Source organism: Pezoporus occidentalis, unplaced genomic scaffold (assembly GCF_034315485.1).
Source record: "Pezoporus occidentalis ecotype Australia unplaced genomic scaffold, CSIRO_AGI_Poc_V1 ctg57, whole genome shotgun sequence".
Lineage (NCBI taxonomy): Eukaryota > Metazoa > Chordata > Aves > Psittaciformes > Psittacidae > Pezoporus > Pezoporus occidentalis.
In genome coordinates this window covers 694,831-839,009 of record NW_026915910.1, presented here as the reverse complement: position 1 = coordinate 839,009, position 144,179 = coordinate 694,831, and the positions used below count along the sequence as shown (strand labels likewise).

The 144,179-nt window shown below is 39.3% G+C and overlaps 1 long non-coding RNA gene across 2 annotated transcripts; it reads right to left on the bottom strand.

Annotated features, from left to right (window-relative positions):
* Positions 1 to 76,016: 76,016 nt before the first annotated feature.
* LOC134173921 (uncharacterized) lies at positions 76,017 to 142,218 on the bottom strand. Of its 2 annotated transcripts, none has more exons than XR_009968439.1 (3): positions 142,031 to 142,218; positions 141,211 to 141,321; positions 76,017 to 76,450 (listed from the first exon to the last, which is right to left on the bottom strand). It is a non-coding gene; the product is annotated as an uncharacterized LOC134173921 (long non-coding RNA). The 2 variants fall into 2 exon arrangements; XR_009968440.1 differs by lacking the exon at positions 76,017 to 76,450 and adding an exon at positions 140,053 to 140,269.
* Between the last annotated feature and the right edge of the window lie 1,961 nt (positions 142,219 to 144,179).

The window sequence follows — 144,179 nt, the reverse complement described above, 5'->3', positions numbered from 1 at the left end:
CTCAGGAGTATGAAGTCTAACTCCCAGGGTTACACAGCAAGACTGAGCACAACTAGGACCTGAATCTACTGCCAAGCCAGATCTGTGGTCAGGCCCAAGACTATCCTCCTAGTCTTCTCTTGTTTTTAAATTCAAATAAGTAACTGCTCCTAATTATTGTCAAAAGTATGCATAATTGATCACTGGTTTTTGTTGCATTTTACTGGTTCTTTTGCTTGGAGTAGCTGTAGTCTGTGATGCATTAAAAAACATTAGCGGAGCCTGTAGTCATGCCATGGTGACTTGATGAAGTGGTTACGTCTATATGGCAAACTAGATGGTGCTAAAGCTTTTGGTTATGGACATGGCATGATAATACCAGTTCTTTAATACAGGATAGCTGCATCTGACATGCCTACTGGGAATGGACAGCAGCCCATACTAACTCCTAAACTGTGTCTGCAATTTTCTGGGGGAGAAAACTAGTCAGCTTTGGGAAAAGCATGCCACAGACTGTTCAACCCGTTTAACAGGACAGACAATTGGGCTCCAGGGCCTGTGCCCTGCCACTGTTTAATTTAGCAGTGCACATACAGCCCGTAGAGCCAGTTTTGGTATCTTGAATTAGATTCTTTTTGTATTACGCACATACCATTCTGAGACAGTTCCTGTTGTGTCTCTGTACTTTACATCAAGGTTATGGCTGAAGGAGCGAATGGTGAGATTCATCCATATTCTCCAGGTGGCTTCAAAAAGCCAACCTATTTCTTAGGACAGGAAAAACAATCTAAAGAGAAAGAATATAAGATAATTTGAAGCAGTGCAAAGTTGTAATGAAAAACTATGTTCTCTTGCACTTGCACACAGGCACAGATGCATGCAGAGAAAGTATGTAACAGCTATAGCAAGAAGCCTAGTGCTAGTTGGTGAAAAATATCACATTCCATAGCTTTCACATAATTGCCATCTTTTTTGAAACTGAAATACAACGTCCAAATGTCAGCCTACTCTGGGTATCTTTAAATCTCTTTCTGATTTTTGTTACATGTTATTGTTCTGTATATTGCATTTTTCATTTCCACTTGCTGTAATATCATGGCATTTGATTTTGTTCTGACAAAGAGGCCAAGAAGCTCAGTTCAGTGTCAGGTGTCTCACTGGTCTGTAGCTTGCACTGAGACACTGTGGATGATTGATGTAGCAAGTGTCCCACCTTGCATGCAATAGGAACCCATAACCCCCACTAGGAACTCGTTCTCCACCTCGTTTGGGGCCAGGAGCACAAATCTGTTCTCATGCTGATGTCTCCTTGCTCTCTGACCCAAAGCCTTAGTACATCTTTGTCTAAGGTTTCTTAGGTTGGTTGGTTGGGTGTTTGTTTTTTTTGTTTTTTTTTTTTTTTTCTCTTAAAGTTTTAATGTCATGGGATTTTTCTTTAATGTATTTCTTTCACAGATGAAAGAAATGAGCTCCTTATTTATTCTTATGAGAATGTGTATAACTTTGTCATCTTCAGTTTTTCAGCACTGACTAGTACCTTTATATATAAAGCAGCACAGCACTCCCCTTCTTCTACCCTTCTTAATGGAAAAGTAAATGCTTAGTCTTGCCTTCCACCTGATGCATGCTTTCAAAATACTATAAAGATATGAACCCGATGGAGTTTCTAAATTATAAAGCAGTAGTTCTTTTATATTACCGTGAATAACAACTGGAAATCTAGTTCTTTATAATAAGTTATTTATTCTCCATTTTGAGGTTTTATCCACACCCCAGGAGGTGGCCATGTATATTTCAACAGGTGCTGCATCAAGATTGCAATGATACTCTCAAACCATATTAGATTGTATCCAGTGGAAAGAAATGAATTTGAGAGCAAGACTTACAGGCTGATGAAAAACGAAAATCTTTTCTCTTGTTGAATGCAAAATTTTCTATTAGGTTCATAGCTGTTATCAGCATCAGCCTCATGTAAATACATATTTATGATCTAATACACAGCACTCCCAGTATGTCTGGGAGAACAAGTATCTATGTAGTGTACTCTAGCCAGAAAATTTACAGCAGCTTTCTAAATCTTCTAAAAAAATGTAACAATAGAGTTCAAAAGGGACTACGGTGGTGGGCAGGAGAAGGCATTTTGGTAGAATCACCGCATGCCATGGTTATTAGCTTGCTTTTAAAAAACAGTAAGTACAGCTGTTTGTGATTCATAACAAGAAGTTAGGAGGGACAGAAGCATGGAAAAGAAATAGTATATGATCTTAAAAGGAGAGAGGGCATATGATGTTGGAGGACAGGTTTTTTCTAGATTGAGTGGTCTCCTCCATTTCCAGCAAAGCATCCTAAAGCATGACAATGTGTTAAGAAAGAGGAAACGTTATTTTGAAACAACCTCTAAATGGATGTGTGTTAAAGTTTCTGTGTATGGCTTACATAGCCTGCCTTAACCAAAGTATACCAACAATTCATATTCCTCAATGCTCTTTTTCTTTCAAGAAAACCTTGGGGAAAGGATTTCTCCTCATCATTGCTGATGAAGCACACAGACGTAAGTTACTATTTCCACACAATGACTTCAGATGGAGTGTCTGATGCTTTTTACCCTGTGTCACTCATCCATGCATCTCTCACGTTCCCAGTTCTCTTCTTCTCATGGAGTTGTTCCTTTCTCACATAGCCCTAACATGACCTGTAGAAGAAAAGAAATGTCTTAGAAGACTAAAGCTAGATTTAGCCAAGCATCTTTAAACTTCTATACAGAAAGAACATAGCAAAGTTTACTTCTCAGCCTTCTGAGTCTGGATGTATGCACAAAGAAATTTGTTGCAGTGGACATGTGGAAAGGACTATTGCAAAATGAGATTGCTGAGACTTTTAAATACTTCCACCAATGCAGTAAGATTTTCTGGTCTTCTTTCATAGTTAGGTGCTTTTTATGCACACATATATCCAAATACGTATAAAATATATAATCTAATTTTGATTTTAATTTGGTGAGTGCAGATGGCTAACAGCTAAGATCAAAGGAATAACAATAGTAAAAGCCTTATATCTTTGTCTGTTGGATGGAGAAAAGGAACCATTCTAGAGACCATTTTCTCCAAGTGCCTACATCTTTCCTGACAAATTCTTTAAACTGTATTGAAGAGTTGGGGCAGACTTCAAGATTAAGAATCTGAATTTATGCACCTGTAGGCAGATGCCTATAGACACTACGAAAACACTTATAGTCAGAGGAGAGGTAATCAGTGAAGCCTACAGAGCCATTGATATGGTCAGCAGCTAGAATAATGATTCAGTTGTCCATGCAGTCATCCAGTGACATCTGAAATGGCCAGGGTATTGTACCTGCATAGGAAGGCTATAAGACTGCTTTGGCTCCTGTGCCAGCTCAATGAGGACATCTTATATGGCATTAAATGACAATATATATGCCTGTTCAGCTGCCTAAGCATAGGTGTCTGGAGTCATCTCAGGAGTGGTGGGCTACCCTGAACTCCTCTTTCCTGTCAGACCAATGTACGTGAGGTTTCTGGGACTTCAAGGAGCTGTCTGAGAAATCTTTGCTTTAAGGTTCAGCAGCAGGAGCTCCCACTCTTTTCTTGGGAGCTGCATTTAAGCATTATCTATCTACTTGACTGGTATTGACTGCTCCCCTGTCCTGGACCTACCTCATCACTATGGTCTCATCTGGCAGTCTGGGCTCTTGACTCATCCTGGGTACCATCATTGGACCTGCTACCTCTTTGCTGGTGAGGTCTTTGCGCTACCTGTCCTGCTGTCAGCCTTGCACCAGCTCCTCTTCATTTCTGGGACAGCATCATCCCTAGCTGCTCCCTGATGCATATGATGTATTGGATTCCTAGGACATCTCAGATGACACTGTGTTTAGAACCTGAGTTGGACCTCCACCTATTTTAGGGTGTCCTAAGTCACTCTCTAGGTGCCATTGTTCTGACTAAAAAGGAATTTGCATGTCTTTCTGAAGCTGCAGCTGGAGGCTGCAGAGCATCTTAAATGGGTGTAGATATTGGTTACGGGCAATTGAAAGATCCTACAGTTCTGACTGACCAGGAGAGGCTGAAGTTATTTCAGGTTCTCTCTAAAAGTGAGCAGGCAAGATTGAATATGGGGAATGACTGAAAGCTGACAAAAAGCAGAAGCTTAGAAGCTCACTCTCAAGAGTAAACCGAGTGAACATTTTTGAGAGGCCTTTAAAATTAATTACTATCTCCTGTTGCAGAAAATCTAGGAGATATGCAGAAACTTTGCATAAATTATAGACAGAATCAATTTTTTTCTTTGGGTCAAGGAATCTTTTTCCCTACTCATCTGAAATGTGCAAGATAATAAAATATAGGATTAATGTGTCTTAATAAAACTTCAGGCATACATATTTATGCATAGATTTTAGCATAATGATATAGAAAAGAAAATTTCCCATGAAATAATAATAATAAAAAATCAGCTAATCTTTGCATTGTTTTTTTTTTCCATTTCTGCTCTCTTTTCTCTTACTTTTGTTCGGAAACTCAGGGCAGTTATCCAGCAATTATTTAAACCTCATGCCTGTTAATGTCACTGGGACTACTCACATGAATAAAATTAAGTGAATACCTAAGTGCTCTTCAGGACTGAGTCTTCTATAGCCAGGAATCCAATATTCATGAATATTCATTTCAGTTCTGAGCATCTGCTCTGCTTGGCCGCCCATAGTATTTGTGAGAAAGAGATTTCCTTTGCTAAAAGACTTGAAGAAAAGTAATAGTTTTTGAAGGGCTGAGAATCCATTTTTGTTTTGACAGAACAGGCTTCCCTAATATCTTTTAAATGGCCATATATGTGGTTCTTGGCTGGTTAAGAACAGGGGGCTTGGTGCATCTTAAAACTTGGGGCAAGCATGTCTGATGTAGTACTGTACATCTGTCTTACCATGTGTTGTAACCTCCCCAAGCATCACTCCAAAACAGATTGAAGGGAAGGCATAAAATATGCCTGGGCGTTCCTGAATACTAACTCTAGAAAAATGGCAAGGTGATAAGGTGGAATTCCAACTTTCCTTTGTAGGGCTGGAAACCCATCACTACCCTCTTCTTCATTAGTAGAAATTGTGGACATACCCAAAATGGTCTTCTGTTACAGGTCCTAAAGATCCTGTCCTGCTTTGTACTCCTGTACACTGTGTCCTGTTGGGGCCTTTGTGAACCCTCCTTTTTGGATGCTTTTTTCTAGCTTCTTTTTGCCTTTTTGGAGGCTATAAAGGTATGAAGAAGAAGCCACAAAAGGGTTTCACTGTGCAATGTGCAAAACCCCATCAAAATCAAGAGGAAGCACTAAGCGGTATAATACAAGCAGGCTTTCAAGACAGGTCTGTCTTGTAAAACAGCAAAGGGAGACAGAAGAAAGCAAAAGTTATGAACTGGAGGTGGGCATTTGTGATGAACAGTGCAATGGGCAGCATATAATCAAAAGTTGAATTCAATCAGGGCATGGCACTTCCCCATTCCACCTTTAGGTAAATACCCACATCCATATGCAAAGAAAGATGATCATGTATAAGGGTATCTGTTATTCACCAGTGGTTATTTTTTTGTTGGCCTAATTAATATTTTTGTTTTAAAAGTTCAAACCATCCAGCTATGAAACAGTGTCAAGTGACACAAGTGCCCTTCCAATCCTGTGAGAAAAGGATTGCAAATCAGGAAGCAGCTAAATCAGCTTCTCCCATCTTCTTTTTTTTTTTTTTTCTTCACAGAGGTGACTTAACGAATATTTGTCAATAATGGATATGTTTGTAGGAATCAGGGTTTATTTGCCCGCTGTTAGGAATGATGCTTGTGAAACACTAGAGTGACTAGATCATAAGGATCCTGTTCTCAGCTTGGGGGAATAGCTGTCTCCCATGCACTCTGCAAGTGGGACATGATTTACCAGACGAGTCCGAGAGAGAATTCTGGATACAGTGGAAGGTTTTTCCAGAGTGTTGCTTTGCATCTTCTCCAAACCTCTTTTCACAAGGCAGTAAAGTACAGTGATAGACTTAGCTGTGCTGTTACACTAAGGCTGTCAGGCTTTAAGCATCACTATAATGTATCATGAGGAACGTGGTACCACTTGCACTGGAAATGTGTCAAAGCTCTTTCTCTCCCTTATTTTTTTCTTGAGCTCCAGAAGACAGAAGCATTTGTAAGCACAAAAGGCAAAACAAAAGCATTTTATTACTATAATTGAGAATTTGGAAGAGGGGAGTTAAGTGCTTGTACCTAATTGTACTACGATTACCCTGTTTAATCCAGCAACAGGCTTCTTTCAAGCCTCATCACTATACCTGTGTAGAAGCATTTCATTTCAGCACTTACGAAAGACTTGTCACTTTGGATATTAAGAAGAATAAAGCTTCTCATTTACTCTGCCTCAATTTTCCATAGGGATCATTAAAAAGATAAAGACAGACAATGCAGAATGTGGCCTCATTACTGGGATTGTACCAGGAATAAATGGGACTCAATGTCTACAGTATTTACAAACAAGTAAGACACAAGTTATTGGTGTCTGTTTAGCTTACTTTCATTGCTCATGTGTTCTTTGCTACTGTTGTAAGCAAACTCTTCATCATCTTTAATGTATTTTTCTTAAAATCCAGGCAGAGTGAGGTGTTGCTATCCCTGTTTTATAGATGGAGAAATAAAGTTCAGAAAAGATTATGTCTGGTCTTTCAAGGATATTGCCTTCTATTTGAACCACAGGAACAAGGTAGCTATGTGGTTCTAAGGATCTAGGTGACCTGCCAAGGTCATGCGTAAACTGAGCAGGATGGGCCCTGAGTTCAAAGCAAGTCCTTTAGTAACTGGTCTGACTCTCCTAGGTGTTACTTATACAAGCTCTGATTCTGTTTTCCCTCTCTGCCTGAACAATACAGCCCTCCTTATTCCCTTTAGTATTACATCTACTTAGGAGTACCTGATATGATTTGTCCTTTGAACCCTTGTTTCTGCATGAAGAATATAAGCATTCCTGTGTTTCATGGTTCCCCTGATGCCCTTGTCATGTGCTAGCATCCTCTTTCCTTGCAATGTCCTTACTCATCTCCCAACAGCTGCTCTAAAGGACTCTGTAATACTTCGCTATTTGTATTGTGATGCAGGCTGCTATCTGTCTCTTATTTCTAATGGTTCAAATTATTCAGGCTTCTCAAGACCATGGAGTTTTCTTCTACTCCACTTGAGTAGTTTAAACTTTTTGCCTGTGCTCAGTTTTTCTTGTTAGATAATGCCCTGTTTGAGCCTTATGAGATAAACTGTGGTGCTCCTCAGCATGCTACACTTGCTACTACCCTCTTTAGCATTTATTATTCTGGGATCCCACTTCCCTATGTTATAAAAATTTGATATAACCGAAGTGCTCCTCCCAGCTCAGGAGGCAGATAGGTCCTTTTGTTTTTTGCTCTGCCAGCATATCCTGTCAGTGTCATCTTTCCACCTCTTCAATGTTTGCTGGACATTTAAGGCTGCACGTTTAGAAACTGGCTCAAGCACAGCTTCCATAAAATGGGGATTCTACTAATTGACAAACACACTCCCAGCCTGTTGGTTATTTCTGCATCTTAATGGTAACTCATTTGATCACTTTTATGATAATACAGAACCTTGCATTTTTGTAATGTCTTGTTTTCCAAAGGATACTAAAGCACTTTGCAAACAGTCTAATCTAATCTAGCTCTTCCCCCAGTGCTGAACTGCAGATTCTTTTGCAATGGAAAAATACTTTTGGATGGAAACTCCATACAAGCAGAAAGAATTGCCATATACTCATTGTTATCTTTTGATGGGAAGTAGGATGCAAAGCTACCTGGAGAAACAGCTGATACTTGGTTGCTATTGATACTGACAATACAGTTATTGCGGCAAGAGTAAGAAAGAGGGCAGATAGCCTGGGTGGAGAAGAGGTGACAGGGAAGCAAAACTAATGTCCTGAGAGAATGGGAGGTAGAGGCTAATCCTGTGAAGTGCCAAATATTGCCAGTTTTCTAAAGCGGTGCTTGGTTATGGTAAGAAGCACTGGAGTAGAGTAATTTGGAATAATTAATTGGGACATTCATCCTCCAGCTTACAAAGAAAGTTCATTTTTGTTCAAATTGTCTCCAATCCAGTAATTTGCCTCTTTCCTGGGGGAAACGTAAACTGCTGTAATTTTATTTTTGTCTTTGATCTTTTCCACTGCCAGATACTAACCATACTAAGACTGCATGTGCCTAGTCTCACTTTTATCAGTATGCTGTATTTTTGCAAAGAAGACCCGTATTTCAGAATTTGGGTAAGCAATTATCTCATGTCCATGAGTGAGTGATAAAGGCACAGCACAGTTAGATTGAATTTCACTCCGTAGTTTACATACAGTTTATTTCCCACCACTGTTCCTTGGAGCTCATGTAAGTTGATTACTGAACATTAGCTCTTAATATCTGTGGCTTATGCCTGCCATATAAAAGGGGTTAATGCATCAGTGAATGATTATCCAAACATATGTTTAAAATGTCATTTAATGTAGCAATAGTTATCTGCCCCAGAAAGCATCAACAAACAAGACAGGTAATCACTATTCATTTTAATTATTGTAAAAACACATCCAATATTTAAGAATAGCACTGTCCTGTATTCATTTTATTACTGACAGTGACATAGATCTTTAAGTTTTGTGATTAATTAATACATTTACCAATACCTTCACTGTGTCTGCTGCTGGGAAGTTATGACAATGAGTTTTCAACCATAGAATCATAGAATCATAGAATAGTTAGGGTTGGAAAAGACCTTAAGATCATCAAGTCCCAAGCCCCCTGCCATGGGCAAGGACACCTCACACTAAACCATATCACCCAAGGCTTCATCCAACATGACGTTGAACACTGCCAGGGATGGAGCATTCACAATTTCCCTGGGCAACCCATTCCAGTGCCTCACCACCCTAACAGGAAAGAATTTCTTCCTTATATCCAATCTAAACTTCCCCTGTTGAAGTTTTAACCCGTTACCCCTTGTCCTGTCAATACAGTCCCCAATGAAGAGTCCCTCTCCAGCATCCCTATAGGCCCCCTTCAGATACTGGAAGGCTGCTATGAGGTCTTCACGCAGCCTTCTCTTCTCCAGGCTGAACAGCCCCAACTTTCTCAGCCTGTTTTCATACAGGAGGTGCTCCAGTCCCCTGATCATCCTCATGGCCCTCCTCTGGACTTGTTCCAACAGTTCCATGTCCTTTTTATGTTGAGGACACCAGAACTGCACACAATACTCCAGGTGGGGTCTCACGAGAGCAGAGGAGCAGGGTCACCTCCTTCGACCTGCTGGTCACGCTCCTTTTGATGCAGCCCAGGATACGGTTGGCTTTCTGGGCTGCAAGCGCACACTGAAGCCAGCTCATGTTCATTTTCTCATCAACCAACACCCCCAAGTCCTTCTCCGCAGGGCTGCTCTCAATCTCTTCTCTCCCCATCCTGTAGCTGTGCCTGGGATTGTTCTGACCCAGGTGTAGGACCTTGCACTTGGCATGGTTAAACTTCACAAGGTTGGCATCAGCCCACCTCACAAGTGTGTCAAGGTCCCTCTGGACGGCATTCCTTCCCTCCAGCATATCAACCGAACCACACAGCTTGGTGTCATCGGCAAACTTGCTGAGGGCGCACTCAATCCCACTGTCCGTGTCAGCAACGAAGATGTTAAACAAGACCGGTCCCAACACCGATCCCTGAGGGACACCACTCCTTACTGGTCTCCAGCCGGACATTGAGCCATTGACCAGAACTCTTTCTGTGCGGCCATCCAGCCAGTTCTTTATCCACCGAGTGGTTCACCTATCAAATTGATGTCTCTCCAATGTAGAGACAAGGATGTCGTGTGGGACAGTGTCGAACGCTTTACACAAGTCCAGGTAGATGACATCAACTGCTCTACCCCTGTCCCTCAGTTCTGTAGCCCTACCATAGAAGGCCACCAAATTGGTCAGGCAGGATTTCCCCTTAGTGAAGCCATGCTGGCTGTCACCAAGCACCTTGTTGTTTTTCATGTGCCTTAGCATGCCTTCCAGGAGAATCTGCTCCAAGATTTTGCCAGGCACAGAGGTGAGACTGACTGGTCTGTAATTCCCTGGGTCATCCATTTTCCCCTTCTTGAAAATGGGGGTTATATTTCCCTTTTTCCAGTTGTTGGGAACTTCACCTGACTGCCATGATTTCTCAAATATGGTGGACAGTGGCTTAGCAACTTCATTTGCCAGCTCCTTCAGGACCCGTGGATGGATTTCATCAGGTCCCATGGGCTTGTGTACGTTCAGGTTTTTAAGATGGTCTCGAACCAGATCCTCTCCTACAGTGGGCACAAGGTCTTCATTCTCACAGTCCCTGTATCTGCCTTCCAAGACTTGGGTAGTTTGGTCAGAGCCTTTGCCAGTGAAGACTGAGGCAAAGAAGACATTTAGAACCTCAGCCTTCTCCAAATCCTGTGTAGCCAGTTCTCCTGAGAGCTTCCTGCGGGGGCCTACATTCTCCCTAGTCGTTTTTTTTTCTCTACGTGCATATAGAATCCCTTCCTGTTATCCTTAACATCCCTAGCCAAATTTAATTCTAACTGGGCCTTAGCTTTCCTAACTTAGCTTCTGTGATATTCTCACATTATTATTTTTTTCTTTTTTTTTTTTAACATGGAAGATTTTCTTTTATAAAAACTACCTTGTCCATGTTGGCATTGAGGAAGGGTCTTTTGTCTAGGAGCCCCCAGCATCTTTTATTGAGCCACAAAATGGGCAATGATGAATTCTAGCATAGGAGCAGGAGGTGCTGATGCCCCCCCCTCCCATTGGCTGTAAGGTTCAGAGTCTGTGAAGATGTGGGGCTGCTAAGCAGGATACAAGAAGCCCTGGATAGTCCAGGCTGTCATGGGACTATTTTATATATTGCACTTCAAATACTCCACATCCCCATTAATTTTCCTTACTCCAGGTGGTATAAAAATGCCATCTTTGCCCTTTCTGTGTCATCAGGTATCATAGCATATGGGTGTGCAGCCCATCCACAGTGCATTTTAGTGACAATTATATAATTTTACTTTTCCAGACACACTTTCCGTTCCTCATTTGATGCTCTCTTGTCTGTGAATGCTAGTAAATGCACCCAGCATTATTTTGTGGCCTTGCAGCCAGGTAGCACAGAACAGACCATGCTTGCACTATTGAACTTTCTAAACACCCAGAACAAAGTTGCTGTGTCCAAACAGCCTGCTGGGAGTGGTTCCTGGATCATGCTAATGCCTTCACTCTGCCTAGGAGTTATTTGAGCTTGTTAGCCCAAGCCAAAGCCATGCCAGCAACTACTGTAGCAATTTAAAAGTATAGATTTAGTAGCATGGGTAATTACTGTAGACATAGTCATTAAGTACATAGAGACAATGATCAAGATTTATTAATATAAATCACTCCACTGCCTCACATGCAGTTTATAAGGAGGAACTTGGATCAGAATAATTTTTTCTGCATCGCTAAGGAGGTGAAATTTACAGGAAACCAATCTGAATTACTTAAGGATAGTTTTGCTCAAAATATGTTATTAACAAATCAGGAAAAAGCACAGAGGGCAGTGGGAAATGTCAGGGGGCATCCAAGTAAGAGTAAGGTAACATAAATTTTAGTACAGACTGATCCAAATTAAAGGGATTATCAGCAAAATTAGGTTTTTGAAAGGAGGGTTATTTTGTATTAATGTCTTGTTTTATCTGAATGCTGAGCTTTGTGTGATGGCAGAGATAAATGTTTTCAGTCTGGACACGTCCTTCAATGCTGGTTGATAGCCCCACAGGAGGAGAAAGTAAAGTATCAATGCAGAACAGAAAATGGCCCTCATTAGTTTGTAATTAATGACAAGTGAGATAGGATAGCAAATGGAAGTGTGGGAGTGCTCAAGGGAATTCTTCTACAGCTCTTCCAAAAATATCATTTAAGTCTTTATGTTTCTGAATTACAGTGGAGCAAGTGCATTGGTTAAATCACCAGATTTACCATTATGTTTATGATTCATTATTGCCTGTATTGAAAGAATGACCCAAAGCCTTGATTAAAGTTTGTTCCCAATGTGCTTGGTCTTGTTGTAGCAAAAGGCAAAGTCAGAAGAAGGGGAAGAGAAAGCATTTATTTCCCAATTTTATAGTTGTGCAGGGGGACTAATGTAGTTTCTCCAAGGTCAGGCTGGAAGCCTGTAGAAATGTTTGAGAGAGACTTTCTCTCTGGGGACTAATTCAGTCCCTTACCTGTAAGACCATCCTTCTTTGCTACACTAATGGCTGAACACAGTAACCTATGTTTTCAGTGTCACACTAAGAAACACTGACCCAGTTAAGTGAGAAAAAAAACCCAACAGAGGTTCCTTAGGATGATTGAAGTTGAGCATTATCTTTGTCTCAATCAAGGACAAAATGTAAATCTTCACTGAAGGTGTGAATTCATAGCAACAAACACAGTGAGAAAAGCATTCAGGAGATAAATGGAATTTATCTGGCATTGTAACTAAAATCTAAAGTAATGCAGTGAACAGTGTTTAACAAGATTTCAGTGACTCCCAGTGCCTTTATAATCTGCCTAGTCTTTCGGAAATGTTTCCTTTATAAATGTTTATTCCAGCTGTCTAGTGAGATTAAGGGCTTTTCTCCTTGAGTGCCATGTTCGCCAACAGTCCAGGATTTATTTGCATTGGCAGCTCCTCTGGCACCAAAGGTGTGGCTATTGCTTCAAACTGTCATCTTCCAGGGGTCATCCAGCTACTTCCCATAGGAACAGTCATGTGTCGTCTCTTCATTTTGGGAGAGCTAAATCTTAATGCCCATGAAAGCAAGCACTTGGTCAGTCAGGTCTGTTTCCCTTTGCAGTTTATTCACACACTGCACTTGAATCTTGGCCTATAGAGCTCGTTGCCTTGCATGAGGTGCCTCATGCTGTCTGAGATGCCCTACAGCATCCACTTCTACTGAACAGGCTGGCAGATCTAATGTAATATGCAGGAAACACGGGTCCCTCTGGAATGGCAGGTATACCCCTAGTGGGGGGACTTTGATGGTGCCTGAAACAGCATAGGATGTTTATGTTTGAGTGGTCCATGGGATGTGCATTTAAAGGCCTTTTTATACTTCATTGACTGCACTGAGAAGCAGCTTGATTCAGTTATCTAACTAGGACAGATAATAAAATTTTGAGAGACGGTATTATGTCCTGCTTGTTTTCCAGCTACTTCTCCTGAAAAAGTGGCTTTTGTAGGTCCTGTGCAAATTAGAATCAGAATTCTTTTCTAATACTGGACACGAAGATTTAGCTAGAAAATTTGGAAAGCTTTGGCTGGGCCATCTTATCTAGACTGTGCTTTTGCCAGGAAAGGTTGGACTAGACGATCCTTGAGGTCCCTTCCAACCTGGTGATCTATGATTCAGAATCAATTCTGGAATTTTCTTTTTATAACTTACTTTGGTGGAACTCCAGCGTGGGACTTAAACATGGAATTTCTGCACTTGCACAGGACACGAATTCACAGAATCATAGAATAGTTTGGATTAGAAGGGAACTTACAAATCATATAGTTCCAACACCTCTGCCACTGGAGTATTGCTTAGACCAGGTTGCTTAAAACAACCACTAGACCAGGTTGCTTCAAGCCCTGTCCAACCTGTGCATTGAATAAGTACCTTCAAAATTCAGGCTCAACTTGTTTTCTGTTGTCTTCCCCTGCTGTGGCTGGACAGCTGTTATTCAAGAATAAAATTTTCTACATCAGGTTTGTGTATAGTCACTGAAAGATCATAGGATGGTGTGGGTGGGAAGAAGGGATCTTTTCAAAATCATATAGTTAACCCTGCCCTGCCTTGGGCAAGGACACTTTCCACTAGACCAGGTTGCTCAAAGCCCCATCCAACCTGGCCTTGAACAATTTCAGGGATGGGTCTTTCATAGCTTCTCTGGGCAACCTGTTCTAGTGTTTCATCACCCTCTGATCAATCTACTGTCTTGATATTGTTGGGGATAAGAAGCTTTCTCATCCATGACATCTGGAAGTTAGGACTGACTCTTGACTGGGTGAATCTCTTCCTGACGTATATCCGTGGTTCAGCCATAAATTGTTGGGTTGGGTTGGACTTGCAAGTTAAAATGCTCAGTTCTTAACTGGAATTTTGGACTAGATTATTGCAATCATCTGCTCTAGCTCTGATAGTTCTTCAGGGGTAGGATTGATGATAATATTGAGTTTTTTACCATTGCAGGTTAAAAGTTATCATGTAAATGCAAAATCAAATCATCAGCATTTCAATCATGTGCTTATGTGAAGACAGGCACTTTTAAATGTCAAAAACTGATGTTACCAAAGTGAACAGGAAGACTACCCATAAATATCATAACAAAACCTGAACTTTAGCTCCAAACAGCACTAGTTAAAAAAAAAAAAAAAGACTTTTAGACAATACCAACAACTTGGTAACTTGGAGCATAAATTCATTTATAACCTATGTATAAGAAGGGAATTCAGTGAGGCAGGTTATCATATCAACAGTATTAAAAGATTTCTTATTCTTCCCTCAAAACAAGTGATGCTGTTTAGTGCCGTTGGGGACCCAGGATTAGATGGACCTCTGACTAGATCAGGAAAGCAATTCTTCTATCAAATATTCAAGATGGAGAGAATTTCCGTAAGCTTTAGACAAAATTCACTCCTGTGTCTGAGCAATGATTAAGTTGAAAATATACTTTTTCTATCTTATGACTTAGAAATCGACTGTTAATAAGCCACTGTTGCATTAATCTGTTTTACCTTGTCAATGGCATTTACAGGGTTAATGTTTTCTGAATACTCCACCTGTTAAATTACTGCTCCTACACTCAGCTCAAACTCAATTTCATTCCTTCAAGGTTTCAGTAATCATATCGCTAGGCAATAGCTGAGCTGAAGTTTCCTTTGAATCTGAAATTGTATAATTGAACTTTTGAACTGAAGTCCACCCATCACTCTCAAGCCGCAGTCCTTGGTGACAGAGATATTTTTCTTTAGTTTGATGAGAACTGATTACTAAATCCTTGGGGGGTTTTCTTTACTTTTAATGCACCACGTTATATATTTGTTTGTGATTTTACCTCAGTCAAAGAAATCTATTATCACTGGTACTACTCCTTGCATTTATAACCCACCTTTCACTGCAGGCTTTCTAAGCACTTCAGAAGCATTAAGCTCCATAAGAGGTCTGTAATGAAGATAAACAATTTTAAGCTCTGGGGCAGAGATTGTAATTTTCCATATCTTACCAAAGCACAATGGGATACTGAGCTGGTTGGCCTCTAGGCGCTACTGCTATATAAAAAACAATAATGTGCCAACATGTTATAGATGGGGCTGCCACAGAAATGTTCAAAACCTTGACATTCACAAATCCTAAAGATTAAAGAAAATATGTATAAGAAGAAGAAACAGTATTTGACAGATACAGGTACACTTTCTCTATCACAGTATAGGGTATATTAAGAAGGGACTCTATTAGCCTAAGACATTATACTACTTTTAAACATCTTTGTAATAGTTTTGTATCTGTTATTTAATTTTTATTTTAATACATCAATGTCCTTTGCTTGTCTTCATTAGGAAGATCAGATACCCTTGGAAATAAAATAATCTATTTGTAATAAGTACATTATATTAAAACCCAGCATTAGGTTTTCGGTTCTGTTACATGCTGTACATAAGAGATTGTTGTTATCCTGATAGGCCATCAAGAGGTCTACTTGCACATGCAAGTTCAGATCACCAGGTATGGAAAAGAGGGAAGGCTACCTGACTCAGAGTCCAGAGCGCAGGCTGTTCTACGCAATTACTCACAGATCAATATCAGAGAAGCTTCCTCATGTTGCTTGGAAAAATGCATTTCATTCTTAAGATAGAAAGAACATACAGATCATTCAGATTTTGGGGTTAGGATCAAGGTGTATTCTCTAGCTGAAGGGTTCAGTGTCAATAAATAGTGTACTTTTTTGTTGGTTACAAAAATCTTTTGACCTTATTTGGTTCAAAGACTTTTCAAAAGAAATCGTCAGCTATCACATGGGTTGTTTGTTTTTTCTCCTGGGTTATACCTGGTATAGCACACTGATCACAGAAGGCAGTTGAAAAATGCTGATGCTTTCAGCTCCTGCTAAGGGTGATTTTCTTAACACAGCCTGAATACCGTACCTTCGAAAAATGGTTCTTTACAACACAGCAATTATTAAAATGCCTCATCAACTAAGGTTTTGCTTCTACACAAGTGAGTATGATCACACTGGCCAGGGCACTTGTGAAATTAAGGAAGCTATTAGTTACAGGGTTTATATTTGTAATTGTATTCACTGAACTCTAGCTACAAATAGGCAGTAATGGAACACCTGTGTGTAGGAAGCCACATGCCTCTTTAAGGGGAAAAAGCATACTCTTTGGTGGGAAATACATTTAAAAACTAACAGCAAAAACATTTTCTTACCAACATGATGCTGCAAATTAAGTTAGCAATTCTTCCCCTAGTTTGTTATATAGATCTACAGCTGTTTTTACTATCTTTAGATGGTCATCCTCGACTAGACACTCAGCATGAAGGGTGAGCTTTAACCAGTCTCCTCTGAGTTAGTCACTGGTTGGATGATGATGGCTCATGGATAAGCATTTTCTTTGGCTTCTTCAAATATACTTGAGCCAGATGGAGACCATGAAATCATCTAAATGAAGAACTCTGTTGATTTCCCAGTGATGTTAGCTTCGAATTTATACATTTTTACCTCACTTCCTGCTGGCTTTGGGGAACAGCAGGTGATTGATGAGTTAAAAAACTACACAAACAGCCCCCACTTGCCAAAACAAACAACAAACCCAAGCTGCTACATAAGGAATGCAACAGGTCACATGTTCTTAGCCTTTTTAGGCTTCTGACTAATTTTCAGATAGGATTTTCAAACATGGTCACTTAAGCACATGGAATGGCCTATAAGGCCCCATTGTAAGGACCTAATTTGCCTGCTCAAGTAATTCAACAAGTTTCCCAGGGCTTTCTTTATGGTCAGTGGAGAGGAACAGACTGCAGAGCATGACTGAACACATTCTCAGTCTCTCATGGGAGAAAGACACTGAATTTTTGTCCTTTGTGCCATTTGTTTGTGTTTAGCACAACAATGAAAGAGCCTTATTTCACTTGAAGTCCTTGCGTACTTATGTAGAAGAAGGAGTAGCTAATCACAAAGATCCAGTGCAAACCAGGTGTGCACTCACATTTAAATATTTTGAGTGTGAAAATAAAGTAAGGTGTCTTACTAAGGTTTCAGAAATAGTCTTGGTTGTCTGTACAGAATGAAGCCTTTGGGAGACATTGCTCCATTGGAGCATCATTCTGACACTCCAACAGCTTTTAAAAAATACTCCTTTCCTTTCTCATTATTACTAAATAGCACACTTTCCTCCCTTGATCAGGGAATAGCTCTCTACATCTGACTTCGTCACCTTTCAGACTTCTGCACTGTTGAAGGGCAAAACGGCAAGTTAACCACCTGTATTGGGAATTTTTCTTGCAATTCATTGTGTCCATATTCTATTCTTTTATGAATATAAATGCCACAGAATATCTGGGTCAATGATGTCTAAAGTTCTTTTTCTGGCATCTTTAATTGACTAAACTTAAAACAAGCCCTCTGTGAACTTCTTTGGGCTGTTTTGACAGTAATTTCTTTTAGAGAAAATGTCAGGAAATCTTTCTTTCAGGAATGAAATCATCCTGTGATATATGTTTCTTAGACCTTTTACTGGAATAGGGCTTGAAGTGCACTTACAGCTCAATGTTTGAATGTTTGGATATGTACTCCACTTGTTCCTCCTTGTCTGTATTTTTAAACTTTTGTAAGAAGAACACTTTTATGCCCTCCCTGTGGTACCATCTTAATTCACTTATAGACTGCTAGGATCTCACAGAGATTTACAATACTAATTAATTAACTTTCACATTTCCCTTGGGTTGTAGGTAAAGATTACTATCCCCATCTTACGGGGGTTACCAGCGCTCTTCCCTTATTCAACCTTGTGTAAATCAGCAGTATCACCACTAAAATCAATAGTGTTATCCTGCTGTGGAATTGATATGAGTCAAAGAGGAATCCAGTCCAGAAAACGCACAGCCTGAGTTTAACTGTGCTTAGATGTGTGTTTCCTTTGTGGGACTTTGAGAGGTCAATGGGAGTGAGAGTTTCATGGGGGATGTCTTGGAGGTGAAGTCTACTGAAGACTGGAAATGCCCATACAACTAGGGCCTGAGCGGCAGCCAGCTCCTGCAGGATTCCTGTTGAATGGAGGTACACCCAGTCACATATAGCAGAGATGCTCCAAACAACCCTCTGCCTACAGACTGGGTACTTGCAAGCCCTCAAAAGGAGCCAGGATCTGGGATAGGAGATCTACAAGGTGAGTGCACAGGGAAAAAAGCGAAGCTGGTGCAAGGATTTTGTGGAAACCTGGTCCCCTTCCAGGAGTTCAGTGCTGTGCGTGCAGATGAGATCTCAGTGTGATCAGCTGGTGCCTACCCACACTGATGGTGCGATTCACAGCCAGTGCAAATACAGCTTTGAGAACAGATGCCATCCTTACAATTCATAACGGAGTACTTTGGCAGTCTCTGTCCTAGGGTGAGAAGCACTTTCTCTGTGCTGCAAGAAACAACAGTGTTGGCAAGGCATGTTTCTAAAGGCTTTGCTAGTTTAGGAGCAGAATGATAAGTACTTTTCAGGTCTAAGCCCAGGATAACTTCTCCAAGGTCAGACAACAAAACAAGAAATAAATACCAGCTCCCATACGTCTGCTCTTTTGGATTCCTTAGTCAACTAAGTCTTTCATTTAATGCACTTGGTCTTGAACTGTGTATGGTGGTGGTTTGTTTTTGATCTCTGTGAAGAAGCTGCATTTATTGTGGTTCCACAGGCACCTCTGGATCTGTCTTTCCCAGTGGAATTGTCTATCAGCACCTTTTATGAGCTATTTGATTTTAAATATGTATTACAGACTTTGGGAACACTCTCTGGACAATGACTTGTTTATGGTGCTCAAGTCATTCTTAGTTTAGAGTATTTATTAGTCCAAGTCTCCATACCACTATATTACTTACGAATAATATAGATCTTTGTTATTTTCCTAGCTATGCAGGAGACACACCAACTCTACAAATTTTAACAATTGTCTCATTAAGATATTTCACACTTTTCTTCACTAAATCTGACAAGTAAGCTGAAGTAATTCCTTCAATTTACATGCTGGACATGCATCTGGACACTTTATCTATTCCTTCCATTAAATTACTGTTGCTTTTGCCAGATTATATTAGTGCTATCTCTGACTGCTTGAAAGATAAGACTGACAAATAAGATTAAAAATAAACACAATTATTTTTTAAAAGCCTTTTGTGCATACATACTTTTTGAAATTTTGGTACAATTAAACCCTCTTTTTCCTCAAAGAATTTAATCTATGGCATATTATCTTTAGTGTTCGAACTTTACTGAGGGCCTTTCTTGAAATTGGTGGTCCCATGATGCGAGGCACTGCATGAAAAAAAGGAGAAAAAACATGCTTTGAATAGACAATGAGTTTTTATCCATATTTTACAAACAGGAAATTGAGTTTGGGATGTGCCCCAAATTGTCAGGAGACCTAATGCAACATAGGGATTAATTGTGGTCTTCTGAGTCCCAGTCTAGTACTTCAGCCATTTGATAAAAGTCCCTCTGAAAAATGGTGTTTATGAAACCCCAACAGCCTTGGACAGTCCAGCAGTCACAGGATGCTGCCTGCAGCCAGGAACAGGAGATAAGGGCTTTTGTGGCCACTGTGCATGCTACATCCTTGCAGTTGGTATAGCATATGCTGCCACTTGTTTTATTGGTGCTGTTGAAGGAATTGGGGGACCTGAACAAGTTCGCTTGTGAAGGAGAAAGGTTGAAAAATGAACTAGCAAGAACAGGAGGCAGTGTAGGTATATTTTGTACTGCTTTCTCCCTACTACTGCAGTTTCCTCACTGCCTCTCCTTTGGTCTCTGTCAGCTGTCACTGTGCCACCTGCATTCCCTGGTGGTTTTCTCCACCTGTAGCGTTGGACTGGAGCTGCCTCAACAATGATCCACTGTGTAGGCAGCTGCCTCCATCTGAGTCTGGTGGGATCTTGCCATGCAAAGACACAGCTGTCCCCATAGCAAATGCTACATCGGACATCTGTGTCAGTTTTGAACATGACAGTTCACAGGCCCTTCAAGGTGAAGGTTGTTCTGGTCTATGATGCCACCACAGACTGCAGGAACAGGATGGCATCAGACACTTGCGCTGCTTTGCTGGTGCAGCTATGGCAGTGCTGGCAAAGGGTGTATGCTCCAACCCCTGCGCTTAACAGTAAGATTTAGCACTGCTTGTTGCCTTAGCCCACAGTCAGGAATCCAAGTGTAGGCTGAGGAGGCAAAGAGAGGCAGGTGAGGGCTGGAGGAGAGGTTACAGATTCCACAGTTCTTTTCAATGCAAGGTTCTCTGATACATTTCTGGTCATACAAATACCACATGACCCCTGGGCTCAATAATAGCGTGTACTAGTCAGACAACAGTTTGGGCAATACCTTTTACCATATGTACATATCAGTCACAGTTTAAACTGTGAATTTTCTTTTTCTATTTTATCCTGTCGTGTTTTTTCTCTTCTACAACAGCTGTACTCCAGCACTGAAATAACTGCTATGCTGCAGTGTCCATATAATGTCATAGAATCACAGAATGGTTTGGGTTGGAAGATCATCTAGTTTCTAAAGATCATCCAGTTTCAAATCCCTGCCATGGGCAGGAACACCTTCCACTAGACCAGGTTGCTCCAAACCCCATCCAACCTGGCCTTGAACACTGCCACAGATGGGTTAACCACAACTTCTCTGGGCAACCTGTGCCACTGCCTCACTACCCTCATAATGAAGACTTTTTTCCTAATAGTGCTCTAACATTACTTCAGAAATCAGTTGCGTGAAATTTCCAATTTCTGCTTTTTTTTTTATTATTGCTCTCCTGATCTCCCCGTAGCCCATTAATTCACCAATGCCTTTCTCACTCCTTGTTCATACACTCCATCTTTCACACACTTGCAATCTTTCCTTCTTGTTTCCTTGTAGAGGGATATGTCTTACAGTCCTCACCCCACTGTTGCTTTGTGGCCCTGTACTTCTGCACTGCTATAAATACCTCTGAAAGAAATCTCACTTCTCTATGATAATTTCCTAATTAACATCCCAAGTCTCTTTGCTGATCACTTATATTTTGATCCTTTTTCAGAAGGCTTCTGTGTCAGTTGCCTTAATCTCTCATTGCTTGTCCCTTCTAGTTTTTTCTGTTCTTGGTATTTCTGCTTACAGTTCACTTTGTGCAAGGAGAAACTTAAAGAGAGATCACTCACTGCTGTGAAGCCTGAGGGAGAAATGGCAGCAGGGCTACAGGAGAGATTGTGCTGAAATGCACCATTCCAGTGGGAAAAGGCTGTTCCCAAGGTAGCAGAAGCAATGCAGTCTTTCTGTGGGTAAATCTGCATCTCTACAACACACTGAGTATTCCGTAGCTTTTCAGGTTAGTTAAACATCGTAGCTTCCCCACTGACCCTCTCTTAATTAATTTTCCAATGTTTGCATCTCCCTTACTGTTCCCACTTATGCATGCCAATAGAACTATGTTCCTGTACAATGAAAACCTCTGGCAAACCAATTCTCCAAAGTTCAGAGGATTAAATGATGACTCTTGTGGGCTGGCCAAAATAGTTTTGGACAGTGTCCAGCACCATAGTATCATAATCTGCTATTTTAGCTCCCACACAGTAGGTCTGTGGCTCATTTAATCTAACTTTTGGGTATTTAAAAACTTGCTAATGGAGTATGACTTAGTCATCCCAAGCTTCCTTTATAGCCAAAAGAGAAAGACAAGGCAAGTCCTCTTATCTGCTTTAGAAACCTGTCTCCTCTTGGTATGAATCATTGTCCAGGTCCTCCCCATTTTTTTCGTATCAGTGGATGTGGCTTTTGTGATTCCTGAGTGATTATCTCAGACATAGACTCTTTAAAGTCTGTAATGTGCAAGATATCAAGGTAGAGTATGATCTAGATGTCAAGGATTTGAATAAATCTTTTGAAACTGGAAAGAACAGGCCCTCAAAAAAAATAATAGGAATCACTTCAAAAACCAAACCAAAACCCAAAATTTGGATCACAATTGGTGGTTAACACTAGTGAGGTTTTTCACTGCACATTTAGGGTAAATGGCTGCTGTTTGATAGTGCTCTGCTCACCAGGATCCCCCTCAAGTGTCAAAAGGTGCTGTTTTGGATAAATCATTCAGCTGATGAGGCTGATAGGTGTATTACTAATGGTGTATCCTGTGTGGTTCATTAAAAGCTAGGCCGATATTATGGACTGGGAGGTAACAGAAGTGTTATGGGATTGAAAATTTTTATGATATTTACAAAAGATGACAAAATTGAGGGAGGGTTTTGCAGTGCATGTTTAATGTCTGGTAAAGAAAAAAGAAAAGGCTCTGCTAAAGCTGTAGTTAAATTAGCTTCTACTTTGAAAAAAAAACAAGGAAGAAGAAGACTGAAGAAGGTCATGTTCCTAACAGGCTGCTCTTGACACCATCCTACCCAAATGCTGGCAACCTTGCTTCCTGAAAGAAACAAAAGGCCCATTTTCAGTAGGAAAGTTCTGGCTATCAGTAGTGCACATTTGTTAGCAAAGGATGCAAACCTTGGAGGCTATATTCTTGTTAGATAGTAACCAAGGAACTTATCTGGAAATAAAGATCAGAAGGAAGAGAGATGAAGCAGCGAATCTTGCAATAAGCTGAAAAATTGAGGAGAGATGTGGACAAGGAGACAGAGTTTAGAAGGATCTTTTTGCATAATCTTGCTTCCAGATTTGCTAAGAGCTTTATAATCTGCTTTCCAAGAATAAATAATAAACTACACCTATATTAGCTATCCCAGAAGTGCCAGAGCCTCAAGGCTAACTGTCCTCTGAGACCTACTGTCAAAGTTTGGCCACATCTATGCTGTTTGTGGTGCCTGGAAACTCTCATCCCTGGAGTAGGAAGCTGACTGCACAGAGCCCGAGCTGTCTGGGGAGCAGTAGCTGAGCATGCCAGGGATCATATCATAAGCTGTCATATGGTCCTAGGCAAATCTCAGGGATTTTTTTTTGTGAAGGGACAAAGGAGAACCCAGACAGCACAATAGGGAAGAGCCAGAGTTACCCTGGGAAATATTCTCAGCAAGGACCAGGAGAAAAAAAAAAAAAAAGACCCCAAAATAGGAAAAAATGGTGTTGTGAACAGATTCTAGAAAAGTGTTTGGAACTGTGCAGCAGAGCTGTTCTGGGAAATGGTAAGCTTTGTGCTGGCTTTGGAAAAAAAAAAAACAACCCAATATGTGAATGCATAAATGGTACATGATTCACAGTAATTTTTCTTCTCAAGGGATCAACCCATGTGCCCTGAAATGTGAACTACTTGGATACAAAATGATATTCCTCTTTCCCTTGACACAAAACCCTGACAGAATGTGATTCCTTCTGTTCCTGGCATGATCAAATGGAGAACTGATTGAAACAGTGAGGCAACAGATAATTAATGATACCCCAGGTCTTGGCAATTTTTTTTTTTTTTTTTTTGCCAGGTTTAGAGAACATATCACTTAAAATTCTTGCATCATCCTCACAGAAAATATGACTCCTTCACTCCCTAAACACTGCCCTGAGTTTTGTCTGGTATGATCACATCCCAATCTCGGCAAAAGCATCTGAGCTTTACCAAGGAGTGGATGCTGGATGTGTATGGAGAAGCAAAAGTTTCTCACCTCACAGCAAACATCCCTGGTGGTCCCAGGTGAGTGTGTTGCAGGCTTTGTCAGTGGAGAGGCAAACAGGAGGAGAAGGGAGGAGAGGAACAATTGCATGTTTGACACATGATACAGGAGCACATACCTGACAGGCTGGGGTTATTTAAAGTTAAATTAATGCTTTTAATTTTGCCTGATGCAAAAGATCTACACCTCTGCAAATGCAGTGGACCAGCCACAAACAGAGCTGTTGAGCTGGTGAGATGAACTTACAGAAACCTCAAGGACTGCTCCCAACTGTACCACTCAATGATCTTGATCTGCTGTGAATATCCCTCTTCCACCAGATTCCCAAGCCTATGAGGATTGAAATCTCAATTCATTACTACATGTTCCATAGTGAGTTCAGTATGCATGAAAAGTGCTACATTTACTCATTTAAAACAAATTTTCACATATGTAAATGAGCACACATGGGAGAAACCTGGATGGTGAGAAACTGAGCCTCTGAGCTGCTTGTTGTAAAGCAGATTTAATAATAACAATAAAAGAAAAAATGATCCACTTGTGTTGCAAGATTTGGTGGTTTATGAATGTGCAGAGATTTAAGGATATAAATGTTGAACATTGTTGTTATTTAACAATGAATTCCAACAGGTTTAATAAAACATTTGCTTGTCAGTTTATGACAAAATTGCTTTTAACAATGTGCAGTGAAAAGCGTTGCATTTCAGGGGTATATAACATTTTAGTGTTGCTATATTTCAATACAAGCATGTCTAAAATCACTACATTTCCAATCTGGCCTCTGTTCTCAGTGAGGACAAATGTCTCTGTCAGGTTTGAAGAAATCATGAGAAAGACACAAGGAGAGGAAGCTCTTAACAAGCTGCATAAGACAAACTGGCTTAGCACATTACTTTGCCTTTGCTTTCTGTGAGCACAGCTATATAACGAAATATGTTATCTTTTAGCTACATTCAATATCTAATAAAAAAGAATTTGTTTTTGAGTTACCTGAATGAAAAATGCATCTCTCACTGTTAAAGGACAAACATATTTTCTTATTGTAGTGTAACTCAAACACAATTCATCTACCTGCCTGCCCCAGTATTTCACCCTTGTGCTTGGTGAGAGCAGTAAGAAAATGGAGCCCTATAGGAATGTTTTTAAAAAGTTATGAAGTATAAAAATAGAGGTCTGCAGAGGATTAGCTTTATGGTGAAGGCACTGGTGTGAGAATTGGGAAATTTGTCTTCAGTTCTGAGCTCTGCCACCTCAGGCAAGTGAATTAGTCTCCCTTTGCCTCAGTTCCCCATCCTCAGGATCTCTGTTCAATCTTTGGATATTGTCTCTATGTAGGCTGAGGTCAGGTTATTTCTTTTTACTGTGCATTTCTATACTCAGGAGTTATAGCTGTCTTTTAGGTGCTACTTTAACATACCTGGGTATTACTTTAATATACCTAGAATTTTTATTAATTGTGATAATAATAAGAAAGAAAGAATTCTATTACAACATTCATTCAGGGCTGCCGTTCATGCTGTTGTGTCCTAGACAGAGGTACCTGTACCTGGAGGTAGCTGTGAATTTGTGATGCCCTTCAGTTTTGTTGATGTGAGGGAAATTTACCTCAAGCTTCTGAAATACAGGGCTTAAAACTTTTAAAACAAGGTACGGCATAAAGCAACAGCAAAGGCAATGGGAAATACAACTTGGTTCTGAACTCCCATGGAGGTCTGAGTAATATCCATGCAATTTTTGCAGACTTGCGCTCTTGCAGGTGTTTCAAGCCTTGCAGCTCTTTACAGACTGCAGAAGGATGCGATGCACTTTGCAATGAGCTCCATACCTGCTTAAAAGGACTAATACACAGAAAGATCTTTCTGACAGTTCTATTCTGGGAACAACTCCAAGAATAGGTAGTATGACTTTAGAGGTATACTCTTCCTCCAACTCCCAAAGTGTATTAAGGAGCAAAGACGACCAAGGAGAAAGGCTGTATTCTATGCATAGAATTCCTGCTAACTTCAGTAAGGGCCACAGATTTTACCTCAAGACCTCAATGTTGAAAAATGATTTGACATTACAATGGAAATAATATTTTTGCAAAAAAAAAAAAAAATCACCAAACTGTCTTTTGATTTATAGTACCTCTCTGTAGTTTTGGGACAAAACCCTAACTTCTTAAATTTCCATGACTCATTGTCCTTTATAATAATTAAATTAATAAAAATCTGAGTAATTTATTGAATAAAAAAAATTATTCGTGTTTTTTTATAAAGCAGAAGTCTAGTCCTGAAATGAATGGAGAGAATTCCCTTGACTTCAGTTATATTACACTTCATAATAAAAATTTTCTTCAAGTGTCTAAAAGGTGAATATATTCACTTTATTGTTAAAAATTACATAGTAGGAAAAAGATCTTATATGAAAGCCAACTTTGTTTACACTAAAAGATGAATGTTCATTTCTGAATTAACATATTAAAGGTGTTCCATCAGGCATAGGCATTTCTAAAACCATTTACAATTGGCCCTTCATGTCGCTCCTCATCCTCTACTTGATGAATTTTCCAGTATACTCATCCTTTTCCCCCATTACCTGGGTCATGATAATGGAAGCTCCACAGAAATTATCCCCAAATTATCGCATCACCTGCTTCCAAACTCCTCTTTAAAAAAGGTCTTTTCTGTGGTGTCTTCAAAAAAGGGGATTATGTTTAGCTATTTGTTCACTAACTCCATTCCCATCCCTAAAGACTGACTTCTGCCTCATTATTTCCCTGTGTACTTCCACCATAATAAACCCATCTGCTGTCTCCTGTTTTATATTCTGATCATAACCACTTTAACATAGGAACTGTGGCTTGCTCACTTTTTTTAAAAATTTATTTATTTATCTTTTGTTCTTGTCTGTCACCAGGACTCAAGTGTTGTGGAAAGAAAATGTAGTTTTTAAGATGGTTTAAACTTAAAAATGAAATCAAGGTTAGGAATTTTTCTCTTTTGAGAGTGTTTCAGCTTTGGCTTGAATATTTGTTATTATATTAAATATAGGTTATTATACATGTGAACTTACTATGAGGACACTGAAAAATTCTCTAAAACCCTTTTCTTTAGAAGACTTATAGTCTGACAGAATTTTACAGTTAATTAAGGTGGCCTTGCACATCCTGGGTTGAGCCATCAACATTCGTAATATAGTTGACATCACTTCTGTCTTTTCTCTCCAGGATTTCTCTAATTCCATTCTATAAGTGTCTATTCAGAGAGGTTTTATTCTTTTATTTTTTTATATTTTTTTTCCACCAGCAGTTTTGTTCACAAGGAAAAAAAACTCCTAAGTATAAATAGCTAATACCACATGAGATGCCCAGAATATCAGTGTTTATCTCCACCTGATGGTCTGGAAGAGTGCAGGTCTTACGCAGGTCTTACACAAGTCTTAGTCTTAACTAACCTGAAGCAACTCCTGAAGCACTGGGTGTCTCAGTAATTGAGCCTTGCCATCAGTGGCCTAGTGGCTCTCCTAATGACTTGTGGTTGCTGTCACGTTCATGTAGTCTTATGAAACATCAGTCTTTGTGTCCTTCTGGCGGAGTCTGCACATGCTGTATAGTAAAGCCATAAAAATCTTCCTTTTAGAAATATCAGCCTTCAAGAAGAGTTCAGACAATATTTTTTTTGACATGTGTTTAACTTCCAGATTACCCTCAAGGAATCAGGACATAGACTTGATGAACCATGTGGGTCCCTTCCAACTCAAGATATTCCATGGCTCTATGATTCTTATTTACTTGATGAGATACGTGCTTCTACCATTTCTCTTCTCTAAGGAGAAAACCTATGGGCCAGGCAGATCCCATCTTGTTTTGCCTGCCCTCTATGCTCTTAATGCCAGCATCCACTACACTGGAGTCTGTAGAAAAGCTTTACATCTCCTGTATTTCTCTATGACCTTAATTAAAAAAAAAAAAATAAATATCCTCCTAACCATGCTGTGTGAGAAGCCTTATGCTGAGCAGCTGTGATGGGACCCTCAGATGGTTGTTATAAGTCAGTTGTTTCCCATCACTTGGGGAAATTGTTGTCATAGTTCTCAGGAAATTTTGCTCATTTTCCACAAAGAATTCTGCCCCCCATCTTGAAAAAAAGTGTGTATGCTTTCACCTCATATCTTCAAAACCAGGTGGGTTATTTTCTTTGAAATCCTTAGTCAAGGGACATTGTTTCCTAAGCACAAGAACTTCAGTATTTTTTTTATAGTCCTTTTCTGTATTAGCCTGGTAGCATCTACTTCGGCAAGCAGACTTTTATGTAAAGTGAGCTGCTTCCTTGCCAGCCTGTCTCATTTCTTAAGGAATGGTGTCCATGGTATTGAAGTGGAAACAAGGACAGGGTAGTATTTTTAATAACTCAGATGGAGGGGTTATTTTCATAAATTCTGGAATTCAACAAATAGTGGAGGTGACATTTTCAGAGCAATCCCAGGCACAGCTATAGGTTGGGCAGAGAAGAGATTCAGAGCAGCCCTGCGGAGAAGGACTTGGGGGTGCTGGTCAATGAGAAAATGAACATGAGCCAGCTTCAGTGTGCACTCGCAGCCCAGAAAGCCAACTGTATCCTGGGCTGCATCAAAAGGAGCGTGACCAGCAGGTTGAAGGAGGTGATCCTGCCCCTCTACTCTGCTCTTGTGAGACCTCATTTGGAGTATTGTGTGCAGTTCTGGTGTCCTCAACATACAAAGGACATGGAACTGTTGGAACAAGTCCAGAGAAGGGCCACGAGGATGATCAAGGGACTGGAGCACCTCCTGTATGAAGATAGGCTGAGAAAGTTGGGGCTGTTCAGCCTGGAGAAGAGAAGGCTGCGTGGAGACCTCATAGCAGCCTTCCAGTATCTGAAGGGGGCTATAGGGATGCTGGGGAGGGACTCTTCATTAGGGACTGTAGTGATAGGACAAGGGGTAATGGGTTAAAACTTCAACAGGGGAAGTTTAGATTGGATATAAGGAAGAAGCTCTTTCCTGTTAGGGTGGTGAGGCACTGGAATGGGTTGCCCAGGAAGTTTGTGAATGCTCCATCCCCGGCAGTGTTCAAGGCCAGGTTGGATGAAGCCTTGGGTGATACGGTTTAGTGTGAGGTGTCCCTGCCTATGGCATGGGGGTTGGAACTTGATGATCTTAAGGTCCTTTCCAACCCTAACTATTCTATGCTTCTATGATTCTATTCTAAATAGAACCTAAATTTCTTGAAAAGTTGATTTCCTGTTAATTTTTCATGTTACTCATAATAATGACTGGTACTCCTATAAGATCTATGATTGATTGTGCTACTAAGTATTTTATGTACACTAAACCTCTCAGAAACCAGATGGGATTATGTTCTGTTTTATTTATAGGAAACTCGTGGTACAAACATAAGCAACTGAACCAAGACCATGTGGGAAATACGTGACAGAACTAAGACAATTGTTGGAATCCCCTTTTATAATTTCTGGATTAAGTTTTTCTCCCTTCCTTCCTTAGTAGCTCTTTTTTTGATCTCGGTGAGCGGTACTTCAGGATTTGGCCTGATAGGTGTCATTTAATAGAATATTTAAAATTTAACCTTCAACCTAATTTGCTTATTTTCAGTTTCAAATGTATTTTATTCACAATTCTAATGGATGAATGGGCAATTAAACACACTTTGTTTAAGGAAAAAGAGGAGGACACAGTTTGTATGTAGCCTGAATACCTAATACCTTTAAAAAATGAAAGTGATTTTGGGGGGGTACTTGGGATTTTATGCTTCTTGGCATGGAGTGTGTGAACTAAGCAACTGTCTCATGGCATCCCTCTGAGAGAACTAGTGAAGTTCAATTATATATAGTTTGAAATGGAACACACCTTTACTAACTGCCATTTACAGTAAATGGACTTTTATAAGCACAGGGATATGAAAGAAGATCCATTTTGAAGCACTTTTCCTTATTACTTTCAACATAATAAATAACTTTTTAGAGATCTATGTGCATTTCATTTGCATTCTTAACAGGGATAAATCTCAGGGCTAAACTCTGTTCTTGTCTTTTATTCTAAATTTTACAATTATGGGTATGAGCTTTAGTAAGCAACATAAAACAGGCCATGAATGACCCTCAAAACACTACTTTTTTGATTTGTGAATTTATCAAATTCTCCTTTGCTAAGCCAGAACTTGATAAGGCATCTGAGAAACTTGAACAGTGAGTCTTTAATTCTCTGGGCTCAATTCTCCCCTGCTGAGCCCTCTGATAATTTACAGCCTTTTGAAGAGATGTCAAGGTGGGTGTGAAACAATGACATTTGGTTTAATCATCTCTTTGATTCAATTTGGTTCCATTTTATCTGGCTGCAGATGCACAGGCAGGGTACACGACAAAAGAGATTTGGAACCATAATCACTTTTTTTCTTTTAATAAGCAGAGTCACAAAATTATCACATTTGGGAAAAAAAAAGGGGGGGTGGGAGGGACGCTTTACATACCTCAGATTTGGCAACACAATGGTAAGAAAAAATAGTAGAAAAAATGGTAAGTGAACATTAACTTGAAAGATGACCTGTGAATCAGACTGCATTAAAGCCATAAACTGAAGAGATTACCAGGTAGGAAATACAGCTGGGAGCAGTTTGCTTCTGGCTGGGTCCACACTGCAAACACTGGACACTGTGACCTTTTGTTATGGGTCTGCCTGACAATTTACAACACTAAAATCAAAATGAAGTGCAAAAAGAGACAGTAGACCAACTTTTAAACTGGATGGGCTAAAAAAGACGCTTGAACTGCATTGGCACAAAATTCTCTGTATTTGAATAGAAGGAGGTGTCAAGTACAGGAGCCAGTGTAATGCTTGCTGAGGGAGTGTTTGTACGCGTATGTCCATGTCTGGTTTTGAGGTATTATAATTTTGAGGAAACGGGTAATGTTTTAGTAGGCTTTGGTACTTCTGGCACCTAATTCAACCTGAAATTGCCTTTTAGACACACTTTGTGCCTGAGAGTTGAAATTTCCAATATATCTCATTTTGTTTATGTAAATTAAGAACATTACTTTTAAGACACATACATAGATGTTTACAAGAGTGCCAAGGTTTTTCCCTCATAAACTAGCCAAAAATATCTTATATAAATTCTGTGCTGTAGATTGGCTATTACAACTGCAAGATCAAAATTATTCTTGGAGATGTTAGCTAGCACAGCAGCCAGAGACCTTTTTCTGTCCTGTTTTTTTCTTACCAATTATAATACTTACTAGAGGAAGTCAACATGTTCCTACTACTGCAGAAATTGAATTCCTGAAAAAAATCATATTTTTGGTACGTTTAGGGACCTGAGATTAGAAGCATGAGCTCTTTTAGTTTTTTTCAAGATTTTTTTTTTTTTTTAAATTTAAATAAAACTCTTCAAACTCCTACAATACCATGTAATTGTAAAATAGAGTCTGATTCTGCAGAACATTTTGGAGGGAATTCATCTCATCTGAGTTTAGCTGCCCAGTGAGTCATCTCCAGTGAACAGAAATATAGGTGGGTGGTTCATTTGATAAGGTGTCTAGGATAAACAAGCTCTGGGGTGCATCTAGTCTGCAGAGGTTTTTCTCCAGGGAAAGCCAGAGGATGGAGGGGGAAATTCACAAATTTTATTGAGGATAAGGCTGTGGCCAGCACACAGCCCCTGAGACTGTGAAGAACATGTGACTCCTGTAATTTAGGTACAGCTGCTCTGTCTTTGTTATCTGTAGATGGAATATAAATACAGTCTGTTGAAAGACTAAATATCTGACTGCTGAAGCTGGCTGCGATGACCATGTTTTGGTGCAGGATGTAAATGATGATTCCTTCCAGTTCCTTCCCTGCTCTTGTGATTCTTTATCTTGCAGTTTATTGTATGCTTTTAGTCCAACACAAAGAAACTCCGTGTGAAGTTGCATAGGGTCTTCTCAATGAATGACCATGTTTGATTAGCCTCATGCTATATGATGGGAGCATGTATATGTTAATGTCCTCCCATTCTATGTGCTGTATGTCCTGTATTTATGTGTGTGGGTGTGTAGGAGCAAGGAAATGGACCCTTGGCAAACAGAGGACAGAGGTATTGGACAATGATTGGATTTGGCTCCAAACATACATTCAGGGAAAGAATGGGAAAGCCAAAAATATCCTCTTTGAGGGAGCCAAATATGTACAGCTTTGACAGCACGCTTAGGGTAGTCTAAGTAATAGAAACTGAATGGTGAAGAGCTTTGGGTAAGCCTGTAGGGAAATACAAGTTCTGTGGCAGGAATCTAGCCTTTTAGTGTTTCCTCCTCCCATTAATAGCACTTTCCTTCATAGCTGACGCATTGTAATTTGACAGCCCCATTGCATCTGGAGATTAGGCTGGCAGTTGGATTGTGGAGTAGATTGCCAGAGCTCTGGTAATAAAATCGTATTAACCTCCTACCTGTGTGTTGTGCCTGGATTTACTACTACAAGACAATATACCTATTGGACTATTAAGGCCTTCTTTGGTCCTACGTTCATGACAGCACAGACAAAACAAGATTTACCTGTCCGTCAGCCTACTCCATCCTCATTGTTTCTCCTGATGAAAGCAAAAACACTACAGCTTTTTCTTTGCAAAAGAGAGGGTCTCAGCATGCCTTTAGCTGTAGCTCTGAGAGCTCCTTCAAACTGCAGTGAGGCCTTTCACAACATACGTTTGGAAAAAAAATTAAATAATCCCAAGAGATGTTTTTTTCTTTCTCCTTCAAGTAGGCACAGGACTAAGCTTGCTTTGTGTCAATGACATTGGAAAGCGGTTTGTACTTCATAAAACTGATAGTTAATGCAGACGCTGGTAGTAGGAGACTGCTTTTGCAAACACAACTTTTAAACAATGCATCATGCTGAACACAGGCTTTAGTAATAGAGTACTTGGATGGCCAGCTGTCTGTCAAATCTCTCTCTCTGCATGCTGTAATAAACTTATTCTCTTTAGTGACAGGCCAGGGAAGTCAGGGTTGTGCTCTGCATCTGTACCTGGCCTGAGTTGCACTGGGACAATTTCTTCAAGTAAGGACTTTTCTAAGTCTTAAGCTGTGTTAGAAGGAGAGAAGGATTCTTAAAATCCTTATGAAATTGAAAAAGATGCCATACCTTTTTCTTGAGGGATTAGAGCTGTAGCTTTACACAGTCTTCTTGCAATTTTATTTTTAGCTTCAGTCATGGCCCACTGGTCTGATTTCACTTGAATGTCCCAGTCAGTAAACAGGATGCTTGCAAAATTTGGCATCAGAGTGCAAGCTGGAGATTTTTTCCAGGAGTTCTTACTTTCAACATCTTTCCTGGACCACAGTCACATGGATTCTCCCTGTTATTCAGCTCTGGGTAATGTCTGCTTTTATTTCAGAATGCAGAATTTTTTCATGCAGATTTACCAGCTGTCCGAAGTGGCTGCTTTACATAGTGCACAAATAAAACCTACTTTTCTTTTCAGCTTTCTTACAGGCTACTTTAGAAGCCATTAGCAGGTATTTTTAAATGCACACCTGTAGTTATCAAAATGCACCCATAATTGTCAACCAAACTCATCAATGAGTATGGAGAGATAGAAGGGGACTAAGGAAATCCAGCACAAACCCACCAAGATACAGGAACGGTTCCAGGCTCCCAGTTGCTCTCTCTTCTTACAGTGGCAAGTGGGGAGCAGAAGGAGGTAGTAACCCCAGTCTGATATTTCTCAAACAGATGCTCTGCTCTTGGGCTAATACAAAAAGTGCTCTTATTGCCGCCTGGGAGTTCGTTACACCAGTGCACTTGCCAATAAGCTGTCACTGACTCTGTTTTGCACTACTGAAATTGCACAAAGCAGATTTAAGAGCTTGGCCAGCCAAAATCTTCCACCTGTAATGCTGGGGGCCAGCACCCGGTGAATTCATCATGAGCAGGATGCTGCTCTAACAACCTCTGCTTGGTAAAGGTACAGCATAGGAAGAGGTTGCAGCACATATGCTGCCTGAGCATCATGCTCAGCCCTGTCTGGGAGAGGCTGTCTGCATCTGGCAAGGTGCCCCATTGGGGTATTTTATGTTCAGTGTTGTAATGATACATGGTCATTGCATCGATCATATATTTTATATCAATGACCTTAATAAACAACTGCTGTACATATTGTGTCTCCCATAAATACATTTCTCTAATTTTAGTGGAGACCTTCACACTTAAATGGTATAACATTTTTTACAGTTAATCAGAGAGCATAAACAACCAATGTAGTAGTGTGTACGTGTAATGAATACACAGTTCAGTCTCATGTGTGAAAATATCACCCCCCCAATTTAGTAATTCAAAACTCTCCAGATATAATAATCAAAATGCCAGCTCTGTTCCTACCTGCCACATCCTCAAGTGCTTCCCTTGCTACATTTCCTCAGTATGTTGCATACACATGACAGAAAATTGATCTAGGCAACCATTTATTGATTTACCTTCTGGTATGAAAAATTGTGTATTAACCTGAACTGAACTGGTTTATCGTTCCTTTCCTACTTTCTCTGACATTCCAGAGAGAGGAAAGCCCTCTTTTGGGAAAAGAGATGCCTAAATGACCATGATATGTCATTTATTTGTCATTCTTTATCCTGATTTTTTATTGTGTTTGCATAAGACTGCTGACCAGTGTCAAGCCTGATTATGGAGTGGTGGGAATTTTAAAACTGATAAGTCTCAATTAGAGTCTGAATGATGGAAAGGCTCCAGAGTGACTGAAGTCCAGACACAGGAGCATCCACATGGAATAATATCGTCTATTCTCCAAAACAGGACAAAGCTCCTATTGAAACACACAGTTTATTACACATCAGGAGCTACAGCCACAAGACATGATTTCATAAGGAATTAGGCTTTTTTAGTTTTAGCGTTCATAATAACTAACATTAAAGACAATTGTTAATAATTAAATGTGATTACTAAATAATGAATAATCTCATGAAATGGTGTTTCCTGGAAAATGTAGATTCTGTGGCTTGAAGGAACTGAATTCAAAGCCACACATCTGGATAAAAAGGGGGAAAAGCTGAATTAAATCCGGTTTTGACCATTTTTTGAGATGACCTTTTAATTGAAAATAATGTGAGCAATTAACCATAGGAGCACAGAAAATTTAATTGATATGAAATCCACATAACATCAAGGTTTTGGTACATTTTTGGCTGCTTTTTATGCAGTCAGTATCCTAACTACAATCAACCTCTATTAAAGCTGTCTATGACAGACATTAATAGTTCTGAGATTAGTTCAGACCTTGGTCATTTTTAGATGACTCAAAGCAGCCATGGAGGTGTGTTGAGAGGTATGAGGAAGATTCTTACTTGACACAGGACACCCCTCGGGTGGTGCAGGTGAAGTCACCAACTTTAGGCCACCTTGTAACCTCAATGGAGAGACAGGTTGCAAGAAGAGGAGCACATTATTTTGCTGCTTTGGACAGTGTGACCTGAAAGAGCTTTCAGGTTTTTTTTTAAATGTATATCTAGTGCCCTTTCAGTAGGCCTTGGGCTTGGTGCAAAGTAAAAATACATGAGTCATCTTTGCCCTTTTTTCTCCTTAGCTGTGTGGAGCATAGGCAATTGCATCATGCTCAAACCTACCACCTTACCCTTCAGTACTGTGCTGGTTGATGTCCAAGACAGAACTTCTCTCTGTGGTTTCCCCTGAAGAATAATGAGTTTCACAGATATGAAACCAGAATGAATGAGTCTTTCTGCTTTATATCTATGGGTGCTTAAAATAGATCAGTTTCTAAAAGGTAGAGGAAAACAAAATCTTGATTCTCACCTGACGCAAATTGATGCAACCCTATGGAAATAAATGGAGCTCTGCCAAGCTCTACAAAAGGACAACATTGTCTAAGCTCTATGCATATTCCAATCTGCTTGGAAATCTACAAAGAAAAAGAACACTTAAGTGTCCTTTAAAATAATAATAATATTTAAAAATATTAATGGAACCTCATGAAACCCAAGGACTTGTAAATCTAGGTTAATTTATAGCCACAAAATCTTAATTTTCTTAAAGTATTCAGAGTTTCTTACTATGACTATTATTCTCTACATAGCACATAATATAATTATGTATATTACAGTAATTATTATTAGCTATTATGCTGTACACAGTATTATAATAATTTCCAAAAAGAAAAGACTTTCAAGCAATGGATCTGGAAACAGAAGCCCTGAACTGGCATAACCAGCCCAAGGACACAGCCAGACCATCGACAGAACTGGGAGTAAGAATGTGTCCCCTGGCTGTTGGGCCAGTGATACTTCATACAGAAGTGTTACTGTAATAATAATAAATAGAAATGGGATATACGCCTTTGGCTCTGGGAGAGGATTATTTTCCTTGGAAAGGTGAACATCACCTTTAGTACAGTAACTTTTTCAGGAGGCAAATGTATCTAATTTAGTTAAGTGACTGTCAAGTGCATTTTAAGTTTAACAAAGCTCACATCATATTTTATTTCCCTTTTACATTCTGTATAGTAATTGTGTAAAGTGCGTGATTTACTGTGGCAGCATTATTCAAACTTAATTACAGTGTTAAGAAGCAACCATAACTTGAAAGAAAATGGCTACACTGCTGTGGGGATCCACATGGCAGCTCTATTTAAAAAAAAAAAAAAAAATCTTTTGTAAAGAAAATAAATTGTGTAGAAAACTTTTTGGCTCCTGAAATCACATTTAAGATAAACTTTCAGTAGGCTTCTTAAAGGATTGAAACAGCTACTTTGCCCAGGGATTTTAGATCTTTCTTACTTTATATCCATCTTGTGATTCATCCCTATATATACACCAGATGTTGTCTGGTCCTTAGGGGTATATTCTCTTATATGTAGGGCTGAATCCTAAGAAGGAAATAAAAGGATTTAAAATATTACTATGTTGCAATAGCAAGATGTCTCTGGTGGATTAATATGTCTGCTACCTAGCATACATAGTAGAGACCATTCATTCAAAGTACTTTTATAGCAATGAGGGAGTTTTTAGCTACTTTTTTTTTTATTTAATCTTAATAAATGAATTAACTGCATATTTATGGCATTGTAAGACTCCTTCTTAGACCTCTAAAGTATTCACTACCTAGTAAATGATACATCTTGGGCTCCTATTTGTGTTTTGCAGGGTAGACATTAACGAGAAGACCAAGACATGGTTCTTACTTCAGACCCAGAACTGAATTTTCAGTCTTTAACATCTTTGGTACTTAAAAGCATCAGAAAAATGGTGGGTTTGTTTTTTTTTTGTTTTTGTTTTTTTTTTTTCTTTTTTGTAGAAATTAGAGATTCCTTGTAATTTCAAAAGACCAATGTATTTTTCAGGTATACTGAGCAATGCAATGAGATGCTTTAGGCTGAGATAAAGTGTAGGCTGCAGAGCCATCTACAGTTTACAGGCATGGATCTACAAAAGTCAGGACCTTTGTTGTGCCTTTCAGATTGCCATCTGCAGGTGTCATATGTATTAAATCTTTAATGACACGAAGGTGTAGATGACTTCATTAATGAGACCTGTGTTGATAATTAGTGGCAATGAGATCTTGGTAGCAGGATATAGTTACTAATGCTTCCTCTTCATTTCATTTTGTTGGGATCTAAGGTGATGGAAAAGTGTTCTGAAGTGAATATCCTTTTTTGCCCCTTATGATATTAGATAAGGGCAGGAAATGTGTTCAGCTGAACTCAATCTCTGAACAGTGTGCTTTAAATTGGATTGCCGCATTTAAGAAAATGGAAAGTGCTACATTTTAAATTAATGTATATAATATTAAGGCTTAAGTAGATTCATATGATTTCTCATTCCTGAATCAGGTTTCACTTCTGAGCTGTCCCTGTTGCATCTGATAAGAGCTAGCTTTCTGCTTTGGGCTCTGCTTGTAAGTTATAGTTGCTCTCATCTTCTTTGGAGAATGATGACAATGAGGAAATTGATCAAACCCTAGTTTAGGTCAGAGTGATATATCTGCAAAAGGCCATAAAATTCACTTCTTGAGCTGGGCTGTGTTCATCTTCCATATTTTTCTACCTGCCTCTTTCTGTGAACAGACAAAAAAAAATCTATACTAGTGCATATACAGTGCATTACATGCACTTTCTTGATATAATTAGTTGAGTCTCTTTTGGCTTGAGAGAAATTTTTCTCTTGAACAAAATTGATTTTTTAAGTTATCTGATTTGTATTTAATAGTGTATTCAAATCTCTTCCTTCAGAATTCATAGACCATCTTGCCTGACCTACATCAACAATGAATTTCTCAGAATACATTAATCAAGTACAGTTTATTTGAATTTTGTGCATTTTTCTTCTTAATTTCAAAAACGAATAATATTTGGTCTACTTTTCCATTCAGCTGAAAGTCAAGTTCTCAGTTTCGCTGTTAGCTTAAAAGCTGAAAATGCAGCATAATAACATTATATAGGGAACAGTTCAATATGCATACACCAGTGTATATATTTTATGTGTGTGTGCGTCATCACACCTTTAGTCTAATTATGGTAGTAAGACAAACATTAAAGTGAAACCCATAGGTGTTTTCTTGCAGAACTGAAGGTCATTTGTATATTTGGCAAAGACATTTATATTCCAAAATTTACGAGGGAGACTCCACTGCCAGCATTCAGCAACCACGAGCTCCTGCTAACACTTCAGAATATTTCATTAAAAAGAAAGGTTAATGCTTTTTTTACCTTCAAAATAACGCTTTTTTTCCCCCAGTCAGTGCTCATGTAAAATGCATAGGACTCAGATTCTCAGCTGCTGCTGCCTGGAAAAGTGCTACTGGGTTCAGAGAATCTGGGTGTGTACGCATTGTTTGAAAATCAGCCTCCACCTTGGAGACAGTGATGGCAAATGCCACATGAGCAACGTGAAAGGTCTTCCATTCCAGACCTGTTTTTGATGACTCTTTCTTATGGTGTTCCAAAATTTGGTTAGGGTTCCAGTCACTTACCTTTAGCTGTCCAAAACCTAGGAAGAAAGTCTAAAAGTTGGTTCTCTAGCTTACTGGTGGAGTCACTGAGGAGAGGCAGGGACTTTCACTGAGTGAAGGATAAGCAGACGTTCGACAGGAGTGACTCGAACTGCCTTCTGACATTGACATTCCCACTCCTTTGACTATTGAAGAACCAGAGAAGTAGTTTGAACAGGATCTCAAAATCTTTAGGCAATTTTAGTGAGGGAATCCCAGTCTCTGTATCACCCTCACTTATCTTCTAGAATTTACAGATAAAATATTTGCATGTAAAAAGCATTTTCATATAAAGAGGAGTCGGTTAGCATTAAAAAAATCCATTTGTTGTACTCACAGAATAAAGCTCTCTAGCCAAGTATTTTTTTCTGTATATGCTCAAGACTCTTTTTCTGATCCCTGCAGGTTATTTGGCTCAGGAATGCACTGGTTTTAGTTGGGATAGAGTTGAATTTCTTCATACTAACTTTTAAAGTGCTATGATGTTTTTGATTTGTGATAGAAACAGCGTTGATAGAGTGGGGATGTTTTAGTTGTTGCTGAGCAGCGCTTACACAGAGTCAAAGACTTTTCTACTCCTCACCCCACTCCACCAGTGAGCAGGCCTATCAGGTCAAACTACAACAAGCAACAAACTCATCTCCTTCTTCTTTGTATTCCTCCAATGGATCTTACTAAAGCATTTCAAAAATAAGTGTCTGAAAGTATGAGAAACCATTAGTCCCTATGAACACATTCATATACACCTCCACAGAAGTATTCTGAATTTCAGGAGCACTGAGTAATTGATATTGTCATGAACAAGATGTAGTGTGGCTGGCCAAACTGTATTCTTTTCATTGTGGGACATACCAGACGGTGTCCACTGGAGGATGAGATGGGGAAAAAACAAGAAAGACAGAATGAAGGATAGCTCATTATATATAGAATGAACCGTTTGCTTATAACTAAGTGACCTGGACCCCAGGTGACTCTATAACAATGATAAGGGAGAGAAATCTTCAGTTAATGTTAGGGAAACCAGTTAGAACCAACTAAGGGGCTGTCAAACAGACAAGGCTGGCCAACTCCTAAGTTCAGCCAAAGGCTGAAGTGGTGAAAAGGAAGATGCTGAAGAAACTACCACCAGGGGTCCCAAAGACCATTACCGCATTATTGTACACATGCAGGAAGAATTTTCTAGAGATATGATGTAATGTATAAGAAACTTCATGAATATGTGTGTAATGTAATGAATATGTATATTTAATGATTATATAATCACAGCTGGTTTGGTGCTCGGGCAAGCCATGCTTGGAGGAGCTATCCCCCGTGTCTCCCGGCACCACAATAAGGAATACTTGCTTGTCAACTTAAACTTTGTTGGTGAGTTTTTAGAGCTTTTCTACGAATCAAGGAGGTATAGACCTCTGTGAAAGTAGCACTTCAGAGTCAATCCCAAGAGAAGCTGAAGACTGCTTTCCATTAGCTACTGGCACATTCTTTGGAAACAGGAAAGTAAATTCTTAAATGGCTTGGAGGTGCAGAGAGGGAACATTGTTTAAGCTTCTCCAAAGACAGAGACTGCAATGCCTCCTCTTTTCATCCCTGAAGTGCAGAGAAGACACCAATTTCCCTTCATCCACATTGTGCTACTGTAAAAGGGGACACAGAAAATGCCCTAGATCATCTGCAGGGAAAAGCTAAAGGCAAATGAAACTGACAACCTTATTCACTTAATATGCAAAGTAATTCAGCGGGTGTTGAATTCATTTGAATAGATATGACGCAGTGTAGACACCTGCTGCAATTGCACCTTGCATCCTTGTTACATGAGTGATTTCTCCTGGCGAGAGCCAAGAACATGCTTCAAACCCCTCTGCTTTGAAGTACAGTGATACACAGCTCCCATATGCAAGTATTGCTTGTTGAAGAAATATCTTAACATATTTAAATGCTTTGATGAGTAAGAGAAAACCTTAGAATGTTGTCATCTGCAGGGCTGACATTTACACTCAAGGTTTCCATTCCTTGTCATGGGGTGCATGTGTAGGATTCAGGACTAACTCTGTTTACATCTGACTTCTTTGTGTCAGACTAAGTAATGAAGTTGGTTTCTCTTTCTTCTTGGTGATTGTACCTGTTTACTATTAGGTGGCATTGGAGAGGGCAGATACTTTTAGATGCCATTTGTATTGCTTTGTCATTCATTCTTTTTGAGGTGGAGTTATGGCACTTTACAGAGGTTCAGAAGAGAGAACCTGGCCACTTTAGAGCATCCATCATCTATTAGATGAGACAATGCAGTCAGTTAGTGGAGAAGAGCATTATGTGGCACATACTTCCCCTTCATGAATCTTTGAGAAAAGACAAGTGAGCTGCAAAGCAGGATGTGCCAAATATAATTGGCTCACTTTTCTTGGAAATGATAATGACAAAACCACTTCAATTTTTAGAGTTGAAGTTAAGGAATTTGAAAAATTTGGTCATGACTGTAGGCCTTCTCTTTACAAGGAAAATTTTACCTACGTTGTAGCATCTATCAAGTTCTGCTGCCAGAATGAAGTCTATTTATATTTAGATTGTTGAAGAAACCTTTTTCAAAAGAATTTTGGATTAAGTTTTTCAAGAACTCAGTACTTACTCTTTGTCCAGAATTCTGATCTCTAAATAGAGAAACCCCAAAACCCACACTAAAACAGCACACTACTAGCGTTGTCTGAGCTGGTTACAGTGAAGACAGTTGTCTCTTCTCATTGACTGTATAAGAAGGCTGGAATATTAGCTAAATAAGTTGCCTAAATTCAGATATTTAAATTATGATTCAGACGTTGAAATTTGGAAATTTTATTCCCATCTGAAAACCAAGTTCAAATGTTCACACAGTAAACCACGGAAATCTCTTTTATGAAATTCTTCTGCAGTATGAGAATATTGGAGTGGTGCAGATATATTTAATTCCTTTTGTTGCTGTTAAATTAGTTTAGCATTAGAAAAATATTTTTCTTACTAGAACTCATGGAAGAAGCTGTGGGTTTATATCTATTTCAGACATACACTGCATAGAAATATTCCACAATTATCAAATCATTACTAAGCTATCATTTCTCCTATGGTTCACCTGGAAGATATTTCAAGAAATTATGGAGGTGGGGAGAAACACTTATCCATGCAGTTTGTGGCTGTCATATTTATGTGAGAAAGATGCCTTTTATAGTCCCTGATACAGACAGGTAATAACAGGGAAATTTAGGGAGGGATTCAGTTTCAGTTCTTGATCCTTACACAGGGAATTTTTCTGACAAAATAGGAGTGTCAGCTGACAGAGGATTGGGAGGATGAGAAACAAAATAGTAAAGGGCAGTTGAGGATAATGAGAAAACCACTTCTTTCCAGCTGACTTCTGCTCTATCTATCTTCCTTTCTTTCTCAGGTTGGGATGAGATAATGAGAAACCCATCCTTTGAAATCTGAACCCTCTGCTGCATTAAAAGGAAGTGTCATGAGAGGAAATATGACTAACAAAACTACTGAAAGGTGTGGTTTTTTTTGAGTCACTTGGTTCTTGGCACTCTGAAATACATATTTTTTTCTTAAGGGATGGTGTCTCGTAGGATTACTGTGTTCAGCAAAGTGTAACTGAGCCAACCAGTGGGTCTGCAGAAAGACAAAATGGTTTTGTCTTTCATCCAACTTTGCACACCCAGCCTCATCATAACTGAAGTGAGCAGTAGCATAGTCTGAAGGATGAAGCATGCAGCAGCGCTACTGGGATCTAATTGGAGCTGGGGACAGACTGCATCTGGGCAAATGTCACCCCTTTTTCTCTTACATTTTTTGTTCATGGATTTTTCACTGTTTTGATTATTCATAATTTATAATATGGGTGAATCAAAGGTCTTGATCAGAACTGGAGTCCCACTGTGCCTAGTGCTAATTAGATGTGCGTGCATGTGTGCTTGTGTGTATGTGTATGTAGGCACACGCACATACAGAAGCACCCCTGAGTGGAGGAGCCTGGGTGTAAGACACATAGGAATCACTGAACAGTAGGGAAGCAGGGAAATGATGTGGGAATTAATCATCAGGCACTCATTAACACACTTACTTAGCTGTATCATGTTTTGTTGTTTGTATTGGTGTATCGACAACCAGATGGTGATGTTTAAACATTTGTTTGGTATTTAAAAATGTTCCACAATGTTTTGCACAGACAACTGTTGATGCCACTCGTTCTGGGTAAATTCTGTAAACAGGGAGTGAGTGACTTAAACAGAGAAGACAAACTTTCAGTACCTAATCGAGTGAAATGGGTTTTGATGTGGATGTAAAGACCTGCTTCAGTTCCTGGGTTGCCCAGAATTTGCTCTACAGGGATCAGACTCCCACGTGGACCTCTCTGCTGCTACCAAGAGCTGATGTTTTGAAGAGCTGTATTTAGATTAGATATCTAATGTAGGTTGGAGCTTATCCTAGGAGACTTACAAAGATTTCCAGTTGCAAAGATATTCCATATGGAATATCAAGGATTTAAGCACACTCCATTCAAAAGAATCTAAGTTCCTAGCTAGTGCTCTAAGGACTAGAACTGGCTACTTTGTGCATGCAATGGATATGGTCATGTTATCTATTGCACAGACTAAGTCAGACTTCTTTCCTGTGCTGGATTGTGTCTTCTTGGTACCATTTATACTTTGAGGGGCACTTCTAATTCCTGCTTGCCTCAGGGAAGAAGCAGCTGAGAATGTAACCAGTCCTACAGGTTTGAAGTGTCAGCAGAGTGTCTGTGAACTTGAAACTTGGAGTCTTAAAAATGGGGCTTAAAAAATGAATCAACATGTTAAGTGTATTATAAAAGAGTAAAACCTGCTGCAGAAACAAATGCACAGCATCATATATATGCAGAGAAGTACTTAAGAGAAAACAATGTGTTATTGAGACAATATGGCTGGAATAACAACATTCTTCCACCCCCCTTTAGAGTATTAAAGCCCATTTCTGTTTCCCAGGACAGAAGACTACTGGGTCAGCCTGGGATGTGTCAGAGAATTGTTTTGCAGCATCATATTAAGCCATGTATCATTGTTATTCACTAAAACGTCACATGAAGAGTTGAATCTGTGTTAGTTTGTCTTAGATTAAGGACAGTTTCAACTTTGGAGATTTATAGGGCTTTCTGTATATTTATTGCAATTTTTTTCTGCAGTGCTATTGCACTGACATTGTATCACATGGGCACAGTAATCTTTCATCTGCCTGAACAGTTGCAAAGCTGAATATTGAGTTTCCTTCTACTTTTCAACTCTGTTCAGTGCATATGAATAATACTAGCTGCTCCCTCTCCACATACTTCAAGTAATTTTCAAATACTCCACTTTAACTGCAGTATGGCATATGTGCTCATCACTTGATAATTGTGAGATCATGCTCGAACTGTGGTCAGAAGTCAGGCTACTTAAAACAGTGCTTCTGCAGTGAACTTGTGCTGTGGCTGCCTGCTGATGTTCTATATTACTGGGTTTTTGAATACATGGTGGCTACATAAGTCTCTGGTGGCACTATATCCTTATGGGAGGTGAAAGCTTGGAGGCTGTGATCATGACAAAGAGTAGGAACCATGATGTGGGCCAGTGCCATGTTGTGACAGATACTGTGCATGTGGAATAAAGCTATGGCTGCTACTCTGAACCAGGACTAAAACAAATGAATAAATTAATTTGTGTTTTTCAAAAGGGCTGAAAACATTAGGAACAAATGCTGGAAACTGGATCTGGGTTAGTATTTGGAAATTGCCTATATGTTGAAGGATGGTTTAAGCACTTCTATTTTTGCTTTGAAAAGGAGCAGGAGCACTGTCTCAGTCCATTCTCAGCTGACAGGATCACAACTGCTAGGGAGGGCAGTGAATACTAAGCCTTAGTAGCTTATTAAATTGCTCCAGTTATGTCACTGAATATGGCAGAAAGCTGAACTAAAGTCATTTAGATGCCTTTGAAGACTTGTTTTTTTGTTGCTTTAGGTTTTAGCGTACCTTTCTTGGGGTGATTTAGCCTTCAGAGAGGAGAGAGGTATTTCAGATAGATACTGATTTACAGCTTGCCATAGATAGGCTGTTATCTCCTCATGTCATGATACGGTGTTGGGTACAAATTAGGAAGTTTGCCAGTAGTCTGCTACCAACTGTGGATTTCAGCAGCATTAGATCCCAACTAACAATCTTTGCACCTAAGTAAGCTTTGCAGAGTTTACAAAAATGGTGCTGTCAGCAGAACGTGCAGGTAGGACTCTGTCTTTGTGTGTGCTGGGCACTACTTGGCTTTCCTTCCAAAAAATTCAGGCATGAAAAGTGTGTTGAGATTACAGAAACAACTGGGTATCGCAGGTGAGCAGCAAACAGAGCTGCTCTGCTCTCTTTGAGTGAACATCAGAACTAGTGGATCAGCAATGAGTATGAACAGGGACAAGCATGTTCTCCATTCCACTGAGAGACATGAATTTCTTTAATTGAACCCAGTGATTTTTTACAGGCTAATGGCTTTGAAGTCTTATAGTTTTCTTTGAAAATAGTAAATCTGGTGGTAATACAGCTGGTGGGTTTTAATCCTAGTTATATCATAGATGTATTCTCTAATCTTATGTCATGGGTAATATCTTTCAGGTGGCTGGACTTCATGATATAATAAACACTTTTTATAGCTATCCTTGTCTAAATGTTTTCTCTGTAGTGACAGGTGTTAGAAAGCAAGAAACGCACTTTTTTTGTGAGCACTCAATCAAAATGGGAAGAAGAATATCTTTCCAATGAATCAATTTCTTTTGCGTTTGTATTAGGTTCAATCTGTTGACTCTACTTGTTCTCAGCTATAAAGGTAAGGTACTTGAATGGCTCTGTGAAATCTATTTTTAATCATGTGAGCATAAACCACCTGATTTAGGCTCTTGCTGACAGTAGCTTAACCTAAAAGGATCTCTGATAAAGTCATTAAAACCTATGATGATTCAGGTTAAAACCAAAATTAATATGAAACTAGGCTAAAGACAAAATAGAACAGACGTATGTAATTCCAGACATAATTGTTCCACTGACTTTCCTAAATCATGAAATATCTTACTGTCTGAAGTTTTTCTGCAGAAAGGTATCAACATCATATATTATCTGCAACACATTTATTTTTAGGCTATAGCCTTTTTCATTTCTTTGACATAGTGGAAAATCTGGAAGTCTGTATCAATCTGTCTTAAAATCAGGGCACTGAGACCAGTTCTAAACTCTTTTTCCTTTCTTGGGCCAAATAATCCTCCTTCTCTAAGTACAAATTTGCTTATCTGGTTTTACACCCATTCATCCATCCATGTACTAATAAAATCCCCATCAGTGCAGAATTTTAGTGCTCTCTGAACATTTCTACTCTACTAGTCTTTAAATGACAAGAACTTTAGTAACCCAATTTACTGTAATTTCAGTGCTGTAACTGAACTAGATTCAGCTCCACGTTTTCTGCAGAAACCCGATCACATCTGGATAAGGCAATTTAACAGGTACTTTCTCCCCACTTTGCCTCCTGTACTTATCCGATACTGTTGAAACAGCTTTGTTCTCTGTCTCAGTACTTCATGACTTTGTGGCTGTAATGGCAAATCACACTGTATTTCACATTTTTTGGTGTAGCTTGCTGAAAGTTTGCATTCTTCAGAGCTCCCTGTTTTGATTTTTCAAAACGTGACTGAAGGGGAAAATGATAAGCCAAGAGACTCTTTAAACTGTCCCACTGGTGAATTTCTTCTCATCTGCTTGAAATACATACTAGTGATGAATGCCACTTTGCCTAGAACTACTGTACCTAGGCTTTTATTTTTTTGCTAATGTATTATCTGTAGTAAGATAACATTGAAATAAAGATGGAGCAATAGCCGTAGAGATAACATTAATTATTAGTTATTTTTATTCTTATGTAAAGCCACAGAAAGGAAATGCGGTTCTTTCTCACCATATAAATTTTTTTGCTTTCTTTGATTTTTGCTTTCCTTGTAAGAAGTTGCAGACTCTGGCCAACATTTTTGGAGTTGTATGGACATCTAATCGTGCATCTAAGGCTGGTGAGTGCTTTTTCCAGCAATCTTCCCCCGTCTTTTTGAAAATACCAGTGGATTCTTATCTGTAGTTTTAATAGACATTATAGTTTAATAGACATTTAATAGACATTTATACCTACCTCTCCAAACAAAGCCCCAGGCGCCTAATTCAGTACTCACTGAAGAATTAGGTGCAAAGACTGATGAAATGGGATTCACCTGCCTGAACAGAGGAGGACCAAGGATATCTCACCTGGCCTCTAGCTGTCTCTCTGCCAGGTTATTCTGTTCACCTTGAAAGGCTCTTCCTTTGGCCCTGTAACTTTCCTCTTGCTTTTCCAGAATCCCTCAGACACCCTTAGAGCATCTGGGATTAGATACCTGAGTTACTTATAGAGTTTGCTCTCAATAGCCCTGTGGCAATTTCTCAAAGCCACAATCATATTCTAGAGAGTTTGAGAAATTTTTAATGTCAGCTTTCATAGAAGAAGAGATCAAGTTAGGTTGAAAAGCATGACTCTTGATCCTTCAGAATGACAACTCAGGTTAAGTGTGTGGGTATACCTGTGGCTGAACATTTTATGGAAGGAGTTGCTGACATCCCATAAATATGAGATAATGTAAAGGAGACATAAATTCTTCCCTTTGGAATGAAGAAAATAACAGTCTATGAGTATGTAGATGAAAGGGAAATGTTGGCTCTGGTATGCCATCCTCTGTGTCTGAGTAGAAAGTGAAAACAGCCATATGACTCATAATTTCAAGGCATTCGTCTGCTACAAACTAAATCTCCACTCAAACATCACAGTACAGAAGAGCCTTTTAAAAGGAAGGGAAATCCTCCCCTGGCATGAATGGACTCTGCAATTAAGGCCCTGTATGTTACTTGATACACAGGGCATAAAGGTCTTTTTGAAAGCTGTCTACAGTCTGAGGAACCATTTAGGGTTGGAGGGGGGCCTGGAGGCTTTTCTAGACACCAAATCTCTCATAACTTTTCTTCCTGTTCTATGAGAGAAGGTAAACCAATGCTAACACATTACCCTGGTGTGAGAAAGGAAATTCTGGGCGTCTGCCCATTCTCTTGGACAATCCTGTTTTGGATTGCCTGAAACACACACTTGTGAGGGTGAAGCATGCACTGCTATCCGGTGCTGAGGGGGTGTTTTGTTTCACGTGCACAGTGACACTGGTTTGGATGCTGATGATGCTCAAGAACTGTAATCAAGTTCTTCAAATGCAACTGTTCCAGGAAAGCAACTGTTTAGAAATGTCATAGTCCTTAAAGTTTATCCTGCCTGCCTTCCTTTTGCTAGGTACCAGTTCTGCATATTCTGCTTGAGTTTTCACAACAAGGTGATTTCTTTGCTTTTTGAGCATCATCAAAAGCAATAACAGGTCTGGAGGACACATTATGTGATAATAACACAATGTACTTAGCACTGCCTTAAACACTATGCAGACATTTATACCTGTGTGAAAAGTGGCTGCAAACTGCCTGCAAAACTCTCCTCTGACCTATGCATGTCAGTGGGGAATTCTACCTTAGAAGCTTTTTATACATAGTTTTCATGCACTGGAGGGAAAGTGCAAGGTAGCTGGGCATCTGACACTTCCTCCAGAGTGTTAGTTTTGCATTTAATCATGCAACTCTCTTCTGTTAAAAGGAGGAGGAACTCTGAATGAATGTACTGATGAAGCACAGATACTAACAGATTCATTCACATTCTTTTTCCTGTGCTGGCAGTGCAAAGCTAAGAATGAAAAAGCAAGAACTTATTTTTGCCAACAAATAAATGTATAATCCCTGAATGCACTAGGAAAGTTATCCTTTGAGAAAGAAAGCAGCATGCTTGCAGACTCCACTTTTCTGCTTCAGTTTGCTCTTCCTAGCAGGTCACACCCAATTATCAGGTGATTTGTTAAACCTGTCACTGCATACAAATCAGCTGAAATCCTTCTTGAGGATGGGGATTTTTGAAATACTTGATTGGTATGCCAAAAACCAAATGTCCTGGGTTCAGCAGTAGCAGTCATTTTTCTCCTTCTTGGTAGCTGGTGTAGTGCTGTGTTTTGACTTTTGGCCTGGGAACAGAGCTGATAACAAGGATGTTTTGGTTTGGCCAAGGACTTTGTGAGCCTCATGCTCTGCCAGGGAGGAGGGGAAGCCGGGAGGAAGCAGAGACAGGACACCTGACCCAAACTGACCAAAGAGGTATTCCATACCACAGCACGTCATGCCCAGGATGTAACTGGGAGTTAGCCGGAAGGGCTGGGAGACTGCAGGGTTGGAGGAGGTATCGATCAGAGCTTGGTTGGGCTGGGTGGGGCGAGTTATCGGTTGGCTGGTGGTGAGATGATGTATTCTTTTCCCTTGTTATTTCCTTTATCATTATTATTATTGGTGGTAGCAGTAGTGATTTGTGTTATACCTTAGTTACTAAACTGCTCTTATCTCAACCTGTGGGAGTTGCATTCTTTTCGATTCTCCTCTCTGTCCCTTCGGCAGTAGGGGGAGGGCAAGAAGGGGGGGGAAGTGACTGAACAAGCTGTCTGGCTAGGGTTTAAACCAGGACAGTTCTTTTTGGCACCCAACATGGGGCACGAGGGGTTGACATAATGACAGATCTGACTGGATTAATAGTCACTCGTCACAATGCTGATTTATTGGCTCTCAGAGTTGTTCTTGTTGATCTCACAGCTTCAGACCATTGTAACTTACTTAGAGCCGGTATTTGCTGTGTTAGTGTTTATCAAGTGTGGGGCTTGGGCTAAGGTTCTTGTCTCACTGTGCTTTATGTCAATGGCTTGTGATACGGGTGGGCTCCAGCAGCAGGGCGGGACGGACGTGGCCGTGGACTTGTACCTGGCCGTCCGGCTGCTCTTCACCATCCTGGCCCTCGTCCTCGCCTCCGTCTTGGTGAGGCCGCGGGGAGCCGAGGGGGAGCGGCCCCGGGAGCCAGCGGCAGCCGAAGCGGCCCGGGAGAGCGGCCCCGGGGACCAAGCCGCGGCGGGAGCGGGGCCGGAGGCTGCGAGGGGACGGCTGCCGGTGGAGGAGGTCGGGGCGGTCGAGGAGAGGAAGGAGGCGGCTGCAGAGCAGAGGGAGAAGGCGGCGGAGGAGCCGAGCCCCGCGGAAGAGCCGAGCCCAGCCCCGCGGCCGAGAGCATCCCCCGGAAGCCGCCCGCCGAGCCCCAGGAGGATGCAGGAGACCACGCAGCATTTCCCAGCAAGGCAGAGGAGGAAGAGCTGGACTCAGGAAAAGAGAAGCTGGCGGTGGGAGAGCCGGCAAGCACAGCAGCTACACCAGCCCCAGTGACAAGTACAGCAGCATCAACTGAGAGTTCTGAAGGTTTTGAATGGCCTTTGGGTATCCTTGGGACCTGCCTGCTGATTGTGATGGGGATCAGCATGTTGGCACACATACAGGCTGTGTTCTACCCACCACCATTTTGTCTGATCTCAAAAGTTAAGCAGAGTCGGTTTTGGGTCTTGTCTGGGGTTAGATGACGATATAGGGGGACCAGGAGATTTTCCCCAAGGCTGGACAGTCATGAGTGGCAGGGTGTGTGGAACAGTATGGGCAAGTATCTAGTCCACTGGGCCCCTCCAGTGCTTTGGAAGCATCGGAGATGGAAGGCAGCTGTATGGAGTCCCCAGCAACAAGCTGCAGAAACTGCTTAAGGGGACAGTGAATTATTTTAAGCCTGGTGGGCCCATGACACTGCAGGCCATCAGAGCAGAGACACAACACAGAGATGGACTCATGATCGAGGGGTGGACTTATCACACTGCACACAGCCTCTCCTGCTCTGGACGGCTGTTACAAGAGATGGAGCCTGACATCATGAACCAGATGGACGCAGCAGCTTTATAGCTACTGGACCATGCACTTAGATAAGAGTGATGGTATATTGAAAATGTGGGATCCGAGCATGACGTGAATGGTATGGAATAAGGGGTGGATAATGTCCTGGGTTCAGCAGTAGCAGTCATGTTTCTCGGTAGCTGGTGCAGTGCTGTGTTTTGACTTTCGGCCTGGGAACAAGGATGTTTTGGTTTGGCCAAGGACTTTGTGAGCCTCATGCTCTGCCAGGGAGGAGGAGAAGCTGGGAGGAAGCAGAGACAGGACACCTGACCCAAACTGACCAAAGATGTATTCCATACCACAGCACGTCATGCCCAGGATGTAACTGGGGTTAGCCGGAAGGGCTGGGAGATTGCAGGGTTGGAGGAGGTATCGGTCAGAGCTCGGTCGGGCTGGGGGGGGGGGGAGTTATCAGTCGGCTGGTGGTGAGATGATGTATTCTCTTCCCTTGTTATTTCCTTTATCATTATTATTCTTGGTGGTAGCAGTAGTGATTTGTGTTATACCTTAGTTACTAAACTGTTCTTATCTCAACCTGTGGGAGTTGCATTCTTTTCGATTCTCCTCTCTGTCCCTCTGGGAGTAGGGGGAGGGCAAGAAGGGGGAAAAGTGACTGAACAAGCTGTCTGGCTAGGATTTAAACCACGACACCAAAATACAGGGAAGTTAAACTGTGGGAGAAGAAAGCCTTGAGCCTCCATTCCTTTGCTTTCCTGAATAATTTTCTAGTTCATTTTTAGTAACATAACTCTGTTATTGATTGAAGATGACTGTAATATACAGCCCTATAGGGGCTTACAGGACAAAATGTAGATCACTCAACATTTCTTCTGTTAATTCTTGCAGCTGGAATATGGAATTTGTAATGTTATACACAGAAAAAGATTCATCTGTGTACACTGCATTATGTTTTTCAGCATCAGTAACCTCATACAGATAGGTAATCATTTACATATATACTACTTTTCAGCCAGGCTTAAAACAACTCTCTAAATGTAAGTTAAGCTTCACTACTTCAGGGAAAGCTGGCTACCCTGATTCCATGTGTGGGATAACTGAGGAACACAGAAGATGTGAAGCTCACTGAGTTCACAAAGAGAGTCTTGTGGAAATGGGAATGGAATGCATATGGTTGGGCTCCCTGTTCTCTTTGTTAAACATAAAACATTGCTTCTGCTAGGAGGCATGGATGTTAATAGTTACACTGAGGATGGTATTGAAGTGAATATGAATCATAGTTATATTGAGACGAAGGTGTATATAGCTAAAATATTGATCAAGAGTTGTTTTATTTCTCAATAGAGAAAAAAAGACCCCAACAAACTCGACAATGGATTATAGACTTGTGGCTTCTCTGTGTATTTCTGTGACATAGAATCATAGAATAGAATAGTTAGGGTTGGAAAGGACTTTAAAATCAACAAGTGCCAACCCCCCTGCCATGGGCAGGGACACCTCACACCATGTCACCCAAGGCTCTGTCCAACCTGGCCTTGAACACTGCCAGGGATGGAGCATTCACAGCTTTCCTGGGCGACCCATTCCAGTGCCTCACCACCCTTACAGTAAAGAACTTCTTCCTTATATCCAATCTAAACTTCCCCTGTTGAAGTTTGAACACATTATCCGTTGTCCTATCACTACAGTCCCTAATGAAGAGTCCCTCCCCAGCATCCTTATAGGCCCCCTTCAGATACTGGAAGGCTGCTATGAGGTCTCCACGCAGCCTTCTCTTCTCCAGGCTGAACAGCCCCAACTTTCTCAGCCTATCTTCATATGGGAGGTGCTCTAGTTCCCTGATCATCCTTGTGGACCTCCTCTGGACTTGTTCCAACAGTTCCATGTCCTTTTTGTGTTGAGGACACCAGAACTGCACCAAATACTCCAGGTGAGGTCCCAAGAGAGCAGAGTAGAGGGGCAGGATCACCTCCTTCGACCTGCTGGTCACGCTCCTTTTGATGCCGCCCAGGATACAGTTGGCTTTCTGCACTGTGAGCACACACTGAAGCTGTCTCATGTTCATTTTCTCATTGGCCAACACCCCCAAGTCTTTCTCCACAGGGCTGCTCTCAATCTCTTCTCTCCCCAACCTGTAGCTGTGCCTGGTATTGCTCCGACCCAGGTGTAGGACCTTGGACTTGGCATGGATAAACTTCATAAGGCTGGCATCAGCCCACCTCACAAGCGTGTTGAGGTCCCTCTGGATGGCATTCCTTCCCTCCAGGGTATCAACTGAACCACACATCTTGGTGTCATCGGCAAGCTTGAAGAGGGCCCACTCAATCCCACTGTCCATGTCAGCGACAAAGATGTTGAACAAGACCGGTTCCAGCATTGATCTCTGAGGGACACCACTCGTTACTGGTCTCCAGCTGGACATTGAGTCATTGACCACAACTCTTTGCATGCAGCCATCCAGCCAGTTCTTTATCCACCGGGTCGTCCATCTATCAAATTGACATCTCTTCCATTTAGAGACAATGCCATGTGGGACAGTGTTGAATGCTTAACTTAACATGACTTTTGTGGTCATTGTCTTTAGGGTGCTTCTAAGTGCTTTTGACAGCACAGGTTAAGCTCCTTTCTGATCTATGTTGACATGACAAATCTGGGGAGGATTTCCTGTTGGTGTAAGTCTGAATAACTCCAGGCAGAATAGTTTGAATAGAGGGATGTCAGCGTACACAGTATTTGTAGTATATTTTCAGCACATTTTCTCATCCCACATTTTGTTTCCAGGTGCCAGCAATCGATGTTAGATTTCTAACTGTTCTTTTAGAAAGCAGTTTCATTGCTATATTTTCTTTGAGACTATTTTTAAAGAAGGTTGGCAACCTGATTGAAAATTCATTAAAATAGGAGAAAAGAAAAAAGGAATGTATTCTTTTAACAAGTTAGAGGGTTGAGTCTCCAGAATAATACACAACTTATTGGTTTCTCTGATATAATACGTTGGACCACCTGCTGCCTGAGGGCATCTGTTAAGCTATATAGTTGAACTAACTTCGATCATGCAAAAGAGAGATTGGACTGTGCACTTTCCTCCAGTGACTGGAAAATGGTTACCAAGTGGGGGAGAACTGGCATATGTGATCTGTTTCTACTGTGCTGCTTCACTAGGTACTGATAATTCAGCAATCTGACAGGCTATAGCTTGGGAGAACAACACAGTCATCTTAGATTATCTCTTTTTATCTTAAAATGCAACAAGAGGAAAAACAAGAAATTGTGACTGAAGTGAAAATAAAATAAAATAAATAAAAGCATAAATGATATCACTCTCCTAAAATGAAAGACTCTCATCTTTTCATTGTGCTTAATTTGTGAAGCATGAGATGAGAAACCTGGAGCTGCCAAGTTAGTTCAGTAAAGAAGTGGAAAAATTAATTGAGAATTTCAGAAACTTTTTCTCTTGTAATACAAAATGACATTTTAAAAAACAACAACAACCAAAGCATTATTTTATGTGATGTGCAGCCATTGCTGGGACTGGAACTGGAATTTGAGTGCTTTTGATTCATTGTTCTCCAGGTACCAGGGAGCCCTATAGGAACACTGTAGGGGACAGTGTGAAAGCTAAAGTAGTATTATCTTAGCTGACAAACTGAACTTTGAAAAGACAAACTATTTATAGAACAAGGGTCATTTGTTTGTACTGAGTGATTATGGCAGAGGCAGGAGACAGCTGATGGTAGTAGGAAATAACGAATTCCTTTAACAACTGGTTGCTGTGTATTTGGCATGCATATATATATATATACACGTAACTGCACGCTGTATTGCAAAATGTATGTATGTATCTGTGTGTCTGTGCTTATTACTGTCATCTTGTGAAATCCTTTCATGAAATAATTAAAGGTTTCAGGCATTTTTGCCAACTGACTGGTATTACAGGTGTTCTGGGTTATATGCCTGTTCCACTTGATTTTATAAACTGACAGAAGGTTGAATCCTGGAATTATCCATGTGCTTTCACAGTTTGATTATGTGGGAAATAACGTCTCTGGCCACTCCTACTATTCAGGGAATTAATAAACAACAGCAGCGATACAAAGCAAAAGAGCAGTCATGTATTTTTCCTTTGGAAAATTTCCTAGCATTGTCCTTTGGAACACGTCCTTTCCTAGGAAATGTCCATTCCTAGGAGGTGTCCTTTGGAAATTTCCTTGTACTAGGACAACATGCCCTTTTGTTGGCTCTCCTTCTGAGAACTTTCTTACACTCAAAATTTCTCCAAGTAGGTTGTCTTCTTTTAATATCTGTATTCTTCATAGGCTATTTCTTTCAATTTGTTCATTGGAGTGTGAAGGAGAAACTGTTCTTTAGGTGGGAGTCTCTTCTGTTTGGCTTTCACGCAACACCAAAATCGTGCTTATTTCCAGAGATATAAGGTGGTTATTCAGGAGTGAGTTTAGTTGAGTTTCAGATAATCAGACACATTAGGATTCAAAAAAATCCAGGAAGGACTGGCACGTGACTCCAGACTCCTTCTTCTCTGGTATTGGCTGTGGTGGAAAAGGGTGCTAGAAATTGCTTCAATGTGGGAGAGGGTAAGATTGACCCAGAGAAAACCAACTCACTTTGTCCCTTCCAGGCACATGGGAGGGTCTCAGGGCACATCTGAAGCTGCTTCTATGATTTCATCTCTTGCCCATAACCATAAAAAAAACCAAACAAGCAAAGAGAAAGAATCATAAAGACAGAAAGCCTCAGCTATCTCCACTGCTGTTGATGGACCTGTGTTTGAATCTGCACCTGTTTTCCTTCCCTCCTGTCCCAGATAGATCTTTCCTCACTTGGCAGGAAATGGGTACTTTGACATAACAGTGGCACTCTGAACAGCTTTTGCAGCTGGTATTGCTCTCCTGGACCATAGTCTCCACCTGATGATGCTCATTGACGGAGGCCAGCATATCATCAGTTGCTCTTGTGGTTATTCATTCACGTGATGTAGGGTTTTGTTTATCACTTCATTGGAGAAGCTTGTGTTGTCTCATTTGATATAAAAAGCCAAGCAAATCAAAAGAGTAAATGCTGAATTGTTAATAAAGAGATGGAGAAGAAATAAATCATAGAAGAATGTAGTTTTTATTTAGTGTTGTTGGGTTTTATACACATTCAGTTCCCACCCTTCTTCCCCTCTCCCCCCCTCTGAGCCCCTGTTAGGATTTCTTTTGAAAGCATTCATTTTATAGCACAAAACAGCAACAACAAAAATCATTTTCTGAAATAGTTTCAATTTTGAAAATAAATGTTAACTCTGTGATGTGTATTGTTTTTTAGCTTTAGGTAAAAATATGAGTATGAAGTTTTAAAAATAAATGTAATAGAAACATTGTTTTATGTGTTCAGGATCCAAGAGGAATCAGGTTTAGGTGTTTCCCACAGTATGTATGTATGATATCTGGTAATTTTCTGAAATAATTGAAAATTTTAGTCATATCTGGGACTGAAACAGTCATTTTGTGAAATGCCTGAATATTTTGTAAAATGACTAGTATACTGCATGGTTACTACATATGCACATGCAGGTTTATGAGATAAAAAGGGGGATAGATGGTTTCAGTTCTATGATTACTCATTTTCTCCCCGGCTTGCCATTGGTGGCCAGGTATTGGTGGCCAGGACTAATTTTCAGTACTGTGCTTTACAAGGGTTTTCTTTGGCATTTAGAACATAAAGTTGTCACTGTGAGTCTTGGGATAAGTGACTGTGTCGGTTCGTGTCTCCTATGGTATAGGGACTGGGATACATGCATTTTTTTGCGTCTTGCTGTTTGTATAAGGTACAAACATGTACTTCACTTTTACTTTATTTATTTCAGACCTACCTCTGTCTCTTGCCTCTGCACCTATTTTAGCAGAATGTGCTATATAGGTTATTGGTGAGTAAAAGTAAAGATGTTATTATACAGAAACAAATGAAAAGACTGGGGGATTTGGACCTGGTCCAGTAAGAATTGTTTCAAAATACTCTGTTTCAAGGGGTGACATGTCCATAGGTAATCATAAGGGTAGAGAATTCGGGCATATTTCACTGTAAGCCTAATCCATCATAGGCCAGGGAGAGATGCTCATGTCCATGTTTTTATTTATTTTGAGTTTGTAGGTTAGGAAAATTAATATTTTGACGTATCTATCCATGTATCAAAGTTCTCAGATTTTTGTTTACTTCAGATGTTTTCTCATGGATCTTGGGATGTACGGGAAGTTCAGTTAATTTATCAATAATTATTTTCCAGACTGAAATTCTTTTACCTTAGTCTTGTTCTAGTACTGGGTATCTCTCTATGGCAAATTTTAGCCAGAAGATATAAGTTTGAGATACAGACTTAGTAAGTCTTTTGGTTGTATTGATTTTTGCATGAATTTGAAATGCAAGCTCAATGTCTTTCTAGTCCAAATAACAGAAGTCATTATTCTACTTAATGTGCTGCAGAAAGGAAGAAGGAACCACAGTTGGCAGCATCTAGAAAATGTAATGCATTCCAGGTAATCAATTCATGCTTCATTGGCTTTTTCCATCCAGTTAATGAATAAAGGTGCCTGTTTGCAAGCTTTTTTCTGAAGCCGATTAATTATCTCCACAAAATTTGCTTTATTCATGTAGTGATCATCTGAGGTTAAACAGATCCCTAAGCATCTGATGTACTTGTAGTCCATTAAGAGAAGAGTCCATTAAGAGAAGAGATCTAATATCCATCTATCCACTCACCCATCCACCCATTTCTAAAAATTTCTGGTATTATTATTGGCAGTATTTGGACTAAAAGTAATTAATTTTGTATTACGAGGTAAGATGAAACTGAGGAAAAACGAGAAAAAAAATAAAGATCACCAAAATAAGATAAGTTAGGAACTTCTAATCTCTATACATTTTTACATTGGTGTCTGACTCCTGATACAGCACTGAAACTACCTAAGACGGATCTACAAAGTCATGTAGGGTTGTAACTGATATTTATTTCAGTGGAAGTAGAAAAATCCAAACAATATTCTGGGTGGGAACTTTGGACCTTAAATTATTTTAAATTTGGACAATCCTTTCTGTGTTTGATATAAAAATGTTGTCCTTGTGGAAATTCTTGTTTTCCTCTGTTGGCTACGGTACTGCTGTGCTAACACAAACACTTAATGTTAAATTAGGCAAGATGCATCTGTGCTCCTTTTAGAGCCATCCAGTATACAGATATCCAGATTCCTCAAATATAACCTTTGTTGCCTCTTTAGGAGCCCTGCTAGACCACCCTAGGTTTTGGTTATAGACAATAGAAAGACTATAGGGCAGATCTCGCCTGTCAGATATTCACTTTTAAATTGCTGTGGGTTACAGTGGGATCCTGAGGGGAATGCCTCAGCTGAGTGTCAGAAGTTTGGAATCTGGCCTGAATTATGATTTGTATAATCAGCTAATGGCTAACATATCTGTCTAGAGAGGTGGTTAAATCCTACCTAAGCCAAACCAGTGAAAATATAATTAACTTTCCAGAAGAAGGTGGTCTTTACTATAACTTTATGAAATTTTTTTTTTATACCATATTTCTATACTAACTGGATGGCTTACGTATATATGATAGAAAGTATCTGAGAATGTGGGACTCGGCTTGAATATATATATATTTCTATCAAAACACACAGTCTGAACTGTGGTAATGATGAGTTTCTAGGCAGGTTAGGGAATGGATGTGGGTGTAAAATACACACTCTGCACCTTGTACAACAGTACAAAAAAAACAATGAAGTAATCATAATTTTAAATATTCTAAGTTTTGGAATATGTCTTCTAGATACTAATATGTTACTAGGAAGTGCTACTGGGTACTTACCTTTCCTGATAAAATCCAAAGATGACATTCAGGCCTCAAATTACCAATAATATTCTCAGTGAGCTAATATTTTGTACTATGGTATGTCCAGATGCTCAATATCACTCATCTTAATGGCCTTCAGTACTTTGATTGAGCTGCCATTGTACTAGACTCAGGAATACTCATTGTGTCTTTTTTAAGTAAGAGGAGTTTTTAATTTAAAGAAAAATATTTTCCATCAAATTTGAAATAAGGGTCTTTGATTTTTCTTCTGTTAGGATTTGATAAAGAAAAACCTGTAGACAAAGGTTGTGTACTATTAACTACAAGTGAAGGGCTAGTTGACCTCAGCTGAGACTTTGATGAGGGTGAGGCTAATAGGAAAAAAATTGATCTCTTCATAATTTGCCAAGTGAAGTGTGGTTAGCTAAAAAAATCTCATCATCAACCTTGTTCTTGGGAATAATAAAAATATCTGTTAAGTCAATTTTATTAAGCTCTTCCTAGGTGTAGCAGAAGTCTCAGTTGTCAGTCACTTATAAACCAATGTTGCTGTCATGTAGATGTCACACAAAGTCACTGCTGATGCTATTGTGGGGTTTCTAGCAAAGGAATAAGTAAATCCATTTTCTCAAAATAAAGAGATGTAATTTAGTAGAGGGCATTAAGGATTGCTCTTCAAGGGAAACCTATGAATTAATTTGGGAACTAGCATGTTCTTTGTCCTCTTTGGAAAGTACAATGGGATTTTACTTTCTTTTTTGGCCATAAAACATTTATCATAGGACTCATTAAAAAATTCTGTTAAATTATGTTTCTGTGAGTTGTTCCCCTCATGCACGTGGGAAAAGTTTGAAATGTCTTTTCAACTGAAGGTATTTTTCGTTTATATGTGTAATACTTTCTTGCCTGGGGAAACAAATGATGTCTCCATAGGGTGCCTAACTCAGCATGGAAGCATGATCTCTATGTAACCCTGGTATCTGGGTCATCACTGGAGTGTGCACCTTGGATGTCAAATGCAAAAGACAGAACCTATGCTGCTTGAGTGAAAGGTCTGGGCCTCCTGGAGGCAGCTATAGGAAAAATATTCTCTGTGGGTCAAATGGAAGCAAATAAACAATTCTTGGATGGAGCACAACATACAGAAGTAAGGCAGGACAGGATGGTTGGAGGCTGAGATCATGACTGGAACTTATGGTGATGTAGCCTGTCTCTATTGATTATTTTTTTACTAGCTAATTAAACACTGTCAAGCACAAACTGGAGCACTGCACTTGGTTATCCATGCTGTTAAATGTTCCCTATCCACCCACTTTTGGCCTGAACCATCTACTGCTTTTGATAACAATTATATGGTCACAGTTTTTAGAACAGGGGAAACAATATTCCCTTCATGGTATGGGCTATTTTGTCATGTTTTGGAAAGTAAGAGAATTTAATGTCAGAGGGTTGGCCAGACTATATTAGCTGGCCTCCAGGACCTGTTTTAGTTTAGTGTAGTAGTAACATATACAGCCGTTTCAACAAAAATATTGTCCATATCATTTGAGACTAGGACTTCACCTATCAGGTCTGAATTGTCATCCTAACTCAGCTGTTGTTTTTTGGCTTTGGCAAGATCACTTTGAATCTCTTTATTAGTTGACTTTCTCTATGAATTTTGATAACTGAAACGAACGTATTTCATAGGTATATGTGAAATATATATATGCACACACACATGCATTGAGGTATACATGATTAGGTATGATACTTGAAACACACTGTAACTGTACGTACACGCTAAGTGTAATTACTGTTTTCTCCAGTTACTTATTTCAGGCAATAGCTCTCTTTTGTGTTACACACAGATGTGCCCATGGAGCATGATCCGAACTCCATTCATGCTTATCTGTCTTGAACTCTTTTCACAAAATAATTCATTGCACAAGTTTAGTCTCTTAATTGTTATATTTGAAGGGGCCAAAATAATTTTTTTATTAATTGAAAATATTTAGCAAACGTTTCATATGAACATATGTGAACTTCTAGGTTTACTTCTGAACTGCTCAAGGCACAAGTAGCTTTAGATATTTGACTTGTTTAACTTGGAACATCTGGTCAGTTATGTCACATGGCTTTATTTCTTCTTTGTATTTGTGTGAATTAGCTAAAAAGCAATCGGAAGGTGTCATTTGTAGCACACGGAGATTTGCAGTAAATTGTGTTCTATATGTATTTTACAGTTATTCTTTTTGCATTGACCATGCCAATATTATTTTAAATAACATCTGGAAAGTAAATACAGTCATGTTCACTGCTCTAATGAGTGTGGCCAAGTCATAAAAATTCCTGCAGAAAAGATGGTATCACTTCTTGTTCTGTTCAGTGTCCTCCACTCTTCCCTAAGGGGAATGATAAAGTTGCTTAAACTCTCTCAAAGAGCAATAGAGGGGATCACACTTTTAAAACACAGCCTAGGGAAATACAACAGTACATAAATTCCTTTGGAAATTGCTTGTCAGGTTCATTTGGAATAGTAAAAGCCAGAATGTGCTTCCAGCTAATAACTATTTCTGAGTGGGAGGGTTGTGTGAGCTCTGAGGAAAAACAAAAGATTTGAGTACAAGTAGTGAACTTGTTTCTGGAATGCTTTGGAAGCCAGAAAATTTGTGATTTTTTTTACCCCCACTTACATTTTTAAAATCTGCTGCAGCACTGGTTGAACTCACAGGGGACTCTGCTGCTGAATTAGAAGTGTACTGGATCAGGCTCATAGTCTCCTCACAGTCAACAACATTAAAAAGGTTTGATTTTTCTATAAGAAAGGTGTGTGGTGTCTTATAACTACTTGTTTAAGTATTGTATCCATGCAAATCACACTAAGAAGTAATGTTATGTAATTATCAATATGCAAGATCTATTGACCTGGTATTAAAAGCAAAGCAAAATAAATACACTTGTGATTTGTAATAAATACAGTTAAATGATTCCTTAATGGGGAATGATCCTCTTTTGGTGCCAAGTGAATTCAGTAGACATCCACAGTGATTTCACTGAGCTTTGGTGGATGGGATTCATTAGTCTTAATGTAGATGCCTGCATCTGAGCTGTAGTTTACTCTAGTTGTAGAGCCGGAAGGGGTAGAGGGAGGAGAGCTTGTTTTAGGGTGTATTGAGTCTCAACCTAATGTAGATGTTTGAAAGGGATTTTATAAATTCTGTCTTAAAACTACCCATTTGTCTCCATTTGCTATAAATGGAGCCAGAGTGACCAGCTGAGATGGAGATGAATCCCTCTCTAGCTAAGTGAAAAAGTTAGTATTTGCTGTTCATAGAATAGTAGAATAGTTAGGGTTGGAAAGGACCTTAAAATCACCTAGTTCCAGTGCCCCTGCCATACACTAAACCATCTCGCCCAAGGCTCTGTCCAACCTGGCCTTGAACACTGCCAGGGATGGAGCATTCATAACTTCCTTGGGCAACCCATTCCAGTGCCTCATCACCCTTATAGTAAAGAACTTCTTCCTTATATCCAATCTAAACTTCCCCTGTTTAAGTTTTAACCCGTTGCCCCTTGTCCTATTGCTACAGTCCCTAATGAAGAGTCCCTCCCCAGCATCCTTATAGGCCCCCTTCAGACACTGGAAGGCTGCTATGAGGTCTGTTTATACCAAGTGCTGCTTGCTTGAGTTATGATATAATCCCACCAGCTTGAGACTCTTTTCCTCTCTCAGTGTTTGCACAAAGTGCCATTAGTGCCCCTGCAGTGTACATAAGGCAAACTAATGCAAATGGACAATTTTCTTCTGCCAAAAGCATGCCATTCTGTGGTAAATGATGCTTGCATCACAAAGAAGTATATGCTAAAGTTCAGCTGAGAACCCAGAGCAGTTTTTGAAAGAATAAAAATACTTCAAAAGTGAAAAAAGATTGTGATTTTCCATTTCAAAGTGACATTTCAGTTGGAAAAGTAGCAAACTTTGATCATTTGAATTTACTTCAAATCAAAGAGTAAAGCACCGACCCAAACCAAAGAGTATGTGTTATCTGAAATATAATTTTCTGATCTTTTTTAAGCATTATGTTTTTATGACATGACATTTTGTATTTCATGAGGCTTTTTTTCCTACTTTTTTACTCCTAAAACAAAGCAAAACAAAAACCAAAACTCCCAGATCTTCTATTTCCTCATGCACAGTAATATGTGTTAGACTCTAATAGGTTGCTTTTCTAAAGTTCATGTACTTGTAAAGCCTATGATGTGTTTTCTGTATCTCTGTCTTTCAACACTCGTGTAGTCTTTGCCTAGGGGCAGGTTTTCACCATTGTAAGAAGTGACTACAGCCACAAATGGCTTTTAACATTATTGTTCTTAGCAGGCTGGTGTAGAGCTGGGGCAAACCTACATAAGTTGCATTGTCTGAACTTGAACTTGTGTAGCATCTTGGGGTATAAAGTTTGAAGATTTGCAAAAACCTCCTTAGTTCAAGTGGGAACATTAAACAGCAGTATATCTACTGTTAACAATCATATACTGGTAACACTTTAGCTTAGTGACATTACAGTTTAGCCTTTTCCACTACTTATGGCAAGCCCCCCAGTCATGGTCCTGGCAGTCAGGGAAGGCTTCTTATTCTGGAGAGAGGATGAGATCTTGCCTGTTTGCTTTCTGTTCAGTTGTGCTCTGTGGTGCATGCACCGACTCTAATGTATTCATTTATTTAAAGTTCCTAGGGAAGTCCATACATCCTTGAAGACAAGGGCTGTTTTTTGTTGTGCTTGGTTGGTTCTTTTCCCCCCCTCTCACTCTCTTTTTCTCTTCATTCTTTTTCTCTCTTTTTCTTTCTAGAAATAGATCTGTTCTTTGGTGGCCTGAGAACAGCCACTGACTACATTCTTGTGCTGTTGAAAAATGACTGTCAGAAGTGTTTGCTGACATTTAATAAAGGCAAAGATGAGGGATTTCTTAAAAACAGTACTTCTGATGTATGTCAGGTTGCCTTGCTTGGTCAATTGTTGTCACCTCAGCTCTAGAGAATTTTACAAACACATTCCCTTAGGGAAATACCGTTTTCTTTTATTTGAATTAATTTGGGTGCGTGTAGTTTACCATCTTAGAATGGCTTGTCTCATGTTTTGAAATTACATCTCCAAACTTTCTGAATCTGTGAGCAGATGCTACTGGTGAGACTCCCCTGTGTGCCAATCATATTTTCTCCCCAGAATGATGTCTGCACACAGGCAGGTTGTGGGCACAGAGCCATGCATGAGGAGGTTGGATCCAGCATCAGAAGCGGGCAATTGGGTGATTCCAATTCAGCCAAAGGGGAAGAATCTCTTACTCAGTTATCATTATTGCTCTTAGACAAACCTCAGTGACCTCAGGGTGCTTGCTTCATGTCAGAAATTTGTAGTGGAAGTTTCGCTAAAAATACATAAAATGAAATCTCCTGTTTGCCTGAATTCCTACTTAAAAAGGGAATTTCATCTGCAAGTTCTCTTTGGCACTTCTGAACAGTTTTAGAAAGTTACTCCAATCACAGGTACATTTGAAGTAAATCAGAATTGTGTCCCTGGGGGAGTTACATCAAGTTGTACTGGTGGAAAGCTGATAAGGGTGCCTTGATTTAAGCATTTGGATATTTCCCTAATACTTCAAGCCATTTGGCAATAGTGTTTACTTGAATCCAGAGGGAATGAAAACTTGCCTGATACAGAAACATGATTTTTCATTTTAAATGCCTTTCTCTCTTCCACAGCTGTCTCAGAGATGAGTTGTAGATAGCTGCCCTCAAAGGATGCTTTTCCAACCACTTCATGTTCTTTATCTGTAGAAGTTGCAGTAGCTGTCTGCTTATTAAGCCAATGACAGTACGGGACTAATTAATTTCTCTTCTGTCATCCTCTACATTACACCTTTTATAATGTTCCTATTACCATGATCAGTATTTTGATCTCGGGGGACAGATGAATTTCTGATATTTATTACTGTTTACTCTGCATGGCTATTTCTTCAGAGAGCATAGAACTTCATTTCCAGTTTATTCAACTTCTCATACCTTCAAAGCTGTAAGCCATGTTCTATCAACCATAAATGCACATTATTCCTTGGTGTACATGCTCTGCATTTACAACACATTGGTAGAGAAAAGTCTTTTGAGACATTAATTTTGTAATTCAGTTTATTCTACTTGAATTATGAGCCAAGTAAGAAATCTACATTATTTATCTGCACTGGTGATTCCTTGCCAATTGTGTAGGTTATTCTTTGAGGGAGCTGTCTTCAATGCAGTTCCTATTAAAAGACATTGCAAAATTTTTCCATTTCCTCTTTGCAGGGTTTATGTTTTTTGAGAAGTCTTGTCAGCCTTTCAACTGTACAAATTCCAGAAGTGTCTTCAAAGTTGTCTAAGCAACTTTTTCATATGCAAGCAGTGTGTACCTTCTTGAGATGGATTGAAATCTCATTGGAGGTTAGACTTTTCTTGACCTGACCCTCCTGCAGAAGGGAAGAACACCAAATAGGTTGGTTTATCAGTGGATAGATACAGATAATAGCAAATTTTAATATAAAGACTTAGGATTTTGTGCAGTTTTTACATCAGTCTCCATGAAGAAGATTAAACATAATTAAATTTGTAAGCTAATTAATGTAGTAGCTAAGGGGAAGAACTTTTATGGGAATGGAAAAGGAAACTCAAGTTAGATGTTTCTAGATCAGTTGTTCCTGATGAAATCCTTTGCATAAGACCTAATGAAGTGACTGTACTTCTCTGACCTCTGAGAACTACTCAACAATGGATAAATGATAAGCCAGTCAGATGACCATCCATTAACAGAAAGATCCTGCTGCAATTTATAAAACTAGGAATCTGAGATTTAACCATATGATAAGAACCAGGTCAGAAAACCAAAGACAAGACTAATTTCCTCATATAATTAGGAAAAAAGATGTACCAGGAAAGTAGATGTTGTATAACTTAACTCTCATAAAATACCGGTCTTGTCTAATAGGGCACTCTTATTAATAAACTGGGTTTATAAGCCTGTCATAACCTGAGTGCAAAACTACTAGGGAAAAAATTATGAAGGGATTAAAGGTCCATTCTCAAAATGAAAGGAGTGCTTGCTGTAGGGATTCTTCTGGCTTGCAGTGTATAGAATAGTTTCATTACTCACCTTGGAAGGTGGAAGAGGGAATACAGCTGCAATATCTGTATACAATACTAAGCTAGAAGGGAACTGCAAGCTCTCAGGAGGAAAAAACTGAAAGACCAAAAACAAGATTAAAAAAGATTCACAGTTGCCTTGACAAGCTGAAGAAAAGATCTGGGGGAAAACAGGAGACAACTCAGTGAAGAGAGGTGCAGAGGAATAATTAATTGCATACGTATAAGAAAGAGAGAGCTCTTGGCAAAGCAGAAGTTACACAGACGCCACTGAATCACTAACTGAATGTGAGTGAAGAATCCCATGCTGTGAAAAGTAAACCACAGACTAGGGTATATGGCAGATGTGCTGTAAGTTTTGTTCCTTATGCTTTACTCAGCATTCCTAAGACCTTGTCCTGTTCCCAGTTTTGGGCAGTGCAGTGTAACAGATGGACCACTTGTAGGGAGTCCAGCAGAGAGTGCAGATAATCCACAGATGACCTTTAAGGTGAGACTGGAGGAATTTGTTTTGCTTAGCCTAAAGGTGAGAAGGCTGAGGAGGACACTATAGCAGTTCTATAAAGGATTTCCAGCATGAGGAAAGAAATAATCAGTTCCCTCTGTCTACAGACATGACAGGAAGTAACAGCTTAAAATGCAGCATGGGTTATTTAGGTAAGATATTAGGGAGAAGCATGTCACTGTAATAATAGAACAAGTCTCTGTGTGGAAAGATTTAGATATAACAGATCCTGACTTTGGGCAAATGTTGGATAAGGTAAAATTCTCAGCCAGAGATATGTTCCTTTCTGGTGAAAGCATTACTGCAGCAAATGAGGCTTAAAGTAACTTGCTGTCCCAGAAATCACACACTTGAAATGAGATACAAAATAAGATGTGAACTAAAAAAGTTGAAAAGCAGTGGACCAGTTGATGGCAAGGATCCTTTCATGGTTCTCTTTTTCTGACATTCGGGTATGTCTTTGAACGACTTATTTGGGGTTGTCTCAGAAAGTGCCACCTGAAAGACTATGCAGACGTACTTTCTTTTTTGGCTGCGCATTCTTTTTTGTTGAGATGAAGAAGGGCTGGACTAGAATATTCATTGCTTTCCTTACCTTTAGGCTGCATTAATTAGGCTCTTCTTTAATTTTGCTGACCAGATTCAAGCCCCAGTGTTTAGACTCCTATAGTTTTGATGTTTTTCCTTTCAGAGCATGACTATAACTATGTTGTCTCTAAGCCTCATAGATTTTAGAAATCATAGAGTGCCTCCTGCTCAAAACCCTGCCACTTTACACACAACTAAATCCTGACTGTTTGAGCCCAAGGATGAGAAGTGTAGTCCACAGAATTTTGTAAGAAAGGCAATTTAGGTTAGCTGCAATAAAACTTTAGAGAAAATGTTGACTAATATAATATTATTGTTGGGTTATAGCTATTATGATGATATAAAACTTTTGTGCTTAATATAAATTTTGGTAATTTTCTCAGATTTCTTTTAAAGAAAATTAATTTAATTGATCTTATAAATATATTGATATTTGTAGAGTTTTGTTGGAGGAGTACACAAACTGCAGCAAATACTTTAAGTTGCATATAGTGAAGAAACAATTAGCCACATTTTCCTGTTTGCTAAAACATTATTTTATGCTGGACAGCATAGGTGAGCATAATGACTGAAGTATGATTCTTTAATGAAATAAGAATGAATGTTAATAGAATAATTCTTTGAGAATCTTTTTGCAGATAGTACAGGGCAGAATGGTACATGCACGAGCAGAGTGTAATAAAACAGCTCTTGGATACTCATAAAAATCCACAGCTAGTTCTGATAACGAGCAAGAACCTGGCCTAAAAAGAGATCGTGCAACAGTGACTGGCTAGCAAGGCAAATATTTCCTTTAAGTTCATGATTTTTTTCTGCTTTCATGTCTTTCCATGCCCCCATCCCTCTCCTGTTCCCCAGATCTAGCCTAGGTTACTTAAAGTTCATATGAAAAAAATTGATCTTTTATTCATATAAATTAAACTGAGTAGCTTTTATATGCTTTAAATAAGTCACTAGTAATCTGTTTGTAGTCACTTATATTGGTTTAACGTGGGCATGCAACTGTTCAGCTTGTTCCTACATCTGTTTCAGCAATTTAGGGAGAACACCTTTTTGTACTGTATGTGGAAGTCATTTCCTATAAACAGAATGAGCCTTGAGCTTTCTATTAAGGGACATTCATTTGGAGAAGAAAGGAGAAAAGACATAATGACTGTTCACTTGTTTCATGGTGTATTGATGAAGAGTCTTATTTGAAGGTCGTAACTCAGAGAAGCATAAACACAGCTAGGACAACTCAGATTTTGCTCACTAGATTGCTCACTTTCTCCCAGATAAAATCAAATATTTTCTTCCGACAGCCACCAAGGGCAGCATCCATACAATTAAGAGTAGGTTTATCAGAAAATGTCACTGGTCCTAAGCTATGTTTTACCTTCCCAATGGGTTCTCCAAAACATGATGTTCCACATCCTTTCTGAAATCTGAAAGCTGTAACTTCACTATACACTTACTCGCTGCCTAGAAATTGAATTTTTGAGAATGTTCCCACCGTAGTGTAGACTTTCATTAAGCTGAAGAGACAAGTAAAGTTTAGGCTGAATGAACAAGTAAAATGGGCTTGTGCTAATATGGCAGTATGGAATTAGCTTTAATTGAAAAAGCTACTACACTCAGAACAGTTCATGCTATATTTCTGCATGGAAAAAGATTTTTCCATTTTCTCTTACTCAACTTTTATACAGCTATAAGCATGAAAAAAACCCTGTGCAACAAGAGGGTGATTATTAGCTCCAGTTTAAAGAACTTCCCTAATAAAAACTGTATATACAGTTGGTAAATTCTCAACATAAAAAGGACATGGAGCTCCTGGAACAGGTCCAGAAGAGGGCCATGAGGATGATAAAAGGCCGGAGCACCTCTCGTATGAAGACAGGCTGAGAAAGTTGGGGCTGTTCAGCCTGGAGAAGAGAAGGCTGCGTGGAGACCTCATAGCAGCCTTTAAGTATCTGAAGGGGGCCTATAAGGTCTGAAGGGGGCCTATAAGGTCTGAAGGGGGCTGGGGAGGGACTCTTCATTACGGACTGTAGTGATAGGACAAGGGGTAAGGCATTCAAACTTAAACGGGGGGAGTTCAGATTATATATAAGGAAGAAGCTCTTTACTGTGAGGTGGTGAGGCACTGGAACGGGTTGCCCAAGGAAGTTGTGAATGCTTCATCCCTGGCAGTGTTCAAGCCAGGTTGGACAGAGCCTTGGGCGAGATGGTTTAGTGTGAAGTGTCCCTGCCCATGGCAGGGGCACTGGAACTAGGTGATCTTAAGGTCCTTTCCAACCCTAACTATTCTATGATTCTATATTGTCTTTTGAATGCTGTGTGTGGTAGCACAATTTGTAGCCCAGAGAGTCCAGCTTCTGACTGCTTCCATGTGCTCTATCCCTGTTTGTGCAAACACACGGTATCAAATGCGAAACAGTGGAACTTATTTGTCCCAATATCCTGGGTATGCAAACTGAGTAAGGAGAGGTAGCTACTAAAAGTGCTGGCATCTCCTTATAGAGTAGGCCCAAAGTCTGTGTTAGGATACCTGAGCTTTGCTGTGCTGGTAAAAAATCTGGGATGTTTTAAAAGGAACTAAATTTATGATCAAATTGCAGTACCTTATGTAAGAATGAAAATACTTGCAGGCACAATTCTGAATAATACCCTCTGCTTACTTGAAGAACTCTATCTATTTTATGCTCAGCCCATTACCCATTTTTCTCATGCCAAGGATCTAATGCAGACTTCAATAGCTTGATGGCTTTCCCTTAACAGCCATTTCAAGACAGATGATTTTGAGCATATCTGGAATTTTAGCACACAAGCTAGCTGGATTTGTTACCATGTTCAGCAGTAAAATAGTTAACAATGCCTCCATTGAAATGGTGGTAGTTAGGTTTCAGACATAACATTCTTTTGGAAAGTAAGAGAAAAGCCATATCTTCAGAGCTGTAATTTCAGGTGTTTATCTTTGCAATGTCCCCCATTTCACTCTCTCATGTTTTCTCAGTCATGGCGATTACTGGCTTCGAAATAATACAAAAGTAAGCTGAAACTCTTGTATAGCAATGTCTAGCAAAGCATGGCTAATTTTGTGGATAGGGCTTTGCAGAGCACAACTCAGTCTGGGAGCAGATGTGCTTTTCTCATCCCAGCTCCGCTTATGTGGAGATTACTGTGCATCAGTGCTGACTTGCTCTTATTTTCCAGCATAACTGATTGTGCTAGTGCTTCTTTACCCATTTTAATTACACAAAGTCATATTAGCTTAAGTAATGGGAATAGGTCATGACTAAGCCAGTTTATTTTGATCAAAATGGGTTAAGGAATCACACGAACTGACCTGTGGAAACTGACTTTTGATCAGAGAGCAGCTATGGAAGAGAAGCAGAAGGTAACTGGTGAACAAACCTGTTTCCAGGGTGTGCATCTGCATAAACCTTTTGAAAAATTTCACACATGGTAATGAGAGAACATCCTATTTCCCTTTTCTGGGTGAGTAGCATGAAGAAGAAGCAAAGTGGCAGTAAAATGTAGCTCATGCTTGAAGCCTCAGGATAAAGAGCATCAGTCTTTCCAGTCACACACGTTGTGCGTGGGAACAGTGCTGAAGAGAAGTGAACCATTTCATTTTAATATTTGAATACTTCAGGACAAATAATGAGATTACTCAAATTGATAAAATTGGGATAGTGAAAAGCTTTAAGTGAAAAGCTTTAAATGAAAAGAGAAAAGTGCTAACAAATGAAATGAAAAAATATTATTAATATATCTAATGAGACTGTGCTCTAACTATGAACAAAATGGATGGTTACTCAAGCCAGAAAACACATACAGTATTAACACAGAGATTTTCTAGAGTCAGAATCCTAATAGCGCTTGTAAATTATGGTCAATAGTTCCCTGTAGTATAAATATGCAGGATAGTTTGGTTATTTGATCTATCTATTCATTTGGTAAGTGTGATGCAGTGAAATGTGATTAGAGAAAGGGTCCATATCGTAAATTCTTCAAACAAGGATGACAGACAAGTACTTTATTTAAAGCACTAGCTTTCTGACACTTGAGAAAGAGACCAATAGCACATGATCTACTTTACAGGCAGTTTTGGAAAATAAGACAAAGCAAAGTAATTCCAGACCAGAGTTTTTTAATGAGTAGCAAAGCTGCTGAAAAAATGGTATTTGTGAGAGAGACTGAAGTATTCAGATGACCAGATAGAATTTGTTGGCTGCTTCTAGTTGAAAAGAATGGAGAAATTGAACCTTCATTGTTTTAAACATCTCCTTGTGGAGGGACAAAAAACATTTTATCTACATATTTTTAAAGCGTACTATGACAAGAACTGTGGAATTCTGGTTATAAATATGAAGCTCAAGTTCATTGTATAACCCTGATTCAGCTCAGGTCTGTGTAAACCCAGAGCACTTTAGACATGAGTTCCCTGGGTGTCCCAGGAACTTCTCATCCAGCTGTATGGACAAGATAGTAATACTATGATCTGAATCAGTGGAAAGACTTTAGACAAGGTGAACTTAACCCCTAGCCCGCTTCACCACAAAGCTTTGATTAACTGGCACAGAAACTGTCATGGTGGGAATTTCAGCCCGTCTTGAAGCTTTTCCCCAGCAGCTCCAACTGTGCCTAGACCAATCCCTATGCTCAAAGGTGTTGATTAACATCGAGGGTGGAGAATCTGGTCATCCCTGAGGCTTCCCAAAGTGATTCTCCCGTAGAATTTGTAAACTTGGACATAGATAAGACATTTTAAATGTCCTTTAGTGGGTGCAGAAATGATCAGCTAGGACAGTATTTTGTATATGGTTAAGATAGGATATCTGTTCTATGTAGTTTCTATGTAGTAGGACCATAGGTCAGGTGGGTGTAAGAACTGAGTATAAAACAGAGGTTTGGAGAGTCACTCTGAACAGTTGAAGGTGCCATTACAAGGAACCTTGAAAGTCTCTCATCAGCATCCAGGCAATGACCACTATTCTGTTTAGGATGTTTGCTTCCCCAATGAATATGTAACAATCCCAGTGGTTTAAGATTCTTTTTAAGATTGTGACTGTGAGTATTTGATAGTTGGTCATTTACAAAGCAACTAAATAAATAGGGAAAAAATAGGTTAAAAGAGTTAAATAGCTGTAGACAAGGTTTTTAGTGATAGATAAATGCATTTTCTTTCATTAGTGTCAACCCCTTTCCAACAAACAACTGCAGAACCTGAAACAAAACAAAATCCCAACTGAACAGGATCTCAGGATCTTTTTTTTTTTTTAATTAGGTTGTAGTTTCTCACCTCCTGTTCTTGTTGCTGCAGTTTGTGCTGGCAAATTATAAATTCCCCTTTCTTCCTCCCATGCTTTCAGGTCTGTCCATTAAGTATCTGAGTTTAAAACAGAAGAAATTCTATATGCATAGCTGGATGCATTACCATAGGTTTTGTGCTTTTATGTCCAGTGTCATTCTGTTCACTATGAGTAAGTAAGTAGCTACATGCACACTGCTATTTTTAAAAGGTCAAGGGATAAGGTCAAGGCCTTCTTCCAGGGAGCGATCTATTCAGAAGCTGGGTTTTCATAAACATCACTCTCTTCTAGCCCTTGTGCCTCACCATAATGCATCCTAACCATGGTAATTGTAGCACTTGAGAAAATATCCTACAGATGTGACCCATTCCACTGTGAGTTTGTTCTACTCATCTAGCATACTATATTTATTAAAGTTGTATAATATAATATAACCAGCTGTTGATTTTATTATATTTAGCTATATTGAGCACTGGTGAGGCAGAATCCATTCTGTGGGGTGCAGCAGAGGAAATGTGAGAAGGAAGCAGCTGAGTTTTCATAGCTACCTGTGAAAATATTCAACCTAACTTCTCTGTGTTCCAACACTTTGACTTCCCAATGTTAATAATGCTAGGCAAGGTGACTGCTTGGGCTGTGCTGACTGTTGGTTTGTACTGACAACAGAGACAAATCTGTCTTCTCCTGCAGGACTTCTTTTACTAGCCTTTGTTGCCAGGGTCATCTATTTCAGGAGACAGGGAACTGACAGTAGGATACTGGGCAAATGGGGGCTTTAGTCTGACCTAGTTGTGTTAGTCTTAGGGGTTCAGGAATTATTAGGAGAAAAAGCACCTTATCAAATACAGCAAACCTTTCAGTCCCACAGAATCAGCCAACAGATACAAGCCATATAGCCTTTTCAGCCCAAGGAAAAGTCCTCTGGTACTTTTATGAATAAGATTCGGGGGTTTGACACAGCTTAAATTGCTTAAAAACCATGTAAGCACAGGAGAGGAAGACATCATTAAAATAGCAAATATGAAGAGAAAGAAGCCTCTTCAACCTTCAAAATAAGCCTTCCAACTAACATGGTCCTCAGGCAGCAAAAGGACCACAACTTTTCATCCATATTTCACTCTGCTCTTGCCTTAATATAATGTAGCTCACGGTCAAAGTCAGCTCACCTTCTAAGTATTTCTTTTGTCCCTTGCTTGTTTTTAATTTGTTTCTTACTCAGAAAGCTGCTGAGAATAAGTTGAGCAAACAACTTGTGGTTTTACATTGAGTAATTAAAGCTGCTGCCCCACTATTGTTTGCGCACAATATTTCTCATGTCCTGTGTTGTACTATGAGGAAGAATTGCTTTCTTGTTTGCACTTCCTACCCCAGACCTAGCTGCATACCAGTGACTGAAATTATCTGTGCATAGTTTTCTATTTACATTTATGCCCATTAAAACCTATGAAAAGCTTGAACAATACTAAGTGTAGACTATAATCAACATGTAAAGTTTGTCATGTGTCCTGGGATCTTTGGATGAAAGGCTGTCTATATGCCTTATTGTTATTAGTTTTTCCTGCATCATTTGTCAAGATAAATACATGGCTGTTGTTTAGTACAATGTACTGGAAATTCTGACTTGCAAAGTAATCTGAAACATAGAACCATATAAAAACATTTTATGCATCTAGCATTGATGATTTAATTTCTGCTCTTGAGAAAAAGTCGAAAAGGAAAGTTAACAATACATGCACGCAAGTTAAAAGAACACATGCAATGAATTAAAAATCATTGCCTTCAGTTAGACACCGATTGACACTATGGAGTAGTGTCTATACTAGGGAATTAAATTAGAATAACACAGTCAACACAAAAAGCTTCTATTATACTAATAAAAATAAAAGCATAGGAACTTTCAGAATGCAAAGGCAGATTCAGTCATAAAAAATATTGTAGAAATCTAATTCTGGTACTTTCCATAGAGCTGAGCATGTAATATCTGCTCACAGATAAAGATACCCTTGAGGAGGAAAAGCAGGAGGAAGTGCTTTATGTTTATGCATTGGGTTGTCTCTGCAGAAGAAAACTGAAGAAGTTATGAGATTGGTTAAATTTAAGTTGTGGTTGGGAATTATGCACAGATCTGAAATGAAAGTTGATGATTCAGGGACCTTCTGCTAGCAGAGATGATATTGTAAATAATTTTATATATTTCACTTTACTTGGAAAACTCACGTAGTAATAAGTTGCACTCTCTTGTGCAGTGTTAAGCCATTTAGAGGAGGTCCATATGAGATATTGTGGAAGGAAACCTGGAAAACATTATTGTGAGGAATGGGACTTCAGGCTCTATGAAATCAAGTGGTTTCGCTTTCTTGGAATTTCTGTCAACTGTGTGCTGTATTCATCACTCTGTTTCCAGGTGAAAAAAGTATGAAGAAGCTGGGAAACAGCTCTTCCTTCAAGTCTTGCCCCTCTCAACCACCGCAGAGCTTCTCCACTCTTTTGCTAGCCTTCATTCTTGTCACACAAGGTGAGCAGCTTGGGCAGTTCCAGTCCAGTGTGAACTGATCCTGGAGCCTAGTAATAGCTAGTGAAAACAAAGCCCCACAAACAAAAGGTGACCCCTTGTACATTGCCAATCACAACCAATCACTATGGCCAGGTAGCTGGTCTCTTCTTGGCCTGCTCTCCACAATGGATGAATTGGATGAATATCTGCTGTCTCTGTGTCAAGGCATTTGTTCTGAACATAGATCCTATCATGAAGCAGTAAGCACTACTTGGAGAGCTGCCTGTTTGCCCTTGGATAGTGTTTTCTGGTCACACTGTTTGGGGAGAATTCACAGAACATCTGTCAAGTCTTTGCTGGTTTTTGTAAGCCTGGGAACATTTACTGTCAGTGCTCATGACCGAACACTGGAATTAGCACACCAGGCCCACATTAATACTGTACCTGATCTTAGGGTTCACTGCTTAATTTCTGCTGCTCCCCCAACTCTCTCAGTAGTTTAATTTTTCATAAATGTTCTGACTGCTGGGGTCAGCAGATAGACTCACAATTGTGCAGACTCTGTTTCTCTTTTTAAACAAATGTTGGCCCTTAACTCTAAGCAATACCCTTGAGAGCCAGATTTGTCAATATAAATCTTTAGAATGCCATGGGGTTGAAAGTTCAGGAAACTACAAGAAGATCTTTTGTGTGTGTGTTTCTAAGAGAAGGATTTTGCCTGCAAAATTGAACAAGTAAGAGAACATGAAAACTAGAAAAGAGGAAATTTGTCTCTAGTTAAAACTAAAGAAGAGCCTTCCTCCAAGTAGTCTCACAGCAAACGTGTGAAGCCCTATTCCCAAGGACAGAAGCTCACTAGTTAACCTCATCAAGATACTCCAGATCTAACCATCTGCCCCAATGATTCTCATACTCCCATAACTTCAATGTTATCAGAAATATATTACTTCAGTGTAAATCTTGTTATCTGGGTCTTTATAAATCCATGGAATGGACAGTAAATTTTGCCAGTGACTGCTCTGAATTAACTTTAAATATTTGATACCAAAGTGTCTACTGTAACATAGCTGTCTAGGTCACTGCTGAGTCAATAAGGAGAATCGCCTATATAAGAAGACTTGTCTTAAAACAGGTGCCTCAGATCAGGAAGGATGATCCTCAAAGTGCAAGTGTGCCTTCAGTGAGCATACAGGCATCTTGGATGACTAGTTTTAAACAGATCATTTATTTTTAAGGGACTAAAATTAAGAGATATATTTCACACAGCAGTAGTTTCCCATAACTGTCCATTCAAAGCTCTTCATCTTTGACATGAAGGGAACACCAGATGATGATAAGGATGTTTATTCCTCCATTCTTTATCTTTCTAAGGAGTGCTAGTGTGGTAGGGATAACACGAACCAATGGCAGTGGTAGCATTTGAATACAGAGGTTGCTGGAGTGAGATAAGCAAACTCACTTTTCATAGCCAGCCAGATACATCAGCTAGTAGGAACAGAAGCAATTTATTTCCCTTAGATAAAAAATATTCTGTTAAAAACACTTTTGAAAGATATTTATATGAAACTTCTCACTGACAGAATTCTAGTCAAAAGTCTATTCATCTTTTCCTAAGAGAGGTATCTAAGATAGTGCAGATGAATCACCTTCTGAAGGTACCTGTCTCTGAAGACTTCCATTCAGACATTCTTCTTTGTCAGTTTTGGGTGAGGTGAAGCTCTGGCAACTGCTGCTTTTAACCCTAGTAATGAAAGTGGCTGGTGACAAACTGGAGAGAAGAGAAAAAATAAAAGATATTTTGTTACAGGTGATATGGAAACACCAGGATAAACTAAGAAATAATTAACAAATAAACACTACCACCTGGGATAATATTCAAGAAAAGGTCCTAGGTTTTCAGCTTCCTGAAGAGATAAAGCTCACTGTTCTGGGAAATCTAACATTAAAGAGATTTAAATGCCAGAAGTAACGTGTCCTTGAAAAACTCCAGAAAAAAAAAAAAAAAAATCTAGAAATAGAACGCTTCAGATCTGATTCTCATTTACACTAAAAAAATTTTTATCACATTTACAGTGTGACCTGGCCTCATAGTAGGTGTAATTCCACCTACTTCCCACTAATTCCTAAAATGGTGTCAAGTTTTTTGAGGCCGGGATTTCCAACTTCCCAAATAAGAGGCTGGCTTGAAAATATGAATGAGCAAGTAGCTATGAAGAGAATATTAAGGCCCACAAGAGCTCCAATACATTCAGTAAATTGCAGTTGTCTTTTGTTATTACATGCAAACAAAACATTTATCAAACTACAATATTGTATATTCTGTTCAACAGAAGCTGTCATCATGTAAATGTTCCTCATACAGAAACAAATGATTGCAGGTTCCAAATATTTTTATAATTATCTTCAGGTACTGTAACATTCAACAATATCCAGGCTAATGTTTCAGTTCTGTGAATTTCTAGCCCATACAGCCTCAGAGACCATAAACAAACAATGGAACTTAGGAGAAGAAATTAATACTGCTTGGCACTGATTTATTACCTCCTATTTTTTACCTGTTTTCATAAGAAATCAATGTTTATGCAATTACGTTGAGTATGTGTGTAGGTATTAAATTAGTCTTACCAAAACAGTAAGGTTGAGAGTAATCTCATGTAACTTTTGGTTGCTGAAATCGTGGATATAACCATTTGAGCTCAATACCCCAGCTTCACTTCATAGGAAGCAGAGGGTAATGATCACTGTATATTGTGATTTATTCAATCTATTTTAGACTTTTTATGTAAACTATTTTAGACTTTTATTGTAGGAAGAGACAAATCTTCCTATAGAAATATCTATTTCTCTCCATTGACCAGATAGAGAAATGAGATGTATAAGAAGCCCAAGTGTGGACTAAAGCAAAAAATTTGGTTAAAGTGCAATCCTACCAGCTATGCTGACTAGGCTTAACTCATGCTAACTGCTACTTGATGTCACATTTTTTCTCTCACTCCTGTTCTTAACTGACCACCTTGATTTCTTAGAACCCTGATTGCTTATCATCAGGCTTCATTACCCTGGGTGGTCAGTGGATTATTTGTCTAAATAGGCCAGTTTCAAAAGTAAAATCTAACAGTTTTTTAGTAAGAGATTTGAGGGAAGAGAAACTGAGTTTTCCCCTTTATAAATATTTCTTGCAGATATTTATACAAAAAAGCTGGCAACGTAACTCGACAAGAAGATATAGAGGTAGTCCTGATAAAGCTTTCAAATGGTTTTCAGTCATGCCTGAAATACCTCTCTCAAAGGTATTTGACTAAATCTCACTATATTTTGGCTCAAAAGCTTACATTATGTGGTAGTAATAAGGGTGCATAGGAGCTCAGTTAAATTCTGCCTCACTGAAATGTAACAGTGCAGTAGGTCTTAGGAAGATATTCACAACAGGAGTTGTTTGCATTGGAATTGCCCCAGAATACAACCTTTTGCTAAAAGGCTATTTAACATTACTTATTTATTATCTAGCCTATGATATGAAATGTGTGATAGATTGGTAGAATAACAAAATAACAGGGAGGGATCCTTAGGTGTTTCTAAGGCAAAACTAGATGGCTTGCTGAAAAATATGTTTAGCTCTAGCTGTTTGAAGAAGATCTTTGGCCTGAGTGACAGCTGGGAGAAGGATTTGCATTCCCTGATCATGTTTTTTTGTAGGCCTGTGTAGAACTGTATTAAGCCAATGATTACAATCAAAGCTAATGGTTTTTGGACTTTGCATGATTATCTATAAGACTCAAGGAGGAATTTTTATCCTGCTGCCAAGTTTTCATTTTTTTCTTTCCTTTCCCCCCCCTTCAGAAGTTACAGAAATAAGTAGCAGCTGGATATTGGATAGGTCACTGATTTGGTACAGAGAATTCTCACAGGTGTCTGAGTGGTTTATTTTCTTACACACTTAGGTCATATTTGTTTTGAGATATGTATTTGAGAAAGAGTTTTGTCCTAGATTATTCTGAAAGGGCCTTTTGCTTTTCACTTTCTTCTTCAGTAGCAGATACATCTCTTTAGCTGACACATAATCAGTTTTCTTCTTTCATATGGATGTTGGACACCTTGATCTCTCTCTATACTGTCATACTTCTCAGGTTTTTGAGGACTGAAGAATTCATTACAATTAAATATGTAGGTTATTGAGATAAAGTATAATTTTCTGATAGGCTTGAAGTCAGATTAGGTGACCTAATGGTTCCCCTTGCCTTTGTTTCCTGTGAAACCATAGACTATTCAGAATGTCTGCATATTAGGAATGGATGAATTTCATCAATGCTTAAATTTGGTGGGGAACAATGGTTAATCAGATCTACTGATCTGCAGTAAAGCAATCCAGATACTTCAAAATTGTGCTACTAAACCAGACAGGGACTGAATTACACCAAATGTTGTAAATGAAGAAATTTCTTTTGACTTCAGTACATTTTGGACCACCTCCCAGGTCTTAAAACACACAGTGCGATTGCATTATCACAATCTTTCAAATAAGTAAAGTTGTTTAATGATGCCATCTTTGTTCCACATTGCAATTTCTGCTAGTGAACTAGTCGGGAAGAGAAAACCAATTAGAAAAGCTTCTTACTTGATGTCGTCTCAAGGTCTTGTTTATTTCTACTGCAATTTGTTATTTCTAAGTTAGTTAGAGGAGTCAAAAATCTAACCAATAGTGCAGCAGGTTCTTGCATTTGGTGTTCCATTTCATTCAAGATACACTATATTCCTCAGCCTTTTTTTTTTTTTTTTCATTTTATAAAAAAGGTTTTAACTACACATATTCAAAACATTACTGGAGTAATTTTCTAAATTAATAAATTGTCTTTTCTTCCTCATTGACTCTCAAATCTGAATTTATCTGTGCATTTTCCTGTTCTTTGTTTCAGTGACCTCTTTCACCTTATCGTACTCGCCATAATTGTTTGACTTATCTGTCAGTGAGAACTCTTCTTTATCTCAACCATAATTACTTCACTGAGCATTAAAGTGAAAAGACCACTTTCTTCTTGTTGTTTAGCTTTTCCAGATGTCAAGTTATTTACAAAGCCTTTGGATTAGTAATGTTATGACGAGAATTTTGGTAAATTATATGTGAGAGAATTAAGCCCATTATAATCTCTAATTCTCATTTGTCCTGAAACATTGTTTTCTCTTCGCAGTTTCCTAAGCATTGCAGTAGCAGTTTATTACTGTTTCAAAGTGTTCTGCCTATGACATTCTGCTTAATGATAGCAGGATATGTGACCCAACCAATGATACATTTTTTTTCTGACAAGCTACTAGAATTTCAAATGTTTTGATCTCTTTCTTTTTTAAAGGCATGAAACTAATATGAATGTGGCTGTTCATTCTATCACTCTTAACAGGACTTAAGTCTTTGATTCCTTCCAGTAATAAATAAAAATGGTTTCTTTGACAATACTCCTCTGAGAAGTGTCTGAAATTTACTCAGTTGAGTCAGTTTTATGAATTTATCTTTAGTCAGTGAAATAAAATCCTGAACTGTGGTCTCATATGTGTTAATTTTGGATGCTAATTGCTGTCAGTTGCAAAGCTAAAAAGATATTGAAAAATCAGATATAGGTGATTTTAGACACTAGATTTATCCCACTTAATTTTAAGCATCTTCTAGACATGTCTGTCTTATCTGACTTCTGAGGAAGAGTAGCTGACACCTTAAGCAGACTTGAGGTGAGCCAAATTGCTCTCAGGGGAAGTTGCCTTATAGTGACCTTAAACGGAGCCTACAGCAAAAAGTATCCCACCTCCCCAGCTCTGCTGTATGCCTTCATGTAGGTGGGATGAGTTTGGGCCTATGTGTACAGCATAGCAAAGTCCTTACCTAGTGGCTCTCCTTCCTCTATAATTGATTGATTACAAGATTGCTTTCTGTAAAGAGTCTCTTTTGCCCTTCTTCCCCCACATAACTATTTGTGTCTGACATAGCCAAGCAGCTATAGGACCTGAAATAGTAGCATTGCGAAAACAGTTCCTCCAAATTTCTTCTTCCCAGATGGGTACCATTTACATTGTTTTCCTGCTTGAGAAGATACAAATCTATAACTGAGAAAATTTATTTATTATTTACTATTTATCTGGGATTATGAGAAAGATCCTAGGAATTTATTAATCCACTCATGTGAGTACTCATGTCTAGACCACTGAAGTAGGTAAAAATTACAATTTATTTTTTTTTAAATAATTTCATCTTACTTTTATTTGGCTTATTTATATACAATTCAGTTATAAACAGCTAACCCGAATTACATGGTTTTCCACTAATTTCAGTTTTTGTCCCAGTGCCGCAAGAGATTTTTAGTAGAGCCTTTAAACATAACTTGAGCCTTAAATTCTGGCTCTTAGAATGCTAAAAGAATCCTGGTGTACTGTAAACATTAGTTATGCTCACTGAATTTTATGAAACTAAACACTGTAATGTGCTTGTGCATAAGATACATGTCTTTGGCATTTCTTTGATGACCAAAGAAGTCACCACCGTAAGATATTATAACCTGGCAGTGGGTGACTGCCAGATGCAACTCCAGAAAATTTGGTATGTTATTTGCAATAATTAACATGAGTGCCATTGTTTTCTAGTAAAATAGAACCAGAGAATCACAGGATACTTTTGACAGGAACACAAGGACTATCTGTAAATAACTGTGGCTAAAGATCTTGGTAGTCTAGAAGCAGTGCAATAGCTTACACAATCTTGTAAGTATCTCACAGCATTTACTGCTTCCATTCTTCATTTCTACAGGATTAGGAATGCACAGTCCTTTAAAAATGCACAATTCTTTACAAAAGAGGCACCTACTTTCTGTAATGATGCTATAGTGTTTGTTATATTTTCTAATGAACAGCATTTAGCAATTTTAGTCAACAGTATAGAATCAATTAGAATAAGCAAAGAGAAAGATTTTGAAATCTCTAAATAAATCTCTAAAGACAGAAGAGCCTGAACATTAAGGATGAAATCTAGTCAATGGACTGTCTTTACCAAACTGTTCTGTAGTTAACATTTCTCTAGAGTCTGAGTTCTTATACTGCACCTCATGATGTAAGGTCAGACTAAAAGTGTACCCCCAAAAACCACATTCCATGAATTATAATGGAGCACCTGCCCCATTGCTGTCTGATCTTCAGAGGAATGTGCTGAGCCATTGTCACATTTTAAAATTTTCACAATTTTCTCTCCATCTGTTCTCCTGCTGGTTTTTTACTGTGGTATCCACTCTGTGACATTCCTTGGAGCAGTGTTAATCTGAAGTTCCAATTTTCCATCACAGTCACCAGCACACATTAAGATGTGTTGAACCAGCAAAAAACATCAGGCAGCACAGATGCTAAATTTTCCTGATATGGAATTTTTTATTCTGAAGATGGATGTTTTTTTGAGACTGAGGAATGAAACTTATGGAAAGGTTTCCTGTTTCATATGAGAACTACAGTGAATCAAATCAGGGAATGTTTTTTTCATTAAAAATTAAATTTAAAATTTTTGTAACTTAAAATGAAACCGAATGAAATTTTTTCTTTTTTTTTTTTTAAACCAAAAGGTATCCAACAACTTTAGTTAGTTAGAAAAGATAAATGTTTTTAAAGTCCATAGTATTTTCAAGTCTGTTAAGAAAGGTTGTATAATTTTTTCCCTATTGAGATAATAGGAGCTCCTAAAACTGCCCTTACAGTTCTATAAATGCAGAAGAGGGTCACATTGCAAGAGTGCAAGCTCACTGCCCTAGACTTCAAAAGAGCAGACTTTGGCCTCTTCAGGAACATGCTTCGGAAGGTTCCATGGGATACAGCCCTAGAGGGCAGAGGGGCCCAAGACTGTTGGTTGATATTAAAGGATCACCTGCTACAAGCTCAGGAGTGTTGCATCCCAACCAGAAGGAAGTGCAGCAGGAGGGCCAGGAGACCTCCTTGGATGGATAAGGAGCTGCTGAGGAAAATTCAATTGAAAAAAGAGGCTTTTAATAAGTGGAAGCAAAGACAGGTGGCCTGGGAACAGTACAGGGATGTTGTCCGAGAAGCTAGGGACCAGGTTAGGAAAGCTAAGGCCCACTTAGAATTAAACTTAGCTAGAGGTATTAAAGATAACAGGAAGAGAATCTACAGGTACATAGCAAATAAAAAACAGACTAGGGAGAATGTAGGCCCCCTCAGGAAGCTCTCGGGAGAACTGGCTACACAGGATTTGGAGAAGGCTGAGGTTCTGAATGACTTCTTTGCCTCGGTCTTCACTGGCAAAGGCTCTGACTGCACCACCCAAGTCTTGGAAGGCAGATACAGGGACTGTGAGAATGAAGACCTTGCGCCCACTGTAGGAGAGGAACTGGTTTGAGACCATCTTAAAAATCTGAACGTGCACAAATCCATGGGTCCTGATGAGATCCATCCGCGGGTCCTGAAGGAGCTGGTGAATGAATTTGCGAAGCTGCTGGACATCATATTTGAGAAATCATGGCAGTCAGGTGAAGTTCCCGATGACTGGAAATGGGAAATATAACCCCCATTTTCAAGAAGGGAAAAATGGATGACCCGGGGAATTACAGACCAGTCAGTCTCACCTCTGTGCCTGGCAAAATCTTGGACCAGATTCTCCTGGAAGGCCTGCTAAGGCACATGAAAATCAACAAGGTACTTGGTGACAGCCAGCATGGCTTCACTAAGGGGAAAACCTGCCTCACCAATTTGGTGGTCTTCTATGATGGGGTTACAGAACTGATGGACAGGGGTAGAGCAGTTAATGTCATCTACCTGGACTTGTGTAAAGCGTTCGACACTGTCCTACACAACATCCTTGTCTCTAAATTGGAGCGACATCAATTTGATGGATGGACCACTTGGTGGATAAAGAACTGGCTGAGTGGCCACACGCAAAGAGTTGTGGTCAATGGCTCAATGTCCGGCTGGAGACCAGTAATGAGTGGTGTCCCTCAGGGATCGGTGTTGGGACCGGTCTTGTTCAACATCTTCATCGCTGACATGGACAGTGGGATTGAGTGCGCCCTCAGCAAGTTTGCCGATGACACCAAGCTGTGTGGTTCGGTTGATACTCTGGAGGGAAGGAATGCCATCCAGAGGGACCTTGACACTCTTGTGAGGTGGGCTGATGCCAACCTCATGAAGTTTATCCATGACAAGTTCAAGGTCCTACACCTGGGTCGGAGCAATACCAGGCACAGCTACAGGTTGGGCAGAGAAGAGATTCAGAGCAGCCCTGTGGAGAAGGACGTGGGGGTGCTGGTCAATGAGAAACTTAACATGAGCCGGCTTCAGTGTGCATTTGCAGCCCAGAAAGCCAACCGTATCCTGGGCTGCATCAAAAGGAGTTTGACCAGCAGGTTGAAGGAGGTGATCCTGCCCCTCTACTCTGCTCTTGTGAGACCTCACCTGGAGTATTGTGTGCAGTTCTGGTGTCCTCAACATAAAAAGAACATGGAACTGTTGGAACAAGTCCAGAGGAGGGGCACGAGGATGATCAGGGGACTGGAGCACCTCCCGTATGAAGACAGGCTGAGGAAGCTGGGGCTGTTCAGCCTGGAGAAGAGAAGGTTGTGTGGAGACCACGTAGCAGCCTTCCGGCATCTGAAGGGGGCCTATATGGATGCTGGAGAGGGACTCTTCATTAGGGACTGTATTGACAGGACAAGGGGTAATGGGTTAAAACTTCAACAGGGGAAGTTTAGGTTGGATATAAGAAGGAAATTCTTTCCTGTTAGGGAGGTGAGGCACTGGAATAGGTTGCCCAGGGAGGTTGTGAATGCTCCATCCCTGGCAGTGTTCAAGACCAGGTTGGACGAGGCCTTGGGTGATATGATTAAGCATAAGGTGTCCTTGCCCACGGCAGGGGGCTTGGGACTTGATGATCTTAAGGTCCTTTCCAACCCTAACGATTCTGTGATTCTATGATTGCCATGCTGAGCAGGATACAAAGTTCCACACCAGCATTTTTCCCACCTCAACAATGTAATAGTAGACCTCAAATATAGTATTTGAAAATCCAGCCCTAAACTCTTAAAAAAATACTAGGATATATTGCTTTATTTCAATGGCTAACTTTTTGTGTTAAATTAACATAATTTAATCTTAGAAGCATTGTAGTCAAGTGAAAAGATTTAACCCTTACATAGTACTGATTTCTTACCTTGTAATAAAAGTTTAAGAAGAAATAGTAAGCTTTTATGCTCGAAATAGAAAATTAGCAGGTCTGTGGTATTGACTTGGAATCAGCACTGAAGTTTTTTTCATGTACAGCTCACGCCTTGTTTAATTTATTAGCACAATGTTTGAGTGCCTTGCCACCACCAAGGTTTGGTAACATTATACCTATACTCAGAAATGGAAAAAGAAAACATTCTTACACTTACAGATTGATTGCTTTCATTAGGTTTAATTAGTTTCCTTAGCACTTGTAAAGAGACCTGTGGCTGGTATTTAACTGGTTGGGTGTCTTACACCGTTAGTGAAAGAGGACTGTAAACAGAGAAGATTCAGCAGTTGCTTAAAATAAAAATACTTAATTCTCTTGTGAAAGCTCTTGTAAAGCTCAACATGTTATAAATTTTCTGGTAAAAAGCAGAGTATCTTCTTCTGGAATATTTGTGCCATCTGATTGGGAGTCTGTGATGCTTCTAGGCAGTATTCTGAAGAAGAGACAGATTAAGTTGTTGCATGTTTGCAGGGTGAGTTATGGTACAGAAATAATTTTTACCTTTTGAACATGTAAGCTTTTATGACATATATCCATGTCTGCTTATATTATGGTAGTAATGGTATGTTTCCATATTCTCTTGAAATGAGGCTGAAGCCCATATATATATATATATACACACGCATATATATGGAGAATGAGTACAATGAGTATGTATGTATACAGACATATATACACATATATAATGGTATTGCAACTAATAAAATTTCTGTAAGTGTTAAAATCATATAATGCACCATTTAAAATTATTCTTCTTTATATTTCTTTAAATAGTTCAAAGAGTGAAGGCTTCTCTTCCTTATTTTCCCAACGGCAACAGAGTGAAAATCATTTTGAGCAGCCAGTGAGAAAAGATAACTTTCCCAGACATTTGAGATGCTTTCCTTATGTCTCGTTGGCTGAATCTGGGTTATGAAACATAATGGGGCCTTAAGACATGAGAAATGCCAGTCAGCAAATCCTTTACCACAGCTTCCCTTGAATGCAAAGGAATACTGGGTGCAAAGTTTCATTTTAAATCAGGTTACCTAGACTGGTGCTGAAACTTTTGAAGACATAAGCTATTATCTTCATCTAGATGTGGACTCAGCTGCAGCTATTAATTTTCTTCAAGTCAGAAGTAACTTAAGCTTTTTATAATCTGATATTTTCTGAAATGTTTGAAATTAGCCTGATGATGAGCAGAAACGCCTCATTAAAAAAAAAAAAAACAGCGAAAAGAAAAAAGAAGAAAAGAAAAAAAACATAGTTGCAGCTGGTCTGGAGAACATATTATGCCTCTGTCCATGTAAATTGTTCGTTTATGTCAATATTACAGGATTTTGGTGGAGACCTCTGTGGAATCTCACTGCTGCTGCCTCTGATTTACTTTTTTTTTTCATGCATGAAATAGTGTTGTTCAAGGGCAGACAGTTTGGCAATAAACAAGCGTTACAAACACAGGGAAAAGGGATAGGTCATTTTATACCAAATTTAGCGGCTCATTTAGGGAGATAAAAAAAAAGTGAAATAAGTGTTATATCCATTAAAATCCTCCTCTGTTGTGTCAGTCGTTTGGGAGAAAGAATGTACAAGAAAGCTATTGACTTTGCTCTTTCCTTTGGGAGAAACACAGATGTGGAAGAACAATTTTTAACACCTAAGTGAGGCAGCTTATGAACTGTGTCTATGTTTGTTCAAAGCTTTCCAAAAATTGAGTACTTTTCCATTGAATTCACATAATAACTCAGGCTCTGATTCAACACAGCTTTTAAAAATGGAGTAGTTCCTCATCTGTTTAAAATTATAGTTGTACTATGCACTGTATTTCTCTGGGGTCTTATTTAAGATTTTACTATTCTTGTAATTCTTACATATATATTTATACAAACTACCCTCTTTATTTTAGCACTTTACAATTTTCTGTGTGGAAGTCTTGTTTTTGAAAGATGTGATTGCAAAAGGCAATGACAGCATAAGATTTTTCTCACCTTGTTCTACCAGCTGGATTTTTCCTTGTCTTAGAAGAGCTGCCACTCATTGCAACTGACTAATGTGGTCTAATATGGTCTTACAAATTGTTGAATTTTGCCCTGTTTATTGAGGTTGTGGATAATGTTAGCAAACAATGTTATTTTTTTCACGATGATTTTGAGAGCTGCATGTTTCCACTAGGAACAGAACACTGAAATGCAAGACTGTCAGAAAAGCCAACTTGTGCCTGTTCTTGCATGTAGTCTTAACTTCACAGGTAGTCTCAAAGATACTAAATATACGCACTATCCCCAAGCTGTTGATACAATTTCCCCATCCACTTTCAAACACTGTTGATGGCAACAAAAATATGACAAAAACTGCATTACCCCCCGCCCCCCCCCCAAAAAAAAAAAAAAACAAAAAAACTCTGCAAATTTTGGAGTAAAACAAAGGTGGTCTGCCCCAGCCATTGCTAGTACAGGCTGGGCAATCATTATCTTGCTTTAGAACTGCGCCCTTCCCAGTGGTCTGAGAGCCAAGAAAAATGCAAAAGACTCAAACACATAGCCATCATCATTATTTTAATAGTAATGCAGACCAGTCTATCTGCACTTCATCCAAACACAAAGAAGCTGGTAAATCACTGAAGTATATATTTCCTGTAGACGGGGTTGGAGAAGGATGTTTCACAGGGCTGACACTATGGAAATCATCAGAAGCCCAGTGGAACGTGTGTGGAGGCAAAACACTCTGACTTTCACACCAACACAAGCAATCAGGCAACACTGAACTATTTTTGTGGAAATAGAATATTACCCATTTATGAATTCCAGATGGGAAGTGACAGCTGTCTTGTTGATGACATCATTCCCCTTGACACTGGAGGATGAAAAGCAAAAACTGAGAGCACATGTGAAGTATGTCAACAGTGATGACAGTACTGGGCAAAAAAATGTAGACAGGTTGGGCAAAATGATCTCCATAATGACTAACACAAATAAGGTCAAGTATACATTAAAACAAAGGGGTAGCCACAGGATAGTGGTTTAGAAGTTCATCTGCAGGATATTCTCTGTCATCTCTGTCCTACTTTGTGAGCTAAATACAAAACCAACATAACAGGAATCATGTGATTATTAGGAGATTTTATGTAACAAGAAAATTATTTATGATTTCAAGATTTTCAAAAAGCCAAAAATAAGCCACTTTTTCTTTTTCTGTAAATTTTGAGAACCTCATCAAGCCCTCTTTAGATTACTTTGGTTTTGGGGCATGGCAGGGGAGGGAGTTGGTGTTTGTTGTGGTGATTTTGGGTTTGGGGGTTTAGGTTTTTTGTGTTTAGTTTTGAAATAATTTTGAGGGAAAAAAGTCCTACAACTGAAGAAAGGGAAACATTTTCACAGGCAAAAAGGGGTTATGGAAACTTCTTCCCTCTTAATATTAAGAGATAAAAGATTTAGACAAGGAATTTGGTACTGGAATGGCCTACTATACTAAAAATGAAATGGGATTTTTTGTGTCATCTTTATCCAAAGCTAAAATATTCTGAAATCATGGGCTCAGTGGAATTTAGGAAAGATTAATAGTTCTTGCAGTTCAATTATGAAAACCTTAACAATGGTCTGGTTACCAAGGAAATTCTCTGAATAGCAAAGAACTCTTGAATAATGTCATTTTATAGTTGTATTTCAATGTCTAATTCCCAAAGACAAGACTGGTGCAAGTGGTGATTCAAAGAAGACTTGCATTTCTAGTGTATAATAGATGAAAGAAAGATAGGGAGAAGAGAAATCTTGGAGAAGATTGCTTTGCTGAATAAATTTTGACTTTGTCACTAAACTTTTGTGAGTGGCAGACCTTTAGAGATAAAACAGTATGTGAAGGTACCATCTGCAAGAACTGGGCGGTTGGTGGATGTCTCTTGTTGAGCTACAGCCATCAAAAGTGAGGCTGAGGGCCCTAGACACTCAATTCTAAGGAATCTTTTCCTTTGGCAGACACAGACAAATGGTCTCTTGCAAATGCTGTATTGCAGGAAGGAACCTCTGAATTTCAGGCAAATCTGAGTTTCTTTCTTTTCTCCTTTCTCAAATCTTCATTTTAGCCTTTGGTTAACTTTTTTTGCAGCTCACATGCTACTATATTTTAAGCCTGGAATTTGTTGTGATTTCTTATGCTATTATCACTCTATTAGAGAAACAGTCAGAAAGATGCTGTGACTGTTTTGTCTTTCATCTTCAGTTTCTGGTCACTCTAAAGCACAGACAAGAATTTCTGTCTGTTTAACAAACTTTCCAAGGAATAAACAGTGTCTCCATTACATGCAAACCCCTGAATTAAGGGCATGCATTTTCAGACACTTTCAAAGATAGATTACTGAAGAATTTGTTGGAGAACACATCAGTTCTGTAAGAAGTCTACAATATTATTTTAAAACAGTATTAGCTTACGCCCTTACTAATCTGTAAAATTTACCAGGACTTTTTTGTCAAACACTTAATGAGAATTCCCTCAGCTGTAGTATTTCCAGGTGGTAGATCATACAGTTTTGTACAAAGGCCCTCATTTTATCTAGTCATTACCCCCATCTCACAAGCTCTGTAAAACTGCCATTGGCCTATCTGTACTGTTCATAATACTGATCTACTGTGCACCTCTGCACTGAGGTTCTCTCCCACCAGTGCTCCTTGTTTTCTTAAGCCTGCTAACAACTTGATACTGGGTAATGAGATCATCTCAGGGTTGTGATGGATGGCTTTAGGCACAACTGTGCTGAACTGCTTTTAATACGCTGTCATGATGGCTGTACCATTGGCACTGTTGGTGCCCCAGCTTAGCTCACCATATAGATCCTGCCTTCTGGAAGTGAATTATGCCAAGCTCTTATCAAGCTGTAGCACAGGCGGTATGCTAACAAGCCACAACTGTGTCACAAGCTGCTGATGACAAGTCATTGTAACTAGTAGCATGATATGTAAGTATAATGGCTGGTATATCTGTGTTGTTGCCACATGAGGCATTTAGGACAGTACCAGAACATTCAAGATGGAAGATGATTATTATGACCAAAAGGGGAATGATTCCGCCCTTTAGGGATGGTTCATATTGTACCATTATTATGATCACATTACCTCCATGCTTTGTAGTTTTAATATCAAACTCCAAAGACAGGTGTCCCCTCTGTTCCTTCCACGTAAGAACAGGGGTACATGAGGGCACCTATGACTATTTCTGGTGCTGTCCTCTGATTATCCTCTGTTGTCATGATGCCATAGTCCCAGTATGATAACCACGTTTCTCCTACACGTGTGCCTGCAGTTGACTCAAGATCATCTAACCCTTCTTGTTTGTCTGGTTTGACATTGTTATAAAGAGAACTGTTTGCATTCACAATTTATTTGTGGGACAATGAGGGATTCAGAAACCTTTTGTTAAGACCCCTTTCACAACATACTACCCAAGGACACACACCAACCCCTTAGTTATATGCTGGGCCTGTGCTGGTAAGAAAACATCAGATGTAAATGCTAAACATCACACTTTGAAGGTTCATGCTTCAGCTTCTGCTCCTGCCCAAGTACAACGGATACGAGAACAGCTTTCAGTGCCAGTGAGTTCAGACTAAAGGTGAAGTACAAGTGTTCACCAACAGAAGTGTCCTCAACATAAAAAGGACATAGAACTGCTGTCACAACTCCAGAGGAGGGCCATGAGGATGATCATGGGGCTGGAGCACCTCCCATATGAAGACAGGCTGGGTCTGTTCAGCCTGGAGAAGAGAAGGCTGTGTGGAGACCTCATAGCAGCCTTCCAGTATCTGAAGGGGGGCTATAAGGATGCTGGGGAGGGACTCTTCATTAGGGACTGTAGTGATAGGACAAGGGTTAGCGGGTAAAAACTTCAACAGGGGAAGTTTAGATTGGATATAAGGAAGAAGTTCTTTATTGTACGGGTGGTGAGGCACTGGAATGGGCTGCCCAAGGAAGCTGTGAATTCTCCATCCGTGGCGGTGTTCAAGGCCAGGTTGGACAGAGCCCTGGATGACATGGTTTAGTGTGAGGTGTCCCTGCCTGTGGCAGGGGGGTTGTAACTAGATGATGTTAAGGTCCTTTCCAACCCTAACTATTCTATGATTCTATGATTCTAATTCCTACAGTCAATTCCCACTTCGGCATGACTCTTCACATCCCAGAGCCAGATCCCAATGCTCCAGCATGTACTTTCCTTACAATATCTCCCACATATATGACATTTTTCTTTAAAGATGTTTTTCTTAGGATATATAATTTATGTTAATTTGATAATTTTATCCTGCCATGGCTACAGTGAAGGAGAAAAAGTACTGATAGAGTTATAGACACTCCTAGCATGCACTGAGCCCAAACTCAGATGCAAACTACGAAACACATAAATACTTTTCTGTTTCTGAGTGTAAAAACTACTTACTGATAGTGCCTGCAAGCAAAATTTATTGATTATTGAGTCAGGTTATTCCAGTTATAGGTAAGCCCTGGAATCTATGGTATATCCAGGAGCACCCCAGGGACAGTCTGCTACATGAGGGACTAATAATCAAGAGAGAGTTTGAACAGGAAAGGCAGCAGCTTTTAGGAGACCCAGATCACGTTATTTGTAAATCACAGTTAAGAAAATATTTTCATAGATAACCTACTGGGGCCATCTGGAATACTGCAGAACCCGCAGAGATTAAATACATCCCCTCTAGACAGTGGCTTTTGTCAGGTTTCCTGGAGTAATTTACAGATAACATAAATGCAGTTCTGGTTTTGCTGTTAAAAGCATCCTGGTTAAAGCACTACTGTAAGGGTGGGACTGGAGATCTGCCTTTACAGGCATCTGCTCTGCCTAGCCATGTGACGAGTCTAGGCACACTGGGGAAGAGGCATTGCTAATGTTTTCTTGGGCTAGATCCATACCCATGGTCACCTGTAAAGTGTCAATTACCTAGCCTTTGCACTCTGTTGTGATATCCCTAGAGGCATAAGCTACACATTTTTCCTTCCTTCCAGCTCTTTCCTTTTCACCCATCTTCTGAGAGAGAAGGTATTACCATCCCTCAGGTGATGACTTCTGAAACACTTTGTTTTAGAGGCAAGAGTGCTTTACTTCTTCACCTGCCTCGGACTGCCATTGCTGACTTTATAGGCCTCCTTCAGATTTTTTTAACCTTCATCTTGCACAGTTTTCTAGTCTTCCTATAATTTGTCAGGCAGCAATTTACAACTGTAGGTGTAGATTTTGGGAAAAGTTCCAAATATTCCAGTCGTGTGTGATTTCTGTTTACAATAAGTACACAGGTGTCCTCTGGGGATCAGGTCGTTGCTAGAGTGATGCCATCATATTACAAATGTAAAAGGCTTTCAAAGTATAAATTTGAAAGATCTTTGTTCTGTTTGTCTCATGGAAATTCTGATGAAGGGCTCTGTGAATGAGGGAAATTTGACTCATGCTGAGTGGCTGATTCACAGTTCTTCACATAGAGAAGCTTCTGGGTGATATCTTGGCTGAATGAGAGAACACTCTGCAGTGCACTGTGAAGGCTGAGTGCCTCAGAGGTATTGTTTCCTGGTTGGAGAGAGCACTCCCTGTCGTGCCATAGTGACAGGTAGTCCAAGGAAAATACAGTGTGGGCAACACAAAATAAAACAAAGAAATGTAGTTCACATCAATTGGTGATCCTCATAGAATGCTTTTTCTCTGTGACTGGTTTGTGGCTACTATCAGTATCATCAGTAGGAGTTTTCTTGACAGCCACAGGCCTGAAAAGCAAGACCAGCTCTGGGTTTGCAGAAGCCTGATCAGGAGCTACATTATAAGAGTAAAAGTAAAAATTGCCACCAGCTAGTAAAAGTGAATGTATGACCCTGTCTTGACTTTTGATTTTCCTGTTCTTGACTCTGGATTGATATCTATTTAATCCTAAAAGACTTTTCATCTTGTTCTTGGTCTGATGCAGACATTGGTTTCTTCGTCCTGACATTGTATCTGACTCAGACTACATCCTTTGCATTTTTCTCTCTTTAGGCCCATAACCCTTGCTATGACTGAAGAAACAGTAGATAGTGAGAGCAAAGGCCTTCTTATGATTTAGAAAACATTCTTCTATATCAAAGTCATATGGTCATAAAAGGGTTCAATCTTTTGGAATCCAGTGACCCTATAAAACCACCTATTTCCCATGAGTCTTGCAGCTAACTCCCCACCTTTTTAAAATGCATCTGTCAATTAAAATTTCTCATATAACTTTAATTTAAAAAAACAGTAACAATCTGTTGAGCACATCTGATAATGACTGCACCCTATATTTAAGTCTTTATAATTGAGTTGCACTGCACCCTGCAGCTATACATTGGCAGACTATTTTTGTAAAATACATGATTTCCTGCCACTGCATAGCTTCCTCTTTTAGACTGATCAAAGTCAAATGTATCAGTATAGATCCAGGGGTACTACAAATGCAAACAAACCCTGTGAGATTCATGCAAGTAGTTAAATACAAAGGGCAATAAAAGTATAAAAAGGTTCTTACATTAATTTTTTGAAAGACTTGATATTTTCAAGTAGCTCTTTTTCTGTTATTGATTTAAAGAAATTAGACTGTAGAAAGCAATAAAAATAAAGTCATAGTTCTCTAAGTATTCTCCATATTTTGCTTTGGACTCATATCTCACACAGATCTACATCTCTTTGTGCTTAACTTGTTTACTTAAACAATGAATTATCCTTGAGTACAAGATTTGTGTAGCATTTCCATGGTCAGGCACTTTTTGGTATTATTAGAACAAAGATGTCTTAGTGGTGCAGTATGGTGGTAATCACTGAAAAATGCGGTCTTTCCTTGTCATCATGTTTTCCTTGCCATTTTGTTTAGAGCTAAACAGGAAAAAAAGCAGCTATGTTCAGTTCATTCTCTCAGTTTCTCCTCTTTTTGAGAAAGATGAGGAACAAACAAATAAGAAAAAAGAATGGTGAAAGGTGACGTTAAACTGGTGACAGGAAGCATTCGTAACACAGAGACTGTAATACTGTAGGAAATTCATCTTTAGCAGGACAGTGTCCCTCAGAGATTCTGGATAAACTCAGCTGGGAATAAAGATTAGGAGAAGGTGAAGGAAGGATGCTTGCGCTTTAGGTTCTGTCTACAATAGTATTTTATTCTTGTTGCTATGGTCTTTCTGGTAATGTACTCCAAAGTGCTCTGTTTTCTATCAAACGCTGTGTTCTATCACTGTAGTGAGGCTGTGGCTTCACCACCCTGCCTGCATCATCCTGCATCACTTTTATGATGGATGCTATATGCCATATTGCAAAAACTGAAAAACTTTTAAAAATGTGTACTAAGTAGCATGGACTGAGGTGAGTTGGCTGGGGCTAGAATAAAAAGATTTCTTGCCAAAAATATGTGATACAAAGGTGAGGAGTGTGAAAATCTGGAAGTCTTTTAATAAGAAAAAGGGCAGCTGCTCTAGACAAGCCATTGATTCTTCATTTGTTTTGCACTAAATCAAGACTACTGTCGTGGTTTAAACCCAGGCAGAGCTACATCACTCACTCCCCGCCCTCCCTCTTCTTGACCTCCCCCTACTCCCAGAGGGACGGAGAAGAGAATCGAAAAGAATGCAACTCCCACGGGTTGAGATAAGAACAGTTTAGTAACTAAGGTATAACACAAATCACTACTGCTACCACCAAGAATAATAATGATAAAGGAAATAACAAGGGAAGAGAATACATCATCTCACCACCAGCCGACTGATAACTCCCCCCCCCCAGCCCAACCAAGCTCTGACCGATACCTCCTCCAACCCTGCAGTCCACCAGCCCTTCCGGGTAACTCTCCGCTACCTCCTGGGCATGATGTGCTGTGGTATGGAATACCTCTTTGGTCAGTTTGGGTCAGGTGTCCTGTCTCTGCTTCCTCCCGGCTTCCCCTCCTCCCTGGCAGAGCATGAGGCTCACAAAGTCCTTGGCCAAACCAAAACATCCTTGTTATCAGCTCTGTTCCCAGGCCGAAAATCAAAACATTGCACTGCACCAGCTACCAAGAAGGAGAAAAATGACTGCTACTGCTGAACCCAGGACAACTACTTAGACTAGCGTATTAAAAGAGAGAAGTTTATCTATGGTGGGAGTAAGGGTTGCTATAAATGCAGGATTCTGAGATTCTATATTTCAGCTGAGATACTCTAGATCTATTAGTCAGATAATTGTCATTAAGAATAGGGTAAAATTTCTTTTATATATATCTATATACACGTTTTAGCACTTGCAGTATCTTATTTCTGACTTTGATTGCTGCTACCCACAGATATTTACCTTAAACCTAAATACATACATCTTCACCTGTTTCCCTGTGAAGCCTGCCTAGCAGTGAAACACGTCAAGCAGGGTCAAGGTGCATTATTTCCACAGAGGTTTTGGATCAGTATAGGATACATGTATCCTCAAAGTACTGAGCAGGCAGTTTGCAGAATGAGGCTGCTTTCCAAGCCTAAGAAGATAGACTAAGATGAGGTATCAGACTACACTTTTAGCTGGAGGTAGCAAGCATAGGTCTATGAACTAGAGGTGAGATGTTGCCTGTGTGAAGTCCAGATATTCAGAAAGCCAAGTCCAGTGACTGAAGGATGCTGTATTTACACCTTCCACAGGTTTTATATATTTGATCACATGGTATTCCTTTAGTTATCAAACCATCATATGCCTATCCTGCATTCTGTGATTAGTTAATTACTTCATTTAAATGTAGAAGACTTTAGCACTCAAAGCTAATTATTGCTGACTTTCTCGGTTTGGTTTGTGCACCAGCCATATAACTTTGAATTCTGCATTTGGATGTTTCTCAGCTAATACTTTTTTCTCTGTGAAACACATTTTCTCTGGCTGATATAAGCCAGATCCCAATATCCTTTGCTGAGTAGCCTGCTTAGTCATATATGCAACTAAGCAGCTTTTCAGATTGTGTCACCTCACCTACTTATTAGTTTTCGCATATTTGCATCATGGTGAATACAGCTAGACTTCTCTACTTTTCAAAAATGCATAGTATTACCTCTCTGCACACAGGATATAGGCACCCAAATCTATTGAAATGTGATGGGCTTAATAAGCACGACTTTTTAGGCTCTTTTGAAAATCCAGGCAATAACTGAGTCATAAGCTGTGTATAACTGGGAGCATTACTTTCAGATGTAGCAACCTGATTTTTTTTATCTGCACTGATATATAAGCGGACTTATCTTTCAAAGACACTGAGCTCTGATTAGCCACACACAGGAGTTAATGAAATTCTTGACCTATTATTATAAATATTACTATTAGAGTGCTTTTATTCCACTCTGCATTGTCCTAGTATCATATAAACACAGAAAGGACAGATCCCTCCCCAGGCAGTTTATAATGTCAATAGCTTTGCCTGTGCAAGTCTAAAAACATGTTACTTATGTATAAAGTTTACAAATGTAATTTTGTGTATAGAAATCATTAACTATTTCTGTAGGGCTACTGAGAATATGTTTTAAAGCAATATAAAGGTCTCCCTAAGAAAGAAACCTGAACCAAAACAGATTTGTATGCAGAGTTTTGATAGGCCCATTGTTATAAATAATGCAGACTTCTTCAATATGAATATACTGTACATAGAAAGCTCATTTTCCTTGTGCACTGTTCAGGCCAGTTATCACAAATGCATAAAATGTAAATATGATGTATTATAATGTGATTAGGATGAATAGTGAGGATTTTATGTTCTATTAGCTTTTTAATGCAATACTTTTATTGAAGTTGATTTAGCCAGCCTGCTATGATCCTCGTTAGGTGCCTGCAAGACTGAAAATGAGTGGATGTCCAGAGTAACAAGTGTTTGTATGATGCTTATACTGTGCTGTGTTTGAACCACAGAAGGAAACAACTGATTAATTACATCAAAACAACTTCTCAGTCATCAAATTATTAGGCTGGATTGCTTGATCCATATTAGTTAGACCTGGAGCTGGATTTCGAAAGACTCCAATATTTAGAGTCATTTCAGTGCTGGCTTCATCTTCATGTTAATTTCTTAAACCTCAGCTTTTGGTATTGGCCATAATATACACCCAATGCCCTGGTTTTGTGCAGGACTTTCTCCACACTAGTGGAATATGGTTGTATTTTTGTCATCTGCTGAAGTAATACCCTCATTCCAGGTCTGCCAATGGGAGTCAGGAGGGGTTATATGGCTATACCAAGTTCACTAATGCACAATCAGGACAAAGGAAGAGGATGCTTCACTTACTTCTCACTCAGTTCAGGAAATATTCCTGCCTTCTTGAGCACCCCTAAGCATGACACAGTTCTGTACTATCCCAAATGCTTATGCTTGCTTTACAGACTCGTTTATGTCCTCTACTAATTTTTGGAATATCTCATAATTGAAATAGCAGGTTTTGTACTTGCACATCTGTATACCTTCAGCTGAATGGGAGGCAGATCTATAAATTTAAATCCTACTTCAAGGTGATGGCTTTTCATGAAGATGTGAAGAACTGCAGATGCATGCAAATGAATGTACTTATATTATGCGAGTAATGTAAGGAAAGCACTGATGTAGGAAGCTTTACATGGCATAGATGTAGTGTGTGCTCCGAAGGGCAAGGAAACATTTTGGTTTTGGGTAAAAATCTTCGACTTTGTTCCCAATTTGCATCTGTAAAATGTAAATTAAAGATCTGTACTTCAGAGTGGTACTCTAAGAAGAGCTTTAAGATATGCAAACAGTATGCTACACTGGTCAAACAATTAAAGCTGGAGATTGGAATGGGAATGGAAGGCTCCCTATTACTGATGCAGAAGGATGTGACAGCAGGTTTGCATGAGTTGGAGAAGATTTTGTGCCTAAAATGAAGGAAAGCTGTAAGAACTTCATCAGTTTTCAGATGATAATCACTAAATCTGCAGTTGGTTTTTTTTGATGTGATATGCACCATGTAGCTGTTGATTTCTGATGTGAAGGTGCACAACACTCCTATTGCTCTGTGCCATCTTCCTACTTTGATGCCTGGCAAGATGAGATTCCCTCACAAGGACTTTAGATTGGAAACCTACGATTTCTTCCATCTTCCCTTCATTAGTAGGATTTCGCCCTCTAACCAATTTATAGGTACTTATGATATACAGTCCGGACATTATCTTGCTGTCCAGAAAAACTGCAGATATTTGTACATATTATGATATTTCAGGGAGCTGTTCTGTGCAATGTCACTTTTGAAATCTCAGCTATCAGGGAAATTGAGGGGTGAAACTCAGATATGCTCTCAGATATTGTCACTGGTGCAGAATATCCTATCATATTCACCTTATGCCACCAGAGGTCCTATTTAAATCATTGCGTATACTTAGAGAAAAAGCTATTGATATGAGAACTCCGATAAGAACCCAGCTGTTGGGAAAAGTATTAAAATAATCACAAGCTGCACGTTAATAGAGGAGCAGAATAAGTTTTTTTTGTAGCTCTACCTCTATGTATTCACTAGAAGATTAGCTGTTGTTAGTAGAAGAGCAGAATTTAATTGCTCTAATTGTGTAACACAGAATACCAAATCCTCTGTGTGCACTCTGCTGGAATTGAGACTACAGCTGCCATTGACTTGAACTGGGCCACAATTTCAACTGTTGTTTTTAATACTTCTCATTTTTTTTAATGGATATAAATTGGTCACTTCTGACATCAGTTGGCACAGAGGGTCTTTCTTGGTTAAAATGTAAATTTTAGTGAGTGAAATAATAATAGAAATGAGACCTTTGTCTTGAAATTAAAGTGCTTTTAAAGCTGAAGCTGACAGCTTTGTATATTACAGCCTGAGGAGATAATATACTGAATCATTCATTTCCTTTTCTTATTCTTTTTGCTTTCTTCAAAAGCACGCTCTGTTTCAAGTAATTTCAGTCCAATAATGAATACAACACTGACTTACTCACCATCATACAAGATCTGCTTTGGGATATACTTTATCTAGTTTTGTTTCTGTGCTGTCAGAATACTGAGAAAAATGGAAAAAAGGTTACATACCACGTGGTGAGCTTATACTTCTTCTTGATTCTTTTAAACTATTAAACCTTTGTTTCATGAGAAGCAGGTCAGGTAGCCTGGGAGGAATACAGAGAAATTGTCCAAGAAGCCAGGCATCAGGTTAGAAAATCAAAAGCCCTGATAGAGTTAAACCTGGCCAGCGACGTCAGTGGCAATAAGAAAAGCTTCTGTAGGTACCTTGGTGATAAAAGGAATGTGGGCTGTCTTCAGAAGGAAATGGGAGACCCCATTACCCAGGTTAAGGAGAAAGCTGAGGTACTCGATGACTTTTTTTCCTCAGTCTTCACCAGCAGCTGCTCCAGCCACACTGCTGAAGTCACAGAAGACAAAGTCAAGTGCCTCAGAAAATATATGGACTCAGTCAGAGATCGGTATGATTAGGCAAAAGCCATTTATTGCAAAGCCTTAACTCCTTATATACTACTGCTTACAAACACTTATAGTGGTTTGGCATATATGTCTTGGAGACCCTTAGCGACTAACATATAATTGGTTAAGCACAGGTGTGAGAACTTGACCTTGAAAGCTTGCCAACAGTCCACAGTTCTCATAACTCCGTGAATTCCAGCTTCTTCTTACCTTGCTTGCTTAAGCTTCCTTGGGCCTCTCATGGCCTTGCTGTATCTTTCAGGATTATTCAGAGCTCATGTACCAAATATCCATTCTCCTGTGAGAACACTGTCTCCACCGTCAAGGACTGGGAGAATGGAAAAACGCACTGCACACTGCAGAAGATCAGGTTTGAGACCATCTAATGAACCTGAAGGTGCACAGGTGCATGGGCCTTGAGGAGATATATCTGTGGGCCCTGAGCAAACAGGCAGATGAAGTGGTTAATCCACTATCCATTGTATTTGAGAAGCCGTGGCAGTCCAGTGAAATTCCCACTGATTGGAAAATTAATGCCCATTTTAATAAAGGGGAAAAAAAAAGGAAGACCCAAGGAACTACAAGCTGGCCAGTCTCACTTTGGTGCCTGGCAAAACCATGGAGCAGATCCTCCTGGAAACTGTGCAAAAGCACATGGAAAATAAGGAGGTGATTGGTGACAGCCAACATGGCTTTGCTAAAGGCAAATAGTGCCTGACCAATTTTGTGGCCCTGTAGGATGATGCCACTGTGTTGATGTATAAGGGAAGAGTGACTGACATCATCTACCTGGACTTGTGCAAGGCATTTGACACTGTCCCACACAACACCCTTGTCTTTAAATTGGGGAGACATGGATTTGATGGATGGACGATTCAGTGGATAAGGAATTGGCTGAATGTTTGCACTCAAAATGTTGCGGTCAGTGGCTTAATATCCAGGTGGAGAACAGTGACGAGTGACGCTCCTCAGGGGTCAGTATTTGGACCACCCTCAGCCAGTTTGGTGACGACACATAGTTAACATGCTAGAGTTAAAGGCTGTCATCCAGAGGGAGACTGACAGGTTTGACAGGTAGGACAGTGCAAACCTGATGAAGTTCTAAAAGGCTAAGTGCAACGTCCTACACTTGGGTCAGGGTAATCCCAGGTACAAATACAGGCTGGGTGGAGAATGGATTGAGAGCAGCCCTGAGAAGGACTTGGGGCTGTTGATGAGAAGCTCAACATGATCCATCAATGTACACTTGCAGCCCAGAAAGCCAACTGTAGTGTGAGCTACATCAAAAGCATCATGACCAGCTGATTGAGGGAAGGGGATTCTCCCCCTCTACTCTGCTCTCATGAGTCCATACCTGGAGTACTGCATCCAGCTGTGGGACCTCCAATGTAAGTACATGGATCTGTTGGAATGATTCTAGAGGAGGCCATGCAGACGATCAGAGGGCTGAAGCACCTCTCTTAGAAGACAGACTAAGAGCATTGGTGTTTTTCAGTCTGGAGAAGGCTCCAGGAAGACAGAACGGCCTTCCAGTACCTACAGGTGTCTATGAGAACTCTGGAAAAGGACTAGTTGCAAAGGCATGTAGTAACAGGAAAAGGGGAAATGGTTTTAAGCTGAAAGAGGGTAGCTTTAGGTTAGATACTAGGAAGAAATTCTCACTATGAGAGTGGTGAGACATTGGAACAGGTTGCCCAAAGAAGTTGTGGATGTCCATCCCTGGCAGTGTTCAAGGCCAGGTTGTACAGGGCTTTGAGGACACTGGTCTAGTGTAAGGTGTCCCTGCCCATTGCAGAGGTTTGGAACTTGATGATCTTTAAGGTCCCTTCCAATCCAAACCACTCTGTGATTCAATGATTCTAAGCTTCCAGAAGCTTCCCCCATGTCCAATAGAGCCAATGCCAACCAGCTCCAAGATGGACCCGCTATTGGCCAAGTCCAAGCCAAACAGTGAAGGTGGCAGTGCCTCTGTGATAATGTATTTAAGAAGGGTCAAAAGTTACTGCACAGGAGCAACTGCAGCCAGAGAGAGAGGTGTGAATACATGAGAAACTCTGCAGACACCCAGGTCGGTGAAGGAGGGGGTGCTCCAATGGGTAGAGTGGCTTTTGGTGGGCACCTGACAGGCAAACAGGGTCAACCGGCTATTGATGTGTAGAGAAGACCCTAGTAGTAGTCTTCAAATACATAGAGAGATTCTTAACAGTCTACATGTAGTGCCTAGGGAAATATAATGGATTTAAATTTCAGGATGGACAATTGAAATTAGAAAATAGGGCTTCCCAGTAGTAAGGAGAAGTAATAAACAGATTACTGTGTGCCATTTCTAGGATAGAAGAATTTACAAATGTATTAGTTGGGAATGCCACAGTCCTAATTGATCCTGTCTAGGAAATGGAGAGAGTTTACATGATCCATTCAAATTTCCTCTAGTCCCATTAATCTAAGACTTCAGGTTCAGCTATAGACAATAAACTGGGAACAATCTTACTCCATTAAATGAAGCTTTGAAATTTTCTGTTTACAGTAAAATATGACAGCTATGACACTGAATGAGTTTAAGAAGAAAATTTCTTGGAATAGGTTTTCTATCTAAGAAATACAGTTTTATAAAAAGGAAAACATTCTATAACGCTAAATGAAGATTATGGTCTCATATTTAAGATTTGAGCAGATCTCAAATTTACATAGAACATTAGTAATCCAAATTTTATGATGCCTTTGAAACGGAATGATTGCTGTTGAAAATTCCTATAAACTCAGCAAACTTTTTTAAGTAACTGTGACTTCACTCTGTAATAGGCCCAGTGCTTGAGAGAAAATGAGCTTTAGACTGAGAAGTAAATGTTGTGGGGTTTTTGAGACTTAATAGATATTTTATTGAAACTGCCAATAAAAGAATGTAGTTGATACAGAATTATATGAAATGACATAGAGAAGCGCTTTCTGTGAAATTTTTGCAGACTGAAAGTAGTGTATTTTAGTCATTTGAAGCTGATCATAAATTGGATTTCAGCTTATTTGGCACATAAAAACTACATCTTGACCTTGCAGGGGAGATTAAATCTCAGTCTCTTAAAAGGACTGTTTGCTGAATTTTAAAGAAAAGTATGTAAATTCAGTTAATAAATCTTGGTAACTTTCCGATATGAATAGGCTTAAAAAAATTAGGAGTGTACCAAAGAAATGAATATTAAAGTAATTTGAATTAACTATGGATTTTTTAAGACATGAAACATAATGCTGATTTTCAAGCAAATGTACCATCTAGGTGAAATTATATCGTTCTGAATCAAAACACACAGGGGTTTACAATGGAATTTATTTTGTTTTAGGAATTCAGCAGCTTCCTTTGCACATTATGCTTAAACCTTTGCTTGGGGAGAATCTGAACTATACTTGTGCCTATCCAGGACATTTATCAGTTATAGGAGAGCTATAAAAAGCAGTCATATAAAGCATACTGTAATACTTCAGGTTTTGGTTTTTGTTTTTCTTTTTTTTTGTTTTTATTTATTTCGATGGTATTTTGTAAAAGAATCAGTGGAATTCTTAACTCTTGTTAAATCTTTAGGTTTCACAATGTGAAATGTAAAGGAGCTGACGTGGTTATGGGTTTCACAGCAGTACAGATCTCAACATAAAGCCTGAGTTACCTATACAGGGGAATACTAAGTAAATCTATAGATTTTACACTAGATTTGGCCTTCTGGTTTAGGCAAAGACTAGGCATGACTGCAAAGGAAGGTCAGATATTCAGAAGAAAATATGCCACAGTGGTTTACATCTTAAAACAACAGCTGAGAGCTAATACAGATTATGAAGACAAATTCACTGGTGAAGTCAGTGTAATCAGGAGTTTTATTATAGATGGATAAGCACCAGTTTATTGTATAATCTACTTATGTAGAAGATGTAATCCAGGTTGATGGATATTCTGTGTTTGGCCAAGCCAAGGAAAGAGCAATACTGGAAGTCAAGATTAATTTGCATGTATATACCTGATTAGAGATTATCCCTGTGTTTTAAGAAAAACATATGTGCTTTACTGACATGATTACTAAATGGATTTAGGTTGTTCTTAGAAGCTGGCTGGAACTGATGAGGAATATGAAGAAAACAAACTAATGGCTTTCAAATTAAATTCTTATATAATAATCCATATATTCTGACTTAAATAAATGCCTAATACATGCGAAAATCCAGCAGAGGTTGATTAGAGTGTGAGGTTCTACATATATTTTGCACTACTGGTTCTGCACAGAGCAGATGACTGACTTTCAGAGTGAGGAAAATGTATAAGAGGACACAGTTCAGTTATCATAAGTAAGAGCATAAACTGGGAATGATATCTGCGCCGATTTGGAAAAAACCTGACAGGCTGTGGATTAAAACTTTCCCTTGGCTTTAAAATAGATGAATGCTATTGTTTGACTTGTGAGCATTTTTGTTCATTTCAGAGCATCATTGCTTGCAAAAATGCATCCCATTTTGATTCAGACTTGTCACATGATTTGTTCTTATAAAAACATTTCCAATTTACATGCACAACTGATGGGAAATAGCAGCCATGAACAGATTTAGAAAGCAGTCTTTCTCAACTAGATTTGCCCTGGAGTGTTATTGAGAGTAATATGAGAACCCCATGAAAAGTTACAGCCTTATAAAATATAGTGGACTTTACCCTATTCCATATTTATGAGCTATAGTGTCAATACAGGACTGTTATGAAGTAGAAACGGTACAAACATTCTTAGGGTTTGACCCTGCCAACATTAACTCAATGTTGTAGTAGTAATTTTAATCATATACTTGTGTATGTGCAGGACTGGATCTTTAATCCTTATTTTATGTTCTTGTTAGTCCCTAGGTAAAAGCAAAGACACATGCAAAGGGAAGAAGTTTAGGAAGTATAGTGTTAGTTCAAAGGTGTACTGCACTGGAAAGTTTGAAGAAAATTGGTTCAGCTATTTTTGAGTTAGTCAAGTGTTTTTCAGCTGTTAAGAAAATTGTTTCAGCTATTTCATGCTTGGGTAGCTCAGTCTTGTTTAAAAACATCATACCTGATCTGCATGTAGTCGTGAAGTAGAAATGTGTATTCTGCTTTGTGAGAAGGATGATCCTTCGACATATTAGAGGTGATAATCATAAAACACTCAGGGACAGGGTTTAATTCCCTCCTATTTCCCTCTGGAAGAGGACTGCAGAATCGTCTATTCCCTCCAAGCCTTGCCTACATGAAGGTTTCCTACAGCTTTAGAGAAGTCTTCCAATATTTCTAAATGCAGACCAGTGGAGGATGGATTTCAAAGGTGGGGCTGAACTTCTTTTATTTGACCTGATTTAATGTGCTGTGAAAGATAAGTGTTGCTGGACCTGATCTATTTATGAGACTAAGAGCTGAGCTTGATACTGCAATGTGTGTGGAACTACGTTGCCTTTTGGACATTGAGTTCTTAAAGGCCTCAAACAGGCCTCAAACCTTCAATACTGATTAAAGAACCACAGTGCCTTGTAATTGGGTAGAGAAAGATTTTTACAGTGTTAATTTCTTGCTGGAAAGAAAAACTAAAAATGTTTTATCTTTTGTTTTTTTCTTGTGCTTGGATATTTCTGTGACGTGTGTTCACACTGTGTCAATTTTTTTTTCCTTATCCAAATATATTTATATATTAATTTTTTTTTATAGATGGTGTATTTAAGAGTATATATTTTTTAAAAATGTATACAATTCTATTAGAAGCTACAACCTTGGAAAACAATTATGCTATGGGGTAAAAATGTGCATGCTGTGCTAAGCCAGAGGTTCCTTTGCTTAGAATGCATGCAGAAGGTTTGATAGCATTATTTTGCTTTCTCGGGCTATGCATACAAATGAATTTAGGTATTCTAGTAGTGGAAATGTTTGCTGAAATCCTCTTGTTAGAGAGGAAGTTAAAGAGAAACAATACATTTATGCAAAGAGAAGGTCAGTTTTAATCTTCACTACTCAAGAAATACATTTAGAATTATCATAGAAAGTTTTCCACTCAGAAAAGTAAGGTAAGAAGAGGCCAAATCTATTTATTTCCCCTTATTGCTCACCCAGCCTCTAGATATTGAAGTTCATGGAATTTCTTGAGCCTGATATGATCTGTCCATTTAGAAGCTCTTACTGGAGCCTTCTCTTGAGCTCATATCCATACAACTTAAGAGTTTTGGGGCAATTCCAGTAGTATCACCTGCTTTGGGAATAACAGTAGCTATTTGCTGGCTTTGAGCATGTTTCCAGCTGGTTTCATTGAATAATTCCCAGCTCTTCAAACGGCTATTTCTTACTGGTAGATAGGCAGCCTGTGCCAATCTAACCTCCCTGTTATAATCATTATTTATAAACATATTCTTCAAAACTACATTGTAAGTTGAAAATTGGTAAATAATTTGTCTTTACAAAATGGAACATTTTATAGCTGTACATGCACAAACTTAATAGTTTGTATTTTGTGCATATGATGGGTGATACTGTAATGCCATACTCTGCTAAAGGTGTCTGGGCAAAGCAGAAATGCTGTAACAACTGTAGGGAATGAAACTTTAATCTTCCCAGTTTGTTACATAAACCCTCATTTAGGGCCATATCTACAAATTGCACTCAAATTAATAAAGCACTTACTTGTACTACATATAACTTCAGTGAAACTTCGTACACTAATAAATGCCCACCTCCCTGATTCTGTTTTTTTTTCTGTATTACACTGCCCACACTGTTAATCTAATCTTTTTCCTGCATCCCATACTTCCCAACAACATATTGAACAAAACCTGATTTAAGTGACCAATGTCTTTAAGTTTTTGTTCAATGGAAAGAGATTTGCTCCCTTTCCAAGGGTGTGTTGCATAAGCAGCCAAAGTATGTGCTCTAAAATATTACATCGCGAAGTATATAATTTCAGCTGAATATTTTCAGAGGCAAGAGTGGCTCCCAATGTTGAACAAGTAGTATAAAAGCCTTCTATTATTTAATGGAAATGTTGAGGAATATGGCAGATATCTGGCTTGGAGTTAGAGGCCTTGTAATCTACTGTCCTTAACCAAAGATAGATCTACAACCAACACCAGGAGGACATGCCCACGGTTTCATGGATTAGCAACATCTCTTGAATGCTCACAGCTGAGTCAAGGAACTGGCCCTTTACTTGCTCAGAAGAGATGAAATTTTGTGTGGGCTGTCCAAGGGACAAAAAGTTTACTTCTCTGTGCAGGGAATAAATGAAGGGTAACGTAAGTATATATCTGAACAGGTCATTCTCATTCTGCTGCACAGGAAGACACCTGCCTTTTTACTTTTGCTTCTGAATGTCTTAGCGACAACTTGAACTACTTCACTCATCCTGGAGAATATGAGTGTTCTTGAGCAGCCTTGTAATGTAATTGTAATTATAATTAAAAATTATTATAAAAGAAAATCATGAAGGAAGATACTAATCAGCTGGACAAAAAGGTATCAGACTGGCATTAACTGGTATGGTGGGAGCTGGGAAAAGACAAATAGCAGCAAAAGCATTCAGCCTGAGATTATATAATACATAGCTTCTTACAGCATTTTAAAACCAAACATGTGCCCTCTCTAGTGAGAAACCTGTCAAAATGCACTCTCTGTGGTTTTGGCCTTTTTTTTTTTTTTTTTTTTCTCCCCACAGTGTGGTTCATATAACAGCAAATCTGTGTGGTTATGGATAGCTGAGAAAATTTAGTGCAATTTCAGCTTCAATGCTCAAATTGTTTTTCTATAGGCCAGGTAGTTTAAAACAGCTTTACCTCTGGTCCCAGGTGTTGCTGAGGCGGCAAAGTCTCTGTGAGCCCACCACAAATCAGCAGGGAAAACTGCTGAAGCAAGAGAAATCTTTAATTGCACAACCAAAAATACTAAGAAAAAAAATCAAACAGCATTTTCTCTCAATTAAATGTTTCTGTGTTCCCATCAAGGAACACATGTGAGTGTTTTTGAGATTTTTCAGTGCTACCTGGTTCTTAGGATAGTTATCTTGGACCTGTGTTGTGGTGAATCGCTACCTGATGATTGGAATCTGGGACAGTGTATGAAATTCCATGTGAAAGACATTTATGTGCCAATTAAATACTTCAAATTTGTGTGACCATTGAACAGGGCAGTAAACCAAGACCATTTTCTGGCACATGGGTGTCGAGGCTGTAACGTGTTATCACAAGTTGTAACTGGCATCAGTGAAGAGGCCTGAAATGAGTAAGAGACCTACCTATATGATGGTGGCAATTCAATAAAAGTTCCATACAAAGTGGAAACTGAGAGCAAAGGTGAAACAGACAGGAGGATGTGTCACAAGTGCTGCCTTCATTGCTCATTTTAGAAAGAATGAGGAAAGCCCAGTTTCTGTAACTCTTAATATAGCAGTTTATATGAACAATGAACTGACTTCTCCCATGTCCAAGAAAATTTTCACAGGAATGTCTAAGCAATGATGTTGCCTTTTCTTATCCTATCCCCCAGTTTTTCCCTCAAATACTTGATACTGGCATAAGGTAAAGCAGTACCATGTCTTCTATCTTTATGTTTCCAAGGGCAATCCAACCCAAGCTGGCAGTGGAAATGAGGGAGATTTCAACACTGGCCAGCACTGCTGATCCAGTTCCACAAGACTGCACTTTAGACATTGGTGTTTATATTATAATAATTATCAGCAGCATACCATGCTGTTGATGGCCTTTTGCACCAGGGACTCTAAATCAGGACTGAAGACAAAAAATTGGCTAGTAATCCGTTTCTTGGTCCAAAGAACTTGCTTCTTAACTATGCCTCAGGAAAAGAAGCAAACAACCTCCTTCCTTCTAGCTTCCCCTCAATCCCCCAATCCTTCTGCCCAGGTAGAAGCACATGAGAAAACTTTATAAGCTTCACTTTTCCTGGTTTACTTGGGATCATTCTTAATTTCTATAGGCAGTAGTAATGTACAGGTTCAAAGGCCTTAATGAGGACTGTGCCAGTGAGCAGACCTTCAAGAAGATGTAACTCTGGTGTGGAAATGGTACCCATTAAACCGGTTTTGGACAAAATGTAGCAATATAATAAGCAGCAGGGTGAAAAACTAATTGTAGTTAGGTAATACAGATGAATTAGTGCATTTCCTGATGGCACAGAAACTCTTGAAAGTCTACTAAAAGAAAATTAATTAATGAATATTTAATTTATTGAAAGTATTTTTTAATAAGTGCATGTTCCTAAAGATGATGAAAGTGCTTTTAAAATACTCTGATATATTGATTGGTAATTTGTCACCTGCACATTGTTATTTAATGTTGTTGGCTCAGTTAATGTGTTTCCTGAATATAAATATTTAATGGTCTTTTATAAAGATCATTATGTTATTTTAAGATTAATAAATTGTTCAGACCCCTCAAGTCTTTCATAGAGGTGGCTTTGTTATGTAAACATAACAAAAATAAACTACTGTCTAGCTGCTATTCAATCCTGGTATCACTATAAGCAGATTTCTGGCAGGCATTTCAGAAGAATGATTTTTCAGAATGGAAGAGAGCTTCTAGGCAGCTGGAAGGGGAGATCCATCAGTATCAAACAGTGTAGAAAGAGAGAAAGGAACTACCTGGTGATAGGGTGATAACACGTCTCAGCTGTTCCAAGAGGTTACATTTTTTTGTGGTTACATAATTTGTGGTTACATCAGCTGTCTCTCTTTCTGTATATGAGGAGAGAAGTTTTTAAAGATAAAATGAAGTGTTGGCATACAGTCAAATAGTTATAAATGGGCCATGAATATATTTAGATTGGAAATTAGAGAACACTTTTTTGCCATATGAAGTGTGGATGAAGAGTTTTAAGAGGTTTCAAGACAGCTCTTGCTCAGTTTGTTGCCTTGAACAGCAAGCAACCGACTTGATGATCCTGATTGTCTTTTCAATTGCATTGTCTGTATGAGAGATTAACATCTGAAGTATTTTTATGCGGTTTCATGTAAACAACAAACTGTTGAAAAAAATTAAAGAAAGAGCATGAGATCTACAAAGATTAAATTTTGAATCATTTACCAAAATAAAGCACAGAAGATGAGATTAAAGCCCCATAGTTTTGAATGCCGTGTGTCTAAATGTCCACATCTAGGTAGCCTCACAGTGATCCTTGAACAGTCACTGGTGAGAAATAGACAATAAGTGGGTCTTCTTTATCTAACCTACTTTAGATATCCACTTAGTAACAGTAATCATGGTCTAGAAATATTTTCCCCCCTTTGCTATAAAAGTAACAGTGGTTAACTCTGCAAGTTTCATTTTGTAGAAGTCTGCCATCAGGCAGAACTTATCCAGAATAATTTTGCCAATAAGATTTGCTTCTATATTCAGTGTTATGATGGATTTTTCTTATTTCAATTCATTAAACAAGTATTGATAAAGATTAAATTAAAAAAATATATTTGTGACAAAACATATCAACCCACTTCTCATCAAAGGTTCATCTTTGCAAAATAGGCTGATGATTGAACAGGTGGTGATGTGATAATGGATCAGATGAGTCAACATGATGAGGATTTACATGAAAAGCAAAAGCATGAAGAATTGAAGGTCAAAATTGCTTCTTATATGTCTGACAGAAAATCACCTGAGCAATGATCATTCATCTATCAAGCATTTAGCAGCCACTCCACTCAGTAGAAATTCCTCAGGGAATCAGTTGAATTCTGCTGGTTCTCAGGAAGTACTGGAAATGGATTACAGAGATTTCAGAACTATTCCTTGGGGAAGGACTAAAGTTGTCAGCTTCTCAACAGCTTTTCTGGCAGATTGAAGGAGGTCAGTAAGGAAGAAAGCCCCCAAACTTTGGGGACTGCTGCTTGAAATAGCACCAGCAGTAGCTTGTGGGACTCGCTTCCTATCATTCTGCTCATTTTGGAAAGACTCTTGATATCCAGGCCAATGCAGTGAGCAGATCACCTGAGAATTATTTGGTACTGTCCTAAGTGAGATCATAAGGCATGTGTGGGAAAACAGAGACATCAGGCCCAGTCAGCATGAGGTCCTGCTTGACCAACTTGATATCTTTCTATGATAAGGTGACCCACATGGTTAGTGAGGGAAAGGCTGTGGACATTGTCTATTTGGACTTAAGTAAAACATTTGACACTGTCTCCCACAGTGTTCTCCTGGATAAATTGGCTGCTGATGTCCTGAATAGGAGTATCCTTTGCTGGGCTGGAAACCAGCTGGATGGCAGAGCCCAAAGAGTTTTGGTAAATGATATCAAATGTAGTTAGCAACTGGTCACTAGTGGTGTCCCTCAGGTGTTGGTGTTAGGGCCAGTGTTGTTTAGTATCTTCAGTGATGATCTGGATGAGGGGATTGAATGCACCCTCAGCAAATTTGCAGATGATACCAAATTGGCTGTGAGTGTTGATATGCTGAAGGATAGGAAAGCTCTGCAAAGGAATCTGGACAGGCTGGATTGCTGAGCTGTGGAAAGTGGTATGAACCTTAACAAGACAAAATGTCAGGTCCTCCACTTGGGTCACAACAACTACATGCAATACCACAGTCCTGGGGAAGAGTGGCTGGAAAGCTGCCTGTTGGAAAAGGACCAGGGTGTGCTGATTGATGGCCTCTGAACATGAACTAGCATTTGCCCATGTGGCCAAGAAGGCCAACAGTATTTTGGCCTATATCACCAATAGTGTAGCCAGCAGAGCTAGGGAAGTCATTGTCCCCCTGTATTCGGCACTGGTGAAGCTGTATCTCAAATCTAGTTCTGGACCTCTCACTACAAGAAAGACATTGAGGTGTTGGAGTGGGTCCAGAAAAGGGCAACAAAGCTGGTGAAAAGTTGAGCATCTGAGGGAACTGGGGTTGTTTAGTCAGCGAAAAGCAGGCTCAGGGACGGTCAGTCTCCTCTCCCAATTAACAAGTGATAGGACAAGAGGTAACAGCCTCAAGCTGTGCCAGGATATATTTAGATTGGATATTAGAAAAATTTCTTCACAGAGAGGGTGATCAGGTATTGGAACAGGCTGCCCAGAGCAGTGGTGGAATCAACGTGCCTGGAAGTGTTCAAAAACCATGTAGATGAGGCCTTCAGTGATATGGTTTAGTGGTGGTCTTGGCAGTCCTGGACTGAAGGTTGGATTTGGTGATCTAAAAGCTCCAACCTAGCTGATTCTGTGATTCTATGATTCTTGTTGACACAGGTTTTCAAGTCCTCCTTCTCTGATTCCTCACCCCAGTGGTTTCTGACCACTGGCCTCTTTCCTCTGCCTCACCCACCTACCTCCATCCCATCCTTCAGGATTAGTTGCTCCACTGTAACTAAAATCACCGCCTATAACAACCACATCATGGTTCACTCTCTTTGATCTTTGGACCTCCTACAGATCTGGATCCCTACAAACAAAATGTTTCTACAACTGCTCTTTTGCAGGTAACTTCTCTCAGGATTGCTGTTTTGACATGTTTGGGATATACAGGTGCACAGAACTGGAAGTGATCTCTTATCTCTAAGCTGTGTACTTTGCTATCATAGGGAATCATAGCAAATGATCACTTTACAACTGGATTGATTTTACAAGTCATTCAATTATAATCAGAAAACATTAATGGAAATGAGTTGGAGGGTAGCACACTATGGCTTTGACTGCAGGACAGTGTGGTTTCACATTTTTAAGTCTGGTATTTGCATTTAGCATGACTATTCAAAGTGATTTTGAGTTCAATAAATTAAATTTAATTAATAATAAATGAATCAGAATTATTTGTGAGGATCAGAGACCTGGTAAACAAGTAAACTTACTTTACTGAAATCAGAATCTGCTTGTTGTCCCTTACACATCAGAAATATTGAAAGAAATCAGGAAAATCTGTAAGCTGCATGAGGCAAGTACATTATTTTTCCTGTTTTACAGCACTTTGCCCAGAGATGTCCTGGTGTGTGACAGCAACGCTCATAATAAGTGTTAATAATAATTAGCTGCTATTTTTATGGACAGTGAACTTACTTTTTGTGATCTGTTTTTATGATGATTTAAAATTGCAACACTTGATACTGTTGCCAACTCTGTGAAAAATTATTTAACTTGTATTAAGAAATCAGTTGATTAATTTTTCTTTGGAAAAGTGCTGTCAAATATGTTCCATGCATGGACCCTTTGAAAGACAAGTAGCTTCTTGAGAGGAAATTCTGTTGCTGGGGGACCATTAACCATAAAGTTTCAGGATAAAGTATTTTTTATTTTAAATAACAAATGTTGATTAATGAACATGCTAAACGGAGAAAGAACAAAGCTACCACAGTTATCTCCATTATATCCAAGACCAGTTGAAATATTCAACGGATATTTTAAGAAGGAAGTATAAAGAGGAGGTCTTCAAAGGAAACCTAACCAAAGTTAGCGAATCAAGGAGTCCAGAGCATCCTGTTATAACAGAAGTGCGCAAATATCTGCAGGGGATATTAAATCTCATTTGAAGTTTTAAACTTATCTCTGCCAACAATGAAAATTAGGTTTACCTTGGGAAAGAAAGAATCTCCCATCTGTATTTTCCAAACAGAAAGGTTTGAGTGAAATGATCTCTTGTGATTTCTTCTGGTACTGCCCATGTGAGTTTTTGCAGATTTCTGAAACTTCAGGTGTTGTTTATCAGTGAAGTGTAAACATTGAGCTAGAAGGCGTTTGGCTTCAATCCACTCTGGAAATTCCTATGTGTTTCAGCAACAACTACCTATGTACAAACTTAGTAATGTTTAGGATACAGATAAATAATTCTGGTCTCATAAAGTATTAGCTGATGGTAAATCTACTGCAGTATTAAATAATTCTGGTCTCATAAAGTATTAGCTGATGGTAAATCTACTGCAGTATTGACCATCTTAGTCTCACTGAGTAGCACCTTAACCCACAAAACCACTACTGAAGCATAAGAAGGTTTCTTTTGGAAGAAGCGCAAATACAGGCATTAAAATCTGGCCCCTCTGGCTCAATATTTATCTAGTTGTTTAATCCCACAGGTCTTGATCCAGTTTACAACTGCTGAAAATTGACTCAAGAGTAGACTAATTAATAAGTTCATAATAGTATCAAAGAGCAAGAAATCTTTAGACTGGCTATTTCTGCAAGGAAATCAAATTGCTTTCTGAGAACTAGCAACATGAAACAAAATGCAGACCTCTTCAAAGGAAGTTGCATCACTTTCAGCTGTAAAACTTTGTGACTGTGTGTTCTGTCAATATCCACATAGTAAACCTTTAGAAAAAGGTATTCTCAGCTCACAAACTTTGGTTTCTTGAGCTACTCTACTCTCAGAACAGAGGCAGAAGAAGCAAAGAGAAGATAGGTATTATTAGGAATACTATAGATATTGCCACCTGTGCAAAGAGCAAGTCAGTGCAACTCAACTAGGAACATTCTGAAACACCAGAAAATGTTTCAGCTCTCACACATGCTCAATAGCTTTTATTGATAAGGTTTTCTTGGGAGGTATCTTCCTGGCAGTCCACATCTAGTCATCCTTGATCAGCTGAATCAGTCAGGGTGCAAACTTGCAAATGAAGAATGAGAAGGAAACTGTGTGACTTGAATCTCTCCCTGACACAGGCTGAGATGTGCCTGCTGAGAGGGACAGTGCTTGGAAATGCTTCACTAAAAGTAAGGACTGATGACCTGTTAACCACAGACCTGTTCCATATCGCTTGTTTGCAGTTAGGATAGGATCATAAATATTACAGTTCTTCTCTAACTTTACAGGGGACAAGGAAAACATTGCTGCACATTACTTTGGCTCAGAAGGGAATATGTGTGTATTTCAACTGAATCACAGCATATGTGCTGTTTAGAAGGCTTTCATTTGAATATACATAATATCAGTGAGATGTGGAAGCCTGTCATAGATAGCAGATTTACGGTTTGATAGTGGTTTTTTAATATACAGATACTGTTTACTGCATTTCAGACTCCTTACAACGTTTTAGGGATGCCTTAAATATCTGTTTTACTATAGCTAATATGTTCTTTTCTCAGAATATTAACATGTCCTTATCAGAAATTTGCATGAACTAATCCCTTATAATGCTTTGAAAATTCCTGAATATATGAAAGTCTGGCTTGTGATACTACAAAGAGTTAATCTCAAATGCCAGGCTACAGAGAATAAAACAGAATTTATGTATCTCTGCATATGTAATGTCTACATTCTGTTATATTTGTATTTCAAATTTTTGGAGCTTTAGTGTCTGGAAACTAGTGAGAAAATTATGCTGTTCACCAAGCAAAAACAAAAAGAAGATGCAAAATTTTATCTTTGTTCTATGAACAAAAAAATAAAAATAAAAATGGCTCAAGACGTATGAATTTTTCTCTGACAAAGAGGCCTTGGCCAGGATCATGTTGCTCCACAACAGATTTTTCAAAAAGGACAACTATATATCCAAACGCTTATTAGCCTTGCATAAAAGAAGCTTAACAACTTCAACCAGTTGTTTCCAACAAGGTAAAAAACACCCAAACAAGTTGGGAATGAGAGCTAAATCAGATTGCTGACTGATAAGGATTCTTCCTAATGCTAATAACTAAGGCTTACCACAGACAAGTAGCAGATTAAGCGTTTTAAGCCTCTATAGGCTAGTGCCAAGGAATCTGGTTTGGTAATTCTGCAATCTGTAGCTGTTTGGGTAGATATCAAAAACAGTGATGAAGAAAGCACACAGACATGAAAGGAATTTGAATTATTTTCTTCCACATTGTAAGTGAGGTTTGGTCTCTGTACAGAGTGGTTGCTCAGGATGAAGAAGAAATCCACTGGTTAAAGTAGTAGAGCAGAGCATGATGAGCATGAGAGGAGCAGGAGGAAGAGAGGCACAGCCTGAGAGCATTGCTTTGCCAAAGAACTGGGAGAGCTGTTTCCCTTCATGAGTGCTTGGCTGTACCATGTGTTTAGCTCCTGTTTGGGGGTTAATGGGTGCCTACATAAACTACCTTTGAAAATGATCTGCGCTGAGTGTTTGAAAGCTAATCATTTACCTTATAGCTGTGTGTTACCTGCTGCACAGTGGCTGCATTGCTCTGGGCTCTGTCAGGCAGCTTTTTGTGTAGTAAAGCAGAATGTGTACTATAAAGACTTGCGTCTTGCAAGATATTTGAAGGAAATTGAGTTTTCAATGGACTTATGTGATACATCTTCATTTTGGCTTCATTATTTAAGAGACATTTTGCATGACTTGTAGCTTCTATGTGATAGTACTTTTCAAATCCAGTTACGCTGAGTAGAAATAATCTACAATGAAGGTGATATAAAAATGATGGATTGTGACTAGCTTCTCTTTTAAAAGAACCAAGTATTTTGATAGCCAATGAAAGAGGAAAAAAGGCAGTTATTGGCCCTGTACTTTCTGCATGACCTCTGTCTAAAGACCATCACCTTCATTTTAATAGTCTGATTTGTGTTTTGGATAAATTATTCAATAATTTCAAGCAGAGAAAGCTCTCTGTCTCTTTTGGAGTGTGACTTCTTTTTTCCACCCAACTGAGTTGCAACTAAATGCTTTACTGTGCTCTGAACCAACTTTGCAATTTACTCCTGAATCTCTAATGCTCTTACTACACGTAACAGCTTTCAGTGGTAACAGAGGTGGTCCTGCAACTCACAGTCTTTTGCTGCCGTTTTTAAGTCAGTGACAGATAAAAAGGAGAGTAAAAAGTTATTCAGAGGTGAGAGAAGGGCATTGTAGATTAAGAAATAAAATGCTCACAAAGCAAATCCTACAGTACCAGTTAATTGAGTAGTTAAAATATCTCGTCTTCCATTTGTAAGTCCCAAAATATAGACTTTTTTGATGGCCTTTTTTTTTTTCCCTTTTGCTTCTACAGATTTGTGCTAAACTTGCAAGTCTAGCAAGCTCTGAAATTATGTGAGCTCTGTTCGCCCTATGGATTTTTCCAAGATACCACCAACTTGCAGTTTTATTCTGCATATAAACCTTAAGTGTAATGGGGCTGTAACTGGTGTCTTGGACCTTTCAGATTTCCCTGTGTCAAGGAAAAGAATAAAGAAGCTACCTGTCTGTGTTGGTACCAGGTTTGTCTTCTGTCTGTCACTTGTAAAGCAGCAATGGTGGAATAGTGCCTTTCTCTTGAGAAATTCTCTGGGCTCCTTCCTTGTGGGAAATAGTGCAGTATTGTGATGCAGATTTTCTGCCAAATCTCACAAATCCCTCACTGTGGGGATTTCTCTTTTCAGTTGTCTATCCTCCTGTCTGTAGAGCACTCACATTCAATACTGAAAGCTTATCACTTCCTTTTTAGAACTATAAGAACCAACATCACAGCCTGCAAAAACCCACCTGGTGAGCAAGATCTCATTTATTCAATTTTTGCATCTCACTAAGGACTGCTCTAGAGAGGAAGAGCCTCCGATAAGTTATTTGCTGTTTCCTTTAAAATATGCCTGCCTCAACTGAGTTTCAAGAGACTTCTGCTTCTATGCATCAGTAGACAGAGTGTAATTATATTTGTTGTTAAAAGATAACTGCGATGTCCAGTATTCATTTACTACCACCTCTCTAACTGGATATGTGCATGGCTACAACTGTAAATTATGTCAGTGCCTTTCAGACATAAAGAAGGGAAAACCAGGTACTGCTGTTAGGGAGGGAGACAGATTTATGGACTGACTCTGAATTGGGAGGCAGATTCACACTGGTTGTTCAAATTAACACCAGACCGGAGCACATGAAAGTTGCTGTCTATTGGATGCACTAAAGCTTCCCTCCCATCTGTGACTTCTGCTTTTTACTAGGTTTCACCCTTACAGTGATGCTGTCAGGTTATATGCGCAGATTTGGGTGTTCAGAAGTGCTCCTGAATCTATATTTCAGATAGAGGCAAAAGCTATCCTTGAGATGTGCATTGGGTTTGCAATATACAATATGCAATATGCAATATATAAGAAGCCCTGCATCACTCTGCTGATGCAAATAAATAGGCTTACACACGTCCAGGACAGGTTTCATTGTACATTGTTGTGCGCTTATGCAGGATATTCCCTTACAGCATATCAGAATTGAAAGTTAGACTGCTGAATTTGCAACCAGAGGATCGTTTTATTTTTATATTCTAGTCTTTGCCTGCCTGTTTTTCTCAGATTTACAAGAATGAGTCACGTTACAAGAGTTAAAAGACCAGGTTGGATGGGGATTTAAGCAACCTGGCAGGGATCCCTGCCTGTGGCAGGGAGTTGGAACTGGATGATCTTTAAGGTCCCTTCCAACCCAAACCGTTCTATGATTCTGTGTATAAATTTGCATAGCTGTGAATACAAAACTGCAAGAGCCCAGGTGCTGCGAGGCATTGTAATAATATGATAGTGAACACTGTAAGCACTTAAGTTAAATCCATCTAAAAAAAACAATAAATAAATGCATTTATATCCTTTCATATGCAGCAAATAAATGAATACTTTTTGTTAGGATAAGTTCTATTTTTCACTGAGAGAATAAAAGCACAGGCACAAATGCTGAACTGAACGTGAAATGGCTGATAGTTGACAAACTTGGTAAATTATTCTAATAGCCAGTAACAAGGTAGACTTCATAGTGTAATTATCACAGTTGCAGGTTGACCTAGATGCTAAAGAATGTCAATGACTTCTCTGCAGACCCTAAACGACTAAGATTTAGACCTTAAAATTCACCAGGTGAGCAACAATGATATGAAGGTCTAAGAGTATGCCAGAGCCCTGATTCAGCAGAGACTAGGATAAATTAGTGTCATTTGCTAATATCTGTGCAACACCCAGGCAGAGTCTATGGTAGGGGTGCTTTAGCTCCACTTGGTGCGTGCTGCAGTTTCAAAAGAAAAGTGATCTACCAGCAGTAATAACACTGTCATAAATATGGCAGTTCTAAGCCTTGTCTTCTATCTTCTGGTTTCTTAATTTTGCCAAATCACTATTTTAAAGACTTAGAAGAATACTAACATACTATGCTATTATAGGTGGGTCTCTAAACAGCACTAGGTAATATAAGAGCAGTGTTTTAAGTTTTTTTTAATTCTGATTAGAGCTTTTTTCCAATTTACAGGTATTTCAGGCACTTAAGAAAGGTTCCTTATTTCAGAAACTAAATGGGTTTGCTCAACTTTGTTTCCCCTCCCTTTTCTAAACTGGCATTTTAAGGTGGTGGGTTGTTTGATTTTGTTTATTTGGGGTTTTTTTTCCATGATCTCTACAACTGTCTTAAAAACACTTTCAAAGAGGAGGTGACTGAATTTTGGGAAAAGTTGAGGAAGACAATATTGTTTTAATTGTAAAGTCCTCATTCTAGCATTATGGTCTATCTTCACTTTTACATTGAAGACTATTAGAAAACTCCTTTTGACAGTTTATAGTACCTGTTGTGGTCAAGCCTTCTCTAACAGTGAGGGAAGATAACTGTTTAGCTACTTGACCTTCCTGGCAATGGTATGGTAGAAGATTATAATAATCTTTCTGCTTCCAACAGTGATAAGCTAGTATCCAGGCAGTGTTTTGCACTGTAATATTTATGAGTGATCTGTGACTAAAATTTATCTAGGAGAGAGACTAACATATTTCTAGTCTAAAACATGTACTCAGCTGAATAATATAATAATGTAATAATAATTTATTTTCTAAGCAAAAGGGCTTTTTTTTTAATGTGTGTGTGTGTATGTGTTGGGAGCTAAAGTATGTCCACGTACTGCAACTTTGTGATAGAGTGAATGCTATTTTGGAACGAATAAAGAGCTACTTCCACTTAAAAATATTTCCATTTATTCTTAATCCTGCTTAGTTGTAATACTTTTCTAGTGTGCCAACAGGTGCTCCTCTTTTAAAATGTTAATTATGAATTTATTCTGTGAAAATAAGAAACTCAAACTAAGAAAATTATGATGAATTTGAACATGTGCAAGACTCCATCATGAATAGAGCAGCCTTGTGAATAAGACTTTCTCCATGAATGACATGCTGGAATATTTGGCTTTAATTTGCTTGAGTTAAGATATAATTAAGACAGTGCACAAAGTTATGATCTCTGTCTCTTTCATGAACTTAAGCTTTGACTGAATTAATTTTTCCAATCTTATATAAATATATTTATAGATAGGTACATGTAGAGCCTGATTCAAAGCTTTCTGAAATCTGAAGGACTTTGCAGATCACAGCCAGGTCTGGAGGAGTGTAGCTGCCATGATCCTGCAAGACAGGGAACCTCACACTGTTATAAATCCTCATAGACCATTGTCTATACTGACTGTTTGGTTTAGGAAATTTGAATGATTTAGGCAGCCTAAGCATTGTTTAGAAGGCAATCTGCACTTTTCATACACATTCTTTATCTTCTCTTACATTTGTGAGTTTAACAAATCATATTCAACGCCTTAATTCTTGAAATTCTTGGAATCCTGGAAATGTAGAATTGGAAATAGTTTCTTAATCTTCCCATGCAACCCCCTGACATTATGGACATGGTGTCATATACTTACTTACATAATTTATTTTTAATAGTATACATATAGTAATTAGACTTTTTATCTCTAGTGCTCTACCTGGAAGATGGTTTCAGAATTTCCCTTGTTTCATATGTTACAGATTATCAGCAGTTTATAACGCTTCATTACTGTGTAAACACCCTCCTTGAATTTAAATAGCAATTTTCTCTCTCACGTCTGTGCACTAGTTTATGTATAGTCACCAATCACATGTGTTTGGATTACAAGAGGAATTCTTCTCTTGTCTGATAAGCTCTCATTTCCCCTCATTATCATAGCGATCCTTTGCTATGCCTATTCCAATTTCATATCTTCCTTGAAAATAGATGACCTGAACTGTACACACTATTACAAATTAAGTCTCATTAAGGCTCAGGATAGTGGGATTAATGCTTTTCTATCTCAAATGGAAACACCCTGACCAATGTATTGTTGGATGGCATTTGACTTTTTCCATACTTGCCATCCCTCGCTAGCTTATAGTCACCCTGTGATCAGCTTGTACACCTGTGTCTCTCTCTTCCTAATCACTTCTAGCTGACAGGTTCCTAGTCAGTAGCAGGAATGCTCATTCATAGTCCCCAGTGACCTTCCTCTTTTTATTATAAATTTCATTTCATTTAATTATGCTTACTCCCACCCTCAGGGCCATGTAGTTCTTTTTGTGAAATACCCTAATTCTCTACAGTATTGACAATGTCTTTTAGCTTTTTTGTCTTAAGAATACTTCCTTTTTTTTTTTTTTAATCCAAGGCTATTTACACAAAAAAAATAATAAGATTGGTCCAAGGCCAACCATTGGTTACCTCTTGTCAGACTAGGTTTTTCCTGTTCAATACTTCTTTACTCACAGTCACAGTATTATCCCCATTTTCCCAACAACCAGCATTAAGGCTTCTTCATATGACACTACATTTGTTGTATTTGTCACATTTACTTATGACATCGGTATTTTACTGAACTCCAAACGGATGTAAGCTAATGCCTCATCTTTGTTTAGGTTACCTAGACAAAGCAACATAAGTGACCTAGGCTGGCTGGGTTTTTGTTGTACACAGATTATGTATTATTTTGTTTTTTCAACTTTATTATGCTAGCTTTGAAAACATGTATTACATGCTTGCATGGCTTTAAGGTTAAGTTAGATACCCTGTTCTCTAAACTTGGTGGTCCTATATCTAGTGTTGTATATGAATTAAATGTATTACAGACTTAGGTGTCATATCACAGTGCTTTCAGATCTTTTGTGGGTCCAAAGTAGTTCATCACACAAAAACCACAATTAATTCAGCACTCTCTTGAGTGATACTGAAGTAAAAACAAAGGCTTGGAAAGAATCATTAGTATAAGACCTAAAGCATTTCTGAAGTAAAGGACAAAAGTAAACCTTTGAAAAATGTTTTCTATACTACAACAGCAATAGTTAATTTCTCAGAGCATTGGTAATGATGATTGTACATCAATATTTTTCCTTTGGAAGCAATCATAGAATCATAGAATCATAGAATCGTTAGGGTTGGAAAGGACCTTAAGATCATCTAGTTCCAACCCCCCTGCCGTGGGCAGGGACACCTTACACTAAATCATATCACCCAAGGCCTCGTCCAACCTGGCCTTGAACGCTGCCAGGGATGTATGCTTTTTGTGTAGAGCTGGCATTCTTTACTACCAAACATTGGACAGGGTTGGACAAATAGTGAATAAAGTACAATTTCACTAAAAGCTATTGTTTCTGTCAGGCTCCTTAACCATTGCTTAAACTCAACATTTTTCTTGCATGAAAATGGTTTTCATAGTCAAAAATATCTAGAAAGGTTGATATTATAAAGGAAAGCAGTGGACATTGAATCATAAAACTAGGTCAGATATCTGTCTTTAATGTATTTAATTTCAGACAGCTTTCCAAATTAAAGATGATCATGCATTTCCAGAGTGCTATTATTCTTGACTGTCCTGGAATATACAGTGTCTCTTTGACAGCTGTACAGCTGAAAATCATTGTTATTGCTGCTTCTTTTTTTTTTTTTTAATTTGCAAATGCAATTTTAAAACTCTTGAAAAATGGTACAGCAAATTTCAATACCTGAAGAAACAATAGGATGTAGAATGGCAAATACCTTGCAATAAATCAGACTGCAGAGACACAGGAGAATAAACGAGTCTCATTGGCATTAATTTGTCTTTCTTTTTTCTTTCTTTCTTTTTTTTTTTCTTTCCCTTTTTCTAAAAAGTCCTCAATTGCAATATAAACTGAATAAGAAAGTAAAAGGTTGGTTCAGGAGCCAAGTTATCAATATAATACAGAAAGCAATAGTAAAATCTAATAGATGAAGTGTATATGATATTCACATTGGATTAGTGACCAGTGTAGTATATTAACAAAATATTGTGCATTGTACTCAGTAACATATATACATGTACTCAGTAAGATATTTTTCTTATTATAATACAAAAGACATTAATGTAATACAAATGTTCATTCTAGCCAGCCTTATCAGGGATTTCCATGTTGTATTTCTAGCCTGGTCTTCTGCTTATTGTGCTGGTTTACATAATGGTATAAGTGTAAAATGGAGCACGCTTTTGAAATGAGAAGGGCTAAGGTAATGAAGGAGAAATAAGGGAATGAAAACAAAACATAGAGGAAAAGAAAATGGGAGAAAATGAGAGAATGGGAGGAGAAAGTGGGACAGGCTGTGTCAATGTAGGAAAGTAAATAGGAATACCTTTTAAAACTAAGAAACAAAGGAGGAAAATTAATGCCAAGAGGTAAGCTTGTCAGGTCTTATGTCCAAATGTTAAGATCTAATTTTCACTTCTGGCTGAGCTGATTTCTGCTCAGGTATTTATATGTTAAATCTGCATGAAAATGTCCTTTCATCATAGTTTCAACAACTTGCTTCTTGGAAATGTACTTACAGAATGAAATTAAAAGTGGTGTATCATTAAATATCAGAATTCATATTCAAGTGCTGAAAAGTCAGATTTTGTTAACATGAAGTTTAAGACTTAATGGAAAATGCTCAATATCTTGCTTATGCTATGGCCTGTTTGGGTAAGAAAGCATTTATACACTGATATTACTCTTTTATTAATGCAGCCTATTTCAGTGATCATTTGGGATAACTGTATTCTCAAAGTAGTACTTTCAACAGTTTTGCTAACCAGATACTTAAAGGAGATGTCACTACCTCTGAAGATATCATTAGATTGTTCTTAGTATACATGTCTAAAAGAGAGAATTTAATCTTTGATTATTTTTTATCTATGTTTGGATGGAATGAAAAATGCTTCTGACAAGTTATTCTGCTACATTAAGTCCTTATTCTCCTGATAATGATGATCATGGAGGCACTCTTAATTCTCCTGAGGTCTTTAAGTCACAGCATTATTCATAAAATCATAGTATATATTGCTGCATATAAAAATGGCCAAATGAATAAAAAATAAGCCACCAGCAGTATACTAAACTGTCAATATATGCAACCCCAAAAGCCTTCTTATACACATGCATGTCCAAATCTAGACAGCATATTTGGAGGCTTAAACATGTATGCTCTTTCAAAATTTCTGCTATATGCAAGACAGTGATTGATTGGATCATAAATGTGCTTGTGATATGAAAGAAAATAATGCTAGCTAATAAAAAAGAAAACAAAAAGATTGCTGTTGAAGTGTTAAAACTCAGCTGTTTGCTTCTTTTCACAACTACTGCCCCCTACCTTACTTGCAACCTCTCTTCCTTTTATAAATGCCCAGCACAGATCATCACTGGTGTCTAGTATCCAAGACCTATGGAATAAACATCTCATCAAAAGCTCAGTGAGGTTTTCCAATTGTTTCACAGAAAAAAAAAAGCTTACATAAATGCTTGAAAAGCAGCTTTACCAGTAAGTAGAAGTGGCATTTCGCTGCCTGTGGCAACTACAGAAAATGCTAGACAAAACCTTTTTTGAAATTATTTATGTTAAATTGGTCAGGGTTTGGAGTCAGCAATTTTTCTGTTAATTCAGAGAAGTCACTGCTTCACTCCTCTCCAAAAGTAAAAAGTATTCAGTTTAGTATAACAAAGTATGCTTATTGTCTTGTTAGGCTATTTCGGCCCAATACCAACTCATTTGCTCTTTAATCAGCCTTTATGGATGCTTATCTGTTTTATTCCAGTGATGTGAATTGAGGGTTACCTTCTCTAATCTGTTAAATATGTAACTATTGTCTCAGCTAGAGAGTTATTCCTAATATCTCATGCCCATTGCTCCTATTTAAGTCAATTAATTCTTGCCCTGTTTCTAGGGGGCATAGAAATAATCTTATTTGTTTCTTTTTTAAACCATCTGTTTACATAGTCTAAAACTTACCATGTCTACCTTCAGCAGTCTTTGCTTTGTATTAAGGAAGTAAAATAATTTCAGGCTCACTTCAGTAATCGTGCTTCACAGCCTCTTTCATTTTTTTTTTTCTCTCCTATAGACCTTCTCCCTGAAGCTCGGTGCAGGATTGCAGACTTTGTCTATAGCAAGAGAACATAATAGAAGTAGCACATAACATGTCTTATGTCCGATACCACTGGTTTACCCCGTTAAGTTTGATTGCTTTCTTTGGGCAGGATATGTGCCGAAGGAGTAGTTTTGTGTGGAGAATCCAAGTTAGATCTGAATATGCTACTTTGAGCACTGGAGCTGTAAAAAGACATTAATTGCATTTGCACAGTTCTCTGCATGCATTAACTAACTCTGCACTAAAACAACAAAACTGCTGCTGTTTTGTTCACAGTTCACATGAATATCTCCACATGACAGACAGTGCTTGAAATGGGATGGAAACATTTGTTTGTAAAGCCCCTTGCACACCTGGGGAGAGATAGGTAAGGCAAAAAATATCCTGAAAAGTACAGATATTTATTTTTGTAGCTTGAAGAATAAACAAAACTTTATGTATTAAGAACAACAGTCACTTATTATTCATGATACACACTGGCTGTCCTCCCCTACCACTTTCTCAATGAATATATTGCCTGTATTGCCAGAGGGCGTATTAGAAGTCTGAAAAATCCCTATTTGCCTAATGAGTTTCACCAGTTTCACAGTAGTCCCAATATTGGGCAGGCACTGGTTTCAGTTGTTATATTTGTCAATTATCCTGGATAGAGCTCTCAAAATAAACTTAAATGCTATCTTAGGGTCAATAACAAATGCTATTTTAGGGTCAATAACAAATAGATACCTGACTCTTTTAAGAACATTTGACAGTTTAACTCAGATTATAATTTATTCAGAGGCCAGTTACATCAAGGTCTTATTTTTCATTTTTTGCAAATGAGGTACTTTCAGTGAAAAAAAAAAAATCTCCAAATTTTATTCTGTTACTTATCGACCTAGTTTTAGAAATAACATTTTCTCCTGAATAATGAAGTCAGAAGTAGCATACAGACTTGCTGATACTCCTTCACAAAAGTGCGCTTGTCTATTGAATATTTCTTGTGCTCCTACTTTCAAATACTGAGCTTCTGCAGAATATGTTACTTTAATTTTGCCTGCTTACCAATTGCTTATTTAACGAAGGTGTCAATGTTCTGGGCTTCCCTTTTCTGCAGGAAAGCATCTTTGAGGGGAGATAGAACTTGGTGTTTTCTAATGAGGGAAATGTTATTCATTTTGTGTATTTGCACTTCTTCATTTCATCCTGTGATATGCACAAAAGTGGTCATAAAAACTGAACCAGGATCTCCCTGATATGTCTGTGATTTTCAATTTAGGAATTAAAAAAAAAGAAAAAGAAAAAAGAGAGGGAAATTGCTATTTTAAAGGTGACTGTTGTATGTGCGTCCTTTATAGTAATGGCATTTTTTTCCTGTGGTGTTTGACAAAGAATCTGCCAATGCTTAGTGAGGGCTGCAAAAATCATTTCCTGCTGCCAGAAGCAGCCTGTGCTTCTGGTGAGGTGAGAGCACAGTTCAGAGTCATCTGTTACATGAATGAGAAGATGCACGCATTTCAGGAAGAAAGCAGATGAAGAGGGTTTTCTTTCCACTTCAGTAACTCACAGCAGGTATTATAGATTTATTTCCCCTTGTCATGTTGCTTTCATTTTGCTGGATTGTATCAAGGCATTGGGATGTACTATTTAACTTTAGGAGTAGGAAAAAGACCAGCAGTGGTTACTTCATTCAGACTAATATTTTCCATTGCAGTATTTACTTCCCAGTTGGAGGAAACTGTAGAGATACTACATCACTGGATAGCAAGTAATTTAAATGTAACCTCTCAGGTCTGTAAAATCTCTTGCTAGATCTCAAGAAAACCTACAAGGCTCATATGAATCCTTCTGATTGAACATATAAAAATTTTGCCAGGGGTCTTACTCTTGTCCACTACCCTTTTGTCTTCCATTCATTCAATTTCAACTCTGTTCCTTGTCCCTATGTATAAGATCAAGAGCTCCTGACCACATCTGCAAAATCCCCTCATTGCTTACCTTCAGTTGTCTCCTTAAAATTAAAACTGGTCAAAAGATGGGATTTTCCCCTTCTGCTTTCCTTCCAAATCTCCCTCCTTCTGGTCCAGGTCTTGCTGACCCTTCCTCTGACTCCCATCATACCCCAATATCACTTTGTCTCTTGCATCCTCTAGGGAGAGGATTAGAAGGAGCTGAGGAAGGGTGGTACAAAATGGTCTGGAAATTAGGAAAGGAGATAAAACTGGAAAGAAACTTGAAAACAGAGGAGAAAGATACACAGGAAATTTAGAGTAAGTATTCACTGAATCAGTTAGACAAAATTTTCCCATGTAGTGGACTATTGACAAACTCATCAACTCTTCATTGTTTTTTTTTTCACTTTTTTTGTGCTATGAAGACAAAGATTTTCCTGCTCATTGGCTGGATGCCTTATGGTTTTTTTAAGCAAGTATATAAAAAAGAGTAAGTTTCAAGCATCATCCTATGCATTAGAAGGTTTTGAGTTGCCTCCTGCTTTAGCAGCTAGATCAACAGGAAAATCTAGCCAAAGCTGCTTCTATTCCAGCAAGAGCATGTAGGACTGTTCTCTCACTGGATAGCCAGCTGGCTTGCTTCAGCAATGTTTGTGTCATTACATCCTCTTAGCCTCCAAAACAGGGTGGTGACATTCACCTTATCTGTTGGAACTGATCCCCAAACTCAGCTAACTGCCAGACCACATCTGTGAATTTGTTAGGGTTTGGCTAGTTCGTGCAAGCCATGGCTGTCCCAGGGACTGTTCTAGCAGTTTAACAGTCTGTATGATTAAATTCCAGGAAAGCTTCCTGCCACTGATCAATTTAGAAGTGTAGATTTAGTTAAATACTATTTTTTCTCTAGAACAAAGAAGGAATTCTTTGCTGTTAAAGGCCTGGAATTTAAAATGCTACAGACACCACATCGTGCCATAATTTTATGTTAGCATTTTAAAAAGTGAATAATCTATGATCTTTGAGCTAGAATTTGGCATTTTCCAATTGTTACAAGTAACGATGAAACTTAGATATACCTGGAATACTCATGTGGGCTATATTGGCTCCTTTGCCAGCATTCTTGAAAAAATGGAGGAATAGTTTAAGTTTTGTAGGTACAGTATGAGCTACCTGTAACTGGAGCATTTATGTTTAGTTACTTAACAGAGCTGAAACAATAATCCTGAGCAGTGCGCTGCTTAGGAATGGTCTGCATGAACAACCATGGGGACTGGGTGTGCTAAGGCTGAGTTAGCCCACTGCCTTGTTGAGGTGTTTTGGGTTGGTTTTAGCTAACACGTCCAAAGTGTTTCCCACATCTCATCTAATGAATGCAGTTCTATTGCAGGTGTCCCTATACAGGGCACTTGCACTCTGTCTGGAGGTTACACCTTGGAGAAAATACTCTAGTCTCTACACCAGTCCACTAGATTTTTCTGTGCTCCTAAGAGCGACAAGTGTAAATTAAAAAAAAAACAGTTTGAAGAACTTATTACTGGTTATGTTTGGTAAAATCCACCAAGATTTACAATATGGACAAGAATGAGCTTAGCAAGCCATAGAGGAAAAAAAAAAACCACCCACTACCAGGGAATGTGGTGGATTCTACTCCATCCCCTGATTTTGGATGGGAGTTAAATGTTCCTTACATAGAGCTTATTTTGGGACAGTAGAGCTCCAGCTTCTAAGAAACAGGAAACTATGGAACTTCTGGTGGCGGCATGGATGGGGTTTAAAATATATTTTTCTGTTCCATTTTAGTCAGTCTTATAGTTAATAAAAAATTTCTTATTTCAGGGTGGAGGTCCTCATTTCTTGAGGTGCAGGATCCTAAATTGTTTTACCTTGAATATTTAGCTGAATAGCTATGGCAGCTTTCCATATGCATATACAATTTAGTTATGAATCATCTACCTATGGCTGGGTCAGTATTATAGTGGCCTCAGCCCTCATTAGTGTATGACAGCAGATGTGAGATGCTGACACTAGGAAGACAGAGCTATTCTAACCAAAAATATTCTATCTTTCTTTACTGCTTTCCTTGCTCATTGCCAGCTCTATTATTTCTACTCTCTGGTTTTGTGTGCTTAAATTTTACTACTGTGCATTTTTAATTTTTCTTGTATAACATTGTTTTCTATTTGGAAAATGGAAAGTATACTCTGCTTATTTCTTCCACATTGTTTGTATACCTCTGTAATTAATTAAAATAATTGCATTCTAAGTACATGAGAAACAAACCATATGATCCTGGTCATTCTTACCATATGTATTGGAACAACTTGCAGTTACATATTAGCAACCAGACTCCTGTAAAAATTCTGCACAGAAATATGTACAGTGGCCTATTAGACAGTATTTCTTATGTTTCTGCATAGTTTTGGGTAAATTTGTGTAAGCCTACACAGATAATTTGATATGAATGACCTGCTTGTTAGCTTGTTTCTTCAGCTCCACACACAATGTGCACAGTATTCTGCAATAAAATCATGTTTAGACAAGTTTTAGCCTCTTTGTTAAGGACTCCTGTCCAGCCATATGCCAGACTATCAAGACTGCAGCAAACTAGTGAGTGAAGATTCAGACTCCAATGTCTATGAATGCCAAACTGTTTTAAAATATTAACAGAATCTCATTTATCTGAGGGCTGTGGAAAACAAATGGAGAAGTGACGTATTTCTAGGAATCTCAGAAGATGCTTGGTACAAACTCTTTGAAAGCTGAGTGACGGAGATTTCAGTGGTGTGTCCATACAAAAAGGACAAAAAGTGGAGGGAAAACCTGCATCTCATGGGTCATTTGGGACTGAATCAAGGATTCTACATTTGTACATTTAAACAATTCTTTTTATGTGAATATTATTATGAAGAAAAAGTTCATTTACCCCCATTTTCATCTTTTGATCTCAGTCCTTCCTTTTTTCGTTTTTTTTTTTTTTCTGTCTTCTGTTTTCTCTTCCTTTTCCATTACCTCTGTTTCTGTCCTTTTATACCTTTCACTCCTTTGTACTCTCCTCATCCTGAAACACCCCAGTAAGCCTCCAGCTGAGGTACTTCCAATGAATATATCAGCACATCATACTCTGTTCCCAGTTGTGCTTTTACCTTCAACAAGGGAACTCATACAAATGAAGAAGAATGTGTGATGCCTCAAATTCTTGGAAGTTCACTTTTTCCCAGAGAAAACAAAGAGAGTACTTAGTGGCTCTTCTGGGATATCTAGCAGTACTCAGCTGCCATTGGGCTCTGATGTTTCTGGAAGCAAGCTGTGCAACAGAGCAAAACCCAGAGATTGAGCTTTTAACTCATAGACTTGTCCTATGAAGAGTAATTAGTATTGATGGGGTACTTAAATTACCCATGCATCAGTCAATATAGAAACATAAAAGGAGAAACCTTATTCAAATTTGTTGGTGAGAACAAGTGATACTAATAAAAAATGCAGAGAGAGGAAGTCTACTCTTGTAGACTGGATCCTGATTAATGCAAAAAAAAAGTAGTCGGGAAAAGAAAAGTGAAAGGCCACGTGGGTGACCAAAAGCACTAAATACTAAGTTCTTGATTTACAGGAGTAACAAAGATGGAGAGTGATAAAATAAGGTTTTCAGGAAAAAAGTCTTCAATCGACAGTTCAGAATGACCTGCAGGGAAGCAAACATACTAGAAAGTGGTCTGTAAGTATTTTAATGAAATCATTATCTTGTCATGAACTACATCACTGAAGGGTAGCGATAGTGACTTAGCAAAATCGTGATGTCTTTCAAAACATGGCCATTTAGTGGGCATCATACAGAAAACAACCTCAGTAATTAGGAACAAATGCAATAGCACAATGCATGTAGTAAAAAAATCAGAAAGTTTAGAGTCAGGCAGAGGAAAATAACCAAGCACGTTCTCCAAATATGTACATTGAAAATAAAATGATCATGTAAAATAATTCAGTAGGGAAAGTTGAACTTGCTACATACAGTAAAGCAACTGTTACTTTGAGCTCTTTAAATGAGAATGTTGTGTCCAAGCTGTAATCTTCTCCTCCCGGCTGATAAGCTTTCAACAGGACACCACTCTTCAGCCAAGATGTGGATCTCTTAAAGAATATCTAGACGAAAGAAATGAAAATTTTAAAATAAACCTGCAAGCTTGGAAAAATGGGTTTGCCTTATCTTGAGAAGTCTGATAGGGGCTAAAGAGATGATCTGAAAGCAACTTTCCAATACATAAAATGTAGCTGCAAAAATGAAATTAAATGAAATAAACAGTTCTGTGTGTCCGCAGTAGGTAGAATAAGAAATAATGAATCTGAATGGCACCAACAGTCCTTAGAATGATGTGTCTTTTCTTCAAGGAAGATGGTGGATTCTCCACACCAATGGAGGAATCAGGATGAGAGATTCTCATTTTCAGACTCAAGTTTTTTCTTGACAGTTGAAGAAATGAGTAATTAAGAAGCAGACAACTGCAGGTGTTTAGGCAGACCTCCTCTCCGGTGTGAGGCTTGCATATTCACAGAAATTCATTCATTAAAATGTTGAAATAAATTGGAAGCAGATGATTTTTGTACTAACTGCTGTAAAGATGCCAAAAGAAGAATCTTTATTGATATTTAAGTGTTTTGCTTAGTACTCCAGCACTCGGGTGCATAATAATGTCAATATTCACAATGTCTGTGTTTTTTCCTTTAGAATTAGACTGTTATGCTGAACAGTTTATGTGTCTCAATGACTGCAGCTGCACTGCTAAAGAAAACACATCGGAAATTGTGGCTCTCAGACCTACTGGCTTGGTCTAATTCATGTTCACACTGCGAAAAATTTTCACAGAAATATCTAGTTTGGCTATGCCCAATCTGTCATGGCAATGGATACTGCTTCAAATATACACTCCCAAAAGATATCTGTGAACAATGTAGCACACAACACAGACCAAGGCTAATTCTGACAGGTAATTGAACATGATGGCTTTGCATTTTGGGATAAAGAGAAATTTTACTGATGCTTTTTCTTATAGACACAAGAATCAGGAGGTGGTATGAGAGACTCAGATTTAATTTTAAAATACAATATGTTTATAACCCTGCCCCTTGTAAAGGAACTTGAGTGAGAGAAAAGAGAACTATTTACAAAGAGAATCATTTAAAAAGAGAGCTGTTTACTAAGTTGAAAGAAAACAGAACATAATTTTAAAGTCAATTTCATGATTTTCATGGCTTGACTCATGATTTTAGAAAGCTTATGGTTGGAAACATTTCAAGATTTATGAAACATTTTCAGCTAAATATTATTATATCTTTAATATATAAATCCAAATCTTTTCCCAGCAGTCAAATACACTTCCAGCTAAATCTAACAGAAGCTGCAATCCGCTTGAGAATTTGGCTCCAGTTTCTGATAGAAAATATGGACCTTCTCATGATTCAGGAGTTTTAAAAAGCCATTACTGAGTAGGATGCCTGACTGAAATTGAACCACCTTATTTTTCTATGATGATTACTCATTTGACACACCTCACATTCATATTTTACTGTTAGCACTAAAGAAGTTAGGTATGGCAGGGGGTTTAGAACTAGATGATCTTAAGGCCTGTCCTGGGTTTAGCAGTAGCAGTCAATTTTTCTCCTTCTTGGTAGCTGGTGCAGTGCTGTGTTTTGACTTCCAGCCTGGGAACAGTGCTGATAATACCGATGTTTTCAATTGTTGCTAAGTCATTTTTACCCTGACCAAGGACTTTGTGAGCCTCATGCTCTGCCAGGGAGGAGGGGAAGCTGGGAGGAAGCAGAGACAGGACACCTGACTCAAGCTAGCCAAAGAGGTATTCCATACCACAGCACGTCATGTCCAGGGAGGGAACTGGGAGTTACCCAGAAGGACACGGTCTTCTGGGTCAGACTTGTTTTTCAGTGGGTGATATCGTATTCTCTTCCCTTGTTATTTTCTCTTATTGTTGTTGTTGTTAGTGGTGGCAGTGGTGATTTGTGTTGTACATTGGTTGCTGGACTGTTCTTGTCTCAACTTGTAGGAGTTGCACTCTTTCGATCCTCCTCCCCATCCCTTTTGGAGCGGGGAAGGGGAGAGCCCCGGGGGGGGACTCACTGGGAGTGAGTGAACAAGCTGTCTGGCTAGGGTTTAAACCATGACAGTTCTTTTGGGCACCCAACGTGGGGCACGAAGCGTTGAGATAACAACAGATCTGTCCAGATTAATAGTCACTCGTCACAATGCTGATTTAGGCTCTCAAGGTTGTTCCTCTTGATCTCACAGTTTCAGTATATCATATCTTACTTCCATCCGGTATTTGCTGTATTAGTGTTTTTCAAGTGTGGGGCTTGGGCTAAGGTTTTTGTCTCATTGTACTTTATGATAATGACTTGTAATACAATAGAATCATTGATCATGAAACTGATCTGGCTTATGTTCCCAGTGTGGTCACCACCTTTATACTTTGGGAGGTAGATAATAGAAGTGCTTAGCAATTACACATCTTTTTTCTCCTTCTCGGGTGGTCAACATGTGACGGAGACATCCTTTTACCCTCCCAGTCCTCCCCCCAGACCACTTAAAGCATCATTTGAGAGTTTTGAAGTTTTTAGATCGTCTTTTAATGCTGTTGAGACTTGTTTGCTGATCGTGATGGGGAGCACCATGTTGGCACGCATACAGACTGTATTTTGCCCATGACTGATTTCAAGAGTTAAGCGGAGTCAGGTTTGGGTCTTGTCTGGGGTCAAACGACAATATAGGAGGACCAAGAGATTTTCCCTGAGGCTGGACAGTCATGAGTGGCAGGGTGTGTGGGATAGCATGGGCAAGTATCTAGGTCAGTGGGCCCCTCCAGTACTTTGGAATTTCACCACCGAACAAGTGCAAAATCCAGAAGAATTAGTAAAACACTTAAATGAGGTGTGTGGTCATTCTGGCCATACCAGAGATGGACAAATCATGGCAACGTGCTGGGACTTGGCCTATGCTTACAGGGCCTTGTTCAACACTATCCAGCACCTTCAAAAGGAAAAGAATGTTGGTGGATCTGAGGGCAAAGCAACAGTCAGCGCAGTTACTCCAGCTCCAAGCACAGCAGCTTCACCACCCCCAGCGACAAGTACAGTCACTACTCAAACTTTGGCTGCGATGAACAGCGCAGCTACCCCGGTGGCAAGTACAGCAGCTGCTCAAACTTCGACTGCAACAGACATCGCAGCTACCCCAGCTCCAAGCACAGCAGCAACAAGTACAGTCACTACTCAAACCACAGTGATAATCATTGCAGCCAAACCTGAGGACCACTTCGTACCAATATCGGTTGCCCCTGCACAAGAGAAAAAGCAAAAAAGAGGCAAGAAGGGTGAAGCGAGATGAAGAAACAATGTATTCACCACCTGGTCCAGAATCTGATCAGGAGTCATCATCACATGACGAAGAAGAAGAAGAAGAGGTGACTTCTCGACCTCGGACCTCAACCGAGCTATGGAATATGCGAAAAGATTTTACCCGTCAACCAGGGAAGCACATCATCACCTGGCTGCTCTAATGCTGGGACAATGGGGCCAATGGTCACGAACTAGAAGGTACAGAAGCCAAGCAGCTGGGATCACTTGCTAGAGAAGGAGGAGCTGACAAAGCAATTGCAAGAGAGAAAAAGTCCCTCAGTCTTTGGAGGTGGCTTTTGGCAGCTGTGAAAGACAGGTTTCCATACAAGGATGATGTTATGAGTCGTTAGGCCAAGTGGACTACTATAGACAAAGGCATCCAGTCTCTGAGGGAATCAGCCATCGTAGAGATGATCTATCACATCAAGCCGAAGAACGGGGATATACACATAGATCCAGAAGAAGTTGAATGTATACGACCCATATGGCGAAAACTTCCAGGGAATGCACCATCCTCATATGCCCATTCACTGGCAACAGTAACCTGGAATGACATAGTACCACTAACAGTGGATGAAATGGTTCATAAACTCCGAGAGTTCGAAGACAATCTCAGCCCTTCCATCATCTCAGCTGTGGGAAAAGCTGTCCCAGGATCTCAGACAATTGAGGGACGATCTATCTGATTTATCCAGCTCCTCACGTGTACCAACACACGTCTCAGTTATTAACAAAAGGCGTCCTATTCTTCGAGAGAGGAGATATAGCAGGTATACACCACGGAGTACCCTATGGTTTTACCTGCGGGATCACAGAGAAGACATGATAAAATGGGATGGAAAACCTACTTCAGCTTTGGAGGAACGGGCGAGTGAATTGAAGAGGGGAGCAAGGGCCAAGACTGATCGTCCCATGAGAGCTACGGCTTCAGTCTCTGGTGTGAAGTTTCCCAGATGGAGTGGAAGAGCTGATTTTACTCCAGCTCCTGTGATAACGAAGAATAATCCCTTTCACCACGATTTAGGTGTCCAACGCTGTGATGACTATTAGAGGGCCCCTGCCTCCAGCCAGGTGGAGGTAGGGGACAATCGGATTTACTGGACTGTGTGGATCAGATGGCCTGGCACATCAGTCCCACAGAAGTATAAGGCTCTAGTAGATACCGGTGCACAGTGTACCCTGAGGCCATCAAGCTGCCAAGGGGCAGAACCCGTTTATATTTCTGGAGTGACAGGAGGATCCCAAGAGTTGACTGTACTGGAGGCTGAAATCAGCCTGACTGGGAGGAGGAAATGGCAAAAGCACCCCATTGTGACTGATCCAGAGGCTCCATGCATCCTTGTCATAGACTACCTCAAGAGAGGGTACTTCAAAGACCCAAAAGGGTACCGGTGGGCTTTTGATATTGCTGCTTTGGAGACTGAGAAAATTGAGCAGCTGTCCACCTTGTCTGGTCTCTCAGAGGATCCTTCTGTTGTGGGGTTGCTGAAAGTCGAAGAACAACAAGCGCCAGTTGCGACCACAACAGTGCACCGGTGGCAATATCGCACCAATCGAGACTCCCTGATTCCCATCCATCAGCTGATCCGTAGACTGGAGAGCCAAGAAGTGATCAGCAGGACCCACTCACCCTTTAATAGCCCCATATGGCCAGTGCGAAAGTCTAATGGAGAGTGGAGACTAACCGTACACTATCATGGCCTTAATGAAGTCACACCACCATTGAGTTCTGCCGTACCAGACATCCTAGAACTTCAGTATGAACTAGAGTCAAAGGCAGCCAAGTGGTATGCCACGATTGATATTGCCAATGCATTTTTCTCAATTCCTTTGGCAGAAGAGTGCAGGCCACAGTTTGCTTTTACTTGGATGGGTGTCCAGTTCACTTGGAACCGACTGCCCCAGGGGTGGAAACACAGCCCTACCATTTGCCATGGACTGATCCAGACTGCACTGGAACAGGGGCAAGCTCCAGAACACCTGCAATACATTGATGACATTATTGTGTGGGACGATACAGAGGAAGAAGTCTTTGAGAAAGGGAGGAAAATAATCCAAATCCTGCTGAAAGCCAGTTTTGCCATAAAACGGAGTAAGGTCAAGGGACCTGCACAGGAGATTCAATTTTTGGGAATAAAATGGCAAGATGGACGTAGACAGATGCCCACAGATGTGATCAACAAGATAACAGCAATGTCTCCACCAACTAATAAGAAAGAAATGCAAGCTTTCTTGAGTGCTGTGGGGCTCTGGAGAATGCACATCCCAAATTACAGTTTGATTGTAAGCCCTCTCTATCATGTGACCCGGAAGAAGAATGATTTTAAATGGGGCCCTGAGCAACAATAAGCCTTTGAGCAAATTAAATGAGATATAGTTCATGCAGTAGCCCTTGGACCAGTCTGGACCGGACCAGATGTAAAAAATGTACTGTACACTGCAGCTGGGGAGAACGGTCCTACCTGGAGCCTCTGGCAGAAAGCTCCAGGGGAGACTCGAGGTTGACCCCTCAGCTTTTGGAGTCAGGGATGCAAAGGATCTGAGGCCAGCTATACCCCAACTGAGAAAGAGATACTGGCAGCCTATGAAGGGGTTCGAGCTGCTTCGGAAGTGATTGGCACTGAAGCACAGCTCCTCCAGGCACCCCGGTTGCCCGTGCTTGGCTGGATGTTCAAAGGCAGGGTCTCCTCTACACATCACACAACTGATGCTGCATGGAGTAAATGGGCTGCACTAATTACACAACGAGCTCGAATAGGAAATCTCAGTCGTCCAGGCATTCTAGAAGTCATCATGGACTGGCCAGAGGGCAAAGATTTCGGAATGTCACCAGAGGAGGAGGTGATGCGCGCTGAAGAGGCCCCACCATATAATAAACTGTCAGAAAGTGAAAAGCAGTATGCCTTGTTTACTGATGGCTCTTGTCATACTGTGGGAAAGCATCGGAGATGGAAGGCAGCTGTATGGAGTCCTGGACGACAAGTTACAGAAACTGCTGAAGGAGAGGGTGAATCGAGTCAGTTTGCCGAGGTGAAAGCCATCCAGCTGGCCCTGGACATTGCTGAATGAGAAAAGTGGCCAGTACTTTATCTCTATACTGACTCATGGATGGTGGCAAATGCCCTGTGGGGGTGGTTGAAGCAATGGAAGCAGAGCAACTGGCAACCTAGAGGTAAACCCATCTGGGCTGCTGCACTGTGGAAAGATACTGCTGCCCGGACGCAGAAGCTGGTGGTGAAGGTACGTCATGTAGATGCCCATGTACCCAAGAGTCGGGCCACTGAGGAACACCAGGACAACCAACAAGTGGATAAAGCGGCTGATTGAAGTGGCTCAGATGGACTTAGATTGGCAACATAAAGGTGAATTATTTTTGGCCCAGTGGGCCCATGACACTTCAGGCCATCAGGGCAGAGACGCAACATATAGATGGGCCCGTGATCGAGGGGTGGACTTAACAATGGACACTATTGCCCAGGTTATTCATGAGTGTGAAACCGTGCTGCAATTAAGCAAGCCAAACGGTTAAAGCCTCTTTGGTATGGAGGACAATGGTTGAAGTACAAATATGGGGAGGCCTGGCAGACTGACTATATCACACTGCCGACATCCCGCCAAGGCAAACGCCATGTGCTTACCATGGTGGAAGCAGCCACCGATGGCTGGAAACATACGCCGTGCCCCATGCCACTGCCCGGAACACTATTCTGGGCCTTGAGAAACAGATTTTGTGGTGACACGGCACCCCAGAGAGAATTGAGTCAGACAATGGGACTCATTTCCGGAATAACCTTATAGATATTTGGGCCAAAGAGCATGGCATTGAGTGGGTATATCACATCCCCTACCATGCACCAGCCTCTGGGAAAATCGAACGGTACAGTGGGCTGTTAAAAACTACACTGAGAGCAATGGGTGGGGGAACTTTCAAGCATTGGGATACACACTTACTAAAGGCCACCTGGTTGGTCAACACCAGAGGATCTGCCAACAGGGCTGGCCCAGCCCAGTCAGAACTTTTACATGTTGTAGAGGGGGACAAAGTTCCCATGGTGCATATGAAGAATTTGCTGGGGAAGACAGTCTGGGTGATTATATGAATTAATAGTTTCAATAATAGTTTCAATAATAGTTTCAATAATCACAAGATTCCAACATCATCTATGCTGATGAATGGATCAAGACTCTTCAAGTAATATTGAAATTCTAAAATAAATACAACTTCGGGCAAAAATGGAGGTCAAGCAGGAAACCACCTGGCACAACTGGACAGGTGTGCAAAGTCAGATTCTGAACTGAAATTTACATTTTTCTTGTTATAATATATTGCTCTAGAGATTCGATTCATCTGGTGCCTCAGAAGTTTAACAGTGTTGTTTCTGTAACGAAAATCACAGGTCACATATGAAAAGCAGAGTTGGCTCTTTTAGCACATACTTGCAAGCATCTCTAAATTTAATACAATCTCCACTAGCTATTTTTCCACTACTAGACTGTCTCCCTGCCTTCTGCTTTTTAAAGAAACAGTGTATAATCAGCTAGCTTTTTAAGGGGCTTAACAAGGTGAAAAATATTGCAATCACTCTCCTGTTTTATAATGCCTTTGCCGTCCTGTAAAATAACAACATGGTGCCTGTCCACACCTCCTGCACTGACTCAATCTATTAGAGTTTAGTTGAGGCAAATTCTGCTAATAAAATGCTGTTCTGAATTCATTTTTCTGCCCCCAGTCTTCTTTTAAGCAGAGGAGTTTGTGTTTCTACAGTGGGTCCTTCCTGCCTGTGTTTTCTCTTTAGATAGGTAAGATACATTATCACCTTCTCTAATTGGATTATGAGCTGCCTTGTTGATGCTAATTTATTTAATTTATTCATCCTAATGATTTTTCACATGCTTCCTCTTCTGCACTGACAAATGATAAAATGATAAAACAGCATAGTAACCCCTATTTAAACACATGACCAGAACCCCGTGCCCCTTTTGTCTTCAGATGCCTGGTACAATTTTGGGTGTTGTGCAGTCCTGACACAAGGTAATGCTATGAAACAAATTCAGGCTAGTCTGACAGCCACCATCTTATCTGACAAAAGCAAAGCTGAAGACTACCAAGCATTGTTTATACTAATAAATTAAACATGCCTGGGACTGTTCTTGAGTGCAGAGGCCAAATGGGTGGACGCACTGTAAAACTCTCTCCAAAACAGGAGGGTTTGCATCTGGACTGCATATCAGAAGTGGTTCCTCCTGTTTCTGACAGACTCAGTTTGAGAGGTTGTTTGTTGGCCTGAGCCAAAACCACCCCAGTCGACCAACCTGGCAATTTCATCATTTGGTCAGTTGGGTTTTGGTATCCCTGGAGAGTCCCTGGTACTTTCAGAGTATCAGGCCAGACAAAACCTTGGAGTACTGCTCTTAGAGAGCTACTTTAAATATAACCCTCTTTCTTGTAAGTCAGAGCAAATTTTCATGTGATTCAGTGCAGCAGTTCTTGCTCAAAATCCACAAATATTAGCAATATTTGCCGACCAGGCTTCTGTAACCACATTTTAATTAGCTTGCATCTTCCTTCGGCATCATTGAATGATTCCGTCAGCAGTGCTGAACCATTAAGCTGACTTGAAAAAAAAAAAAGGCTTTTGTTTATGCTGAAACATGAACATTGCTTTCCTGAGTATATTGTGCCTGAATGTTTTTTTGTTTGTTTGCATTAAAATGTTGAGATAGTATAATATTAGATCAGTAGATGAGAAAGGAGGCCTGATAAGAACACATTATTGTGACGTGTATTAACAGAACAGTAATAGTGACACAGATTTAATGACAGTGTGATAAATAAGATAGAAAGGTGAGTACATACCTGGTGTTTATGCATAATAAAGTAAGAATGCGTTGTCTGCTCTACTTTTTCTGTACCAGTAAATTGTCTTTGGATAAAAACACCATGCTTAGCTGTTCTAGAGAAATACTGATGAAAAACTAATGCTAGTGGAAGAATGCTTGCGTGCAAACAACATCAGTTAGGTTTTTCCAAGTATTTTCTGATCTTTTTGCTTATTATTATCAAAAGTAGCTGAGGAGCAAATGATCGGGAAACGGAGATAAAAATGAAACCAGATTTGTTTTTCTCAATGCCCATTGGCCCATGAGTGAGACTGAAGTGTTTCAGGGCTGGAACAGATTGGGAAATACACTAATTCTTCCGCCATAGTTCAGAACTACTCACTAAAGAGGGAAAATGTGGGGAGGGATGAAGAATTTCTCCTTCCTGGGCTGCATCAGTTTCTTGCTTAAAGATGAAGGCTGGAATAGTGAATCTGGGTCCGTCTTTGATACAAAATTGGGTAAAACCGCCCCAGTGCTCAGTGTTGGTAGATGTTAATGCAACACACATTAACAGGAGATTAGGATTTGTGGGCAGTGTTCTTAATATCCACCGAGAAGGACAAACAGCTGTTTCTGGAAAGGGTTGTTGTGGAGTAACCTGTTTTGTGATCAGCACCTATTAAAAAGATTGAAAAAGCTTCACTTGGATGCGAACCTTGCTGTTGCCTTCTATGCACCTCAAAACTGAGCTGCAGGAAGGAGCCCCCTGGGAATAGAATACAGAAGAACAGGAAAATTTCAGTGGAAGCAGAATACATCAGATGGTATCAATCCACATTTCTCACATTATATGTCACCTCATTTTCTTGCACACTCTGTCTGGTTGTAGTGTGGAATGTAAGTTATGGAAACTCGTCCACGAATAAATCTAAAAAATAACATAGGGCTTGTAACCAGGAAGTGGGTTACAGACCCTATGTTTGTAAGTGGGTAGCAGTCCAGACAGTGTCCCGGTAAGGCTGCTGGCTACAAGAATTGTCAAATAAAACTTACCAAAAGAGATTCATCGGTACAGTGACTTCAGACTTACTGAACCTGGGAGGACCTTTCTGGCCCATGCTGCCAGGCTTTGATTCTGATGTATGCATGCTTTTATAGGATATTCATAGGTGTTTTTTGCTTCTCTTTCATTGTCTTACCACCACAACTTTGATTTGTGTAACTTCTCAAGCACATTTATATTGAAAGCAAAACATATCTAGGAGAGGGAAAGCTCTTCTGGGATGCAGCATATTCCTTTGGCCCTGTTGCAGCTGTGAATCTGACAGGCTCTTCCTGTGCTTAGGATGCTGGAGAGCTAGGAGAAAAAAATATCCTGCCTGACCATGATTTGTTTGGAAAACCCTGAGTATTCCCATAGAGTGGAAATAACATTTTCTTATCCCCATGGACCACTGTGACAGGTAAGTACACAAAAGTCTTTAAGTTACTCAGATAAAGCATAAGGATACACAAGTCTTTGATTTCTGAATGTCTGCGAGTGGGAGAAGACCAGAGAGGGAAACAAGATGGTCAGTGAAAGGCAGGGGCTCTGCTGGTGCTTATTTTTTGTTGTTGCTGTTGAAATCAGTCCGTAGAACAATGCTGCAGCAAGTGGCAATTTTTATTTCTGATTTCCCAAAGATGTTCTTGTACAAGGTAGCTTACCATCCCCACCCTCTCTGGCTACCTCTGGCATTTCCTCCACAGCATCTGAACATCCTCCGCATACACTCAATGACCAGATGTTCTCTGTCACGCTGCTCCTCCAAAACTAAGCTGAAGAGAGAAAAAAAAAAAAATCTGAAAAAAAAAAGGAACTCAAACTAAATCATGCAGGGATTACACTAACAGAAAATGATGCTCTTGCTATGGAAACTATTAAAGAAAACCTGATTTTGTCTTTATATAGTAGGGTTCATTAACTTTCTCTCTGGTACAGCTAATGACCTGAACAGAAGCTGTGGTTCATTAGTGATCTTTCTCTCTCTGCCTGGCAGTTGAACAGAAAAAAGAAAGAGCTGGAAGGAGAGACAGAAGCTCTAAGTGAGACAGAACAGCATTACATGTTTCCAGGTTAGCAGAACAAAATTTTCTTCTGTTCCTGTCCTTGAAATAGGAATATTTACAGCTAAACTCATCCTTTATACCAGAGTGGATTTAGTTATCAAAAGAGCAGGAAAAGCAGTTTGTTTACCCTCTCTTCACTAATTTTTTGTTCAGGAGCTGCCAGGATCTGCTTTGATCTCTGGAGCTTGTAGGATCTTAAGGTTTGCTATGCCTTATGAGCAGCAGCTCCATGGGGTCATTTTGGCAGCAGGAATCAGCTGCAGGGAGGTTCAGGAATATCCTGGTCTGATCTGCTTTGCAGGCATCCAGCTCCTGCAGGAAATGCCTTGCGAGTTTGCATTGGTGCAGCCTTCTTCAAACTGCCTTTGTAATAATGTTCATCCAGCAGGATAAGGAGAGGGTGGATAGTGCTGCGTACCTGGCTCAGGGGTGGTGCTGATGCAAACCAAAGCAAGCTCAGGGAGCTATGAAAAGGTGTTTCTGTTTCCCTGAGTGGAAAGATTTCCACTTTTTTAAGTTACTTGTGAAAACCTTCTTTGTGGGGCTGTGATTATCAAGAAAATCTATTCCTCTTCAGCATGCCATTCTTACAGAACAAGGAAGGGTCTTTAATTAATATTGAGGCAGAAGAGAGGAAATGGGCAAAAAAGAGAAAGAAACATTAAAATATTACATAACTTACAAAATAATACACTAAAATATTCTGCCACTCAAATTTTCATGGCTGTTTATTTTTTCTGAACATCATTGCACTTAGCTTTTAATGTCATAATAAAATTGAATACCTCTCATCACCTCTTGTATTTAAACTCAATTTTGTCAGAAAAAGGTGTGCAGTTTACTGTGACGTTAAAATGAACATTAGCAGCAAGTAACCAGTGAAAATTACCTGCCTGTGAAGGTAATTTTCTCTTTCCCTATTTTTTGATACATGGTGCAACACTAAAATATATATATCTTAAGTGTTTTTAGAAGAATTAGTCTTAATTATAATCAAATGTAAAGAAGCAGTTAGTTAAATAAATAATATTAGATGGCTACTGAAATGTCAGACCTGTAAACATAAACTGCATGCTTGGTTTGGGTAGTTAATGTTTTCAGAAAGCTCTAGGTGAACAGAAGTATGAATGAATGAATGAATGAGTGGACCAAGAGCTGGTGGCATACATTTTTCAACTTGAAAGGGATCCTGAGTCATACACAATACTAACCTATAGTCACCAAAATTAGACATGGAAAAGACATGTCAGACAAAGCAAACTGTTTTATTTTTAGTTCTCTGTGTTACTTTGTCCAATCTAACTTTAAGTATTGGAAGCAGTAGGTCGTCCCTATGGGTTAATATGCCACACTCACTATTGAATTTTCAGTGATATTCAGCCTAATTTTCCCTTTGTTTAATTTCTTGATGTAGCTCCTACTTATATCTATATACTCAAGCCTTTATTTATTTATCTATTATTTTGTTTCCTTTGAACATGCAGAATAACAGCTTTGTTATTATTAATCTTACAAGCATTTTGGGATTCAGAGTGCCTGTGAAGTTGCCCTCAAAGCAAGTGTTGTGCTGCCTAAGGATCTAGCTGCCTGGATGAGTTAGGTCCCTGGCACCCATCTGCACATAAGATATAGATAAGACTTTGAAGTGCCATGCCAAAGTGTATGGAAGATAAGTTACCCCTTACAGCTAACCAAAAGCAGACACTAGCTTGTAAGCAATGTCTGAGCTTATCCACCCCCTGTCTCGTCGTTGTTCAAAACACAGATGACAAAGCTGTCATCTGCTGCTTGTAATTTAGGCAACCCACATGGAAAATAAGATTAAGAATGGTGGCCTTCATACAGTTTGCATTATTTGTCTGTTTTTGATTATTTTTCCTATTAAAGCATCACTCCCTGTTGTAGGCTGCTCCCCTTTTGGCCACAGATTGTAAGAGTAGCTCAGACACCTGCAAATAGCTGATCTTCAATATGTTGAACTGCTTAAAAGCAATGGTGTTATCCCGGCTGGCTGGACTAGGACCTTCCTGGAAATCAAAGACATGAGTCACCTTCTGTGGCTGTACACGTGCACCTGACCTTTTTGAAAGGGGCTCACAGTGGTGGGTCAGGGAGATGCAGGAAAACGTTTCCATGCTAAAATTTTACAAGTGATATTTAGGATTGTAGCATGGTTTAAGTTGGAAGTGACCACTGTAAATCCCATGTCTCTTGCTCCATTGCAAAGCAGGGCCAGCTTAGGTCAGGTTGCTCAGGGCTGTGTCCAGCTCAGTTCTGACTGTCTACAAAGATAAGGATTTGCAGCTTTTCTGGGATACATGTTCTGGTGTTTGACTCTGTCATGGTAAAAAAAAAAAAAAAAAAGTATAATCAGAATTTCCTTTGCTGCACTTGTGGTTTTGCAAATCTTTGTTGTACATCCAAGTACAACAATAAGGTTATTTGTCTGTTTGTCCAAGCCTCATAAAAATAAAGCCTTTTTAAGGTATCAGTTAAGGGGAGTTTTATGTTTACTGTATTGTTTGCTAGAAGTGTGGTCTTAGGTCATACTATCATACTATCATCAC